This window comes from Solanum lycopersicum, chromosome 8, assembly GCF_036512215.1.
Source record: "Solanum lycopersicum chromosome 8, SLM_r2.1".
NCBI lineage: Eukaryota > Viridiplantae > Streptophyta > Magnoliopsida > Solanales > Solanaceae > Solanum > Solanum lycopersicum.
The window spans coordinates 55,555,090-55,699,268 of NC_090807.1; the positions used below are offsets into that span (position 1 = coordinate 55,555,090).

General features: G+C 33.4%; 8 protein-coding genes and 1 long non-coding RNA gene across 11 annotated transcripts; 4 read left to right on the forward strand and 5 right to left on the reverse strand.

The window, feature by feature from the left end:
- Positions 1-20,553: 20,553 nt before the first annotated feature.
- On the reverse strand, positions 20,554-22,015 carry LOC138338053 (uncharacterized). The gene is made up of 3 exons (XM_069288517.1): positions 21,943-22,015; positions 21,061-21,731; positions 20,554-21,009 (listed from the first exon to the last, which is right to left on the reverse strand). The coding sequence occupies exons 1-3, from the start codon at positions 22,013-22,015 to the stop codon at positions 20,554-20,556; spliced, it is 1,200 nt and encodes a 399-aa protein (XP_069144618.1).
- A 12,863-nt stretch (positions 22,016-34,878) lies between these two features.
- LOC112941971 (uncharacterized) lies at positions 34,879-35,470 on the reverse strand. Of its 2 annotated transcripts, XR_011211180.1 has the most exons (3): positions 35,334-35,470; positions 35,131-35,236; positions 34,879-35,053 (listed from the first exon to the last, which is right to left on the reverse strand). It is a non-coding gene; the product is annotated as an uncharacterized lncRNA (long non-coding RNA). The 2 variants fall into 2 exon arrangements; XR_003247642.2 differs by lacking the exon at positions 35,334-35,470 and having other exon boundaries at positions 35,131-35,268.
- A 744-nt stretch (positions 35,471-36,214) lies between these two features.
- On the forward strand, positions 36,215-37,825 carry LOC101266355 (uncharacterized). Its single transcript, XM_004245074.5, has 4 exons — positions 36,215-36,350; positions 36,474-36,813; positions 37,355-37,432; positions 37,580-37,825. Exons 2-4 carry the CDS (start codon positions 36,493-36,495, stop codon positions 37,628-37,630), a joined length of 450 nt encoding a protein of 149 aa, XP_004245122.1. The 5' UTR covers positions 36,215-36,350; positions 36,474-36,492; the 3' UTR covers positions 37,631-37,825.
- A 15,006-nt stretch (positions 37,826-52,831) lies between these two features.
- Positions 52,832-57,727, reverse strand: LOC101267146 (glycosyltransferase BC10). Its single transcript, XM_004245076.5, has 2 exons — positions 56,605-57,727; positions 52,832-53,708 (listed from the first exon to the last, which is right to left on the reverse strand). The coding sequence occupies exons 1-2, from the start codon at positions 57,130-57,132 to the stop codon at positions 53,070-53,072; spliced, it is 1,167 nt and encodes a 388-aa protein (XP_004245124.1). The 5' UTR covers positions 57,133-57,727; the 3' UTR covers positions 52,832-53,069.
- Positions 57,728-63,742: 6,015 nt separating this feature from the next.
- On the forward strand, positions 63,743-69,031 carry LOC101267430 (protein EARLY FLOWERING 3). The gene is made up of 5 exons (XM_004245077.5): positions 63,743-64,491; positions 65,143-65,512; positions 65,632-65,944; positions 67,636-67,687; positions 67,789-69,031. The coding sequence occupies exons 1-5, from the start codon at positions 64,279-64,281 to the stop codon at positions 68,773-68,775; spliced, it is 1,935 nt and encodes a 644-aa protein (XP_004245125.1). The 5' UTR covers positions 63,743-64,278; the 3' UTR covers positions 68,776-69,031.
- Positions 69,032-70,817: 1,786 nt separating this feature from the next.
- LOC101267726 (uncharacterized) lies at positions 70,818-80,002 on the forward strand. Of its 2 annotated transcripts, none has more exons than XM_004245078.5 (10): positions 70,818-71,058; positions 71,491-71,669; positions 73,922-74,053; positions 74,140-74,190; positions 76,059-76,155; positions 77,491-77,537; positions 78,295-78,511; positions 79,156-79,285; positions 79,377-79,419; positions 79,742-80,002. In XM_004245078.5, the coding sequence occupies exons 1-10, from the start codon at positions 71,022-71,024 to the stop codon at positions 79,814-79,816; spliced, it is 1,008 nt and encodes a 335-aa protein (XP_004245126.1). In that variant the 5' UTR covers positions 70,818-71,021; the 3' UTR covers positions 79,817-80,002. The 2 variants fall into 2 exon arrangements, with proteins under 2 accessions (XP_004245126.1, XP_025888087.1); XM_026032302.2 differs by having other exon boundaries at positions 70,845-71,058; positions 79,153-79,285.
- Positions 80,003-80,143: 141 nt separating this feature from the next.
- On the reverse strand, positions 80,144-89,750 carry LOC101268015 (clathrin interactor EPSIN 1). Its single transcript, XM_010326759.4, has 11 exons — positions 89,486-89,750; positions 89,330-89,381; positions 88,602-88,681; positions 88,393-88,471; positions 88,115-88,198; positions 87,821-87,966; positions 87,494-87,715; positions 82,519-82,670; positions 81,635-81,831; positions 81,163-81,547; positions 80,144-80,603 (listed from the first exon to the last, which is right to left on the reverse strand). Exons 1-11 carry the CDS (start codon positions 89,524-89,526, stop codon positions 80,386-80,388), a joined length of 1,656 nt encoding a protein of 551 aa, XP_010325061.1. The 5' UTR covers positions 89,527-89,750; the 3' UTR covers positions 80,144-80,385.
- Positions 89,751-94,420: 4,670 nt separating this feature from the next.
- On the forward strand, positions 94,421-100,859 carry LOC101268300 (vacuolar protein sorting-associated protein 32 homolog 2). Its single transcript, XM_004245080.5, has 8 exons — positions 94,421-94,643; positions 94,765-94,900; positions 96,992-97,091; positions 98,504-98,589; positions 98,693-98,784; positions 99,297-99,411; positions 99,494-99,683; positions 100,569-100,859. The coding sequence occupies exons 2-7, from the start codon at positions 94,829-94,831 to the stop codon at positions 99,677-99,679; spliced, it is 651 nt and encodes a 216-aa protein (XP_004245128.1). The 5' UTR covers positions 94,421-94,643; positions 94,765-94,828; the 3' UTR covers positions 99,680-99,683; positions 100,569-100,859.
- A 384-nt stretch (positions 100,860-101,243) lies between these two features.
- Positions 101,244-102,854, reverse strand: LOC101244400 (transcription factor MYB36-like). The gene is made up of 3 exons (XM_004245332.4): positions 102,698-102,854; positions 101,857-101,986; positions 101,244-101,755 (listed from the first exon to the last, which is right to left on the reverse strand). The coding sequence occupies exons 1-3, from the start codon at positions 102,831-102,833 to the stop codon at positions 101,380-101,382; spliced, it is 642 nt and encodes a 213-aa protein (XP_004245380.1). The 5' UTR covers positions 102,834-102,854; the 3' UTR covers positions 101,244-101,379.
- Positions 102,855-144,179: the final 41,325 nt, after the last annotated feature.

Sequence of the window (144,179 nt, forward strand, 5' to 3'; positions counted from 1 at the left end):
AACCTAGAGATGGAGAAGAGAAATTGAAAATAAAGCGAAAGAGAAAGAGAAAAAAGTCGAAGTCGTCAATTGTGATGTGAAGCAACAATAACCACCATCGATTAGATTGATGGTTATGTATACCATTGTGAATTACTTTTTTGTTGATAAGTTGTATAAAACAATTGGTGAAGTGTTTATTTTTGTTGATAATATTAATGATTTTTTTGTTGAAACATATGTCAATTATGATGGAAAAGAAGAAAAATATGGTGTATGTGGCAACATATATAACCTATGTTGTGAAAAACACCACAAAATTATCTACATGTGCCCAACAGAAAGGATATATGTGGCAACATATGTCACAGAAAGAAGATATGTGAAAACATATGTAACAGAAAGAAGATATGTGGTAACATATGTCACATAAAGAAGATATGTGACAATATATGTCATAGAAAAAAGATGTCACATAAAGAAGATATGTGACAATATATGTCATACAAAAAAGATGTCACATAAAGAAGATATGTGACAATATATGTCATAGAAAAAAGATATGTGGCAACATATGTCACAAAAAGAAGATATATAGCAACATATATCACAGAAAGGAGATATGTGTCAACATTTCATTGTTACAAATGTGGTGTCTGTGGCAACATATAACTTTTGTTGTAAAAAAAATTATAAAATTATCTGCATGTGCTCCAATAGAAAGGATATATGTGGCAACAGATGTCACACTATGAATTATAAAAAAAATTAAAAAAATAAAATAAAAATGTCTAAAACAATCGTCCTTTCATTTTCTCTCTCTCCTTTCCTCTATAAAAGGTCGTTTCGTTACATATTTCAAATTTAATTTTTTTTTCTAATTTTCGTTTTCTTTTCTCTCTTTTCTTTCTCTCGTTCTATTATTTCTTTACAATTCAAATTGTTGCTATGTTTCCAACAACAGCAGTGGTAATATGTTGCGATTTTATTCTTCAACAAAGCGTCGTTGTCCTCATCATTTCTAGTTTATCGTTGATATCTTCAAAGATAAAATATAATAGTTATTGGTATTAAATCAGGACTTTTTAATGGTTTTTATCACTTATTGATTTGTAGGATGGTTGAGTTGTTATTCCTATTGAAATATTATCTGGCAAAAAAATACATTTTAAGATGCACATGTTGCCACATATGACATGTCTGTTGCAATTTTTTCAATAAAACATGCATATGTTGTCACATATGTCACTTCAAGGTTGACTTAATCGATAATTGAGCGATGTAGGAATGAAAAAATGTCAAATTAGATCAAATTTTAGTATTAGGGACCATAATTGAACAATAAAAATATGCTATAACACTTGGAACAACGATTTATAACGATGTTATATAAATATCATATGAAGTTACTTGATCATTGTACGATGAACTAGTGATATGATAATCTTTGTAAAATTAATTGATAGAATTGAGGAAGGTTGTTATATTAGACTATAATTTTATACTTAAACATGTTGTAGGACTATATATTAGTGTTACATGTTGAATTAGGTGACAATTTAATTGAATTAACCCCTAAAAGACCATTTTATGATATACATATGTTGCCACATATGACATTTCTGTTGCAATTTTTCCAACAAAACGTGCATATGTTGTTACATATGTCATTTCAATGATGACTTAATCAATAAATTGAGCAATTTAGAATGGAAAAATGTCGAATTAGACCAAATTTTAGTAATTTGAACCATAATTATACAATAAAAATATGTTATAACACTTGAAACAACGATTTATAAGGGTGTTATATAACTATCATATGTAGTTACTTGATCATTGTATGATGAACTAGTGGTAAATGATAGTCTTTGTAAAAATAATTGAAGAATTGATGAAGGTTGTTGTATTAGACCATAATTTTATACTTAGACATGTTGTAGGACTATATATTAGGGTTACATGTTGAATTAGGTGACAATTTAATTGAATTAACCCCCCCCCCCCTCCAAAGATCTTTCTATGATGTACATATGTTGCCACATATGACATTTCTGTTGCAATTTTCCCAATAGAACGTGCATATATTGCCACATATGTCACTTCAAGGATGACTTAATCGATAAGTTGAGCGATGTAGGAATGAAAAAAATATCAAATTGGACAAAATTTTAGTACTTTAAACCATAATTAAGCAATAAAAATATGATATAACATTTGAAATAATGATTAACAAGGGTATTATATAACTATCTTGTCGCATGTAAGTCATATGTTGCTAAATGTCTAGCTTATATGTTGCAGCTTGTGTAAGTTATATGTTGCAACATCTATCAATTTTGTTTCTATTGAAATAATGTTTTTGTTGCTACATATGGCTATAATTTGTTCCAATGGTCAATTGTTGCAACGTATAACAATATGTTGGAAATACGAATGCAAATTATTGAAAAAATTGCAGGTGCCCAAATGACGATGAATGATTTCAAAGAACTATTAATTTTACATATCAAAACAATGGTGTGTGACCCTAATCATTTATGAAGTAGTTTCAATTGAGAACAAACAAAATATAATTTGCTGATTAAATTATTTAAATCTGGTAAAAGAAGAAGAAAATAAGAAAATTCAGGGACTAGCAGCCAAGATCAATAATGTACGGAAAAAAAAGTAAAAGATAAAGAGAACGAGAAGAAAGACAAGCAAGCGAGCAAGAACGACGAAGAAGAAGAGGAAGAAAAAAATATGACAAGAGGTGGAGAAAATATTTTATTTCCCCTTTTGGTATAGTTTGGTGGTGGATTCCCCCAATTTTAATTCCCACCAAAATTGGTTAAATTAGGTTTTAGTAAATTTACCTTTTTATCCTTTATTTAATTCAATGGACCAAAATGTCAACTTATAAACTTGAGGGAAACTCCACAATCCTTAATCATTATCATATAACTGTCACCTACACCTAATACTTAAGACTTATGTCACCGCCCATTTATTTTGAAATCTTATTGTCACTTTTTTAAAAGTCCCATGTAAATAGTACCTTCCGTCATATTTTTACGATATTGGTGTTTTTATCGTGCAAAAAAAATATATTTGTCATAATCTTATCCACGATCTGACATTTATTAAATATTAGATGGAAGGATAAGATTGTGTCATATGTCTGTATTTAGTGTTCTGTTAGAGTGAATGATATATATTCTCTAGTTTTTGAATGACAGAGTACCAATGTCCCAAAAGTATAACGGGGTATCTGCATATGCGATAATTCGGTGCTATATTTGTCCCTTTTCCTTTTATTTTTTGGATTTAACTTCAAACTCGTCCTCGGACATGCGATTTCATATCAGATAAAATTAGTGTTGGATACGTGATTTCAAGTTGTTTTGAGATGAAATCTTAAATTCTTTAAAAAATCATGATTTGTGATTAAAATGGGAAAATTTCTCGTATAAGTAATATGGTCATAGTTTGTCATAATTACAAATTATGGTCTACATTTAGCAATAATTACGCGATTAGTCTTTTTAGCTTTGTATAATTCACACGTTTGTATGATTCAAAATTTGTGTAATATAGTTCGTATAACTTTTGTATAACTCAGCATTTGTATAATATAATTTATTAATTGGTTACGCTTGTGATATTTGTAATAGTATAGATTTGTTATTTCGAGTTTATACAAAAATAACTGAATAATACAAAATTACAATTGTACCCACGAATTATACAAACAAGACAACTTAAACTTTAGCTACAACTCGTTTATATGTAAATTATAGATTTAGAGCATAATTAAGTTTAGGCATAATACATACATTGTACCCTAAACTTGACTTCAAATTTTAACTTTGACCTCCAACTTTCATAATGCACAAATAGACACTTTAACTATTCAAATATTAAATAAATAAACACATGAGTCCTACATGGCATAATACGCGTAGGACAAAAAATGACATGTAGGATGACATTTAGGACATGTGTGTCTATTTTTTCAACTTTATACAAGTTTAAGTGTCTATTTGTGCACATCCAAAGTTGAAGGACGTAAATGTGATTTGAAGCCAAGTTAAAGGGCACATTTATGTATTATGCCTTAAGTTTATTATAGTAGCTTTTTGCGAAAAATCAAAAAAAATTGTCCCACAAATTTAAAGAAAACCCACATTTAAATTGTCAAATCATTTATTGCATATATAAATATAATTTATAATTCATAGCATTACTTATTATTTTTAAATTATTTATATCTCATATAACGATTATTCTTACCCACATAAAAAAAATCTTAAAATCACTTATTAATTACCGTTTGTTCTCACCAAGTTCATCATTATATAAAGTGGACAATACTAACCAAGGTTACATTATTTGAAAAAAAATAATTTTCTTAATTGGTTACAACTTGAACATCACAACTTATGTTGAATTTTGTTATTGAATTAATTAATTATGTTTCAATAAATAAATGTTGCACTTTTTTAGAATAACTTTGTGATAGTGAATTATGTAATTTTATAAACTTTTGCGTAATTGGTAACAGTGTACTAAAAGGCGGAGGCGTAAGGCGAGACGTTTTATGCAGTATGAAGAGAGGCGTTATCTCTTATATATTCAATTTTATTATTTTGTTACTAAGAAAATAAGCAAATAAAACTTTCAATTATTTTACAAATAAATTATAACAAATAATCTATAATATAAAGAAAAAAATATTATGATTTTTATTTGAGATTATATATATTATAACGAATAATATAGAAAAAAGTATTATAATTACTATTTGTGAAATATCATTATACTAATAAAAAAGAATATGATATAAAGTAAAAAAAAAGGTTAAAAAAACTCACAAGGTGTACATTTTTCCGCTTGAAACTTGCGCTCCAAATTCTAAGGCTTATGCTCTATAAATCAATCAATGTCTTTAATTTGTTCCCGAAGCGTTTTAATACGCTCTACCCAGAGATTCGCCACAAAAATATTTTTGAAAACACTGTTTGGTAAGATTGTACAAAAAAAATTAGACAATTTTAATAGTCTTACAACTTGTGAGGGTTTTATGCAATATAAAAAGTCCAAATTGCATGTCCAAACAAAACTTCAACTTTATATCATGATTTCATATCGTATGGTCAAACATACCCTTAAAGTCCATTTAAATTGATTTATTTTAAGCTAATATAGCTTCTAAGTATTTTTGGAATATTTGAATAGATTAAAAAACTCTTATAACGCTTGATTTTAAGTTAAAGTGATAAAAATAAGAAAAAAAATATCATAAGTGAAAAATAAAGAGTTTATTCAATATTAGGTGTCACGTCCCAAGTCTACACCGTAAACGCAATTGGCACTTGAGAACCTAGATGGTCCCCAAGCGGACCCTTGGCCTGACTTAGTAATGAATGGAAAACTTACTCATCAATATATGAACTCAAAAGTAAAGGTTTCTCAAAAATCTCAAAGTAAATAACTCAGAATACTTAAAGAACATACAACTGGCCAAAAAGACAACTCAACTCTAGAACATTAACAATTGAAAATGAAACGGACTTCTCAAAAATCTACTGTCTATAAAGCCTCAAAGTACTACGATGGATGTCGGGACAAAACCCCGATCGTCCTAACAAACTAAAAATAAAAGCATAGTGTGGAGTCTTTCGGAAAGCAAAGAGGCTCACCAATCATACTCTGTGACTCAGGTGGTTAGTACATAAATATATGAGCATGCTAGGAGAATTTTAAAGCACAGACATAAGCTTGAACTAATAAAAAGGAAGAACATACTCACCTCATCTCAACTCGACTCAATTCAACTCAACTCAAGGATACTGAAACTCAGAAATACTCAACTTAGTTTATAAAAGCAACAATAAAGATGCATTATAAATAAATATTTTTAAAACAGTAAATAACAACTTAATGTATTTAAAAGTACAATAATAATTTTTTACTCATATAGGGAGATTCTCTAACCGACAACCATCACTATGACCTATGTGATGATACAACGTCTCACCAATGCTGCTAGAATTGTCCTATACCTTCTGGAGTATAAGACATCCTCAACTAAGTGGATATACTAAGTTTTGCTTAAAGACAATAAGGAATCGTCTAAAAATATGACAATTTACTCATGTTGACATACCTGGTTTATAATGACTTTTAGTTGTCTGAACTCGTCCCAATATCGGTGTTTAATACTACTCCCAATAATATAACTCATGCCCATATGTTTAAAAACATTTTCTCTTCCTCAACTTTGGAATTATTACTCAAAAGAATCTCTTAAAAGAGATAGTGCTCAAAACTCTTCATAACTCATTTGGAAATAAAAGTTTTCCTCTCTTTTTAAATGCAAAAACATTTAATCTTGAAAAAACTTAGTCTCATATATTCATTTAAAAAAAATAAAACTCAACTCTCTTCATCCTCATACTCAAGTACTTATGTTTTAAAAGTTTACAAAAGACTTCACAAATGACTCAAAGAACTCCCTCGAACTCTACTCTTAACACTATCTTGAATTTGAAAATGTGAATTAAAGAATTATGATTTGGATAGATGGATTCCTCAATGATTAGATGTAATTTTGATAGTTATAATCAGTAAAAGAGCAGGGATACATTTTAAAAGGATTAAGACAGAGAAAATGACGAAAAATGAGTGGAGGCAGGTGACCCTGACACATCCCTAGCGCGCGACGCCCGTGCCTAAACTTCAAAAGGCTAATTTTGGCGCACTGCAGGTGTGGTGCGCCAGTCCCCCCGATACATCAAAGGCGCGTCGTACCACCTCTCATCCAAAACAACCTGACAAATTTTTCTACTCGATTTTCAGCCTTAACTCACCTAGAATCGGTTGTTTTTCTCAAGATTTCTTTAGATTAGTGAACCCAACACTAGTGAAAAAAATCTAACCAAATTCCCTCAAGTACAACCCTCTAACATATGACTCTCATCTAAGGAACTCATCAAAACATCATAATCAAGAATGAAACAACAAAATTTCAAGAACTCAAATCATTCAACCTCAAGAATGAAATTACGGATAAAGATCACATGATTGACATGTGGGTGAATGAACCTAATACTATAAGACTCACATACCTCGAAGAAATTGAATCCTTGACGTAAAATCCACAAACTCGATGAACGCTTGAAGTTTTCTCCCTTATTCTCTTATTGTACTTAGCCCTGGATTTCTCACCGCTTTTAGACTTTAGCGTAATCTGATTTTACTCATATTTGACCCCTAATTTGGGCGTAAAAATGTGTAGACTAAGTGGGATAAGGAAAAGATAAAAAAAAACCTTCATAATTCGGATGAATTTCCTTAATTGGACAGTTGGAACTCAAAGGGGCATGTCTCCCAACTAATCTGAACTAGGAATTTAGAAAACTTGGTGGTGATGCAAAGAAAATCTTTTATTTGATATCACATGGGTTACCTAACTCATCTGGTACTAATAATTATATCGTTTGAAGTTGACCTAAACTCACAATTTGATGTCTAACTTGCACAAATATCAATTTATCTCTTTCCAATTAAATTCTTTCTAAAATTAGTTTTTTCCAAGACTGAGGTGTCATGATAGAATTTTATATTCTGTCTGAATTAACTTATATTGAGTAATTTTAAGCTTAAATAACTTTATGATATCCCAAAAGAGTCTAGATCGGATCAAACCAACAAAAGTGCAAAAAGAACTGAAGTCTATTGAAAAGTAAACTTTACGGGCAACATTTATATCTCGTAAAAGAAACTAAAGATAACATATGTCACATGTAGTTTAAACTTCAAAAAAAAGGAATTGGGTTTGAGTTAACGAGCCTAGTTATAAAAGTAGACCTTTTTAGAGTTCACAGACTTCATTGTAGACCAGACTTAGAAAATTGGATTTGGGTTTTGAACATGATGAACGAAAATCATCGATCGTAGAAGATTTTATCGATCATAGAATGGGATCGTAAATCAAAGTCCTAAAACTTCATAAGTTAGATTTTTTCCTTACTTTTACGGACGATCATAACGAATTGTAAAACCTTTCACGGACCATAGGGTTGTCTATAAAACGAGACTTTGGAAACTCAAAAAGTTTCCTCTATTTACTACGGATCCTTTCACGATCTGTAGAAGGTGTCAATTGATAACTTGTGATGGTTTTAAATTCAGGGTGTTGTAGTCCTTTTTTACCTTTTAAATTTTATACTACATCGTTTTAACCTATTCTGAGTGGTATTAAAGGAGATTTTATCAGTCTAAACCCTATCTTACACTCATAATTTCCCTAAAATCAATTTCTTTTCTCTCAAGCAATACAAGGGATACAAGCTTTCCCTCCAAGATTCAAGCTAAGGCTTATACTCTAGGTATATAAAATTTCATCAATGTGTATCCATTCACCAATTGAGTCCCAAGAAAACCTCAATTCTTTGAATTTATGATTTCTACAAACCTAGGGTATGATCTTTACGGTTTTGATGTTTCAGTTTTCTATAATTCTGTGCGTTTTCTTCTCTTATTGGGATCTCTCTAGACTTTGAAAGAATTCTAGAGTTAATTTGGTACGGTTCTAAATTTTGTAAATTAATTTTGTACTAACAATGAATTGTTAATTCTCCACAATGACTATTTTAATTTCTCATGAATACGGACTTTTCCTCTTATCATGAAAGCAATTTAGGGTTTTTTTTTGAATTTTTTACATTTCAATGAACTTCATAGTGCTGGTGAAATGTTGTTTCTCTGACGTGATTTTTTGCTTTAAAATTTTTGTATGGTCTTCATATATTTTCAAATAAGAAAATATTTATATTCTTTCTTTTATCAGCTCTACTAGAAAAACTACAATTTCCTTGAGATTTTCTCAGCAACCTTATTTTCTCATGTATAATTTTACCAAACTGTAACAAATTTAAAAAAATTCGATATTTTTACCCAGAATTTAGATATGATTGTTTTGTATTTATATCATGAATTTACTTTCTACCAATTTTAAAAAATATAATATTTTATTTCATTAGTGCTATAATTAGTAAATTAACTATGGCTTGAGTTAATCGAGTTAATTAATTTGTATGTGTTAATTGGGTAATAAAGGTTGTTAAGTTATGTAAAAGACACAAATGGAGAAGAAATTGAGATCAGGTTGTTATCCAAAGGAGACAAAGTCAACTGGTATGACATCATCAGATTTTGTGTTACAACAAGGGAGGAGAAAAAGACTTTTGTGCAAGAAGGTAAAAAATATGAAAAATGATAATAATGACTCAATTGATTCAGTGGCGATTCAGAAAAAATCAGTTCAAATTGATTGGCAAGTTGTGAGATCTGATCTGAACAATCAACGCATTACCACAAACAATGTCAATAGTAACGATTATTTGAAACTCCAGCAACGAGCGACCTGCTCTTCTCATCGAATTCTCAGGTGCATTTTTTCTCTATTTTCCTTTTTAAAAAACTTGTTTGGTATGTGATTTTACAATATTCAACGTACTTAGTACCGCAAAGGGGTTAAAATTGTCATGACCGGAGAGCACCCTCTAGTCGTAAATGACATCTTCGTCCTCTTAGAGGCGTTAGACAATCCCATTAGCATTCATCATTGCATCATTGATAGAATAAAAATTTGAAAATTAGAACTTTAGAATTGAAGTTCTAGTTTACTTCTCATATATTGAAAATAGACTACATAGTCTCACAACACAACTATCTAAAATAGGAGTACAAGATTTGAGGCATAGCCCTTAAACTATTATAATATCTCATAGCCCTTAAACTATTATAATATCTCATAAGAATAATACAACATAGTCTTAAAGGATAAGAAATATAACAATGTCTTTAGACTAATCAAATGATAAGAACTAGATTGATAGGTTTCATCTTCGGACTTGAGAATTCACCAACTTGAAAATCTATCCAAGCTTCTTGAAAATTGGCATTGAAATCCTTCAATGGTCCGAACATACATTATTGTAGAAATGTAATAGAAATAAGGGTTAGTACAAACTACATGTACTAAGTATTAAAAACCTTTATGTACATTCCAAGAACATATACAAGTCCATATCACCACAATAAAAAGACATATTCATATTCATGTTTAATAGTAGCATCCTACCAAAGTCATAATCAATATTTCATGTTTAGAATCTATTTCATTAATATATCACAATATTCTACTCAAAATCCCAATCTAAGCCAACTAGTGCAATATGTATGAGAAGTCCCATTACCCCACATAAACCAAGTCAACTAGCAAAAAGACCCTAAGCATTGTCTTACCCTCATATAACTTAATAACAAGTGTAGTCAACATCATATATAACAATTTAGACCAACATCATGTATATCAAGTGAAAACATCATCATATAAAAACAACATCACATATATAGAACTCCCCTCAAGGTCTACTTGTGCAATGTATAGGTAAAGTCTCATTGCCTTACCTACACTAAGCAATACCCCTTCAATAGTCCAAGTTAATGTTCATCTTATCATTATCATTCTTTCATTTTACTTTTGAGAAACTTCTTCATAACCGATAATAGACCATGTGAGCTAAACATCGAATATGATGTCAACCCCTCACACCGAAAGGAGGGTATCCTACTTGCCAAGGTAAGACATATATATACATCATAATAACATCTAGGTGGATCCACTGGCTAGGTTTCTATGGAGCACATAGTTAAGGAACTAGGAGGTTCTTACTAGAGGCTGTGTTTATGCTAATTAGCATTATGCTTTTCACCTCATGAGAGAACATAGTATGAACCTCCCTTCCTTTGTGAAGGAACACCTCTCATTGTCAAGTTCACTCGGTGCTAAGCTAAATTTCCTTTTTGATGTGTCTTTAAGTGTTTCTTAAATACCAAATATAGTATATGTCTTAGGAGATTAGCCCCTCATATATTATGTTCATAACACCTAGGTTCTAGGATGATAAATTCCTTTATTCACAACCCAACATTATGTGAGAATATCATCATCATAAACATAGTAAATAGATGCACACAAGAATCACCTCTAATCCCTCATAATAATACACCTATCATCATCTCACAATTCATCACATTCATATAATCCTAACTTCATCACATTCCTATCATAGTAACATATTCATACTTCAATTGAACCACATTATCAAGAATAGACTAACATCATTACAATAAAGTACTCATGAACTTGAAGGTCTTACCATTAGCCTCCAAGAAAGCTCTTTCAAGACTTCACTCCCAATTCAATGATTTATACCCAACAATTCAATAATAATCATAAAATAATAGTAAAATATACAATAATACATTTAATTGTGTCTCCCTTAATCATAAACCAACATAATTCACAAATTAGTGTTAGGAGAAGAAGAGTATTCATGGGCCTTTTGGAGGCATTAGGTCAAAGCCTAAAGTAGTACATCAATCTACATATAAACATGCATGATTCATCACTAATAATAGAATAAAGACCAAACAATTCAAGTTAAAAAAAAACCCACAAAATTGGATGAAAACAAGCTTTTTGAAGAGCATTGAAATTAATTTTTGAAGAACCCTTTGGTGAAATGAGTCCCAAGAGTGAATAGCCTCCATACCTTAACAATCCTTAGAATTTGGTGGGAAAATCCCTGATCTTGAAGCCCTAGAGAGAACTTGATACACTTCTTCAATGAGGGCCTTTGGAATAGTGACAGAACATAGAGAGATATGAGAGTCTTTTGGGTTTTGGGAATTATGGGGTGTTAGGTTAGTTTAATGACTTAGGATTAAATAACCCTAAATAAAATAATTATAACCATCTCCGTTAATTAATTAACTAATTACCTAATCACTGACACTTAAATCATGTAGAGGCAGTGGTGTTTGAGTCAATCAACGAGACGTCGTCGATGCCCCATCAACGAAACCACGGACTGTACTGATGAAATATGGTTTGGGACAGAGAGCCCCTTTTGGGGGCGCAAGAGAGAGGAGTCTACCTATAGATTCACGAGAACCATCAACGAGGCATAAGCCCATCGACGGCTCATTGTTCCCCCTCGTGGTTCCAAGCTGTTTCTTGACAGTTTTTAGGGTCAAAAGATGGGTCCTCCTCCAGGTTCCTTAAGGTGTTCCTTGGGGAGTCTTATCCTAACATTTTGATCCTAAACACGTAATAACATATGTTCAAGGTCTTATTAAAAGATTTAACCCTTATACATCTTTTTAAACCTCTTCTAAGACCTAAAGGCACATTAGATCACTTTCACTAGTGTCCGGACGTCATAGTCGTTTCTTAACGTTTAGACTCTAATACTTCCTAATCAAGTTAATTACTTTTGTTCAGGCCTCAAAACACCATTTTAAAGCATTATTCAATAATTGAGGCTCTAGTCTAGGCCATTGAAATTCTGAGGCATAACAAGGATTCATCAAGAAGATTACTTTAAATCTTCTTATAGTGAGTAAGAAAAGATTATTGTGTGAAAAATTTACACTAATATAACTAGAGTTAAGTAATAATGAATGACCTTTAATTGTATTTTGATTTGTAAGTGGTCATGTAGTAATGTTATTAACTCTTGATCAACACATCTAGAATTGATAGTACCTATTTTCATATACTTTTAAAAGAGGAATAAGTTTGAATGAAATGATTGAGTGCTTACCATCTAAAATGATTGAGGAGCATTACTATTAGATCATTGATATCCTCTTACTCTCTTTTTGGGTTAAAAGGATATATATATGTATGTATGTATGTATGTATATAAATAAGAGTTACATATAGGCTAGTTAAAATGTCTAGTAGAAGTGACTTCATCCTTGTCTTTAGCAAGTTGTTCTTTAACACAGTCCGGTGGAGATTGTAAAATGAATAGTTTTACTATAATCTGTTAACTAAGAGTCTTGCTTATTTAATATATCTTCTACATATTTTCTTTGCTTAAAGTTATCAGTACCTATGTCGGGATTGAGCCGAATGATGGAAACTTTATCCGATGATATTATTGTAAAGATTGGACCAACCCTATTTGAATCCATCCCAATGATTTGCTAAGATAAGACTTTTTTCACCTTTATTAAGGGGTCCATGGATAATTGTCTAAGGACCCAACCAGAATGATAACAATTAATAGGAAGGGTCGAGGCTATGGACTTGGAACAAATATTTCTTCCGCGTATAATGTTTTTCCAAATAAATAAAGTGGAAGGTTATGGTTATTTATGAGAGTCTGAGCCCATAAGAAGGAGTAGAGAGGAGATTTATAATTTTTCTCGTGAGCTTTTTAAGGCCCAAGCCTCCACAAAGTTTACGGGTCGTAATAGTAATCTGTTAGAATCTATGCGTCCACTATCAGTCAATAGACCAGGTCCCTTGACAAACAAACAAGGATATAATAGAAAGTAAATGCAGTTAAACAACACATGAGTTTTACGTGGAAACCTCCTTGCTCAAAGGAGTAAAATCATGACCTGTCTCGCAGGATTTTCACAACTGTTTCACTAATCTTCGCAAGAAAAAGTAAAACCAGTTACACGAATGTGAGAAAAAGTTTTTTAATCTCACCAACAAGAAATAACTTTATTGCTTGATGGGCCTAAGTAGAAGTTATTCTACCCACTAAGCTATCACTCTAGACAACTTAGAATTTCAACACAAGCCACACTGATTCCTTTATAGATTTAGGATCAGTTTACAATGTAAGACCAAAAGAATGTATTCTTAAACAACTACATAATATACGATTGGGTTTTGATTGTTCTCGAATGATTCTTCCCTTTGATTTTCTTTAGCCTTTACAAGATTTCTTGAGTATGCTTTTTCAAGTTGCAAAAATTGAGAAACCATGTTTGGAAAGATAACCTTGTATAGACAAGTCTTTTTACTTAAAATCATGCCATTGGTTGGAAAGGTCTGACTTTTCTGACGCAGTTGGGAACTGTGCACCAACTTTCTGTACCTTCTCCAGTTGGCAGTCAACGAGCTTCTCATGTTGAGAACCTAGTACCTTCACAAGGTCCCTGAGTTTGTTACATCATCAAAACTACTAATAACATTTTCCCCATTTTGATGATGAAAAACAATACTCCAGACACCCATCCAACTTCATGACAAGTTCCCCCTGAATTACTTGTCCATCCTCCTGGCATAAGATCGAAACCAAAAGAAACACAATCTACACTGCATAAGTTGTCTTCCCCCTCACTGTATTCCCCCTCACAAACATGTCTAGCCACACAATCAGTTAAAATTCCCCCTTTTGGTATCATAAAAAATAGATACAGTAAACCAACAGTATCAATAATAATATCAAAGAAGATCAAAGCTTTATAACAATCAAACATAAAGGAAAGCATTCGACAAGAGATAGTATCTAGAACACCAAGGGAATAATATAAATAGCATTGCAAGATAAGCATTTAATACATTAACAACAAACTGAAATACAAGGACGAAAAGATAAGCCACACAAGGAAGACACGGAAAGAGATTTGAACAGACTACAAAGGGGGGGGGGGCTGATGAGAAAGGGACTGAATAATGAGAGTAAGTCTATCATTTTTAGCATCATTATCCTTTATTGCTTTTTCTTGTAAAGCAACAACCTTGGACCTCAGCTCTGCATTTTCCCTTTCCAAGGCTTGAACCACAGTGGTACCAGATCCCTCTATTTGTGCAGTGAGCAGCTCGGCTTTGAGAATAACAATTTCAGCATCCTTTCCACTCAGTCGCATAGTTAGTTCTTCAACTTCATACTTGAGTTGGTCCTGGTCTTCAATGAGTTGAGCCATTTTGCTCTTGGGGTTTCCTTTCCCTTCAATGCACTCACATTCAACCAAAGTAGTCTCTAAAAAAGCTTGTTTCACTGTACCAACCTTGCCAACACTAAGTGGAATGTTAAAGTATTTGAATACTTCAGTGAGAAAGTATCCATATCCCATTCCATGTATTCCTTTCCGCTCAATGACAGTCTTGTACATATGTTCAAGCATGATTCCTGGAGGATTCAGAGGTTCAAATTTACACAACAATTCCATCACATACAAATCAACAGAAGTAGCTGATGGCCTCTTTTCAGTACGAGGAAGTAAAGTTTTGTTGACAAACTCAAAGACTAACTGATACTCACTTTTCATCACCTGCTTAAACAACCCTGCACACTTTTTTGTAGGAAGCTTCGAGACCAATGTCACAAAATCGGCTGAACATGTTTTCCATATCACAGACCTTGTACCGTCTCGAGGCACCCTAAGAATTTTCCCCAACAGAATTTCCTCCAGGTGCACTGCAATATCATTCACTCTGGTATGGACACTTCCATCTTCTTGAAATTGAATGTTATAGTAAAATTCACGCACTTCCTCTTCATGAAGAATGGGAGATTTTTTGTTGAAGAGATGCATCCACGACTAATCTCCCCCATATCATGAAGTGAGTCCATTCCAGGAAAATTAATTATCCCCATGTCAAAAACCCTTCCAGCCAGTACAGACTGCTTTCTCAAATTGTCAACAGTTTCTTGTTTGTTGACCTGCTCTTCAATTTTTCTTTGTGTACCAGGTCCCTGTGACCTTTTCCTTTTTCCTTTAGAACTCTCCTTTGTGGATTTTGTTTGCTCAGCCTTTTTGGTATCTCTTGATTTTGTCTTTCCTGATTTCTTCTTCCTGTGCCCCTTTTCTGTCTGTTCAGCTGACACCTCTATGACACCAGACTCAGAAATTTTAAAATTTGACACTTTGAATGTTCTAGCACTCCTGTTTTCTGTTGTAGACTTTGCACTGGCTTTCAAAGCATCAGCCATCAACTTTTTGGCATCAGATCTAGTAGTAGGTCTCCTTTTAGGCACTTCTTCCACCACTTTCTCTTTTCCCTTTTTTGATACACTTATATCTCTCCTTTCAACCTTCCACTGAATGGATTGTTCATCACTTGCTGAAAAAGAGGAATTAGAAGATGGATATCTCTCAAAATCTAAAGTTTTATCAAAAATAGGTTGGGTCTCTCTGATATCTTCACCTTGAAAAGGCTCATTTTTCTCAACCCTGGCTTCCTCTCTCATCATCATAGCAAGACTCTCAATCACCAACTCTTCACTTACAGCAAGAATGTTTGACTCTAAAGATTTGTTCCTTGGCACATCTTCTTCAAACAGAGCATCTGAATGTATTTCATGATGATGACTAGGTCCAGTAGGAACACTTAAGTTGTTCAGATCTATGGAGTGAAAAGGATTTTCGGGAATATGTTGGGAAGAACTTGTCGAAATATTAGACTTAGTTCCTACTACTGAAGGAGAATAGAAAGCAATCGGTTCAATCTCACTAAGGGATGTAAGCATTTTCTTAGAGGAAGATGAAGGATCAGACATTTTGTCAAGAAGAAGAAAACAGTAACAGTTTTGAAGAAAAGAAAAATAGAGATAAAAACAGATTTAGTCTGTTCCCTTCTCCCTTTTTTTATAGTGAAGGAATATTGCAAGACGAATTAAGAATTAAAAAGGAGAGAAGAAGGGTTTAAAAAGAACTGAAACGGTGCCAGGTCCCTATGATTTGACACGTCTCTTGAAAAGTAAGCGATGGGACTAACGGTCAGAATAACCGATGACTGACACATGGATTTATCAACAGTCACTTTATATCAGTTTGAAATTAATGTACAAATGCTAACCTCAACAGGGACCAGGTCCCATAACATAACTTTATCATCATTCCTCAACTGTTCTAGCCATGTCTTTGTGTTGCTAGTCCTTCCTGAATGTATACCTACAATAGGTACCAAAAATGATCTAACTTAGATAATATATTATTGAGACAGAGGATACCTACACTGCAAGTTTAACCATCAAGGGAATTCAACTATTGAATATCTGAAAATTAGTGTAAAGTCATCATGCCCAGCTTCAACCTATTACTCTCAAATTGATCTTAGCTAAGAGCCTTGGTGAAGATATCAGCAATTTGTTCCTCTGTTGGACAATATGTAAGCACAATATTTCCCTTTTCAACATTGTCTTTAGAAAATGATGTCTAACATCAATGTGCTTGGTTCTCTTGTGTTGAACTGGATTCTTTCACATACTGACTGCACTAGTATTGTCACACATAAGGGGTATAGCCTTGATGATTACACCAAAATCCTCTAAAAGTTGCTTGATCTATGACAATTGTGAACAACATGTAGCAGCTGCTACATTTCAACTTCGACTGTTGAAAGAGCTACAAAATTCTGTTTCTTAGTTCCCCATGAAATAAGTGAAGATCCAAGGAAATGGGCCATTCTAGAAGTACTCTTTCTGTCAACTTGATAACCAGCAAAATCAGCATCTGCAAAACCAACAAGATCAAAAGTGTCACCTGCTGGATGAAAAAAGGACCGGGTCCCCTATCTTTTTCAAATATCTCAGAATCCATTTTGAAGCCTTCAAATGTGAATTACGAGGACATGCTTGGAATGTAGCACACATTCCAACACTATATATAATATGAGGTCTGCTAACAGTCGAATACAATAAGGATCTAATGATTCCCCTATACATGGTTTGATTCACAAGAGAATCAGATTCATCTGCTATAAGCTTGGAGTTTGTTCCCATAGGAGTATTAATAGGTTTAGAATCAAACATATTGAATTTCTTTAACAGTTCTTTAATGTACTTCTCTTGACTGATTGAGATTTCATTTGATGATTTCTTGATTTATAGCCCCAAAAAGAAAGTCAATTCACCCATCATGCTCATCTCAAACTCCTTTCCCATTAATGACGAAAATTCTTCACACAAATGCTCTGATGTTGCTCCAAAGATTATGTCATCCACATATACCTGAATAATAATCAATTATTGTTCACTTTTTAATAAGAACAAGGTATTGTCTATTTTCCCTCTTTTGAATCCATTTTTCAAATGAAACTTTGACAATATTTCATACCAAGCTCTGGGGACTTGTTTTAAACCATATAGAACCTTATTTAATTTGAACACATGATCTGGTGACTCAGCATCCTCAAACCCAGGATGTTGTTTAACAAACACCTCCTCCTTTAAGTCTCCATTTAGAAAAGCACTCTTGACATCCATTTGATATAGCTTGAATCCTATGAATGCTGCAAAAGCTATTAGAATTTTGATAGCCTCCATCCTTGCAACAGGAGCAAAAGTTTCATCATAGTCTATTCCTTCCTCCTGATTGTATCCTTGAACAACTAATCTAGATTTGTTTCTAGTAATCACACCATTTTTATCAAGTTTGTTTCTGAAAACTCATCTGGTTTCTATCACTGTTCTGCCAACAGGTCGAGGAACCAGGTATCACACCTTACTTTTTTCAAACAGACGAAGTTCTTCTTGCATTGAATTGATCTAGTCTGCATCACCTAATAACTCTTTCACATTCTTAGGCTCAATAGATGATATAATCGTTAAGAATGCAGCTAGATTTCTTGTTTTTGATCTAGTGTGAAATCCAGAATTCAAAGGTGAGATAAGATTATCAAGTGGATGTGATAAACTATGTTTCCATCCTGGTCTAAAGGTCAACTGGTTCAGCTGATTAGTATGTTCTTCTTCTTCAAAGAAATCATCATTTTCTGGAGAGTTTGAGGAATTCTGACTGGAGTTCAGAATGGTACCAGATCCCTCTTTACATTTTTCAACTTCATCAGCCTTTTCAAAGAGGCTGTGATTATCATTATCATTGTCATTCCTCAACTGATCATTTACAACAGCTTCACTTTCTACAATTTTCTGTGAATTAAACAGCTCAATCAACTCATCTTCATCATTTGATGCAGCACCTTTCAAACTTCCATCTTCATCAAACACAACATGAATACTTTATTCAATACATTAAGTTCTTTTGTTGAAAACTCTGTATGCTTTACTTGATGAAGAATATCCTACAAACACTCTTTCATCACTTCTAGGATCAAACTTTCCTTGATCATCCTTTCCATTGTTCAACACAAAACATTTGCAACCAAATACCCTAAGATACCTCAACATAGGTTTTCTGTTATTAAGCAACTCATAGGGAGTCTTATACAATAAAGACCTTATCAGACATATGTTAGTGACATGACATGTTGTGTTGACTGCTTCAGCCCAAAAACTTTGTGGAAGATTTGACTCAATAATCATGGTCCTTGCAATATTTACCAAGGTTCTGTTTTCCTTTCCACTACTCCATTTTGTTGAGGAGTTCTTGGAGCAGAAATTTTTTGGCTAATGCCATTTTTCATGCAGAATTGATCGATTTTTGAGTTTTCAAACTCAGTTCCATGATCAAATCTAATTCCAGCAATCACTTGATTCAACTTTGTTTGAATCATTTAGAAAAACACTAACAACTCTTCAATTGTTTCTGCTTTTGATCTTAGGAATCTTGTCCATGTGTACCTTGAGTAGTCATCAACTATCATCAAAATGTACTTTTTTTTATTTCTACTTTGAACCTTCAAAGGTCCACATAAATCCATGTGTAGCAGCTCCAATACTCTTGATGATGTTACTTGATTCTTTGACTTGAAGGATGATCTGATTTGTTTTCCTTTAACACATGCTTCACAAATTTTGCTTTCAAAAAATTCCAACTTTGGCAAACCGAGGACCAGGTCCTTAGAAATCAGTTTATTCAATTTTGAGCACTAAGACATGTCTCATCTCCATGAGATGTTTCTAAGTTAGCCACATACATGTTTTTACTTATAAAAGCAGTAAGAATCACTTTCTTTGTAGATAGATTAACAACAATGCACCTCTCAAAAGTAAACTTCACTTCATTTCCCTTATCACAAATTTGAGACACTCAAAAGACTATACTTCAACCCACTGACATGATACACATTATCAATTGATTCTCCAAGCGATTTTCCCACTTTACCAACTCCCAAAATATACCCCTTCTTTCCATCACCAAAAGAGACACCTCCTCCCTGAAGTGCCTTGAGTGAGAGGAAATTGTTGATATCACCAGTCATATGTTTTAAGCATCCACTATCCATGTACCAACATTGACTGTTGCTCCTTTGACTCACCTGCTCAACAAGACTCACTTGTTAGGCTTGGGAACCCATTTCAATTTGAGTTCCCAGAAAGCAGACAAAGGAGTGATTAAATCGTTTCTAGCCCAATAAGGTAGTTTCAAATTCCTTTTGACAAATGATTTTGAAGCAGAATCAGATCCTTTCTTTGAAAACCTTTCTGTTGAGAATTGTTTTGTGGGACCAGGTCTCTCTTTTGATACTCTTTGCTTCTCTGTATACTTTGAGAGTCTTTCATGTGACTTTCTTCAGGCAGTACACTCTTCTTTTAAATGCCCATTTTTACCACAATGAAGGCACAACAAATTGTCCGACACAAATACATATTTGTTGTGAGGATTAAAAGGAGGAGTAATATTCAAACTTCCTAGACCTTTCTTGTTGAAATTAATTTGATTTGTTACGTTTGATAGCAGTTTAGAAGATTTTGTCCACTTAAGAGATTTTTCAAGTTCATCCTTAAGTTTGACAATATCTCTTTCTAAGTTGTTGATCTTTTCTAAAGCCAAACCAAGATTATTTTCAGAGGTTTTCAGTTTTTATTCAAGTACAACTTGTAAACCACTAAACTTTCCCTTTTGCTTTTCAGCTTTCTCATTTATCAGATGCAACTGATTTTTAAGTTCTATTTTGTCAGATTCTAGAGAAACAATTTTGTCTTCAACTTTCAGTATTTGCTCATTCATTTTATCTCTATTTTCATTTAAACTTTCAAGCTGAGCATTCATAATATCTCTTTCAGAAGTTAACTCAATCACTGAGTCAATCATAACATTTGCTAATGTTCTCAATTTTTTAAGAGAATAAGTATTCAGATCATGTTTCATATCAATAAGAGTTACCTTGTCCTCATCTTCTTCATTTTCTGAATAAGCCATGAAAGCAAACATCTCATTGAATATGGTTTCCTCTTCATGAACCACCACCATTGACACATCATTTGGTTCATCAAGATCTTCTGAGTCACTTGAAGAGTCTCCCCATACAGTAAAGGCCTTTTTGACCACATAATCGGTAGCAGCTTTTCAATCATTTTTATTAAGTACCAGGGTCCTTCTCTTCTTTTTATCACTTCTTGATTTTTGATATTCTTTGTTTTCACCTTTGAGTAATGGACAATCTCTTATAAAGTGCCCAGCTTTTCCACACTTATAATAGGTATCATTTTGAGTGGCAGTTCGAGGAACATTTGCTCCCTTTTTAAAACCTTTGTTTTTTCTCACAATCTTCTGAAATATCTTGATGAGATAACCCATATCATAATCATCACTGGAGTCCTCTTCAGATTTGTATTTCAGCATCAAGGACTTATCTTTCTTGACCTCCTTCTTTGACTGATCATGACTTCGATTCATCTCATGAGTTTTTAGATTTCCAATGGGAGAATCCATGGTTAACACTTTCAGGTCTTTTGCTTCAGTAATAACATAAACCTTACTTTCCCAAGACTTGCGAAGGATTCGGAGTACTTTCCTAACTTGTTTGCTCATACTGATAGGTTCTCCAAGACTTCTCAACTCATTTGTGATGGATGACAATTTAGTGAACATTTCATGAATAGTTTCACCTTCTCTCATTTTGAAATTTTCATACTGAGATGTGAGCATATCGATCTTTAACTCTTTCACTTGTTCAGTTCCCTCATGAACTGTTTTTAAGCAATCCCAGATCTCTTTTGCAGATTCACAGGCTGAGACACGATTGAACTCATCCGGTCCTATACCACAGACAAGAAGTTTCTTTGCTTTGTACCCCTTTTAAATCTTTTTCCTATCAGCTTCATCATATTTTTGTCTAGGCTTAGGAACAAACGTAGTTTTTTCGCCATCTTTCTCTTCAATCATAGGAATAAATGGTCCATCTAGGACAATGTCCCATAGCTCACTGTCTTCAGCCATAAGGAAATCATGCATTCTGACTTTACCAACTGTAAAACTGTCCATTGAAACGAGGAGGTATAGTTGAAGACTGACCCTGTTCTAGATTAAGTGGAGCAGCCATTCTAGAACAGAGATCACTCTCTTGGTGTTAACCAGATAGAAAGTGCCTGCTCTGATACCACTTGTTAGAATCTATGCGTTCACTATCAGTTAATAGACTAGGTCCCTTGACACACAAACAAGGATATAATAGAAAGTAAATATAGTTTAACAATACATGAGTTTTACATGGAAACCTCCTTGCTCAAGGGAGTAAAACCACGACCTGTCTCACATGATTTTCACAACTGTTTCACTAATATTCGCAAGCAAAAGTAAAACTAGTTACACGAATGTGAGAAAAAGTTTTTAATCTTACCAACAAGCAATAACTCTATTGCTTGATGAGCCTAAGTATAAGTTATTCTACCCACTAAGCTATCACTCTAGAAAACTCAGAATTTCAACACAAACCACACTGATTCCTTTATAGATTTAGGATTAGTTTACAATGTAAGACCAAAAGAATGTATTCTCAAACAACTACACAATATACGCCTGGGTTTTGATTGCTCTTGAATGATTCTTCACTTTGATTTTCTATAGCCTTTGCAAGAGTTCTTGAGTATAATTTTTCAAGTTGCAAAAATTGACAAACCATGTTTGGAAAGATAACCTTGTATAGACAAGTCCCTTTCCTTAAACTCATGCCATTGGTTGGAAAGGTCTGACTTTTCTGATGCGGTTGGAAATTGTGCACCAACTTTATGTATCTTCTCCAGCTGACAGTCAACGAGTTGGTCATGTTGAGAACCTGGTACCTTCACAAGGTCCTTGAGTTTGTTACATCATCAAATCAACAAATAACGTAATCCAAGAGATAGGATGATGGTCAGTATATTCCCATAGAAAGTTTCTCTAAATTTGGTCAATATGGTGAAAAGTTTTTATAGGCAAGGAGAGAATAGGTAGATATAGTGTTAAGCTAAAATTGTTGGAGTAAGAAATTTAGTTATCAAGGATATGATTTTGTTCATCGTATTATTTAATTGAAAAATTAACCACTTTAGATTTTATCTAAGAATATGAAAGTCAATGTACTTTCCAAGTGGCTTGAGGGATTGATTACGAACCAAGAAAGGAATTGAGAGGGTACAATTGCTTACATAAATGGCCTTAGACTTTAAGGAGTTCATTATTTCTCTAGAATATTGATAGAAGTGATTTATATAAGAGTGTATATTTGTTACATATTTAATATTAGCTCTGGCTATGAAGGTAAGATCATCCGCAAAGAATAGATGGCATAAGGTGGGAGGCTACTATATGGGTTTAGGCTATCAGGTCCCAATTTAATGTATAATGTGATTTGGGAAACATTCCATACAAAGGATAAAGATGTATGGAGACATCGGATATCCTACCTTATACCCCGAGATAGAGAAAAATAGTATGTTCAAGTATCATTGACTAGGATCGTTGTGTTGGAAATGGTGATGTATATTATGTTGAGAAGGAAATTTAGAAGAGTTTGTATTATGCGGAATTCGAGATAATACGAGAAAATATAAATGCGAAAATCAAAACAACAGATTTACGTGGTTCACCAATAAATTGGCTACGTCCACGGAAGAGGGGGAGCAGTTTTATTATGGAGAGGCAAAAACAGAATTACAGAATAGGGTTTGCCATAGCGTCTATATATAGTGCTAAACTACGCCCTAACAGGCTTAGGCCCAACATACAGAATTGACATATAATTAAGGGCTCAATTCAAGGCATTCAACAAATCTCCACCTTGACTTGAATTCTCCAAACAGATTCTTCAGACGCACTATGATAGTGCCAGGCCTCCCCCTCTTCCTCAGAATTGCCCCGCAGGGCAATTAACAGCTTCTGATGTTGAGCAAGTCCAAACAGTGTTGAAACTTGCTCTATTGAACCGGCTTTGTGAACATATCAGCAGTTCCTACTTTCTTCACCTTGATTCTCTTCTCACTTCTTAGAAAATGATACCTCACGTCAATATGCTTGGTTCTCTCATGATGGACTTGACCCTTGGCTAGACAAATTGCGCTCAAACTGTCACAATACACCATAGCCTGATCATGATGCAGACCAAGATCACTAACCAGCCCTTTCAGCCAAATCCCTTCTTTTGCAGCCTCTGTCAAGGCCATGTACTCCGCTTCCGTGGTAGAAAAAGTCACTGTAGGTTGCAAAGTTGCCTTCCAACTAACGAGAGATCCTCCAAGGGTAAACACATAGCCAGTCAACATCTCCAGCATAGTCAGAATCAGAATAGCCAGTAACCAAGCACTGAGTATCACCTCCATAAATGAGACCAACGTCAGATGTACCTCTAAGGTACCGGAAAATTCTCTTCACAGCCTGCCAATGTTCTTTCCCTGGTTGTCCCATGAATCTGCTCACTACACTGACTGCGTGTGCTAAATCTGGCCTTTTACAGACCATAGCATACATCAGACTTCCTACGGCACTGGCATAAGGGACTCGTGACATATACTCCTTCTCTTCTTCTGACTATGGAGCGAACATGGCAGTGAGATGGATATTGGCAGAACTGGGGGTATCAATAAGCTTAGATGAAGACATGTCAAACCTCGCCAAGACCTTCTGAATGTAGCTTCTTTGTGACAAGAAAAGTTTCCTTCTCTCTCTGTATCTAATGATCTCCATCCCTAGAATCTTCCGAGCGGCTCCCAGATCCTTCATCTCAAACTCAGCACTAAGTAAACCCTTCAGCTTCTGAATGTCATACTTCTTTGCAGCTATCAGCATATCATCTACATAAAGCACCAGATAGATGAATGAATCATCCTTGAGCCTATTGTAGTAGACACAACAATCATATGAGCTCCGAGTATAGCCCAACTTCACCATATAGCTGTCAAACCTTTTGTACCACTGCCTTGGAGACTGCTTAAGTCCATATAAGGACTTCTTCAACTTGCAGACGTGATTTTTCTTCCCTGGAACTTGGAAACCATCCGACTGAGTCATGTATACTCTTCCTCCAACTCTCCATGTAGAAACGCTGTCTTCACATCAAGTTGTTCAAGCTCCAGATTCTGATGTGTAACTATCGCTAGTAACACTCGAATGGAAGTATGTCTGACCACTGGTGAGAAGATCTCATTGTAGTCCACTCCCTCTCTTTGGTTGAAACCTCTGGCAACAACCCTGGCTTTATACTTGACTCCTTCTGCTGGTGATATCCCTTCCTTCTTCTTGAAAACCCATTTGCAAGTAATAATCTTTCTCCCCGAAGGCTGTATGACCAAATCCCATGTCTGATTCTTGTGTAGGGACTCCATCTCATCTCCCATAGCAGCAAACCATTTTTCAGAATCAGGACTTAAAATGGCTTCTTTGTAAATAGACGGCTCAGATGTATCTACCTCTTCAGCAACCTGCAGTGCATAACCCACCATGTCCTCAAAACCATACCTCGTAGGTGGCCGAACTCCAACCCTCCTTGGCCGATCTTGAGCTATACTTCGATGGATATCTGATGGCATAGATTCTAGGATATCAGTTTCTGTCTGTGGCTCTTGATCCTCCTCTTCAGGTTCTTTTAAATCGCTCTCGTTCTGAATGACTTGAAACTCCACCTGTTTATCAAGACTCCCAGTTTCTGACGTAGTTGTAGGCTTTACAATGGTTCTGAGCAGAGAACTTTCATCAAAGACAATGTTCCTGCTCATAATAACTCTCTTTTCTGCTGGAGACCAGATTCTGAAACCTTTCACTCCATCTTCGTAGCCCACAAATACTCCCTTTTTAGCTCTTGGTTCTAACTTACCTTCACTGACGTGATAGTAAGCCGTACAACCAACAACTTTCAGATTTGAATAATCAGCAGCTTTTCCTGACCACATCTCCATAGGTGTCTTGCACTGTATGCCTGTATGTGGTCCTCGGTTAACCAAGTAGCAAGTTGTACTAACCGCTTCTGCCCAGAATCTTCTATCTAGCCCAGCATTAGAGATCATGCACCTTGCTCTCTCCAGAAGTGTTTGATTCATCTTCTCAGCTACACCGTTCTGCTGTGGTGTATTTCTGACTGTACGATGTCGAGCAATCCCTTCATCTTTACAGAATTGATCAAATTCAGACCAGCAGAATTTCAGCCCATTATCAGTTCGCAATCTCTTGATCTTCTTCCCTGTTTGATTTTCCATCAAAATTTTCCACTCCTTGAACTTCTGGAAAGCTTCACTTTTATGCTTCATCATGTACACCCAAGTCATCCTTGAGTAGTCATCAATAATGGACACAAAAAATCTGCAGCCTCCCAAAGACTCAACACGGCATGGACCCCAGCAATCAGAATGGATATAATCAAGTGTTCCTTTTGTTCTGTGAATGGCCTTTGGAAACTTGTTGCGATGTAGTTTTCCAAAGACACAATGTTCACAAAACTCTAGGCTCTTAACCTTATGACCAGCAAGAAGATCCTCCTTTGACAGAATTTGCATCCCTCTTTCACCCATATGACCAAGTCTCATGTGCCATAACTTAGTCATATCCTCCTGGTGAACTTCTGACGATGCAACATGGGCTGAACCTGTAACCGTGGAACCTTGTAGAAAATACAAAGTACCACGCATGACACCTTTCAGAATCAGATTTGAACGCTTCTAGACCCGTAAGACTCCATTTTTTCCCGACCAGCTGAATCCCTTGTTGTCCAAAAGACTGAGAGATATCAGATTTTTCGTCATCAATGGAACGTGTCTGACCTCGTTCAATGTGCAAAAGCTACCGTTATGTGTCCTTATCTTGATCGAGCCTGTCCCAACCACCTTGCAGACAGAACTGTTGGCCATCGAGATGCTGCCTCCGTCTACCTGCTCATAAGTCGTGAACCACTCTCTCCTAGGACAGATGTGATAGGATGCCCCAGAATCGAGAACCCACACATCTGAATGATGAGTGTGCTCATCCGCAACTAGGGCAATGTCTTCTTCAGAATTGGTGTCTTCTTCAGCAACAGCAGCAGAAACTGATTGTTTTTCCGATTGCTTCTTCTTCTTTGGACAATCAAATTTCCAATGTCCCTTCTCTTTGCAGTAATTACAAACATTATCCGGCTTTGCACCCTTCGACATCGGCTTATTTTTCTTTCCGCCGTTTTTCCTTCCCTTTTCGCTACTGGTGAACAGACCGGAAGGCTGTATATCCGTACTTGTGTCGTTAGCCTTATACCGTAATTCCCTGCTATGAAGGGCCGATCTGACTTCTTCCAGCGACACAGTATCTTTTCCAATAATGAACGATTGAACAAAATTCTCAAACGACATTGGGAGAGATACTAACAGAATCAAGGCAGCATCTTCATCCTCGATCTTCATATCGATATTACGCAATTCTAATAACAAAGTATTCAATTGCTCTAAATGTTCCCTGAGTTGTGTACCTTCAGCCATTCGTAAACCGAATAGATGTTGTTTCAGAAGCAGCTTGTTGGTTAGAGATTTTGTCATGTACGAACTCTCCAGCTTCAACCACAGACCAACAGCAGTCTCTTCATCCGAGACCTCCGTGATGACGTCATCCGCGAGACACAGCATGATCGTCGAGTGCGCCTTTTCCTCCAGAATCGTCATCTCAGGAGTAACGATGGTGTTCTTGTCTTTCGATAACGGCGCCCAGAAGCCTTGTTGTTTCAACAAAGCCCGCATCTTGATCTGCCATAAACTAAAACTGTTCCTCCCTGTGAATTTATCGATTTTCACGTTCAAAGCAGACATCTCAAATTCTCCAAGAACACCGATTAACCGAGAGGCTCTGACGCCAATTTGTTATGCGGAATTCGAGATAATACGAGAAAATATAAATGCGAAAATCAAAACAACAGATTTACGCGGTTCACCAATAAATTGGCTACGTCCACGGGAAGAGGGGGAGCAGTTTTATTATGGAGAGGCAAAAACAGAATTACAGAATTGGGTTTGCTATAGCGTCTATATATAGTGCTAAACTACGCCCTAACAGGCTTGGGCCCAACATACAGAATTGACATATAATTAAGGGCCCAATTCAAGGCATTCAACAGTTTGATAGACAAAGGACTATTCAATACGATTAAAAAAAATTAGCATAACAAATACCTTTTTTTTATCTTGGAACGATTGAGTTAATTTATGAGTTGCTAGATAATAATGTTGTTATCGTGGACTATTAATCCCCTTAAGGAAGTAAGTTTGGAAAAGAGTCCAATTAATTCATTTAAATAGGGATTGAGTCTCATAACAATGACGTTAGTGATAATTTTATAAACTGTATTGCATAATGATATGCTATTTAAATTTTTCTGATATACTTAGTTTGGAAGATGTGATGACAATATTCGAGGACTGATTTCCCTAGTGAGTTTGAAAGAAGTGTGGGTGGGCTTTGAATGGTTTACTAGAGAATAATGCTAGACTAATTTTGATAATCCACATGGGTGAGATGTAGAGTATGAAATATATTCTTAATGTTAAATTTATTAGAATAGTTGGAAAAGATGGATTTGCAAAAATTGGAAATATATGAATGGTAAGTAATCTAGTTATTATTATTATTATTATCATCAATGAAGTAAGATATTTTGTTCTTTTTCCTTTATGAAAGATGGTAGAACTTGGTCTTAGTATCACCATCGCTGATCCAATTAATCTATTTTTCAAAAATCTTTCTTCTACTTTTTAGAATTCGTTATAGTTGTGGGTCAGAGAGAGCTCAAGTTATTAGATGAAGCTACTATATGAATAAACTTTTGAATTTTAGATATCCTCCGGCCTTCTTAATATTCTATTTTTTTTTGTGAAAAATGTTACCAAAAGTCATCTTGTTCAATTAGTATACTCACTCTTGTTAAAACCAAGGTCAATCTGATTACAATTATTAACATAAGACCTAAATCTAGTACTTATAATTATATTTCTGTCACCCCACTAATCATTTTGACTAAGGATATCATTAAAGTCTCATGCAATAAGTCATGGATCGTCAAATGAGGAAGCAATCTTTTCTAAATTAGTTCAAAGAATATTACAGTAGTCTAGCTTAGTACTAGAATATATAGCATAAGCCACCAAGATTTATGGCTAGGAAATACCTGAATCATAACGTGGATGTCCTGAGAGGTGTGCTTAATGTGAGTCACAGTAGCAATGCTAGTAATCCAAAGTTGTCACGATCCAAGGGTACCCCTTAGACGTAACATGGCATACTAAGCCACTTAGCATATCATAACATAAAGTAATTAAAAATTATGTGAAAAATTTAAAACATTTCTTTACAATCATAGACTTTTATAAAATCAAGCAGAATGTCTAGACTTGTCTCAAGTAACCATCTATTACAATGGTTCAATAAAAAGGGAAATAGCCCATACAATATAGTTCGAAATAAAATGCTAGAAATGAAACTCAAAGTGAATCTCCAGTCCTTGAATCATGAGGACTCACTACAAGTAAGGAGAATAGTCGAATCCAAGCTTGAACCAAATGGTAACTACCTTAAGAATCGGACCCTACGCTTTGGGGAAAATGTAGAAGATATGAGTTAGTACATAAAATGCACTAAATATAATAGTCATGCACAAAATCATGAAATATGCTTAAAAGGACATTTTAGTTGAATGTGTGTCATTTACTAGTTTAAAGCATCCTTTTGAAGATTATGGAATGGCAGAATTCATAGCTATTCATTAAATAAGTCATTACATCATAAGAGAACCATACCATAAGTACCCTCAAGGCATACTTGTGTAATTTATGAATACGATCTCATAATCCCAAAGATACTAAGTAAAGCTTCTTGAGTAACTATAGTTCATATTTAATATTCATATTCATATTCATATTCATACTATCATAAAGGGAGATTAGTCTTAACCAAAATACACCACATGAGCTTACTATGGAATTCGTTGTCTACCTCACACCGAAAAAGGGTTATCCTACTTGCCTAAGGTAGAATCATACTCTTAGCTTAGATGAATCCACTAGCTAAAGACCTACGTGAGCACATATTTATAGGATAAGAAGCTTTGCTACTAGAAACCCGTCCTCTTCTAACAGATGAGCCTCCATCTCATGAGACCTATTTTAGAAACCCGCCCTCTACTAACGGGAGTTTCCATCTCATTGGAAATATCCACTCGATGCTAAGCATAATTCTCATTTAGTTCATATTCTTGACTTAAGTTCATATTTATGAAAGAATTTCTTGACATTCAATCTAACTTTACTCATACTAAAGCTCATAGATTCAATAGGTGAGACTAGTCTTCCAACCTTAGAATCACTACATGTGACAAACTTTTCACATCGTATCATATTCAACTATAAATGTGTACATGAGGATAATCATCCAATCAACACAACAATTAGATCATAATCATATTCACTTTACTCTCAGAGTGATCTAAAAGCATACACATAAACCTCATAAACATGCATAACTCTCATGCTTGAAGTACCATAAATAACATTCAATTAGCATATATAGAATTACAACATTAGACATGAATGATAACATGATTCAATTACTACCATAAATAACATTCAATTAGCATATATAGAATTACAACATTAGACATGAATGATAACATGATTCAATCACTACAATTTATATAAGCATAATCTCATAAAACTCTTCTTTCTACAATTCACCCACATCACAAGGTCACAAATTAAAAATATGGGGGCTGAATTCTTGGGATATTTCATTATAAAACTATATAAAATCCTCCATTCAATCGTAGTATCAAATAATTAAATCAATAGAATCATTTTTTAAAAGGAATCCATGACTCGGAGTAAAATCCTAACTTTTTTGGAAATTGCTAGTTTTGAATTGAGTTTAGAAGGACTCCATGGATGAAAACTATCCATATATAAAGGACTATCATACCTTAGTTATGATTATCCAAAGAAAATTCAATGAAAAGCCTTGTATGTTGAAAACCTAACTTCAACCTTCCTTTTCTTCTACCTTGAGTTCTAGAGAGAGAAATTTTGGGAAAGAAGATAAAATTTGAGAAATTATTTGGGTGATTGAGAATTATGACTTAAATTGGGTGAATTTATCTAAAAATAACATGTACAGTGCCCCTAAACTCACCCAAACTGACTCCACTATAATTGGACTTGAACATGTAAATCCCAAAATCACCCTAATTTAAAGTTAGTTGCCCAAGTGACACGAGGTCTCCATGAGTCGTGGTTAAGAACCAAGAGTCGTGGTCCTTATCGTGGACTTGAGCTAGTGGCCTGGAAACTTGTGCTTTTAGCTCGCACGCCCAAGGCAACTTCACGAAGGGCACTACGAGTCGTGTCCTCTCGTTGATCATGAAGCAGTGGCTAGGTCAAGCCACCCTCAATGGTCATCCCACTAAGTAAATCCCAAGACCACTCCCATGAGTTGTCTTAGGCTTCACGAGTCGTGAAGTGGCTCGTGTGGAAGGGTCACCTTTTTAGGTAGCCTAACGAGGCTACTGCCTCCACCTCCACGAGTGGAATCACAACTCGTGGTGGCCCTACGGGTCGTAAAGATCCTCGTGGTCTTGGTGGGCAATGTCTTGGTCAAAAATGGGGAGCCTTGGCTCTTGCCCATTCTCCCTTGATGTTAATTCTCACGTTTTAGTTCTAGTTCAACCTACTAGTTTCCGAGGTGTTATAAAAGCAGGACAATACCCCTGATCTATCTTGGGCTGGAACTTCATAGTAGTCATTAAACCCAAATTTATTCTTAAGCTTCAAGTGATTTTCTACCGTAGTTTCCAACAAGGACACCAATTCCCTAAAGCTTCTCTTGATGCAAGGGCACCATGCAAGGGCTATTATTTGTAAAAATTCAGTCTGCTAGTGATATTTTTCACTCTTTACCTAGATTTGCACGACTTTGAAATATGTCACTAGTTGGTAAGGTATGCTTACTTATGTACGCAACATCTCTCATATACTTTATTGATGTGAGACTTTAATCTTAAACTGAGCGTCACATACACCCCCTCTATGGACTTAGCATTCTCGTTGAGGTTTTCCCAACCATATGAGATTTGCATATACTTAGCACTGAGGTTTGCCCTACCTTATCGAGATTTGCTTAAATTCAGTTGAACTTGGTTCACATCGACAAGGCTAAAATATGAGTGATTCTAATATAATACCATTTATAATGGCCCAGCCCGCTAGTGCTATTGTCGTTTTGAGTCTAGGTTCACACAACTTTAAAATGTGTCATTAGTTGATAAAGTTTGTTTATTTATAGAGAAAAGACATACAATAACCATTGAAGTTGTCCCGAATTTTTAAAAAAACACTTCACTTTGTAACTGTCCTATTACCCCACTAAACAATTATGAACCGGTATTATTATACCATTTTTTCGATCATCCCCTAATTTTAAGAAGCAAGTGTGTTTACACACCAATCAATACAAGACACGTGTTAATTTAATTAAAAACGTATTTTTTTTTCATTTTAAGTTTTTCTTTATTTTTTTTGTTTCTTCTCTCTCTTACTTTTTGGAATTTAATTTTGATTTATTTTAAATTTCATTTCATCTTTTACCTTTCTCCATTTTTTTTCTCTTCACCTCCCACGCTCATGTCAAATTGAATCTCACTCCCATTTTTTTTCTTTTTCTTCTTCTTCTCCGGTCAAATTCTATTCATAATATTATTTATACTTTACTAAATTATTGATAACAAAATTAATTATTTTTCTAAATAATTTAAAATTTTGAAGTATCATCAACTACTCATTTTCATATAAATTCAAAATTAGAATCATAATTTTAAAAGAATAAATTAATTTCTGAAAATTGAAAGAACTTAATTGAAATCGGATAAAACAAAAACTATATGATACTCCCTAATCATCTCATTAATTTAGCTCATTTTCATATAATTTCAAAACTAGAGATGATTTAATTAAAATTTGGATTAAAAAACTAAATAATACCTACTAATGTTTAGATATAGTTTTAAATTAAAGAGATAGTTAAATTAATAGTAGTAAAAAGGGGAGATGAAATTGTGATAAAAAGTGACATTTAAAATGAGCAACTTCAATTAAGATGAAAATAATTTTTTGAAGAAGAAGGAAGAAAGAAAAAGAAAAAAGATAATAAGAAGAAAAAGTTAAAATAATAAAAAAAACCAAAAAGTATTTTATAGCAAAATACTTACAAAAAATAAAATTATATTCGTTTTTTTTTTGTTTGTTCACGTTCTCTAAGAGAGTGCATACACTCTCCATATCAGGTGGACAAAAAATGATGTAATAATATCAGTTTAGAATTGTTTAGGAGGATAATAAGACGCTTAGGTGTCCTTTTGTATATTCGGGATAATTTCAAATGTTACTTTATGTTTTTTCTCTTTATTTATAATACCCAACATCTGTCATATGTATTTATCTTAGGTAAAACTTGTAATTTTTAAGTTTGGGATTGTTTGTACCCTAGTATTATTCACGAGAGTAAGGTTTGTTGGTGGGGTCATAGACTCGTGGTTTTCTATGGTGGGGAATTTACTCGAATTGATAGTTGGAGTCATCTCTATTGCATATTTTAAAATCGTGCCTTATATGCAATTCAAAATATGTTATAATGATTATTGTGCAAAACATATTTTTTAAATTTTTAAAAATTTCAAAATATCTTTAAAAAATTATGACAACTTTATATCAACATGTTTATAATATAGTTCTTTTTAGACAAAAGTGAGAATTATCCAGAGCCAAAACCTACATTAAAATCCTACCACCTCTATTATTTTGTCTGAAAGCTCTTAGAATTAGCTATATGGGAAAGAAAAAAAAGTTCTCTTTATCCTCTTCGTAGTTTTTGTGGTTTGGCTTCCAACTTTCACAAATAAGAAATTTTAATTTATTATTTTTGGTTTTAATTATTATTTAGTTTTAAAATAAGTATTTTTTAATTTACTTAAATACTAAAAATTAATATTTATAATTTAAAAACACTCAAAATAAAATTAATTCTATAAAGAGCTCTTTCTTGTTATGGTAGTAGGAGATGGGCCATACTTTTTATAATTATTAATTAAGGTGCATACCAACTCATTCAACTTTCTACCATCATTGTTATAGATAATAGGGAAATTTTTCAAAATGTCAATATTTTAATATTTAAGAGGGCTCATTAGCAACACTTTCAATATTTAGTAAAAATGTCAAATTTTAGTTTGTTATGTGTCTTATTGATGTTTTTATTATTTATTTTTATTTAAAAAATATAATTATTTAATAACAAAAGGGAGAGAATATTTAAAAAAAGGTAAAATTTAAACTTTGTTCTTTTTTTTTCTCCGGAAATTTTACCTTTTTAAAATTATATTCATTCCACAATATATCCTATTTATATTTATTATAGTTTTTTATTAGTTTGTATTCATTCCAATAGTATGCCGAATGTATCTATATAGTCATTAAAGAAATATATTTGTATTCATATATTTTTTTCCTATATAGTTTTTTTTTTTCAAAAATCTTGTATGTATTTATTTCAATATGTATTTTATTTGTATTTCTATTTATTCTAGTTTTTATTTAGAATTTTGTATAATAATATATAAAATACAAAAAGTTAGTATGATGAAAAAGTGAATAAAATATAAAATTGAAAAGAAATAATTGAATATTTAGTGTACTCATTCTTAAATAAAGTACATAACTAATTGACATACTTTTAGAATAAATACAACTTAGAAAAAAATGTCAAATTCAGTAACAATGCAACATAATTTTTGAATGAATACAACTATTAATTGTAAAGATACATATGGACTAAAACAGTATCAAAATTATATACTTCCAAATTTATGAATACAACAAACAATAATATTATGAAATACAAAAATAAATATACTAACTGTGGTACGTTGACAAAACTATCACACAAAAAAAAGAATACCAAATGAATTAAGTATATGAAATACAATTTCAAATCTGTGGATACAAAATACAATAAAACAATGAAATACAAAATTACTTACTAAATAAAACTGCAACAAAATTAAATTACATAATAACGAGTAGTCACGAAAGAAGAACTTGATCTTCCAGAGTTTGTTCCACTATGGTATTGAAATTATAATAATTAGTAAAGAATAATCAAAAACACAATAATTAATTAGTAAATATGTTGATTTACCATGTACTAGTTTGTAAGAGTCCCATTTTTGGCAAAGAAACGAGCCACAGAAAAAGCAAGATCTTCTGCTGATCTTTGTGATGGAGGATCTCCAAATGTTCTATACCTGTATTTCATTTTTGTTAACAACTACGTTCCTTAATATATACTAGTAATTATCATTAAATTAAAAAATTATAATAGTAGTAGTTATCAACATATACCAAATAAATAAGGAATTTCAAAAATATAACTCTCAAATCAATGTTAATCTTCAAATCAAAATCTTGCAATGAAATTAAATGAGAATAATAGAAAATCTTAATATATTGAATCGAAAATCTGTGGAATTGATTTGGAAGAATGTTAGAGAGAGAAATTGAAAAGACGCATAAGAAATGAAAGAAAAATCTGAGGATTTGAATAGAAAGAAAGTAAGAGAGAAATTGATAATCTTAAGAAAAGAGAGAGAAAAACTAAAATGACATCAATATCTATCCAATTACATAAATATAGGAAAATGTGTAATATATGAGAGAGAATAAAGGGTGTAAATAATAAGAGAGAAAATATCACTAATATCAAAATACTTATTTATTTTTAAAATAATGACATTTTTGACATATTTACTAATATTATTAAAGTATGGATAATATCACTAAATAAGTTGGTTTTTTTGACTAGTTAGCTAAATTTCCCTAGAAAAAATAGAAAATGCACAAAGTTATAGATTCAAGTGAATATATTTGACCAATCGGTATTTTAGAGTCGCCTGCAAATTTATTCAGAGTTATTGAAGAATTTTTTAGTGTAAATCTTAAATTAGTTAGACTCCAAAAAAGTGAATTCACGTGAAGAATGAACAAACTAGTATATTTCGCATCAAAAAAGTCCCATAATACTTCCTCACATTGATATTTTTTAGAATAAAAGATCACTTACTACTCCGCCACGAAATCGTCATACTCAATAAGGTATGTGGGTCCACAATAGATAGCTTGCCACAACAATAACAAATTGGAATCTTGTAATCAGGACACGTAACCTTCTATACAGTTCTGATCGAACGGCTCATATTCTGCCACTTGACCCCCTACTTTTTTCCATTTTTATTCACTTTTTTTTTTCCTTCTCAAATCTAGGACAAATAATCCATTGTTTCTCTCTCTTTGGTTTCCACTTTATTAGTTTTTTCTCCAAAAAGCCCCTTCCCCAAATCTCAGATCTATACAAACACAAAGGTTATTTCAGTAATTATCCTCTTTACCCATAGTGTTTTTATTTATTTATTTATTTTTAGCAGTTAGACAAAAAGGAAGAAACAATTTTTTTTTTTTGTTTTTACAAATTTTTGTTATTTTCAGGTCACATAAATCAATCGTGATGAGAGAAAAGAGTAACGGGTTGAGATCAATGGCTTCCCCTGAAAAAGTGGGTGGTGGTGCGCACGATAAGCACAACCACCACAAGACTGTCAGAAATGATTATGCTAACAACAACAACCACCACGGTGGCGCTGGATCGTCGGAAAGTGCGCAGGATAGCAAGGAAGACGGAAATGAAGCGATTCCGATGGTATGGCCATCTAAGTTTGTGATAGGTTTAACAAACAAGGAGAAAGAAGAGGATTTCATGGCTATCAAAGGCTCAAAGTTGCCTCAAAGACCCAAAAAAAGAGCCAAAACTGTTCAACGCACCCTCAATGTAAGCTTCTACTTTTCTTTTTCCCAATTATTTTGTTATTTTAAATAAACTTGAATTAAGTACTACTCCTTTAATTATCACTTTATGTTATATTAATTAATAAAAAGAATACTATTTGGTGGGACAATGATATTTATGGATGCTAAACTTTGGCTTTTTTTGTGGTGGGCACAAAGGACTAGGAGAAAAAAAAAGAAAAATGTCACACTCGGCCTTTTTTTTTCGAAGTATACCATTGTATTTTTATTTATCTAATTATTGATAGCTTTAAAAATAATATTTTAATTTAAATATATTTTTGATCGACTGAAATGTTTTATGTTATATAAATTTAGTTAGTTAAGTAGATGAGATGTTTCATTTATGTTAGGCTGTATAAATTTTTTTAGAAGATAAAAAAGGCTAAGCAATTAAGATATAGACGTAGACATAATGGTTTCATTTTTATTTCTTAAAATATGTATAATTACCTAATTGAGTCAAATTGCTAGTATTACTATTGTTGTATGTAATAAGGTGGTTAATTTTGAAATTTGTGTAGCTAATAAGTCCTGGAGATTGGCTATGTGATTTATCGTTGGAGCGATATGAAGTTAGGGAGAAAAAAGTATCCAAGAAGGTACAATTCTCTCTCGAGATTACTTTTTAATACCTCGTCTGTCTCATTTTACGTGACATTTTTTGGATTTTGAAACTCAATCAAACAAGTCTAGTCTTGATCGTATCAATTTGAGCGATATAAATTTATTTTACGTTGTTTTTTCAGAGACCAAGAGGACTCAAAGCTATGGGAAACATGGAATCTGACTCTGAGTAAACTATTACTGGTTTCATTGAGTGAAAAAAACAACTACTTTATGACTGAAAATATGAGCTGTTTCAAATGTACTTTTTTCGCCTTTCGATACTCTATAATTAATTTTGAGATAACTTTATCCGTGAACGAAACGATCTCAAGGGCTAGGTTGATTGTACTTCTTCGTTGGCGTAAATTAAAAGATTGTAAACGTTATATTTCATGTCTTTATATTTTTAGTTATTTCCTAAATAATTTTGCTTTTGTATTTTTTAAAAAAAAAATAAAAACATGAGAAATAGAATAGTAGGGATGGGAATAGGCTAATGGGGGGCAGAGCAGGCCAGGACAGTTTCTAAGTAGGTGTAGAATAGGCTAATGGGGGGTGGGGCAGGATCAGGGGCGGAACCAACCTTATGTTTAGGGGTTTATTTGAATCCACTTGGGCGAGATATTTTACTATTTATATATGACAAAATTAAATCGAAAAAAAATTGATTAATCAATTGATTTCATATTGAAAAAAAACTGACTATAGTTAGTTGGTTCGGTTTTAACTAAAATAAAATTAATCTGAGATCAAATTAATCCGATATTATATATGTAATTTTAACATTTTATAAGAAATATTTTAAAAAAAATTCGAGGTTGAAAAAATTTGAATTTTATTAGTTTGGTTTGATTAATAAGTTCAAATTTTTTATATGAATAGTTTGGTTTGATATTTGAATAAATCAAACCAACCTGATGACGTATACCTCTAGTTAAAATTGATTTTTATGTATATCAATACATGTCGAATTTCTTTTGATTAGTTGTGTGTTTAATTTTTTAGATATTTAATTCTTTTATTAAAAATTTTAGTTTCGTCACTGAACATGATAGTCTCTGAATAAGTACTGACAAGGTGAGATTGGGTGGCGGTTGTGATTCCTCGCTTCTTGTTTGATAAAAATCTCAAATATTTTCCTATGTCATTTTATATTTCACTTGCCAAATAATTAGGAAAAGATTTATTTGCATCTAGCTATGGTTGAAAGATTGAAAATTTGACAAATTTGTGTTGTGATGAAAAGGTTTTAAACTTATTGAAACTTTTGGAGAAAAGTTATTTTTTTAAAAAAAATAAAAAATTAAACCAAGTTGTGACTTGTGAGCAAAAATTTGTTTGATAAGGCCTAGCTAGTGATTTAGCAAGGATTTATAAATCATGTTTTAGAGTCTTAGTTCCTCAAGGTTAAAATTTCAATATTTAACCGCGTGGATCAATTTGAATTCTTATAGTACGGGTATCAAAATATAATATTATGCAAATTTTAAAAAATATATGTATAAAATATCTAATTTTATTGAAAGACCACAAGTTTTGATTTCCTTTTTTTTCGCCTCTAAAATTCGCCCCAGCTTATCACTAATTTGCTGCTTATATGAATCATCTTTTTATATTCTCCTACATTTAAAATTACAAAATGTAAGTTAAATCTTTTAACAACTCGTACTTTGTTTGTGGAAGTTTTGTGAAAATGTTTGTTGCTTGTTCATTTGTATTACAAAACTTCAAAGTAATTTCTCCAATAAAAACAAGATTTTGAATATAGTGATAGTAACTTCTCAAATAAAAACAAATATATTGTTGCAAAAATATCTACTATACTGATTGATTTATGATTAAAAATCTACAAGTAATTTTCCTAATCAAACTGCTTAATAAACTTAAAATCTGCATCAAGTCTGCCTAATAAGATGATAAGCTATAAAAATTGTTGCATTTTAAAGGTGAATCTTGTTTAAATTATGCATAAATATGAAGATGATGCCTATAGAAAGCAATGTTGCCGTAAACAAAACAAGAGTTCAAACCATCAACTAGACTTTCAAAAATAAGTTGTATTTGTCATTTCAGAAATATCATCATAACACAGTGTAGTTTCTCATTAATATTCACTGAAATAGTAACAATTTTATAATTTACCATATTATTTTTAAAATGATATATTGATACATAGTGTCATTAGCGGTAATCTCAAAATAGTCATTTCTGTTCCGGGGCGGAGCTACAGTGTCTTGAAAATGTCCAATTCGCCAGAAAATTATACCATACATGCATACACCTAAGTAAAATGTTGTTCAAAATGGTTAAATTTAATATTTTAGACACCCTTGACATAATAAGCTATATCGGCTGAGTGATTTGAGGCTCTCTTGTGAAGCCCATACACGTAGGCTTGAATCCTTGCCGACACTCACAATATGATCATTTCTTAAAGAAAAATTATGCGGTTAAGAAAATTTATACTACTTATTATTCATCATAGTTATAGTTTGTTATAATTATCATTCGCGACTAGCATTATACATTAATTAAGTGGCTGATTTCGAGTCTGTATAATTAGTCATGTATGTATATGTATAATTCACCAGAATATACAAATAAATATGTATGCTATACAATTATCTAATCGATATACATATACATTCACCTTTCTCCCACTTTTTCCTTCTCTCTCCCAATCTCGCTCGCCTCTCTCCTCCATATAACATGTAGCTACGAATTATAATTATCAAACTATATCTATGAAGAGTAATTATACTATTTTTGAGTGGTCATACGTGAAGTTCCTCTTTTATTATTCCTTTTTAATTTTCTAAATAATAGTGTAAATTTGTTGAAAATCTATAACTTAAAAAAACTAATAAAGTGATTGAATTTTCAATTAATTTAACTTTTTATTTCTTTTCAATAAAGTTTGAAATAAAGCTTAAACGTAATAATTTAATTTAAAGTTAATAAATAATTTCTTATATTTGTATGACATTGTTAAAAGTAAATAAAAGAAGACCTCATTTGATTACTTCCATTTTCATGTCTCGCTATTGTTGTCATGGAGTTTAGTGTAAGCTTGAAATTCATTTAAGTTGAATCTCCCCGGTCCCCCCCCCCCCCCCCCTCTCCTTTTTTTTTTTTTTTTTTTTTACTTTGGTCATTTACTTCATATTAAATTAAACTCAAATATTAAAGCTAAATATAATGCATATTATTTTTTCAAAATTTTAAAACATTTAATCATATAAAATTTTTAACTCCGCCATTATTATTCTTACCTAATATAAAAATATGAGTCCCTTCTACCTTTTTCCTCATTATTGAAGGACTATTTCACGTTATTCTATTTTCTATAAATCAATTATCTGAAAAGTTTTGTTCTTTCTTTTTTTAGTTTGTGAAATTCAAATATACTAGATATAGTAATGGGGAAAAAAAAGCTTTTAAATAGAAGTGATTTAGTTAGTGTTTGACATCAAATTTTTAAATATTTTTGACGGATAATATTTGAGCCAAGTTTTTTATCAAATTATACCATGTGTTTGGCTTTAAGTTTTTCCAAGAATATTTAACTATTTCAATAAATATGATTTAGATTCATATATTCTAAAAATTATTTAAAATGGCCATAAATTCATATTATCATTTTATAATGAATATGTTTCTTTAAAAAATAACCTTATACCATAATTGATAAAAATCAATAACAAGAAAATATTAATATACACAAGACAATATATTATTCGCATATTCAAACTTGTCTTTGATTCCATTATAATTATAACCAACTAAAAATAAGTTGTTCCTTTTTATCAATTTTGTCACTCAAATTAGAATTTGAACTTTTTCGGAGGATGTAGTAACAATATCAGTTAAAATTAATAAAAAATGAGTATTTTTTATAAAATATAAAAGTTTGGGATATTTTTTGCATTTTTAAATTTTTTTTCAAATATTAGAACTTGGCCCAAATACTAATTTTTTCTAGTATTTGAAAATTTTAAATACTTGACAAATATATTTGCCGAATTATATGACCGAACACCACTTCCCTAATTTTTTTCAAGTTTTATCCAAATATTCTTGCGACCAAATGGGTCCTATTATAGTAGCTTTGTCATCTTGGGTATGTTCGGTACAAAAACAATTTTTTTCACACAAAAAATTATTTTTCTAGAAAATTTCAAGTAAGTTTCTTAGGTTTGATAATTAATACAAAAAAAAATATTATCATAAAAATATTTATCGTCCCAACACAATGAGCTAGAGCTAGAAATGGTACTATTGAAAATTAGTAGATAATTATCTTGACATGCATGCAACTATTGATGTCTAAATATGATACTCATGTTTTTAGTGTTAAGACCCAAAATAATCACTTTGTGACATGTAAAAGTGAAGCCATAAATTATTGAATTTGTTGTGGGTTTGGACACAACAAACATGAGCAAAATAAAGATTTCAAATCTCAGATCACTTCTCACCATTTTGGATAAATAAATATCACCATGTTTCATCCAAAAAAAAATAAAAAACATGCACAACATTACTTTGCTAGTTTTCTCTAGATACACTGTATATGTCTCTAGATACATTATATTTAAAAGATGTATCTCACGTCTCTCTTCTCTTTTTCTCTCTCTCACTCACTCTCTCCCTCTCTTATACTTCTACTTTCATATATATGTGTGTGTGTGTGTGTGTGTTTCAGAATGTATTTGTATGCGCCTCTAGATGCATTGTGTATCTAACAAATATATCTCATCTCTCTCCTCTTTTTCTTGTTTGTCTCCCTTTCTAGTACCTCTACTTATTTGTATACACTTCACAATGTATCTATATTTCACAATTTCATGTATTTCTGTATTTAGTACTTTATCAAAAAAATGTATTTGTATATCTAGTATTAAATATGCACAAATGTATCTTGTGTGTTTGTATATATCAATTTTCATAAAATGTGTCTAATATCAAATATCTAGTGTATCTTGTATCATTATTATGTATATAGCTAGCATTAAAATTGAATTGGTGTATCCAATATATCTATGCATAGTTTTACACCTTGGTTCTGAGAGGGCATCGATACATTCTATATATTTGTGATAGCGTATTGTGCATAAATATATCTATCTCATTTCAAATTTGTGATGTATCTAGTGTACATGTGCATAGATATTGTCTTGACACCGAAGTTAAACTCCTAACGTGGCCAACACTCGATACCATTGTTGGCACGAGCATATTAATAACATGACACTGAATTATGAGCATACATCTAGACATGGGTGAAAGTATATATAGTTTAAAAATATTCAGGGAGTCAAGTCTCGTAAAAGAAAACACTTTGCACAAAACATGAGCTATAGAATTGAAATCATTGATAAGGGACACGAAGGTTCAAATTAAAATGTAACTATTTGTTTATCTATAAAGCCTCTAAACACAGGTGAAGAGTGTCTGTTGATACTCGATACAAGGCCCCTTGTATATTAAGCCCCAGGAAAGAGAGAGGGGCTCATCAATAGCAAATGATATGAAATCTAGAAAATAGCCTGATCACACATTTGTATACCTAAGTTTGCATCAGTAAAAAGATTTAATGCCCCCAATAGAAAGGACTAAAGTACATATTGTATAATCTTGTATATAAAAAGGCAGAGAGAACTATAAATGTTACATATGAAGATCAGGAGAAGCAATTAACATAGTCATAATCCTAACATAGGAAGATTAAAAAGGATGAGATCATTCAGATTGCCTTAATGATACTTCTTTCATCATATTTTAGTTTATTATGGGAGTCTAAATTCACTTGCGGATCCAGGATTTAAAGGTTGTGGGTGCTTACTTCCTTTAACATAAACTTTTTAGCAATCACATAGTATAAACGTAGATGAAAGAGAAAAATTGAAAAAATGTAACAGTCGTATTGGAGTTGTGGGATGAGGAAAAGGTGAAAGCATCCCCCCTAATACATAAAAAGTTGAGAACAATTTTTTTCTTAAAGAAACGTGCGCGGTCACGCAGTTGGAGTCTAGGTCGTGACTAGTCACTCAACCTTAATAGGAGCACTGACCTAACATCCTCTTCGCAAATGCTACCAATAAAATGAGAATAACTTTTAGCACATAACTTGAATAAATGACAAGAGTCCTTCCTTTAATTTGATGGACACATAACACTTCATATTATATATAACTCTTCAGATATTTTTGTTTTGTTTGCACTTGTCCTAATTAAGATTTTACACTGACAAGAAAATTTTAAATTCAACTCAATTCATTCCCAAAACTCTTTCTACATTTAAAAATCGACCCTCACACCTACGCGTAATTATGAATCCACTTGTTATGCGTACCTGAAGAATATTTTGGAACTTGTTATAGATAACACATGATAAGAAAAAGAAGACGAAAATGTAATTATTCAAATGCATAAATAAAATTATGCCTTCCGTGATCATCTGGCATCAATAACTTTCCTTTAAATTTTGGTAAAGAAAAAATTCAAGAATCTTGAATCTTTTCCCTTTTTAATGAATCAAAACGGTGCAAAGTCGATGTTTATTATTGCCTTAATCTACATGGTTAAGGCATAAAATAGAGCATAGGAGAAGAAAGAGGAGGAGAGATATGTGTCATTAAGTAATTAATTTAAAGTGTAATGTGATTTAATAGATATGATAAAAATGTGGACAGATTGAATGTTTTCAACACTCAGATTCATGGTGGCTATTCGTAACAATCCTCCTTAAAATTGGGCTTGTGCAGAGCAAAAACCATTCCATGTGGTAATATTTCAAAGTTCATGCTAAGGGGTGGGAGCTATAGCCACCTCATGTTGTCTAGTTGTGTGAAATTTCCTCATATTATATACATATTTAAACTCAATAAAATTATCGCTTTGGCACAATTGTAAAATTTCAAATTCAAATTCTATATAGTAAAATTATTTTGATAGTCACACGCCATCGACATTCTTAACAAAATTTCAGATTCAGTCGGTAACTCTCTCTCTCCTTTCTTCTTTATTATAATATAATTATACAATCCAGACACCGTTGTGACGAGTTCGCACATATTTTTGAGTTTTACAACATTTACCCATAAAATTATAACATACAAAAAATTATATAAAATATCTGTTTAAATATAAGACTTCAAAAAATAAATTTAGCTACAAAATCTGTGACCAAATTGAAGCTTCACACTGTAAACAGTATCTATAAATAAATACCTTCACACTTCTGCATCAGCTCTTACAAATTATTAAGCATAATTAATTTGAAATTTTGCACAAGATTAAAAAAATTCGCTTATGCTTATGAAAACAAATCTATATTACGCCAAAAAATAATTAATAAAATCGACAAAAAAAATGAAGAATCGCAGAATAGAGATGTCTGAAGTAGATCTATGAAATAAAGGAGGTAAAATAAACTCAATACATAGGGCCGTCCAAAATATCATATATCAAAAAAGCTACTCTGGAAAACGCAGAAATAATCCATAGAACAGAAGAAATGCATAGACTATACATACACGAAGCAGTTCCTAGTAACATATCATATATTCATATACACCAGAAAACACGAAGAAATCTGAAATGCAAACAATGAATAAGCAGTAGAAAATTGAGACAAACTCATCTCACTCTCTACTCTTCAAAAACTTCAGATCCTGAGTGCAGATCCGAAGAGGAAAGCGAAAACAGTGACAGCACAGCCAGCGGCGAATGACGGAGACATAGATCCGGCGGAAGAAGCAGGTGCCGGTGCAGGTGCGTCGGCAGCTATTGTAGTTCCGATGAGAAAACAAACAACGACAATTACAGCAAGGACTGATGAAGTTGCCTTCGAGACCGCCATTTCTGTTGAGAAGTGATACTGAGAAAAGTGAAGAGAGATGTTAACTGGCGTTACGAGGCAATAACGGTGGTGAGGTGTGAGGCGAGAGGTTGATATATAGCCGTAAGTGAGAATTCGGGCAGGCTGCCCGGGGGATTTACAGGCTGGCTGAGTAGTTGAATGGGAGGTGGGGTCCACTAACGGTTAGTATGATTTTTCTTTGAAGGGAAGTTTTTTTTGTGGTTGTCACGACGACGTTTAAGTGGAATCCAATGCAACTTTTGGAATGCGAATCAAATGCTTTTTTTTATGATCTTCACGCGCCTACCAAGGTGTTGGATCGCGTGTTTATCTCTGATTCCTATTTCCGTTTTCTTTTTTTACCTTACAATGATTTTGAACGTGGATATTGATATGTTTTTCATTGTAAAATTTTGAAATTTGAAATTGTGATTGTGTTTGATTATGATTACAAATTTAAATTATTTTTAATTTTTTTAGTAATAATTTGGAATGAAGAAAATGAACTCGTTATGTGAATGAAATTTTCCACAAACAAATTCTTTCGTGAGATTTTGCCTCCGACGACATGAAGTGTATTTTCAATTGTGTAGTTCGAGGACTCAAAAATCATGCATGTTTATTGTGGGGGATGCTAAGTTCAAAGCCTTGCATATTTTTTTCGATCAAGCTCGTTGCATATAAATTTTCATCTCTAATGTGGTGTTTGTGATTCATTATATATTAGAGCAAAATTTATTACATGAACATTTAAAAAATAGCAACTATGAATTTTTTATTAAAAATATTAAGAAGATTTTTCACTTGTTAATAATCAAATATATCCTTTGATTAACAATTTTAGTAGTTAAAAATAATGAAATAGTTTACTATTTATATTGAATGAACTATATATAAAAAAATAAAAATAAAAAGAGAGAATTTGAAATTTGAAAGGAAGTTAGGGAAGAACGTGAAAAGCAAGCGTTAGGTAATGGAAGTAGTGAGGAATTTAGAGGAATGGGACCCACAGTACAGCGTAAATTGAGACAGCCAATAACAGAGAGACACGTCTATGTTTGGGAAGAACAAGCGTCAACTTCATCAGTCAAGGAACAACATGTGGTAGTTGCTTCTTTTCTACCTATTTTACCCCTAAATAATACTTAAATTACTCCATTCGTCTTTTAAATTTCAAAAATTTAAATAAGTTCATTTTTAATGATAAATATTTTTTAATATTTTGAATAGGTAATAATTAAAATTTATTGTATTTGTTACGTAATGTATAAGTATATAAATTTATTTTATTTTTAAAAAAAATTCATGCGCTAATTTCTAATCAAACATAAATGGCTTGACTTTCGAAAAATAAAAAATCTCACATAAAATAATTTGTATGTACATAAAAAAATTACGACCTATTTTAAGCCACAATTTCAAAAGCATTTTTTTATTAATTTTTTTATCAAGATCAAATTATATCACATAAATTAAAATAAATAAAAGAATACATAATTTTTATATCTAATTTTTTTAATCATTCAAAACTATATTTTATTTTTGATAATATATTTCTTTCATGTAACATGTTTTAAGTCACGAAATATACCTATCTTAGAATTCATATCACAATATTAAAAAAAAAATCTTCAAATATATGTCAAATTAAAATAAACTAAATTATAAAGTATTTATTAAAAATATGTTATGGACAATACAGTTCGGACAGATGGGAATACAACGCAACAAAAAGTATCACATGTGCTTCCAGAAGCTTCCTATATGGTGTACGTGTCATCATTTTCCCTCCCAAAATTTATTGGCTTTGCCTTTTTCCAATAAGGTAAACTTTAAATTACGAGTAAAATCTCACTAAACCAAATACTTCATAAATTAATAACCTTTTCAAAATAACTTTTTATAAATTTATTAAATTGTGTGAATTATATTTTAAATATACTTAACAATTAATTGTATTCATGTATACATGTTTTCAAGGTAATAAAAATTATTTGAATAATTGTATACTTACTAATTGAACATTTATAATGGTGACTTTTGAGTGATATTCCAAACTTTATAAATAGAGGTATCATTCACCTTTTGTATAATACACTTGAATAAGAAAAAAAATTCTCTTCTTTTATCTATTTCTCTTGCGTTCTTTCTTTATGACTATATTCTTATGAGTTTGATTTTATAACAATTTTTTTATTTTCAGATTCGACTTGAACTAATAAAAAAGTTATTTGTTTCCATAAGATACTATATTTTCAAAAGATCTCTATATAAATATATCAACTCACTAATATTATAAATTAATAATCTTTAAAAAGTATAAATATATCTAAAACGATTTAGTAAAATGTGATTCTATTGTGTGTATTTTTTGGTTACATTTTAAATCTAGTTGAAGTTATCTCTAATTTTTTTTATTGAATTCAAAAGTTTTGGTCTTGTCTTTTCGAACTGCACCTTAATATTGAGAAGAGTTCTAGATACGATTAGTGTTTCTATACGCATAATTGGTTCCAAAGATATTGTATTATCTACAATTTCATCTCAACAATGTTTTTACGGTATTCATAATTTCTTCTAAGCTCTGGACTACTAAATATGTATATAATTTTCACGTGGATAATTCAATAAGTTACTAACGTTCACTTTATTGTGTCAACTGAGGTCATTAATCATAATTTCAAGTTCATGAATGACGTTATCACAAGTGGGGGAGTTCATTCATATTCTCTGATATTTCATCCTCCAAACAAGTTATGCAATATCGAAAATAATTTTTGTTATCTTTTGCTGAATATTTGTCGTTTGAACTGGGATTGCAACATTCATAGCATTCAAAATATTAATTTTTTCTGGACCGATTTCATGTCTCACTTCATTGCTTTCTAATATCCTATTATAAAATTTATTATGATAATACATCTCGAAAACTTCTATTATCCGAACATCACAAGACTGAATCTTAAAACACTCTATAAATTTATGATTATTAATTTATCAATTTAATCATATATCAATAAAATAATAATATTTACGATTCCAACTATGTTAATTTAATGAGATTTTTAGTGTAACTTTTTTTTTTCATTCAAAATTTATATTTATTATATATTGTACTAATTTTCATTTCCAAGTATTTTTAAAAACTAAAAAGATTCTTTGAAACTAGTAATCATTGATAAAATTAAAATTTTCGTATCTTATCTAACTATATTATATAGGGAAAATTACATGGGATGACAAACATCCCTATGTAATTACTTAATAAGGGTATAGTATAATTTATTTACGGCCAGTAAATGCAGTTTCAGTTTTTTTGTCATAATTAATGGGACCCAATACCTATTTGTATACTGAATAAAAATAGTTATGCAAAGATTTTATATAATTTTAATTCAAAATAAAATTTATCTCTCTTATTCTCATTTCATATCTTTTCCTAAAATTACTCTTCCCTTCTAACTTGAATTTTCATTGGGAAAGTTTTGACCTTCATGTTCTTTCACTTTTCGCAGGTAACCGCCAAATTCATGGCTTTCAATATTTTTCTTCTTGATTCCTTCTACAACAATTGTATATGTAGTATGATTGTTAGTTTTTTCATAATTTTTTGTAAAGAAAACTTTATTACTTATCATATTACAAGTCTTTCAAAATCAGAATGGATGATTTCTCTCCATCTATGAAGATAACGAGAGGTATGTCATTGCATGTCAATTTTATTGATAATCCACCTTCGTTTCAATTGGGTTAACTCAGGATTTTTGGGGTCAATATAGGGTCTATGACAAAACATAAACAAGTTTAAGTTGAACAATCTATTGAAGAGCTGAGATCAATGAAAAAAATATCCCAATGGCAATTCATAAAGTCATCAACAACGCGAAATCTAGCGGCATTAAGATTGTTGAAGGTGGAAGTAAGAGAAAAGCCATAAACATTGATTCAGAGGAGATTGAATCTGCCTCATCAAAATTGTACAAATCTGAAGAATATCGAGAACATCAGGTACTGTAATTTATATACAAATTACAAAGTTATGTATATAGTGGGTTGTATATTAAGGTAATATATACAAAGTATTATGAAACAGTTCTTAATTGTATATTCTATTAGTTGTATATCAATTACTAAAGTTAGGTATATAGTGGGTTGTATATTAATGTAACATATACAAAGTCTTATGAGGCAATATCAATTTGTATACAATTATTTAATTTTGTATAAATTTTTTTTTGTTAAATTCACTCTATAATACATATACAAAATTATTAATACATTATACAAATTCATCGATATATACAAAAAATTATGAACCTTAATAAAATATTGTATATATAAACGTTACACACTCAAATATAGAAACAAATTTCAAGATTACCATACATACAATTAACAAATGATTATTATACAATTAGTTTAATCATTAATAAATTTTTTTTAAAAAATATGAAATCACAGATGCACATATATAACTGTAATATATATAACAAAATTATTATACATTCTACAAATTCCTATATATATATATAAAAGAAAAAAATAGGAACATAATAAAATATTGTATACGAATAGATTACCTAAAAAAAAACTAAAAAATACATATTATGAGACAAAATCAGTTACACACAAATATTGTATAAAAAATATATACAATATAATCAATACACACACACACACATATATATATATATATGTCTGAGTGTTTCATAGATTTATCTAGAAAAAATTGAGAAAATATTTGATTTTGAACTAGTATTGTCTTTCAATAGCTTTAAAAAAAAAATTGGAAAAATATTTGATTTTGAATGTTTTGCTTAAATCATGGGATTATGTGAATTTATTGTTACCATATTTTGTGCTACTGTTACCATTTATTGAAAAAAATAATTTTTTGTTTAAATTTAATTAAAAAAATATTTTATACAAATTTCGAGTCACCTAAAAACTAAACTATACTCATGTAATTATATAAACTATACCCACAAAATATAATTTCATAAAATCTGTTTGCCATATATGAAATTTTCCTTATTATATAATCTTGCAACAAAAGAGCGTTCGTTCAAATACATGTGATTCTATTAGTGATAGTGACAAATTTCAAAAAAGTGTAACCTCCTAAGTTAAATATGGGGTAGTAGCTATTTGACATAAAGTAAATATTTTTAAATAGCTATGAAGTACTTACTAATGTTTGCTTAATTTATAAGTTGCTATTAATCTTGTCTTTTGAGTAGGGCTAGTAAATTGGCCTACATATTAGTTGTAAGATACTTTTGGTCTCATTTGTGATGACACACGCAAGTGTTCAATAATTTCCTTCTACCACAATAACATACATTTTTTTTTTCTGTCATAATAATTATTACATTTTTCTTTTTTAAGTATATGATTTAAATTTTGATTAATAAATTAATCAGTGGTGAATTTAAAATTTTTGTTCAGGAAGTTCAAAAAATAGAAATATATATGTGTAAATAAGTCTTTAGAAATGGGCCCTTTAATTTTTTTTGGGTTGAAAACCACATTTTTTTTTGTGTGTGTTTAAAACCACACTTATCCGGAATTTTCGTTCAAGAGGTTCGAAAAATAAAAATATAAATATGTAAATAAGTCTTTCAAAATGGATCCTTTGAATTTTTTTGGGTTTAAAACCACAATATTTTTGCAGCTTAATATTCAGGGGTGTTACATGAGCCATCTATTTTTTTATTTGTTATTAAGGGTGTTCAAAATATATGCATCTATAAAAATATAAAAAATTTACTTTATATATATCATGAATTTTTTTGCCAAGAATATTCAATCAAATACACCGAATCGAACATGGGTCCGCCCCTGATTTTAATGTGAACTTTTCAAATAAGTGTGCCAAAAGTGGGGATGGTATCATATTATAAGAGGCAAGCATGCTTTTTGCTCGTAGTTTAGCTCTTATTTTGTCTTACCTTCTATTATATAATAAATAAAGCATGTATGATGGGGTGTGCACTAGTTTTCTTATCTTATTATATTGATATAAAAAATATTAATTCTATCTTAATTTATGTGACAGTTTTTTATTTTTGAGAATTATATAGTTAAGTTTGATCAGAAAGTTACACGTGAAATTTTTTAACTTTTTAAAATGAAATTTATATATTTATAAATTACGTAAAAATGACATTACAAGTCGCATAATTGATAATTCAAAATGTTTAAAAGATCTATAAAAAACTTATAATTAAAGGTAAACTTGTTTAAATCTCGAAATTTAAAAAATTTCATATAAAATGAGACGGTAAGATTACAATTTATACTTCTTCCATTTTTCCATCATCTCATATTAGTTGATTAATTGAGTTTTTGGTCGAAAACAGTCACTAACTTAAACTATGCCGTTAAGTTATACTTTTTAATAGAAAATATATTTTCAACACTCAAAAGTATTTAAAGCGTAACTAGTTTCTTACTTCAATTAAAGTTGTTTAAAAAATTAGCAAATTCCACACAAAAACGTGTCACTTTAATTTGATAAAAAGGAAATGAACAAATTTAAGGATGTATTCATTTTTGTTATAGAGTTATTATTAGTTTTGAAAATTATAACGTCCACTTTTAATTGTCATAATTTTCTTTTTATAATCAAACGATAATACTTTGACTAATCATTTATGATGTATTTTTCATCATATAGACATATGCCAAAAAAATATAATTTATAGTTTTTTATGTATAATTTTTGAATATCCAAATTTTGTTTAAAAGAACGAATTAATGTAATTTAATTTACTTTGAAAATTAATCAAAATAACTTTCAAAAAGCGCAACATGACAATTAAAAGTGAATAAATAAAGTACTAATAACCCCGTTGAAGTGTAATGATCATACGTATATAACGTACATCCCCTTAATAGGTCACATTTTTCTACTCTTTTTTGAAAGTTAATGATTTTTCGTAGTTATTACCTTGACAATAAAGAAGAGTCGCAGTTCCATCAATTGAGCTGTTAATGGAATGAGGACTGCGTTCAAGCATGAGAGAGGTCCAAGTCTTGAAATTGGGGCAGGGTCAGCTATTGAATTCGATTCATCAAAAGGAAAAGACGATAACTATCAATTCAGACTCTTTTTTCAAAATTTAGCTTGAACACCACCACACCAACTTTCAGGAGAAATAAATAGATGGGAATATCTATATATTAAAAAGAAAACCGGTGATGATTAGATAAAAGAAAATTTGAAACATGTTAGCCACAATATTTAACTCAATTTTAAGATCATTTGCTGTCTCTCACTAACTATCTAAATCGAATATCAACTAAGCATGTTCTGTTTTGAAGGCTACCTTCGAATTAATTGGATATCGTGTTCTTTTTTTTTTTTTAATATTCAAAATATTCTTCTAAAACAAAAAATATCTTTTTTTTTTGGTTAAATAAGGCAAAAGAAGAAATGGAGGAGGGGATAATAAGATGACGTAAAATTTGACCCCGATAAGCGGAATTTTCATGTTATGAAAAAGAAATACAACTTGAAAAAAGATTTAACCTGCACGTCCAAACAAAACTTCAATCTCACATCATAATTTCATATCACATATACAAACGGGTCCATAGCTGTCACATTTTAGGCTAACTAACTCTGATGCATGTACATCATCGCAACAAAGTCCAACAATAAAATCAACATGATAGGGCAGATAATGGCCTATCTTTAACCTACCGGGGACTACAACAAGAAGAAAATACTCGGTATAATCCAAATATTAGATTTTTATAATCTAGAAACCTAAGTATTTTGGGGCTAGCAGAAACAGAGGTTCCAAAGCACTTGGAGCAAACTTCCTTGCAAACAGATAGCAGATTGATGTGTTTCGGTTGTTGTACGTACAGTTTTGTCCTTGCAGCATCCTCTTCATAAACTCTTCTGTGATATCTGATTTTCCAAAAGTGGCAGGGTGAGCTCCGCCCCTCGACCAGTCAACCCATGTTATACTTCTGTTTGCCAAGAGATTTGATGCTTCAATAGTCAGCATTGTTGGGAAGTAGTGCTCGTCTACGTAACATGCTGGCCTGCAAAACTCAGCAAACTTGGGGTAGAATATTGTGTCTTCGACTATGAAAAGGGCAAGCTTCCTACTCATTTCAAACCATTGTGATCCTTTGCGCCACTGAGAAACGTTAACCTCTGGTAACATATTCTCATCATAACGTCCTCTTCCATATGGTCCAGGATCATCAAATGCACCAACAAAGCTATGCTTTGACCGACTTATGTGCTTGTAGATGACATTGAAATTGTAGAGCGGAATGCATGACTCAGAAAGCAGAACAAACCACTCGTTGGAGATGTCGAGCAATGCATTTGCAAGGAGTCTTCTCTCGGCATCACACATACTCATCTTTCCCCATTCTGTCGCCTACTAAGAATGAAGTTACAACATCATCAGCAATCTACAAGTCACAACTAAGCTCAATTCCATTATAAAACATTTCTGAGAGAAGTTCCTAGCGAAGATAGAAAGACGTAAAACCATCCCAAAGAGACAGTCATAGATAACGTGAGATGACTACTAGAATACAAAAGCAGTCGTGATAAACCAGCGGCAGAAAAATAATATACCAAAAAAGTGAGAAGAAGAGAGAAGTTTTGCAACATCTCTGAAGATTTTCATCAATGCTCTTGCAGCAAGTTACATTAATGAAATGCTACTTGGTGAAACTATCATTCCCTGAACATTTATAGACCATCACAGAGGATTATTATATTACTATAATAGAAAAGTCTTGTTCGTTTGCAAGCTAAGTTGCTTCTTTAACAGTAAGTAAGCTGAGTGCTATGTGTTCTTTTCCTTTTTTTTTTCTTTTTTGGGGGATAACCGAGTTATTCCTGAGGGGCAGCAGCACATGTATCAAAACTCGGTAGATAACAGGCACGCCTCTACCCTTCTCCACTTAAATACCAGATATTTATCTGAATCAGGGTTTGAATCCCATGACATGCGCCTAACCCACACATTATTTGTTTTGACTTACTGGAATTACAAATGCTAATATGACATTATCATATACAACACTCATGCATAAGAGCTAGCGGTCAAACCTAATGCAATATGATTAGCCTCCTCATATATTTTTAAAATTCACTTTAAAAGCTCCTTGTTCATCATCCTGCTCACTTTCATACTACCTATGGGAAAGACAAGATCAGCTCAGATCAATGGAGCAAAAATCACGAAACAGAACATATAAACTAAAACTGAGAAGTATTAACACAAGGATACAAATGTAATGCAAAAGATACAGCTCAGACGATTTGGTGTTGGATGAAATGACTGACAAATATTAGAAATATTTGCTGAGGACAAAGATTTTCCAGGCAACCAAAACGATCTTTGACATTAGTTTTCACCTTCAAAATTTTCCCCTTGTCAGTGCTATTTAAAACGCTTTTGAAGCTAACAGTGTGAGATAAGAGGTTTGTCTGAGCTTTACCTATTATCAGAGCACATCCACAAAAACTTGAGCAGACAGTCCTAAACTTAGATCAAAACTTTCAGCATTTAATCTTTCAAGTATTCAGAAGTCAAGTCACCCACTCCAAGCTCAACTGTCAGGTGGCATGCCAAAATAGACAATTACACTGCAGGTAAGCGTGCTCCGGAGATATAATTTACAGTGAACAACTGAAGAATGACTTAAACACGCCACATCACTTCATTACTTCTAAATTTGGATGCCCATAGATTCAGATATATGGTGATACCAACAGAGGTACTCCCAAATCAAAATAACATCCACACAGATTCGAAAAATAACCATTTAGCAAGGAGATGGGAACTCACAGGAAACAATGACCAGCGAAAAAGAGACTTTACATGACTTGTTGAACATAATTGTCCAACAAGAACCATAGTACAGATCTTGATAGTTCATACTAGTCTATTAGAGTAGAAATCATAAATGGTATTGTGCTTACTTGAAAAGGTTGACTTGTTTGATAGGGTTTTGTTCATAAAGAAAGGCCTGCAGTAACTTGTTCAAACTACAGGACTTAAGATCTTAGAAGTTTTGATAACAAACAAGAGCTTCTACATTATTTGTTATCCCACTCAGTACCACCTTAATGGTGTACCTTTAAGATCAATCCATCATCTTTTTATTTGGTAATCAACTTCCACAATCAGATATGCTCATGAAACTGGATAACTGATACTTGCAGAGAGAATTTGCATAAACGTTCAAATCTCTTCTTCAAGAAGCTTACAACAATGCATCCCAAAATCCAATCTTCAGATGGTTTGCAAAGAGGAAAAACAAGGCCAAAAACCACATATTCATTAATTATCTCTTTTTCTTTAATAACCCTGCTGTCCAGGTATGTTTGTGTGCACCTTGACTGATTCCCAGGGTACCTACTACCTCCGTCCAGCACAAGTACCAAGAAACTTTGCCACCAATGCTTGAATTCTTAGCATCCGCTGAGATATGAACCTAAGACTTCACGATTCTTAACCAACTTCATAGACCACTAGGCCACACCCCCGAGTACATTAACCATTTCTTTAACATTATCGTACAATATTAGTTGATTGATCAGGTTTTCCACCTTAGATATGACTATACACTTCATCCGAAATGTTCGCAGTGTCCATCGTGATATATGGTAAAGTACCACTTTTGGGCATATGCAGTAGAATATGCTTGCCCAGAGCATAAATGAAAACATATAAGTTTTTCCTTTTATTTTTAGTTTTCATATGTTAATTGAATAACTGTAACTATTCAAATGTAATCCTACAAGTGAAGTTTCTAGAAGGTAGAATGTACGCAATTTTTATGAAGTAAGAAGGTAAATAATAATAATTTTAATGAAAAAGCACAACAATACAAATAGCTTATCTTCTCCCCAACTCCAATGTAAAAAATTAAATTTTAAAAAATAGATATATAGCCTAGCAGAATTGATCCTCCACCTCCAAACTTGAGGACTTCAGGTCATCAAGGGAGCAAATGGGGAGAGGATCACTGCAAAGGAATTGCCTTATTGGTCATGAAGAATAGATGAATTCCCTCAACACAAAAAGTAAACCTTGATGAATGAAGTCCAGTCATTAAGGAAGCATGAGTTGGGCTAACAAGCCAAAAATGCAATCTAGTACAATGTCAAGCCATATCTCTTTTGCAGGAACAAGTTACATGAACAGACGTAATAGAATATCAATTTAGATAGTATTACAAACTGCAGAGACTATACATACCACCACCATCATAAAAAACACAAAAACAAGAAAAGGCAAATCTGCAGGGACATACCTGGCTGGGAATTTGCCTCTTGTAAAACACTGACGAGGCTGGGAAATCAGCCTCAAATGATGGCAATGAATGAATATAAATTGAATAAAACCCCTGATGCCCCTTAAAAAACCTCTCCCAAATAGGTGCCAATGGCAATGGTCCTTTAGTCAAGAACATGAATGCAATCTTAGGAACCCTCTTAAACGGATACTTCTTTACCCTGGGCACCATTGAAGCCCTCCATAACAACTCTTTATCAGACATAGTATGTAGCAAATTAGATGGAGGATTAATCCAACTATCTAAATTTTTAGATTCTTCCTCAATACATGGCAATAAACTAGGCTTTATTGTAGGAACTATGCTATGAAATCCAAAATACTTGATCATATAAATACTAGCCACAGAAAAAGTAAAACACAAAAACAGAAACAACATCAGCAAGCGTAGCAGCCTTTGTGGCAAAGCCCTAGTTATGCCATTAGTCCTAGGTACAACTAATGGATCTTTATTCTCCTCCACCATTTGAACAACTCTGGATTGCATCTAATTAACCATCAACTGTTCCCCTTCTGGGTATCAACAGTCTAGCATAAAACTATTGATACCTTTTTCAAAACCCTCAAAAATTGCAAAACCAAGCTTCAGACTTAGTCAAATTACTGTAAAGACTGGAACTTTACAGTAACCGTTTAGAATTGAATGCAGAAGCTGATTAATTTGGAAAAAAAAATTGTGATGAAGAATTAAGAAAATACAGAGAATGGGCAGGACTAATCAACTTTTGACAATTTGTAAATGTTATTTAAGGAGATATAAATGGAAAAAGACTCTTTATTAGTCTAATCTTGACTAGTATGAGTTAATTTTGAGGCTGAAAGACCAGATTTTTAGGCATAAAAATGTGAAATAGCAAAGGTGGTAGGGGGAAGATTGAGGAGATGTAAAGAATCAAGATTCTGGTGGGAGGGAACGTGTTTGGAGAATGTTGGCACATCACATGCGCAAAAGAAGAGAGAGAGAGAGAGATCCCTTCCAACTTCAGGTTGGTGAGTTGGGTGGTGGGGTAGGTGAGGGTGGTGAAGGTAGACAGGGTGAGTGGGGTCCTTAGATGGGTTGAGGGTTTTTTCAAAGGTTTACTAAATGGGTTGGGGGAGGAAGACTAGAATATATGCAGATTTTATTACTGTCTCGTTAAAAATAGAGAGATTATTTTCAAAAAATCCTTGACTGAACTACATCAAACCTAAGTAAAGGAGAAAAAATAATGAAGAAAGTATATCAATTAATAAAAAAAGTAAAATAAAACCTGCTAGAAAGAAACAATACCAGGCAACCTTCTTATTAAATTATCTAAGAAGGAAAATAGTTTCTAAGAGTTATCATCTTTGATTTTTTATATTTTTTTATTGTGTATCTTTGGAAAAAGATCTGCAAACCATATGTTGTGAAATGAATTTTACTTCGCAAATATTGTTGCTTTTAAAATTCTTTAGTTTGCAAAAATGAGAGATGCATATTTTTGTTTGATAAAATAGTATGTCAAAATATTATAGTTGGAAGACTATTTGATAAGAAAAATATTTCTATATGATAAAGAATATGTGTTATTCTGTTTGGAGAAAAAAAAAGACTTTTGTAGTTTTGTACACCATGAGAGATGTTAGTGTGTCTGATTTTGGTAGACTTAAAACTTTTGTGGTCTTATACTCTGATAAATTGGACTATGCAATTGGTTGAAGATTATGAAAACTTCACATAATAAGTCAGTGTTTTACTTTTGATATTCTGTAAACTTCAATGTAATATACAAATAAATTGTACAATTTTTTTGTCCTTGTTGTTAATATTTAAAATACTAAGTAGTATGTCTATTTATGATAGAGAAAAAATACCAATGACTTAGAATTTGGATTTTGTGTCTCAAAAGAATGAACTTTGACATTGTGTAAACATTGTCAAAGAGAATTGCAACACTATAATTCTTTCATAGAATAATATTTCCAACATTAAAATATGTAGAAAAACTATTTTCAAATACTTGAAAAATATTTTTGAGATCACATTTGAAATGTGGGGGCTATTTGCTTATGATTAGACTTGGTGTCTAATTTAACTTTGGAGCAAAAGATATGAAATTCAATTATACTTTTGTATTATGTTATACCTATAAAATTCTTGGAGTATATTTGGTATTGTGGTTGTTGAGTTTCTCTATAACTAGTATATAGTGTGACTAGTATGGAACATCCAAATTATATATATACTTGTTCAAAATAATTGTGTTCTTTTATGGAAAAACAAATATCACTTAAAATGTTTTTTCATGAAAAGATGTGTCTATTATAATAAAAGTATTTGCATAGACATGAATATTGGTGAATAGTCATTTGTTATGTTTTTGTAAAAATAACATTTGGACTATATTGTCTTTATTGAACCCGATGAAACTTTGTTCATGGGTAGTTCTATAACAATCATATTGAAAGTTATGAAAATGTCCTTCTGAAAAGGACATTTGACAAACTAAACAATGTTTGTATCACACAAAATTGTAAGAAATAGGAACAAAATATTAGTGAGGAAAAAACTACCTCGTGAAGAGCTTTTCAAACTCAATGTTTTTATTTGTTCTACTTGCTTGAGTCAATGTTTGTGACATGAACACTTGGGACATGTCAATTACAAAACCTTGTCAGGAAAACTGATAAACTTAGAAGTTTTGCCTAACTTTGAATGCAATAAATAAAAATGTCAAACTTTTGTGGAATCTAAGTATGTTGAACATTCTTATAAATCTGTTGAAAGGAATTTTAATCCCTTAGAATTGATTCACACTGACATTTGTGATATGAAGTTAACACCATCTCATCGTGGAAAAAAGTATTTGTTACTTTTATTGAGAATTACTTTATAGATGACTGTGTCTATTTGCTGAATGGTAAGGATGAAGCAATAGAAATGTCTAGACAATGTAATATCGAAGTTGAAAATCAGTGTGAAAAAATATAAGAAGTGATAAGAATGGAGAGTATAAATCTCATTGTGCAGAAATATATTTGGAAAGTGGAATATCCATCAAACTACTGCCATATTCACCTCAATCTAATGAAAAACCAAACGTTGAAAGAAATGATGGATGCATTATTTATAAGTTCGGGTTTACACAAAATTTGTGTGGAGGAACTATCCTTACTTCAAAAGGGAACAACAAAAAGTTGTCTTTTTAGAAAGAAAGCGATTGTTTGATCAGAATACAATCTTTTCCATATGATAAATGAAAAGGAAGGAAATCCAACTTGAAATATTTCAAAAAGTGGGGGTATCTAGTCAAAGTCCAAGTTCCCATTCCTAAAAGAACTAAAATAGGACCTATGACTGTGGACTGTAAAGTTAGACTTGAGTAGTCTAAAGAAGGGTCTAAAAGACCTAGGAAATGAAAAGGATAATATATTTAATAAAAAGATTCAGAGGCTTAATAAATGTTAAAGTACATTTACTTCCTTTGAATATGATTTTGTAACATTTTCTGTGTCTTCTGTAGACTCATTCTTTGTAAAGATGATGTCAATAAACAATATTGGAAGTTAATTGATCTTCTTCAAGAAAATAAACCTTTGGATTCAAAGTAAATCTTTAGAAGGAAAATAACAGTTGATGGAACTGTTGAAAAATATAAAGCAAAACTTGTGTCAAAGGCTTTAGACAAAAAAAAGCCAAGGTTTTGATCTTGTCAATATATATATACTCATTAGTAATTAGAATTACATCCATTCGGATGCAAAAATTATTAGTGTGGTATATGGCCTTCAAATTCATCAAATGAATGTGAAAAGAACTTTCTTAAATGTAGAATTGGACGAAGAAATGTACATGGAACAACCTGAGGATTTTGTGGTTCCTGGTAAATAAAAGAAAGTGCGTGAACTTGTTAAGTCATATTATGAAATCGTCAAATCAGTATTTTAATTTTTTTAATCAGATATTAATCCTGGTCAACTCTAAGCTTATGAAGAACTCAAACTTCAATCAAGTTTCCAAAACACTCCCAAAAGCATTCTGTCGGTAAACATTGTGAACATTTAACTATACTATAAATCATCCTTTGACTATCCCAAATACTGACTTTGGTCAACCTTTCTAAGTTTTTAACTTTCAAACATAAAAACTATCTCGGAGCATATGAAGTCAAAACTAACGCTATAGGAATGATCAAATAGAAAAAATAAGAGGAAAATACAAAAAAATCTATATATGTCCCTATAATTTACATTCTACATAACTTAGGCATATAATAATATTGTATTTTGACCTGAGGATCGTTACATATGTCCTCAGTTTTTACATCCTCACCAATTTTGAGAAATTAGATACATGAACCTTGCATCTTCTATATCAAGTTAGACATATAGTCACCTGAGAGGCTTTTGCTTTTGTATACTTAGTTACTTTAATAGTATTGATGTATTCAATAAACCTCGGGGATAAATAAATGTGAATTGAGAAAGTATCTGACATCTTTCTACTGTTTTTTAATTGTAAGATTTACCCAAAAATTAAAACGACAAAGAAACTTTTGTTATCAACTAAGTGTTTATTTTATTAAATGAAAATAATAATTATTATTATTATTATTATTATTGTTATTATTATTATTCGTGTGGTCACTCATTTTCTTTCACTTTAAGTTATCCATTTGGCTAAACAAAATTACTATTCATATTTACTCAGAATAAATACTTTAATTGATAATGACCACGAAATTTCAAATTTAATGAGAAGTAATGTTTCTAATTTGAAAAAGAACTTATTGCTTATTTTCTAACTCATTCTTAAAATAGTAGTACATGCAAATATGAATATTATATCACATATTTAATATATATATATATATATATATATATATATATATATATATATATATGATCGAGCTTATTCATATATGAATTATCCTTAATTTGCTTTAGAGATAATTACTTAGAAAGTAAATTGACCCAAGTACATCACTAAAACGGGTCAAGATTTTTAAACATAACCAATTTTTGCTATTTACTTTGTTTAAAAAAGAATGATTTTCTTTTTTATTTTGGTCAATTTCAAAATGAATGACATCTTTCTTTTTTTGGTAACATTTTAATTTTATTTTTTCACGTGACATGTTTAAGACCGCAAATTTAAAGGATAATTTTATGCATTTTACATAACTTTAAATTTGAACCACAAGATTCAAAATCTTATTTATTTTCTTAAACTTCGTGCCAAGTCAAACTAGATAATTCTTTTTAAAACAGAGAAATCTATTTTTCCTCAACGTCCCCTATGCACCAAATACACACACATACTCTCTCTCTCTCTCGATATCTCTCTCGATTATGTATTGAGAAGCCTAAATATGAAATCTTGGGTGATTTGGTGCAATTTAAACTTTTGAGCTGTTTTTGGATTAATTTGATGCTTGGATAAAAGGAAGTGGATGAAGTTCATTTTTTTGTATATTAATGGATAATATTGTATATTATTGTATGGGTGTATAAATATCTCAAATAAATTTATATAATATTGTATATTGAGTTCTTAATAGTGTTTATATCAAGATTTAAACATTTTTCGTAAAAAAGTATATATAAGAATTTTGTATATTGTTGTATACCAAATGTATATCGTTGTATATCAAACGTATAAGATTTCAATAGGAAAAATTACATAAATTAATATATTTTTAAAAATAATTACTGATTTTAGAGATACTTTTTGTTATTACCATTTATAGTAATATTGTGATAAAACTATAATATGTATTAAAAGTGAATTATGTGTGCAATATATATGAATTATAATTGTTTTTTTAAATATATTATGTTTGTTTGGTAAAAAATTATCACATTATATTATAAGTGTATTAAAATGTGTGATAAATGTATTATCTATCATTAAAACTTGTATTATATTTGAATAATAAATTTATCTTTGTAATATGTATTAAACTTGTATTATAAATGAATTAAAAGTGGTCAAGTGAAAAAAATGTTATTGCTATAAATGGTAAATATTTTTTATCATAGTATATTTATGTAAGTTTCTCATTTAAATATGTTGAATAGAATGCATGATTAAATAGGGGAAGATTGTGCATTATACCAAACTATTAATTCAAAATAAATGTGATAACTACAATTTTATTTAATTACAACTCGCTGCAAACACATTGTCATCCGTCTCTCTCCCCTAAATCTCGCTCGCCATTCTCAGTTCTCCCTCTCGCCTCTCTCACTCTATACAACACAAATGTATAAATTGTGTTTGTATAAAGCGAGAGAGACTGTACATACAAATACATATATTTCTCTCATATACACTTATATTTATGCCATTACAAATCTTCCTTTGTCTGTTCTCTTTTTCCTTTCTCTCTAGATTTATACAAATACAATGTATAATTTGTGTTTTTATAAAGTGAGAAAGAGATTTAATATACAAATACAAATATTTTATCTCGATTAAATTGTATATTGACTCGACTTAATTGTGGGCAAATTCAAAATTTATGCAGATATACAAACACAATCATTAATACATATACATAACAGTTATATACATCCAAATATCTAACCGTTATACATATACAATTTATTTCTCTCCACTCTTCGCCCTCTCTCAATTTCTCTCCTAATTTTGCTCTCCATTCTAACCTTACACAAAGAACATAGACATATACAAACACAATTTTCATAGACGCAAACGCTTGATTTATATAAATCGTTGTGATTTATACAAATCAGATATTTTGCTATAGAGTGCAAATAGCAAAACTATAGCTATAAAGCACAAATATAATATTTATATTTATTATTCCTAAAATTTATGAAAACAACTATACACGAGCTTAAAATTCTATGAAAAAAATTATATTACTAAATAATACTATAATAACTAATATATATTTTCTAATAGGACCAACCAAACAACCTTTTACCGGCCAATTGTTTATTACCAAAAGCAAACTCTTATTGACGTATACAAAATTGATATTGAAACTAATGACTTGGTTATTACAGATTTGAGACAAAAGTTGCACTAAAAAGCGTTAGAAAATCTTATCTTTTTTCCAATAATAATATACATATATATATATATATACTTTTTTTTTAAAAAAAAAAAAACAATCTTTCTAGGTTCTCTCTATGCTCTATCCATAACTTGGGTCCCCCACTTAGGCACTTTTGTACCCCTTTCCTCTTTGATCTTTTGTTTTGACATTTTAGGAATCCCTAATTCCCTTTTTTTCTGAGAATCAGTTCTTGTTTTTGGCTACTTTAAATTTGCTTGGCTCTTCCTGATTCTTATCATTTCCCAACTGCAGATATTTTACTGTTCAAAGTTCATGTCTTTTGCAGGATATTTCAGAAATATCTTGATTTTGAGGTGAAGAGTCGGTTTTTGGGTTCTGGGTTGGTGGAATTATGTGATTTTCTTGGTGGGTTTTCTTTGTTGGCTTGAAATTTTGGTGGGTTTCTCTGTTGTGTTGTTTTGCAGTCAAGAAACTGACTTTTTTTTTGTTTTGATCTGTTAGATTTTACTGTTTATGATGGAAAAAATTTGATCTTTTTGAGTTCTTGAGGGGGTGGTGCTTGTGAATTAGTTAATTTGGACTGTGTTTGATGAATCTGTAGGAAGGTTAGGAGAGGAAAAATAATGAAGAGAGGGAAAGGTGAAGAGAAAGTTATGGGGCCTATGTTTCCAAGACTTCATGTTAATGATACAGATAAAGGAGGTCCAAGAGCACCTCCAAGGAATAAGATGGCTTTATATGAGCAGCTCAGTATACCTTCTCAGAGATTCAACTCTGGGGTTTTGCCTCTTGATCCTAACAATACTTCAAAGATGGCCCCTCCATCCTCAAGCCAGGTAGAATAAGTTCTCACACCTATGTGAACGTGATATGTCTTTTTGAATTTTCTGTAGTTTGATTTATTGTTTTGAGTGGTTGTTGGGTGTTAATTATTTAGCATACCTCTGTCCTCTTGTGTTACAGTTAGTTTCTGTTTGAATTTTTAGCTTTTGTTTCAAGAATTAGAGATTATAAGGGAAGAAAATCCTGTAGTTAGTGTATATGTTAATGTAGTAATATTCACTTAACTTTGTTTGACTTAAGTGCATTCCTTGACATATCATGGAAGGGTCAATTGTTCTCTCTGTATGAGTACAAGTATTTCTCTTTTTGTATTAACTTGTGTTGATCATCATCTGGATGTGCCTGATCTTTTGATTTGGGAAGTCAGTATTTCCATCAGAAAGATGTAATATTAGCTGTGTCAATGTTGTATTTTTCCTTGGATTTGTACTGGGGTCAGTGAAAATGTGAGTTTGACATTTATAGTCCCATGTAATTATGTTCTTAATCTGTGTAGTGATATTACTGCTGGGCTTTTAGAGGTTTCTTGATGTTAAACCATTTCTCTCTGGGGCTATATTCATTGACTGTGTAGTTCATCAATAGCTGTTAATTTACTGGTTCGTTGAATTTGTAAGCTGACTTGAAGCGAGTACTTCTTGTAGGGGAGTGGGCATGACAGAAGTGGATATCTCCCTATACAACACCCTCCATCTAGACGTCTAGCTGATAAACCACCTGGCCACAGTTCCGATCCCAGTACTCTCTTGCAACAATATGAATTGAAAAAGAGAACAGAAGAGGATGACTTTACGGTCCCCATCTTTGTTAATTCCAAGCTCGGTCAGGCCCATGGGAGTCATAATGTGAATATGGAAAAGCTCTCACCCTCTGGTCAACTGTTTTGTCCTAATAAAGAGTTGGAAGGAGTTACACATCTAACATTGAGACAACAGCGCAATAGCCAAAACAAGGAGAATCTCAAATGTACTCTTGCTCGTAGAGAGAAAACAACCTCAAACTCTGCATCCAAGGGTAAACTATCTAGATTGTCTTCTGATACAAGTTGATAAAGATTTTGCATTTCACACCAATATATGAGTCTTCTAATGACTTCCGTACATTATCTAAGTCCAACCTTTCTTAATGACCAGAATGCAGATTGGATCCTCAGGTTGGTTGTAGTAGCATACCTGAACCTGTTAAGGGAACATATGATGGCAGTTCGTATCCTAGGAAAGAATTTGTATCAGAAGAGCAGTTAACTGCTAATGATCTTGTTAATGATACGGAATCCCAGGAAGACAGGGCACACAAATCATTACAAACAGGAAATTTGGACCGAGGTGACGACTTATCTGAGACTTCCAGAGTGGAATCTATTTCTGGAACAGACATCTCTCCTGATGACATTGTAGGAATAATTGGCTTAAAGCGTTTCTGGAAAGCCAGAAGAGCAATTGTCAAGTAAGTTCGTGCTGCGTTCAGATTGACATTTAATATCCTTGTCAGATCATGCAAACTATCAAATATGTAGCATTCCTTTGCCAGTTGGGTGGAGAAATTTTATTGACTAGCTTTTCTTTAGAGTGACTTTTATTTTCCTGATGGTTGTACTACCCAGTCCCACTAAGATCATAATTTGCAGCGTGAGACAAAATGAACCCCCTTGTATGCATCCTCGTGGTCCTTATAAGTATAAGGGTATGCTCTCTGATATATTTCATATTCTATAGATAAGATTGCGCGTGTGCTGTTTTAAAGCATGTGTTGAATACAAAGGATGTTTGTATACCAGACACTTCTTTTCGTTGGTACCTTTTGCGTAATAGCATATTTATTTCTCAGCTGCTATGTTTTTAATCATGACTTGTCCATCAATATCTCCAGAGCCCAAATGATCTTTTTTGGTGACGTGTCTTGCCAATTGATGAATTTTGAGTACATATTTAGGGATCTTGAAGTCTTTATAAAAAAAAAATGTTTGGGCGTGTAAATGGTTGTGTTGTGAATAACAATCTTGAGCTTTGTAGCATTTCTTGTTCATCTATTTGTTTGCCTGAGTTTTTTTTTGTTAGTCTTTACAATATTTTATCCAACAATAGGGGGAGGAAAGTTTGTCTTTGTAATCTAAATTTGATACAGTATTGCTATATTTAGGCACAATTGGATGGGATCTAGCCTCTAGAATACTACTTTGGGTAGCTTTTATATTCTCTTAGAGATGTCAGTGGTATCCTATTGCTGGATTAGATAATGCCAAATTAAGGCTTTCCCTGGTATCACGCTTTTCATGCGTTGGGGCTGAACTAATTCTTGAAGGAAACGTATGACATGATTGTAGGAGTTGAATGACTTTCTCTCTAGATACCGTCTGATGGTTTCCTCAAAGTGGCAATTATCGTTTACAACAGCCCTTGAAGGATTTCAGTGGTGGATCACCTTCATATATAGCAGTGTGGGGATCATGTTAGACCATATACTTTGTGCAAGGTGAGCTGGCTGGCACTGGAGCATTTTATTGAATATTGACTGACGATTTGTTATATTCTGCTGGGACTTCTTTTCCTCTTTGTCCTTATTCTTGTGTTGTAAACCACTCTTTCTGGGAACATTAACTCGTTTATGGTGGTGGCATTGGTGTGACAAGAAGATAGGCAACTAGCATGTTAATTGGGAATAAACTATGAAGGATAATGGCTTTAAAGAACACTGTATGTGCTATATTTTGGTAAAAGTTTTGATCATCTACAAAGTGGGAGGAGTTTCCAAACATATCTTAGTCATGGCATAGGCTCCGCTAGGGATTTTGAGCTTTGTGAACATCAGTTCATGTGAATATGACATGTTTTTTGCGTAAGAGAAATAAATTTAGTGGCATTTTTTGGTCTGAACTGGTGGACTAGTGCAGAACTTCTCTTTTTGCATACGTATTGTAGACTACCTCTTTGTAGATTACGATATTACTATTTGGTGTTAATTGACTGTAGACACTTTATATGTTGTGTGGCTTAGTCTCTTCAAAATGATTTTTCAGTTGTCTTGTTATATTTAATGTAGTAGATACTTTTGACCTCATGCATTTGAAGAGATAATCTCTTTCTATTTATTATTTGCTCTTTTCTTTAACTGACTCTCTCTCCATTGTTTTGGTACAGCCAGCAAAGAGTGTTTGCAATCCAAGTGTTCGAGTTGCATCGACTAATAAAGGTAAAGCTACTCCAGTGGCTGAATATGAATATATGATCTATAAATACTGGTTTTTGTGCATTAATACGTCACTCATGCATTTTTACCTGTTGTTTTAATAGGTACAAAGGCTCATTGCCGGGTCACCAAATAGTTCGCTCGAAGATCCTGCTTATTTAGGCAAACCTTTAAAGAGTTCATCGATCAAAAGACTTCCATTGGACTGTATTGTTAGAGAATCTCAAAGTGTTCTGAAGCGCAAGCATGATTCTGAGAAGCCTCACTTCAGGATGGAACACACTGCCGAAAGCAATGTGGGAAAGGCATCTCTCTCTACTGTGCAAAATGGTAGTCAACTCTCTAGCCACAAACCATTTTCAGGAACTCCACTGCCTACACCTGTAACAAATGATTCTAATGCGGGTCCTTGGTGCTTCCAACAACCTCCCGGGCACCAATGGTTGATCCCAGTGATGTCTCCTTCTGAGGGACTTGTATACAAGCCATTTCCTGGACCTGGATTCACGAGTCCTATTTGTGGAAGTGGGCCTCCAGGATCGAGTCCAACAATGGGGAACTTTTTTGCTCCAACATATGGAGTTCCTGCTCCTAATCCTCACTATCAAGGTATGGGAGTTCCTTTTGCACCTCCGACTGGTCATGGTTACTTTCGGCAATATGGCATGCCAGCTATGAATCCACCAATTTCATCAACTGCTAGTGAAGAATCGAACCAGTATACCATGCCTGGTTTACAACACCAGTTTTCTGGAGTAGTTGATGACGTCAACATTCAACATCAGGACTCAAGTAATGTTCTAAATCAGAAGAAAGAAAATGTCCCGGATGTTGTAAGGTATCAATCCACAAAAGATAATGAGGTACAAGCCAGCAGTGCAAGTAGTCCTATTGAGACAGCAGGAAGAAACATGCTCTCTCTTTTTCCCACGTCTCCAGTTACTGACAACCGTGATGGTAGCCCTCAGGCTTGTGTGCCTGATAATCCAGCCAGAGTTATCAAGGTTGTACCTCACAATGCAAGGTCTGCTACAGAATCCGTAGCTCGGATATTTCAGTCTATACAACAAGAGAGAAATAATATGACTTAGGTTTAACACATCTATAAGTAGCTTACCTTGTGAATATGACCATTTGCTCATCCTGGCAAAATGTAGTAGTTTCAGTCAATTTGTTGTATCTTTCTTTTCTACAGAAAGTATGTAATAGCTGTATTTTAATTTGGTTGCTGTAGATAAGCATACCTGCAAATTACATTGTATGTTTGCCCAGTGATTGCTTAGTTCAGCTGTTGTATGCTGATGAAGTCGATTGTCAATCTATTGAGTTGATATTCTTACTTTCAAATTGTATTTTTTACCTTTGAACATCTATAGTACTATGGAGCAGGATCAAAAATGTTCTCTAGTGTAGTACTTATTAAAATGCTGTCCTATGTCTAACAATACCCTTTTCTAACTAATGATGAAATGACAATTGATGAGTTATTTAATGAAACAAGTTGCAATTTCCCTTATATTATTGGTCCACATAAATTTGGAAAACATAGCATGGGTTGAAGAGCAGATAAAAATGTGTTGCTTCACCAAATAGTTGATAGTGATGAACTGTAGATATTGATGATGAAAATCACAAAATAATTTTGTAACAATCGAGAGGATTTCATATCTAAATTTTGGGATTATTTACAGGTGATTTTGAGTTGATCGAGATTGAATTTGTCAGTGTATACTTCGTTTTTACTTCATATATATTCAACTTTTCAAATGTATAGTCAGAAATGTCAATGTTGTCTTATCTAACCTAACATTAATACCTAAATGTCTCATATAACTTGATTTCATTTCACATTTTTACCCTTCAACTTTGCATGTTCACACATAGACACTTAAATTTGAATAAAATTGAACCACATATACAAATAATACACAAAACACAAATTATCCCGTAAGATGCCAAGTATGACATGTGTAATCTGTTCATTAAACTTCATACAAGTTTAAGTGAGTTAGAGGACACAAATATAAAATGAAACCATATTAAACATATTATGTACTTAATAACAAATTATCAATGTATAGAATTGTTATTCTTAAGCCGGACTCATAAATAGATCTTCCCCCTAGGTACTTCAACTACGCCATTTTTTTATTGAATTATTGAACCACCCATAATTTGTTTTTTTTAAACACTGCTGGCTGATTTTGATAGACTTCTCTATTGTAAATATCATCAATTGTGTTCGTATTGTAATGATTTTGATTGAAGGAATGAAGATAAACTCTGTGTTAGTCTCATTTGTTTTCTAATGTGTTCAAATGACTTAAAGTAAAACACAATTATTCTCGAACATTTTCACTATCAATTGGATTAATGTGTTCTGGAACAACATATGCATCATCTATTAATACCCTTCACAAAATTTGATTCAATATCAACCACCGGTGTTATAAAAGAACAAATTATGGGTGATTCAATGATTCAACAGCAAAATAGCACAATTGAGGTACCTGAAAGGAAAAACCCAACAAATTTAGGGATCTATTCATGTATTTGGCTGTACTCTTATTTATAAGCAAATATTAAGGTCAAATACATAAACAGATCCCTAAACTCATTGAGTTTTTTCCCTCAAATACCTTAACTATGCTATTTTTCTATTGGATCATTGAACCACCCATAATTTATTCCTTTAAACACCGTTGGTTTATGTGAAACTAGATTTTGGAAAGGGTATTTAGAGGATATATATATTGTTCCATAACTCATTAGTCCAATTGATAGTGATCGAGAATAATTGTACTTTATTTTAAGTCATTTGAACACATTAGAAAACAAATGAGATTAATATGCAATTTGTCTTCATTCATTCAATCAAATTCATTATAATACGAACACTATTGAAGACAATTACAATAGAAAAGTCGGTTACAATAGAAAAGTCGGTCAAAATCAGTCAACAGTGTTCAAAAGGAACAAATTATATGTGGTTCAATGACTCAATAGGAAAATGACATAGTTAAACTATTTAAAGGGAAAAACTCAACAAGTTTAGAGATGTTTTTATGAGTTTGGCCAAATATTAAATTACTCATTATTCAAATCAAAAGGAAATAGGTCAACAATTGAATTTAAGACTACTTAATCTACAAGTAAAATAAGGAAAAAGTGATTAATTAGACCATCCCTTGATTTGAACAAGATTCACACCGAGACAAATCTTCATTCAAGATTCTAATAATATAAATATAACCAACTTTACACATCAACAGAAACAAAAAGAAATGAATATTTCCCTCTGAAAACTTTTGCCGATCTGCTTGGATGCTCCGATCACATGGCGTCTACTCAACAAGCTTTGCCTCCTGACCCTGGTAATCCTCGTCCCTTAAATTCATCGTTTTAGCGATCAAAATCTCTTTGTTTTTTTGGATTTCTTGGGCGTTACATTCTCCATTTTCATGAAATTAGGTTTTTACTTTCATGCGTTTTCTACTACTTTTTGTGGTCGCATTAGTTTTGCATCAATGGATATAGGCAAGTTCGAAGTTTCTATGTTTTTCTAATGGAGATTCATTAACTATTTCAATTGCTGGTTGTTTTTACCTGTTTTAGTATAGATGCAGCACATTGTTTTAACCATTATACTTCCTATTTTTATGTGATTCTTGGTTGTATAGATATATTCCGAGCTATGAGTAACAATGGCATGTGGTATTTGACCTAAAATTTTGTCATAAGTAAAAGGAAAATTAAAGGAGGATGTGAAATGAAAACGGAATGTTATTTGATGTTGGTCTTCCTAGGTGAAAAAATCCAAGGGGAAGAAGAGGCACAATTTTCTACAGTGCCAATCCATGTTGTCACTAATCCATCTGAACTACCTGTTGAATTCTTGGAACCTTCTGCTGAGACACAACTGGTGATTGGTTTTGATTGTGAGGGTGTTGATCTTTGTCGCCATGGGACTCTCTGTATTATGCAGGTAAAATCAGAATCTGAATATACATAGTGTTATTCTGCCTTAAAATTTCGAATTAGATTTCTCATTTAAGTTCAAGTGTGGTGTTAGATGGTCTACAATTATGAAATATTTTGAGGTTAGTGAAAAGAGGTTCCAAGAACCCTTGGAGAAGTTGTAATCCATACAGCTCTAGATTAATGAAACTGCTTAACTCAATTTAATGGTCATACTTTTCATGGACCTGGTAAGCCTTTGAATTGTTGAGTTTGTAATTTATTTATTATTGAAACTGGTAACATTGCTATTGAAAGCACTTGGGGCAGTGCAAAAAGCCATATTTACAGAGTTGAGCTTGTAATGTAGAGTTCAAACTTGGTGTTTTGCTCAAAAGTTTCATTTTACTTTATGTGGTAATCCTAGTTTGGGAGGGAATGATTAGGCTGGCATTCTTACCTCGTATATTGTCTCATGGTGGTCTAAGATGTCACTACATATGCAGGCAATGTAATTAAGGTGGTCATTGTGAGTAGTCTGTTTTGGCTGTTTTCATCTGTGATCTGCTGTGTATTTAGGAGATTTTATGTTTGATAGAGAAGGAAGTGAATAGATGAATTCGACGACAAATATGAGAATTGACATCTTCATCATGTTCAACATTGAGATATCACAGCTAGTATCATTGGATCTTCTTTCTTTTCTCACTCACTTTACCCTCACTTGAAGGAACATCCAATTGTGGACTGAAGAGTAAGCACTTGAAAAATGTGACGAAGAGAGATGATAGAGGATATTTTTTAGTGAAGGAAGGAGAAAGGGAGATCACTATTTTTAGAAGTCAATCCTTTGCATTGACGAATGGGGTAGTGTGGAGAGTTGGTGGGATTAGAGAACTTACATGCCTTCAAAAGTGTATTTGATGTGATAAAGCTTTTATATAGCCAGATTTGCATTGGTCTGAATTCCTTTAGGCTTTACATTTTCCTTTCTTTTATCGATGAAGAGAATTTCATTTAAATGCATCAAGAAGATGCAGCGAGTAGAAAGAGTTGGATAATAGCTCCAGTACAGAATATCTAAGCTAAGATCAGGGAGCTATCAAAATCTAGAAAAGTAGTGAGCACTATATACAGGAGTGAGATAGTTCCAACTAAATGTTGGAGTTGATAAACCATGATAAACCATGAAACATCTTCGGTTTCTTTCTGCCCAAATTTACCCAAAAATAATTGCTGGTAAGTGGAACCATCAGGCTTGCAATTTTATGAATTTCAGCAAATCTTGCTATACCGAAAATTATGACAAAAGTAGGTTCAAGGAGGAAAGTTAGTGGATGACGAAAAAGGGATGTGGATATTATTAGAGTCAATCCTCAACTTAGATGAGTGTGAAGTGCTGGGGTTAGAGTACCTACATGCCTTAAAAAGTGTAACTTGCTGCTATTAAGCATTTATGTTGCCAGTTTTGCATTGGTCTGACTTTCTTTTTAGACTTTCTTATTCTAAATTTGAAAAAATCTCATGATGCGGTGGCAGCATGCATTCTTTTTGATGATCTTATTACTCGTTTCCTTCTTCTCTAGCTACTTTTGTATTCCCTGCATTTCCAATGTTTACTTTTATGCAAGTTACAACTTACAACTGTTCCTAATGCAGTTAACTTCCACTGCCTTTTTGGTTTGTTTCAATTGACTTTACCCCCCTCTTTAACTGTCTCAAAGAATTCATTATAAATTTACTGTATTCAACTATTATTGGTTGATAGGCAATACTGTGACTTTTCTAGCACCGATGTGATATCTTTCTAACATAGTACTTGACTTTCATACTAAGTCATAGCTATTGTTAGACATACCTCAAACTAATTACATGTTAAAATGTTAATTCTTCCAAATCATCATATTAGTCAAATTGAGTCATTTAGATTGGAATAAGTATATTTTGGGAGTTCTTAAAAGTAATTTTAAATGTGCCTTGTGCTAAATTTAATCCTTGTGCTTGTAGCCTTGCCTTCAAGACTTTGATCTTCTAAGTAATTGGGCCTCTGAATCCTTGTGTCTAATTTCTTTTGTTCTTGTCTGCTGGATTGGAGGCTTAATCATCATATTCAGATTTGCTTTTAAATTTTCCTGCTTGTTTCTTTAGCTTATTTTAGATCAAAACAAAAATGTTATTTGCAGCCTAACCTGGTGTTCGTAATGCTTTCAGTTGATAACACTTATCCAACCCAAGAAAAAAAAGAGAAGCTTTCCAGTTGATGAATTTTTGTTTGTGCAGTTTTCCTTTCCAGATGCAATATATCTGGTTGATGCTGTTCAAGGCGGGGAGGCTATCGTCCAAGCTTGTAAGCCTGCACTCGAGTCTAACTACATCACAAAAGTTATTCATGATTGCAAAAGAGATAGTGAGGTCTCTTATTGATTTCTTCTATTTTTCAAATTTTGTATTATGAAGCATTGTAGCATGTTTAATTTACTTGTTCATTCTTCTTTCAGGCATTGTATTTTCAGTTTGGCATAAAGTTGCACAATGTTGTGGATACACAGGCAAGAATTCTCAATTGAAGTTTTCTCAGTATACTTAATTTACACATGCCGTTAGTTTAAGATGTGTTTTGAAAATAGTTGAAAACTTGAAATGTATGAAGCTGGAGCAGTTTGTTGAAAGTAGAGTTAGTACAATTGTTAGTAGTATATATTATTAGTAGTATATATTATAAGTAAGACGTTAAGATGTGTATAGATTGACATGTTTGTTGAAAGAAAAAACTAGAGCTAATACTATGTATTGGTCATTTATATAGTTTGAATATCGGACATAGACAAGTTTCTGGATACTGAGAGTAGTCGAGAATATTTGGAGGATGATCAAAGAGTAGGTCACATGATTTGTGAAAGGAATTATTGGATGTTGTATTTGTTGCTACAGTTTTTCTAGAATACTTAGTTGTTCAGTTGTAGACTTTGTCCACTACTTTGTCATTGATGGATTATACATTAGAATCGTCATTAGAAATCTAGTTGTACAAGTTTAAACTTTTGTTAGATATGTTGAGACTTATCAGTTGTTTGGTTATATTATTCTGCAGATTTTCTGTTTTCAAATGGCTATTAAAATCCTATGGTTAATAAAACAAATTAAGAGACAAACTTTTAAACATATTTTCAACCTCCTTATTGCTCCATCTTTATAAAAAAAAAAACCAACACGATTGCAGAGCCTCAATTTATATCATAGGATGTGTGAGTTTTTACTCAAGAAGAACCAATTTGAACTCATACCTTATTTCGTTTAACCATATTTTTCAACATGGCAAGCAACAGTTTTTCATTGAATGCTCCACAAACCTTCAGTGGTGAAAATGTCAAATTCATTTGTGAAATGAAGTCTTATTTGTAAGCCTATGATTTATGAAAGTTGTGATGAAGATAAACTCTTATTACTACCACCCCCTTGCAATTCCTCAGTTCTCAAGAACAGTAAAAAATCACCAATCAAGGAGGAACAACATTTGTAGACTGAAGCAAATAAAGCAAAGGAGGAGTTTTGACTATAATTTTGGTTGAATAATTAGTTGTCTAGTTGTATGAGGAATCTATTACTTCGTCAAAGTTCTATTTTCTTGTATGATATCTTAGGTTGTTGAGACATTTTAATTGTTTGAATATTTGCTCAGATTTTCTGCAGGCTTTCTGCTTACAAGTGACTATAAAGCCCTATGGTTAATAAAAATTTTATTCCATCCAATTCACTGTGTTTTAGTTTGAATAGGCATAGAGTTTAAGAAAGCGAGGGAGACTGTTGAATCTTGTGATCTTAAACATGTCATGCGGGATTCTTGAAATTAGAGAGTTACTACATGTAGAAAGTGACATTGTTCTTGGAATATACTAAACTGTAAAGTAAGATGATACCGGCCGCTTTATGAGGAGCCTATTTAAATTGCACTACTGCCTTACTACCAAGTATCATGAAGGGTAAAATTTAAAACTTGAATTTTCAGTCAATCCAATTATGTTTGGTTTGTTCCTATTCACCACAGTGGCCATTCATTTAGTTTTCTTTCCTCAATCTCTTCTTATAACTTAATGTTTCAAGTTAGTTTCTTCTTCCCAACTGGTAGGTGATGTGGTTAATGGTTGTTGCATGTTATGTGTATTGAATTGACTGATTCAAAAAAACATAGAGGATCAAACGAGTCACATCTTTCATCACTTGTTCTCTTGTCTTTCTGTTTTATTTCCCAAAATATGTTCCTTTGCATGTCCATTCTTTTTATAAATTCAATATTGATATTATGTTAGCTGACTTTAGCTAGGGTTTATTTGTCTGGAAGTGATAAATGGGGAGTATTATGGTTATGACAAGTTTGATATACTTGGATTGTTAACGTTTATACTCTCCCCTCAAGCAGATTGCATATTCTTTGATCAATGAACAAGAAGGACAGGCACGGGTCCCAGATTGTCACATATCATTTGTTGGTCTACTTGCTGACCCACGTTATTGTGGTATTGATCTTTCTGCTTTAAATCTTTTCTTGCTTACGTGTGGCTTGAAATTTTGCAACCCTGTTCTGTGGATTCTGCTGCATAGATATGAGCTTGAAAGCAAGGATGAAGGAAACATAACATCTAGTGGAAACAATCATGTTTATGAATGCCTTTTCCTATAAATTAGATGACAAGTTCCTAGGTAGAAATATTAACCTCATTAGCAGAACTAAAATTATCACACCTACCATGCTGCCTTCTAAAAGAATGTAACTATCCTGAAATTTTATGAGTTCCATCAACTAGAGCTTGTATTCAAGTTGTTTGGTATCCCTTAATATTATACTGTGTGGCTTTATTGCCTATGGATTTTTTTGTTGGATTTAATGTTTTTTGGACTATACTGAGTATGTTGTTGTTGTAACGTTTTTTGGACTCTTTAATAACATTTTTTTTACAATTTTGAAAATTTCACTTTTTCTTCCCTTCGCTTAAATTGATGTCATCTGCAAGCTTGAGGATCTTGATATTTTGGCCCTGATCTTTAGCATTCCAGCTCTTTATGTTTGTTCCACTTTCAAATGCACCAACCAGCTTACAAGAGTAGGCGTATCCGTTTTATTTGCTGTCACTTCCTGTGAATTTTCTGCATACTTCTCCAGAAAGTGGCATCTTCGACTTACAATGCAGACTAACACATATATTTCTTTTGCTGTTTAGCAGCTCATAAAAAAAATTGTTTCCCCACAGACTCTTCTTATTTCTTCATCAGTAGGATGGACTATATTGTAGGAGAAATCCTGATGTATGAGTATTCTATGTTCTTTTGGCTTGGTGAAGGGCCTGATGGAAGGCATAACAAGTCTTAAATCTATAGTAAGACCAATAAATTATCTGATACTCATTTCTTTGTATCCAGTTATGGTCAAAATGTAATTCCTCATCCAAATTTGTAGTTTTATGTTATACCTTTTAATATCCCATTTCTAGTCCAATGAACTAAATATCTACCAATAAATTTGTAGTTTTATGTTATACCTTTTAATATCCCATTTCTAGTCCACTAAATAATCCCGTCATTGTTTGATCCCTGTACTTTAATCCCCATATAATAATTATCCTAGTATAACTTGTTCACAGAAATGAACCTTTACTCTTTGTGTTCTTTATAGTTTATACCCATACTAAAGCAGCTGCAAGGATAGGAACAGTTTGAGTTTGGTGCAGTATTTAGTGTTCTCTTGTGTTTATGTCTTAAACTTAGTGCTTCTCTACTTTGGTGTAAGTTTTGAGCAGATTTAGATTTGATTTGTGGAAACTGGGAACTGATTATTTTCTTGCTTGTTTGGACAGGAGTATCTTATGATGAGAAAGAAGAAGTCAGAGTTCTTCTAAGACAGGTTAGTCAATTTTGCTTGCACATCAGCAAAGAATAGTTGTTTTTCTTGTTTCGAACATGTTCATTGCTTCCATTTTGTTGTACTCTTCTTGGATTAAATTGTGTCCTTGCGTAGCTATATTTACATTAGAGACCTATTTTACATGGATTTGTTTACGGGTTTGTAGTTGATTTGGGTGTGCATAGATAACTGATACGGGTATGTGGAGCTATTTTTTTAAAGAAAAAAACTGATTTTAAGTGTATCTCGAAGAATTTGCATGAAGTACCCATAACCAAATCACACCCATTCCTACGGTACATCAATGAAAAAGATGGATTCTTTTTCCGTAGTTAGAGACTTAATATGTAATATGAGCACTTCAGCCTCTAAGCGGAAAATGGGGGGGGGGGGGCTAAAAGATGGAAGAATCTTTCTTATGTTGTCTGGATTCCCTTCATTACTCTGGGAAAAGTTGTCATTTGTCTCAACTATGTTTTTCTCATTTCATCCAGTGGCATTATGTAAGTGTCAAATAGTAGCATGTAAGAGAAATTCTGATGAGTTAGATAAATTAGTTGGTCAACTGTGAGATCGTTCAGCTGATGAATTATTTGTCCGAGCCTGTTTTCCATTAAACCATCAAATATACAAATAGGAGAATTACTATACTGTTTTCGTTTCTTTTTCTTTCCTTGAATATCTATATTTTTGTAGTTTTCCAGTCACTAAATCTGCTTAAACTTTCTCTGGTTAATTATGTCTTTCACATTTCCAGGACCCCAAGTATTGGACATATAGGCCGTTGTCTGAACAGATGATCCGTGCTGCTGCAGATGATGTCCGATTTCTTCTCCATATATACCATAAGATGGTGCAAAAGTTGAATGGCAAGTCCTTATGGAACCTAGCTGTCCGTGGCGCCCTCTATTGTCGCTGTTTCTGCATCAATGACAATCATTTTGCAGACTGGCCGCCTCTACCTCCGATTCCAGGTATATTTCTTCCCTGTCTCTCTCAGTATTTGCTGGTTTTGTTCAACCCTAAGCTTGCTGTAAATATAAAAACCATCTATGGTTTATCTCATGGAAATGAATTTAATCTTTCGAGCCTATAAGTGTATTATAGGAGTAATGTGATATTTAGAACCACCAGTTTGTCTTAGAAAGATAAATTTATTTAGTATTGGAGTGGACCTGAATTGAGTGAAGTGGATATGAAGGATTAATATGGATGACTTCAACTAATCTGGACCTGAGGCCTATTTGATTGATTGAAGCATATAGACAGCTATAGCAAGTATGCTGGTAAAAGCTGTATTGGGTTCTAAAAGGCAAGAAATTTGTATGTACCTTTTTATGAAACACCAATTTAAAATTGTCTAGTCCTGAGGTTGAAATTGTGAAACCTCTATTAATGGTTGTCATGAAAATTTAACTTGATAAAGCAATGATGTCTCATAAGTTGTTCAGTTCAAGAACCATGCAGATGTTTGTTTTACATGACTAACGCAGACATGCATCTAAATCTGCCATGATGGGGTGCAGAATTCGGACTAAAGAAATTCTGTCCCAGATGAAAGTCTTATGCTTGTACCTTTAGAGCGAACTTACTAATATTAGGTGGGTTGTGATAGCAGAAAACATTGTTGCTGACGGAAGTATCCTTGAAGAAGAAGTTTTGTCTGTTGTTGATGTTCCCCCGGGGAAAATGGGACGTGTTATTGGCAGAAGGGGAGCTTCTATATTGTCGATAAAGCAGTCATGCGAGTATGTTTCTTTTCTTCAGCTTTTAATGTGTGCTTTAATGCCCATCGAGGGTAAAAGCTCCCCTCCAATTTGACAATCTTATCATTTGCAGTGCTGAAATATTCATAGGAGGTGCTAAAGGTCCTCCTGATAAGGTTAGTGCTATGTTGTCAAACATTGAATGCTATTGTATTCCGTTGTCTTTTTCCACCAAAAATATTTGGTAGACATGCTGTTTCTCTTTTATTTAGTAACATAAACAAGACCATGCAACCAAGTTCATTGTGCACCATTTATCCTGAGGTGGTTGGAACCCCTCATATGAGAGATGCAAAATTGTAGATAGTTTTGACTTTCCACCTTAACTACTGTTTCTGCAAAGTTGTTCTTACTTTTGGGTTGCTCTTTTTTTCTTCTTTAAAGTATTTCCAATTGCTGTTGAATTACTTGTCTCATCTTAGGATTGCTTTGGTGCAGGTTTTCATCATTGGACCACAAAAGCAAGCCAGAAAAGCCCAAGCTATTCTAATGGGGAAACTGCTAGATTTCTGATCTTTATATTGTATCTTTAGATCAAGACAAGAAAAAGAAAAGGCAAAATACATATAGAGACCCTCATTGTATCATAAATAAGAAGTTTGGTGGTGGCTACAATGTACAACTTGATGTGCTCCATTGTTTCAGCTACTGGACTGAAAATAATGAGGGAATGGGAAGGATGATGAGAAATTTCAGTAATCTTTGATCTTCTTTCTAAGATAATTATTCATTTCAGCATTAGGATATATAATAGGTTTAATCGCACCGCAATGAAATGAAGATTATGCGCTTATAAATACCAATATATATTGCTGCCACCTGTAGAGAGTTGAGTGCTGATTATTCTTGTTATATGAGACAAGCTTTATATAAGATATGATTTGAAAAGTTGAATACAAGCTCCTTAAGAGTAGGGGCTAAGAAAAACCAAAACAAAGATAATATCAGCATAGAAGACGCTGCATGGGGTTGTACTTCAAATAGTTGCTGGTTTGGTCACTTTCCTAATTTACAGAATCACAATGTAGTGTCTCCAATCCGATCGTCAAAGCTCACAAATGAATATCTTGACCTGCAATTATTCACTTCTGAAAACTGCCAAACTGATAGTTTTGTGTGTTGAGACTTGAAAATATGTCATCTCCAGCTGTTGGTGCTGATGGAAAACCAGATTTGCCATACCCAATTCCTTGACCCATTGCTTTGCTACTGTAAAAAGAAGTTGGCCCTTTTTCTCTCTCATCTGATCCGTCAGTCAATCCTCCCACTACGCCAACATCTGCAAGGTTAACCTTTTTGGCTGGTAAGGCGGGGAAACAGAGTTAGTTCCATCAGGTAGCATAAAGCTTCAGTATAGTAATTTTTTTCATTTAAAACGTTACACATCTTGTGCACCTGTTTGGTCAAACCATCAAATTACAATTGGCTAAATTCATGTAGCTGATAAGGATCTATGTTCAGAAGGGACAATTCAAACCATCTTTTGGGAGACGGGTGTTTTGGGAAACAAGACAAGAACTGTTCTGCATTGCTACTAGGCTGACCTTATATTGACATTGTCGAGTATCCAATCAATGACTCGTTAATCTGACTACATCCACCAGGTCACTGAAAGTTGCACCAAGAATATTCAACGGACTCATTTATGACATGTATGTTGAAATCAATAGGGAAGGTGCAATTTTTCTAAGTTTAGTTTTAAGAAATCCAGCAACTATAAGACTCTGATACAACTTGATGCTTAACATCTCCAGAATCAATGTTTTATGAAAAAACAACACACGTCACTAAATATAAATACCAACAGCACACATGATAATCAACATTAAACAGAAATGTAAGTGATGTTCAGAACTTACGTGCACTTATATTCAGATCAATCAGCCCACGGCTCAATGAATCAGCCCATATTCCAGACCTGACTTGAAATGTGTTCTTTGCTGGTGTTTTAGCTTCAACAGACAATTTGCTTACTTTGTCACGAGCATCATGATTCCCGCCATTGCTAGTATTTTCATCGGGGAAAGGTACAGGTTTATGAGAAACAAATGAACCAAAAGGGTCAGAGTTATCAAAAGTATTTAGTGGAACTGAAGCAAATGGATCAACAATGTTGATATTCATTTGGTCTGATTTTGAGGATTTGTTATCAGACTGTATAACAGGATCCGGTGCAGCGAAGAAATCTATTGTTGAAGCTGCACCTGAAGGGGCAGGCTGGGAGGCAAACAGATCCACACCCATCTGCAGAAAATAGAAATGGCTACTTGAAAACTAACCAACCAATACTCAAGAGTGAGATTTTTTTCAAGGTGATGGATGGATTCTTACTGGAGTTTGGGAAGTTACACCCATTTCAGTTTCAGGTTTTGCTGATACAAAGGTGGCATCAGCAAATAAATCAACCTCTGATGGATTAGTGTTCACTGTAGATGTAGCAGTTGGAGCAGGTGTTGGTACATCCAAGAGGTCACCGAGCAAATCTTGCCCAAATAGATCTACTTGGTTAGAACTTCCTGCAGAAGGCTCTGTTCGACAACCAAATAACTCACTAAATTTTGAAACAAAAATAAGAAATCAAGGTGTAAGTTGCATTCTACATTGGATTAGGACCTCAATGGTTTCCTTTCGACCACACATATGTGCTCCCATTCAATGGGCGTTTATTACCCCTATCCCATCCCCCACCCAAGAGATTTATGACACAAATTTTACTTTCGGTGCATCCAAAAAACCTACACTTCTACGCAATGATCTAATGTAAAGATGGATGTCTCCTGTATCAAATAAATGTCTTAAAAATTGAATAATAATTCGTTGTTTTCTTCGACTAGTATATTAATATGCCCTAGTTCCTTCACCGCTGTAACTGGTATAATAGGACAGCTAGATACGAGAACTTGTTAGACTTTAGCCAACCAACAGTACTTACAATGTTTTACCTAATTCAAAAAGAACAAACCCCCAAAGCGTAATTTGTTGGCATACCCACATGACTTCTGCTACTACCCCTTTTTCAATAGTGTAATTTGTACGCACACCCAACCCCATGCAGGGGCAAATATAAAGATGTTATTTGGCCCATACCTTTGAATCTGTGAACTTACAGATAATCTTTGTATATAAAACATGTTAAACGGAACTTTGACCCTCCTATGAAGCACAAAATAGAAGACTGCAAATTGAATCTCTTTGAAACCTCAAAAGATACTTACTAGAACTTGAAGTACCCCGAGGATCAAAATCGTCAAAATCTTCCTCGTAATTGGTTGATGGTACAGTTGAGCTCTGTGAAGAAGATTTTTCAGGCTCACCTACCTTCTTAATCATCTTTGATCCACTAGCAGAAACAGTATCTTGAACTTTGCTGCAGATGTCATCAAGTTAAGCAAAATGAGACACATGTTAAAACATCCAAGAAATCTACTCAGTCATGAAAAAACAGCTTATTTCAAGTTTTGAACTTAAGTCGACGCAATGCTAAATTTTATCTACGATATAAATTAAGAGGGAACTAAAGTTCATACAAGCACTGTATTGCAGCTTAAAGTATGAAGAACAGAAAAAAAACAACTTTTTAAAATGGACGGACAGAAAAAACACACCTTTTCAATATAAAGGGACAGAAAAAGGCAAAAATTTGAGAGCCAAAAGCTAGAATGGTTAGACCAAGGAGCAACCTATTCAAAAGTCTGTAAATTGCCCCAGTGGGGTTGGAGTTTGGGAAGCTATCAGATCATTGTGGTCACCTCTTGCTAGAAATGTCAGCTATAAAGTTGGTAATAGGAGAAAAATTCTCCTATGGCATGAAACTGACTTGGGAATGATTCTCTCTTTCCCTGATTTCTACAACATTGCTACTCAACCAGATGCAAACCTTTAATCAACTAAAGATGTACAAGGATGGGATATCACTTTTAGAAGATTATTACATGATTGCGAATTGGGAAAGAGCTGTAGATCTGTTCAAGATTTTGGAATCATTCAAGGTTTCAAAAAATCTGAGAATACTTTGAGCTAGAAATCTGGCAGTGAAGGAGTTTACACTGTCAATTATGCCTACGACTACCAGATTAGGCAAATCTCACAATCTGACCTATGGCCATGGAAGTTCATCTGGAAGAGCAAGGCCACTTGTAATTTTTATGTTTTTCTTGGCAGCAAGAGAAGCATGCTCACTCAGGAAAACTTAAGGAAGGGGATGGCATATATGCTCTAGATAGTAGATAAGATGGCAATGTGGCGGGGCAAGTTAAGCTCAACCTGCCCCGCCCCCGCCCCCGCCCCATTGCCATCCCTAGCTCTAGATGTTGTTTGTGTGGTGCAGGCATGCAGCCAGAGAAAAGGGATATGTTTCTACACTGCCCTATAAGACTGTGGCAACTCTTTTAGGACATGGTAGGACTAGGATGGTCTATGCGAGCAACCAGCTGTGATTTTTTATTTTATTCTGAAACTGGTAACATTAGTCTATATATCCACATGCATATTACAACAGAACTGTAACCTCCCCTTCAAAAGTGTTAAAACTTAGAGAGAAAGACAGTCTAAATCTAAACTGCTACCTATAAACAATCTAGCACACCAAAGATGTCTTCTGTCCTAGTTAATATATTTTCTTTACACCAAAAATAAAAAAGATCAAAGCAATTCATTTTGATCTTCTGTAAGCTGTTCTACACATTCTCAAAACTCATGTTGTTTCTCTCTTTCCAAATTGTCCACCAAATGCATGCTGAGACAAGTTTCCATCTCTTCTACTTATCTAAGCATTGCCATCTCTATTCCAGCTGCTTAGAACTCCTTTAATGCTCCCTGGTCTCACCCATCTTATCCCCTTTAGACAGATAACATTTTCCATAACTGTTATGTCCATGTACAGTGCAAAAAAAGATGGTTAATTGTCTCTGTATGCTCTCCACATAAAGTACATCTAGAAGCCAACTGATAGCCTCTTTTGCTTAAATATTCATGCATCAAAACTGCTTCTTTTGTCAACAATCACGTGTAGCAGTTTACTTTGTAGGGTGCCTTTGGTTTCCGCATCATCTTCCATGGCCAATCTGTCTCCTGTCCTGCATTCTTGTTGAGTTCCTTATAAATAGAATTTATTGTGAATTAACCGTTGGGGTCATTCTTCCAAATCGGTAAGAGATTGCTAAATGAGGCTACTAAACTTTAAAAATCTGTTGCTTAGTCTATTTCCCAATCATGGAGGTTCCTCCCAAGGAACTGATTTCATCCTTCTCCAGTCCACATTGTAACAGTGGCCTATTGATGTTGGCATAAGATGAACAATTCAGGATGCAGTTGTTTCATTGGAACTGCCCCATTCCATTTGTCTTCTCCCAGAAGGATAACTTTAAACCATCTCCCACTTCTACCCTGGTTCTATGATATAGCACTGCCATAAATTTCTGATTGCCCTCCAAACAGTGTATTTATATGGAGTACTTACCATTTCTGTCATCCACTTATCTTCCATACCATATTTTGCTGTGATTACTTCTTGCCAGAGCATGTGATCTTCATTTGAAAACTTCCACAACCACTTCATCATTAGGCTCTGATTTTGTTTCCTCAGGTTCTTGTGCCTAGACCTCATGTATCTTACTCACAGTCAGTTCCTCCCATTCAACTAGATGGAACTTCTTCATATCTTCACTGCCTTGCCATAGGAAATTCCTTCTAAGGCATCAATGTTCTTAGATACATTGGCAGGCATAGGAAATATAGACATCATACAAGAGTTGCTTAGGTTTTAACCTTAGAAAACTTAAGTTAGGATTAAGATTTGTGATTAATTGTTTATTTTCAGCTTTACCTAAATGATATATTGTTTTGTTTGAAAGGCAACAAGCCAAATCAAAACTTGTGTTCCTTATTGTTTTTGAACACTACTTGTTTTTGCTTTCCCTACACTGTCATTTGCACTTTCTATCGAGTATTTGGTTGTACACATACATGCACCCGTTCACGCGAGGGGTGTCTCACACTCCTCCAAAACTTCATTTGATTCTCTAATTTCAATGTTGGTGCAATTAAGTTAGTGCGCACCTTCTCGCAATGATTAAGTCCTACCCTTTAACATCTAGGAAAAAATCCTAATAAGTCATTGCATAGCCTTAGGCAAGACAATCTTATGCACCTTATTTGTTTTCCCTTCAAAACATCTTGCATTTCTTTCTTTCCACAACATCCAGCAAACACAAGCTGATATTGTTTTTCAAATCTTCCTAGCAGGCTTCTAATTCCTTCAGTACTCTAGATGGTCCATAGCTTCCTCACTGAATCAGGCATGGTCAGTGGTATCTTGAATAAGTTAAAAAACAGTTACCATAACTGACTTGCTAGTGAGCAATATAGAAAGAGATGGCTGCAATACTCCTTCACTGTTACACATAACTACTACATAATGACACGCCTTTTCTGAAAATTGATTTCAGACAGGAACACCTCGTGAGTAACCAACCCCATAAAGCAACAAACCTTGTAAGGAGCCTTGGACTTCCACAAGTGCTGCCATGGTCAACTAAAAGGGCTGCCCCTATAACAACTAATTGTTTTGTAGCATGAACTAAGAAAAACCCATTATTTCGCCTAGTCAGAGGGTACTGTCAGGTGCCTTGACATTTAGAGCCACATTGTCCAAATCTCCCAACAAAAGAGCCACTTCATGTATCCCCCAATCAAAGCAATTCCTTCTAAAGCTAATGCACAAGGTGCTACCATTCCAACGGTCTGAGACCAAGCTATCTGAGTTAGTGGTAAATCCATTTAAGTCCTGGTATTTTACATTCAGTGGTGTGTGACCTATCCAAGCATCTTGCCGGAACCTTGAATGTCTATCATTCCCCACTTCAATCCATAATATGAATTTATGCTTATATATTTTGTCTCTATTTATTTTGGTATTTTTTCTTTTAAATTGTGCTTCATTTCAATGAACCAAGCGCTTTTCTTAAAGCGTGAAGCGGGACCTTGTCGGTTTTCCGCTTCAGCGCTCCCCTTAAAACTGGGAAGGCCCTCCACATATACTTACTACCTTCCCACAAAAAGTTCCTCATAATCTTGTCCATCTACTCTCTCTCTAATCTTACAAGATCACTACATCACTGCAGACGCTGTTCATTCTACATCACCCCTCACACATTACAGACTACAAACACATATTCCTGCTATTTCTCTCACCAACAAATAAGAATGCAGATAATAGACAAGAAAAGTTCTAGATATGGTATCTAACAAATCCTTAAAATGGCAGATCTTAGCAAATTACACAAATAATTGATATTAATTCTAGACGATTCTAGGCTTAAACATCAACTTTTTGCCAACACATCTTCATTTCCAGAAGAAGCGAGGGAAAAATCAAAGAGTTCACAGAATCATGTAGTTCCCTCATCAATCAAAAAATCAAATTCCTGAAGATGGAGCAAATGTTAACCAAAACAGAGAAGAACACCAAAGTACAAGGATCCTACATTATGTGGACTCATATACAAGTATCTAATTTTCTACTAACAGTAACTCATGTGTGAATATCTGTCACAGACATCCCATTACTCAATTTCTAATTCTTCAATGTAGCTAAAAAGGTCCTGTAAGATTTGTCTAAACACTTTAGTGTAGTCTAAAGGATCCATAAGCAGCACTTATCCTTATTCCCCCACCACACGCCAACCCAACTCCTCTCCTAATCCCCAAGAAAGTACAGCACCCTTCGCGCTTGTTTTGACAGAGAACTTTCTTTTTCTAGAAGAAGCAGAAACTACATAGAGCAAAAGTTTGTGCTAGCAACATGAACATCTGAGAATATGGTAACACATATCCTCAGTTTATGCACCACCAGCAATGTAATTTTTTGCCATTTTCCTGGTATATATGTTACATTCTTTGGCAATCAGCTTTCAAATAGTATGTTAGTTGAATGGTTATACATCATCAGTTAACACGTTCAGCAATTACGTGAAAGCATGAACTGTCTTAGACCCATAAACCCCAAATGTGAGTCTACAAAAACAACAACATATTCAGTGTAACACCAAATGTGAGTCCTTTTCATGTAAAAACCTCGGGGATAATCAGCTATCGCATAAAGTCAGTGCAGGATAAAGGAAGTCAGCTACACTTGTTTTAAGAAAATTCAATGATACAAATAAATAAGCTAATGGAGCCAGGTGTACAGACCTGCCATAGCGAGAGGATCCCTTCTTTGGCTTAAAAGTACTTTGATCGACCTTATCTTCATCATATCGATCCTTTTCATTATAACTATCCTTAAATGAATCACCATCGCTTTTATTTCCAAAACCTCCATACCGTTCACTACTCTGTAAGCCGCTTCTGCTGCTACTAAAAGAGGCAGAGCTTGCCTTATATGTTATTCCGGAAGATGATAGTCCAACGTACCTAAAAGGTGGCATCTGATACCATCAGCATGTAATTATGCAACTACAGTTTTCAGGTACTCTTGAGTAATCAAAATGAAAGTCAGACCTGAAATAATATACTTACTTCTCACGATTTGCAGTAGCTTTACTCCTAACCTCTTGTATCTTCTCTTTGTTATTTAATAATGCCACAACATTTTCCGCCTTCTTCCTCACATTAATTCCCACATCCTTACCATTTGGCTCAACATACTCGAAAGTTGTGAGAGACTTGAGCAAAAATTTGAAACGATAAATACGTAAGATATAAAGGGACAGGTATTTGATCACATGTGTTTCGTAAAACTAGGAAAAAGCACTATGTATTGGTGATGGCAAATGAAAAAAAAGAAGAGAAAATAACATGAATTTTACGTACAGAGATCTGATAGGTATGTTCTATGATGTCATCAATTGCACGTTCAGCTCCATGCGCCACCAAGTACTCTATAACAGCCAATGACTGGTACAAAAATTAATTCCATTACTATTTAAATAAGAGATTGTTTGAAAATTTATAAGAATAGAAACTCGAAAGAGACAACAGATATGATCATTGGAAGCTTAACTTTTTGCAATCTTTTTGTTTTGTTTGAAGTGCTAAAGTTTTGATTCTCTTAGCTATGATAGTTGATGCCATAAAAAGTATAGTTCTACCTTATAGACATATCGCCAGTTCTTTCCAGTTTCAGTCAATCTTGTCCAGAGCACATTCATGACCATCTGACACTCGGAGCTGCAAAATACCTAAATAGATCAACCAGCTGAAGAAAAGACGCAGACAAATAATATTTTTTTTTGAAACGAAAAGACGCAGACAAATAATTAATCAACTGAATCAAGAATATACAATGGCTAACTCGTACAATTTTTTTGTAGCCTGTGCTATCTCAGCCAAAGCAGTACCATGAGGGCCCCAGGGCTCATCATCAGTAGCATCCAATACCTAGTACCATGTTGAAATAATCACATCATCCTTCAAACCAATGAAAAAAAAAGAAGAGGAGAGTCCAAAGTAGAAAGCCCTAACATCCAATCTAATTTCCACGCCGCTCATTTCATGTAAGAAGCCTAGCATAAGGATACTCGCCAGCATTTTCCTAGACCAAAAAGTAATCCTGAACTATGCAAAGTTAAAATGCATAGCAAAGAGCACAACTCTGGTGATGCTTTCATGATGACATTTAGCCCACTAAACTTCATTTTTTGGGTTCTAACACACGATCAAATGAGTAGGTAATTAAGAATATTAGCAAACAGCAGATAGAATTCTGAGGAACAATTAAGACAGAGATCCTAGATCCGGACAAATAAGATGCTTATAGCATTGTATCTCATTGCTATGGTTCAACCCCGTAGGATTCTCTGTGTATTCTTAAGCTTAGTTCTGTCGCTTTATCCTGTAGTACTATTCTCTACATTTTCTACTCAACAACTATAAAAACACAAATTTTGCTTCAGAAAATCTAGTGTACCTCATTCAAAGGTCCTTTACTCGAGAAATTACTTCTTTTACTTAATTAATCAGTCATTGTACAATCCCAATGAGCTAATACCAACCAAGATACTAAGAAAAAGTGAATTTTTTGTTTACCTTCTGCTCGATCTCAGGGACTTTCAATACTTTCAAATTCACCTCCCTCTTTCTGATAAAAGTTATCACAATAAAATAATTAATTGATTTGACACAATTAAAAGTGGATACTACTAATTCACAGCTTTAAGCAAAAGATGATAACTTTGCGCTTACATTTCGCGAACCGTTTGATCGAAGACCTTCATGAAATCCATGGCTGAATCTACCCAATAAGCGAAACCTGATTCAAAATTCTGGAAAAAGATATAGAGATCTGAAACTGAAAGGAAAAAAGGATGAGATCTCTTCAAAAAGTATAAAGCCGATGAGATCTCTCTCAACTCTTGCTTTGCCAAGAGAAGAGAGAAATAGCTACTCTGTTTTTTTAAAAAGGTTAAATAAAAGGGTCAAATTTGCCCCGTTATTACCTTGACAGGTTATTTGAATAGCAACTGAATTCAAACTCTTATTATAGAAGTATAATTTGAAAATGAAATTAATAAAGAGATATTTTTAAGATTGTTAATAGTTTGAGAATGAAACTATTAATTTGCACTAAGTTTAATGGAATTTTAAATATTTCTGTTGATTTTATATAATTTTTGATTGTTGGGTTTCAAATGTTAGGGTAAAAGTTACACTAAAACTTCTCTTAATTAATATAGGTGGATCGTGAAATATTATTATCTTGTAGAGATATTATTAAAGAGTATTTTGAGATTCAAGAAAGGTTGATTTTGATCACATAAAAATTATTGTGTTTTGTTAGTTTATGTATCTTAGTTATTAAATTCACATAAAAATAAAATATAAAGCGCAATGAATACATCAAAATTATCTGAATCCATACAAAAATAAATAAAACTTCATCATATAAAGTATAATGTGTGTGTATGATCTATTTGTAATATATGTTTTTGTTAAACAATTCACTAAAAAGATAAGTGTTTCGGATGTTGTCAATTTGGCAATACAAGCTTAGACAACGAGTATTCAGCAAGAGACAAATAGCAAATTATTTTCAACACTATAAATTTCATTGGAAAATGAAATCTCAAAAAAAAAAAAAAAGAATCTACTAGTCAACACGTCACTCATGAAGTTGAGGTCATGATTAATTATCCCAGTTATCGCAATAAAATGGACGTCAATAACCTGTTGAATTACCCAAATAAAAATTATGCATGTTCAGAGGTCCAGAGCTTAAAAGAAGTTATGGATATCACCGAGAAAGATATTGTTGATAAGTTAAAGATGATCCAATACTTTTGGAGTCAGTTACGCGTAAGGAATCACGTATCGCATAGAACTCTTCATAATTTTATGGTGTAGTCGAAAAGACAATACTAAAACTTTTGGATGAAATAAGAACACTTAGAGATGAGTTTCAACTATATTTAAATATCAACCCAAAAAAACAAAACTTAGAGATGAGTTTCAACTATATTTAAATATTAACCCAAAAAACACACACAATAGAATCATATTTTACTAAATTATGTTATATATATTTGTACTTTTAAGGAATTATTAATTTATAATATTAATGGAACCTTATAGAGGACTTCTTAAATATTATCTTTTTTTCTTATCAAAAGGGGTGATTTTTTTTTGGCCCAAGTTGAGACCGTAAAAAAATATTATCTTAGGAAAATTATTAATTCACCGAATATTAATTTAGTAAAATTTTGTTGTGCATTCATATAGTAATCTTATATGGTGTTTTGTTGTGTTTTAGTAATTCTATATAATTAATAGTCACATAATTTATGAGGAAGTATAGATATAATTTTATGCAAAGTAGAAGATGGGTATTAGTTATGCTTGAATTAAAATAATAAAATTACATATTTATTCCTATCAACTTACTTTCATTTTTTTTATTATATGTATATTTTAAAAAAATTATAGCATTTACTTTTTTAGTTAAAAATAAGAGTTGAAGTCTTTCCATATACAACTAATCGAGTACTATCAGTTTAAATTATACTATATTCATGTGGGTATTAGTTACATATTTTTAAATGTTATTGTACTTTGACACAAATCGATCGAATTAGTCTAATTTATTTACTTATTTATTAAAGGTTTGACTGCAATTTCAATCTTGAGGTGACTTCTTCTGTTTAGACTTGGCTTAGTTAGATTATCTTTATATTAAGTCGTATTAATCGTTAGGGAGGCTTTAGGTTGAGAATTTAGGTTGCATGATCCTTAGTCGCTCTTTTGATCACTTTTCAAATTTGCATTTAGTCATGAATTCTTAAGATTAAGTGGAGCTAGAATCGTTAGAATGTTTCTAGGTGGTTGAAACCTTAGACTCTTGCACATTGTTTTGATTTGATATGTTTATGAGAGTTTCTGTTATTTCATGCTTTTATCGTATTATTATTATTATGTTTGTGAGCCTAAAACTTTGATCTTAGACTTGAACTAGTTAGAGTGCTAGGTTAGTACTATTATACGAAGACGGATGTCTACCCGATTGATTATTTTGATGTAATTAATTTAAGAATGACTTAATATTGTATGAAACATGCTCATTATCTACACTTGGCATATTTGTATCTAAAAATGAGAGGAAAGCATGGTTGATACATCTAAATGTTATAATACAATTTCTACTTGTTTGAGCTATGAGATAGCGGGATAATTTTTTTACTTGCGAAAAGAACTTAAATTTTGGGAAAATGCACTATCTTTAAGGTTTTGTGTCTTAAAAAGATAATTACTTAAAATTTATTTCACGTTCGAGGCTCGAGTTTTCGAGGCAAATATGGGTTGTGGTCCACTGGTGGGAGTATTTCACCCTTAATCAGAGGTCTCGGGTTTGAGCTCTGGTATAGAGAAAGTCTTGTTAGGAATGTCACCTTCGAATCAGTCTTGCAATGCGCGACCTAGATTTTGTCAGAGCTCCAATATAGGATCCAGACACAGGGTGGAAAACTAAAAAAATCATATTTCTTGATAAAAGAAAATCTATTCTTATTGATAGCTCAATAAGGTGCTTTCGGGCGATTTGCATATCGAATTTTAAGTTATATTGTCCGAGATCACTCGGCCTATGATGCCTCGTGCTATAGTTCTCTCTTTTGTATTGTCTATGTATTTTATACTTTGATTAGATAGTACCGTTAGAGATAGTTAATTTTGTAATTAGATGTTCTTGTATCAGTGAAACCATGTTTGAGGCAGTTTTCTTTGTAAAGTTTGTCTTATTGGTCACTTTTGATCTTTTTTTTTTTTTTTTTGTAAATTTTGTATTGTAACTACATATATATACACTATGGGCTTCTCTTCTTATTATAATTACTTTTGTGTAGTTTTGTTTAAATGTATTTATCGCTTTCTGCTTGTGGTTTAGGTTAACTTACTGTTGATTTTATGGTAGGTGCTATCATGAATCGCTTTTGAATCATAAAAAATGAGTCATAAAGATTTATAGTTATCCTTTTGGTGTCATTATTAAAATTTTGATCATACTTAGTTAATCTGTTTTGTATTTGAGGTACTTCCATCATATATATTATCTTTATATTTTTAATGACTATTTTAATATGACATAATTCAAACGTAATCTTAGACACATTAAGCTCGGTATATTGCAATACAAATATTTAAATTCATATTATAATATTAAAAATAGGGGTGGACGTTCGATTCTTCGATTCAATTTAATCAAATTATCGGTTTGGTTTTTCGATATTCAATTTTATAAAAGTGTGCACCATATTTCATATCAAACAAGATCGATTTGGTTTAGTTTTTTTATTTCGGTTCGATTTAGTTTGGTGTTTTTAAATTATTTTTTCGATGTGAATAAAAATAAAAAGGGAATATGATAAAGTGTCAAGAGTTTCATCTGTTTAATTTATAATTAAAAAGACATAACATAGATGGTTATTTAACTAGAAGAATTCAAATTTTGTTTATGTTACTAAACTTTCGTTGGGGTTGAAAATATATTCTCAGTCAAAGCATATGATATGTTATTTATTCATTAAAAAAAATATATGGACATAGAGTTTAGGGTTTATACTTTACTGTTATGTCACTTAGATTTTTGCTAAAATTTAAAAATTGAAATAGGCCTGGACCTAGGTAAAGCTAAAACTTAAATGGACCAGGTAAATATTTTGAGTCAAAATATAGAAGTATTGTTAAAAAATATAATTTAATATTTTTAAATTTATTTAATAAAACTTTGATTTTTGAGGCACCGAAGTTTCGGGACCCTTATACTGAACTACGAACCGATGCACCAAAGTCTCAAAATTAAAGAACCGACATCAAATCGAAATACTGAAGAATCAATAGTGAGTAATCAAAATAGTTCGATTATATTTTTCAATTTTTCGATATTTATGTCCACCCCTAATTAAAGGATATATCATGTAGGAGATAATAAATATTGATAGACATGAATATCTTTAGTATAAATTATTGCATCCACACTATTCTTCGTGACTCCTTATATTGTAGTAAACTTTAATGTCAGCCCCGAATCTTATCAGTACCCTTCTTAATCATTACTTTTTTTGGTGAGTCAGTTATAGGTAAACGAGTATATAAAAATTGCCTAGTATCAATATTTCTTAAAATCACCACAATTAATCTAGTGTAGTTAAACATGCTTGATTTGGATATCATTCTAGACATAGATTGATTTACAACAAAATCATATACTACAATAGATAAAATTTATTGTTCAAGAAAAACTATTATTAGTGAAAATCAATGAGAAGGTTAGAAAATGTAAATACTTACTTGAGGAGTTGTGTTCCTAGATATGATTCCTATTACTGAAATGATTGTTTGTAAAGCGGTTTAATCACTTTTGATCATGCGGAGAAAACTTTATGGTTATAATATTTTATATTTTGTTATAAAAAAATAATTTACAAGAAGAGTTCTGATTTAAATTTAGAGAGAATCATTTGATTCATTCAAAAAATCTTTCATAGCTCAATTGACTGGCTAGCTAAGCTTCCACTTTATCATCGAGAATTCAATTCTTCATATTGTAATTTCCGTCCTATTTCCCTTTTCCTATCCGCAATCTTAAAAAAAAAAAAAAAAAAAAAAATAGTGAAAGAGCATTTCATCCATAAGGCAAACTTGAAGGGGTGAAAATATAACTTTGTAAAAAAGAAAAGAGAAGAAAAAGCAAATTCCATTGGTCTGTCATAGCACAGCACTGACGTCTCCTCCACATGAGCAATCTTCTGCCAAAAAGATCCAACCTTTAAAATTGATTGAGAAATTTCTCAATTATTACAAACTTCGAAGGTCAAAACCCGATTGATTTCAGAAACCCTTCAAAGTTTCTCAGGTCAGTCAATCAAACTCTAAGCATAAATTTATTTACATCAAAGTTTTTTCAAGATTCATTTTTTGTTGTGTAGATCGTTTTTTCCAGCTGATCTAATGAACCCCTTCGAATTTTCTTTCAGGGTTTAAACAATTTTGATCTTTTGAAGCTTTTTTGTATTATAATTGTTGCTGACAAAATCAAGAATGTTTACCCGAATGTTTGGAAAACCTAAACAAGAAACAAATGCTCTAGCTACGCTAGACAAGTTAAACGAGGTATGATCTTGATTTCTTGATTGTTTCTCTTTAGATAAACAACTGTTTGGGTTGTTCTAATTTTACTTGTAAAGGTTTGATGGGGTTGATTTTAGTTTTGTATTTGCTGGTTATGGGGGTGGGTGGGGGATCTAGTATTAGCTATACTATTTATTAGAGAAATGAGTTTGATACTAAGTTCAGTTGACGTTGGCGAATGAATAGCTGTGGGTAGTTATGTGAGGTTTTTTTTTTTGTGGAATTTGTTGCTAGAAAGAACTTGCCGTAATTCGGGCACTTCTATATGTTATTGTTGTGTGATCAAAGGGTCTATAGGGAAAAACCTCTCTATATGTCACACAAGTTAGGGGTAATGTTTGCGCACACTCTACCCGCCTCAGACATCAATTATGGGATCACCACTGGGTATGTTGCTGCTGTGGCAATCATCTATTACTCCATTTAGTTTATGTTTTTGTTGTTTGAACTAAAATTCTGCCATTTTTGGAATTCTATAGAGTGGTGGTTAGATTGACTTTGTTGTATGGAGCAGAGTGTTGGCCAATCAAATACCCTCAGGTTCATAAGATGCAAGTGGCGGAGATGAGCATGTTGAGATGGATTTGTGAGTATACAAAGAGCGATGGGATTAACTCATACGAAACAAAGTAAAAGTGATCTCCATGGTGGACAAGTTGAGGGAAGGGAGACTAAGATGGTTTGGGCATGTGAAGAGAAGGTGTGAGAGGTTAGATATAGCGGGGTTGAGGAATGGCAAAAGTAGGCTGAAGAAGTAAAAGGGGCAGGTGATTAGACATGATATGATGCATCTTCAGCTTATCAAGGAGATGAATTTAGATAGGAGGATATGGAGGTTGTGGATAGGGATAGAAGGTTAGTAGGTAGTTAAGAGTTGTCTTATTACTGAGTTGTCTTATTACTAGTGTATGCATGTGCTTGGTTGGTGGTAGTATAGAGCACCGTGTCGGTTGTGGTATTAGCTTATTCGTGTAGTCTTTGGCTTTTGGTATTTGATGTTATCTGTGGCTTTTGGACACACCTTGTTGTTGTTGTTACAGTTCCTTGCATATAGTTGTTACTGCTTTGCTATTCGTTGTCATTTTTCTCCCACTACCTTTTCTTTGTTTTATAACGAACAACAGACGGTCCGGCAAATGAGCTGTCAACTTAGAACCAACTTGTAGCCTTGTAGATCCACTTCCACAAGTTACCGGATGGTCCGCGGATTGATTTACGGTTCTTCAATTTTTTTCATGGATCAATACTTTGTCATTTTCAACTCAAAACTTCAACTTCCGCACACCACGTCTTCCTGCACATAAACAAAAAAAGGTCATTGTATCGCACTATTACATACTTAAGAACTATAAAATCCCTTTTTCAAAAAGCGTCGAATGTGTTGTGAGATCCCAGTACATCAAACTGCCGCCTGCTGCAGGTGGATATGATAGATTATACAGGTGGCTACTCTTTTGCAAACAGGTTGTATCTGAGAGACTGTGTGACCACATACGAGTTACCCTCTCTTGAATTGCTGGACTGCAATGTTTGGTACTTTTCATTTATCTAGGTGTGGAAATATTATGCTTCTGTGGATTTCTTATAGTGCCTGATTGCGAGAAGCAAAATTCAAATTTGTGAAGTCTGATTTTTCTTCTACTTTCTGTAATACGAAGCTTCCAGTGTTTCTTCTTCTAAAACAATGGAAGCTCATCATTTGCAATGAATTAACAAAAAAGTTGGTTTGGCCTAGTCTTAATTCAGGTAAGTTCATTTAGGGTGTGGGCGCTTTGCCAGTTATTCATGTTATTTCAATCTGAACTCAGGCACAGTTTACTTTTTGACCAACTTATTTGATATAGGAAGACAAATGTAAAGCTAGAAAGGAGAGGCTTAGGCATATTATCCTTGTTTCCTCCTATTTTGGTGAAGAAATAGAAGGCTATTTTGTTTCCCCTGTTTTTAAATCGTGCTGTGGACTCGTTTATTAAAAACTTCTCTCTTGTTAATTTCAGTCAAAGTTATTAGCTTCTTTAAAATTTTCAAGTAAATGATCAAGGGCTTAAATGTTTTTTTGGTTATGCTGTACAGACTCTTGAGATGCTTGAGAAAAAGGAGAAGGTTTTACTGAAGAAGGCTGCAGCTGAGGTTGAAAAAGCAAAGGAATTTACTAGAGCAAAAAACAAAAGGGGTAGGTTCTACTGAAAATCATTCACAAGATGATATTTCTCCTTCCTATGTAGTTCACTAGTTATGAATACCTTTACATTGATATTTTGTTTTCTAATGACATATGTTATTGTCATGCACTTAAGGATGTGGCATACCATGAAGAATACTCTTAAGCATGTACGATAAAGTGCTAGGTGTTTAATGTCCATTATTCCCATGTATTTGCATGAAATCTGGAATATAATAACATCAGACAGATCTGATGATATAACTCTGTTTTGTGTGAGAGACAAGGTAGTTTATGTATGGTGAACTTGCTATTAGGTTAACAAGTGAAAAAATTATCTTACAATATGAAGTGATAACGGGGTACTGGTTTTTTTATGTCACTGGTGTGTTATGATAATTTTAAAAAAGATAGCATGCATTTAGTATCTTCATGAATTTATCGTCTTATCCTTTCTTATTTTCTGCTTTGGGGATTGGGGTGATACATGAGGTTATCCTTGAGGTCCTTGTCATTTCACAAATTCCTTTATTCCGTTTTAACTTTTAAGTCACGTTTAATGTTTCAACTGACAATTTGAAGTAAGTAACAAAATGGAAAAGAAAGGTATGATGCTTTGATTTCTAACCTCTTTTTATTTTAGAAAGCTTTTCTTCTAATTGGATAATGGGTCATCCTCTCTACCCTTCTCCTCTGTTCTCTAACTATCTATCTACTTATTTTCAAAGAGGGAATGTTTAAAAAGAACATTTCATATTTAAAACTTGGGAGAGTTATCCTTCAATAGGAAAGACTTGTGTCCTTTCTATTACCTTGTAAGTTATTATGGTTTCTTTGCAAATTCTCATGCTATAGACAATATTCAAGACATGATTGACCCTCAATTTCATAAAAAAGTTGGGGTCAATTGTATGAATCCTTCGAAAGTGTTCCTCTTTGTTTGGAACCAAATCATTTGAACAACTATGAGGTCTTGGCACTAAAAGTTTGACTTGTTTTTGGAGGTATCTTAGATCATGTAAAAATTAGAGATAATAATGTATTTCCTCTGAAAGAAATGGTTAGAGATAATAAGCTTAGAGATGCTTTCAATGAAAACGGCATTTGACTGTAGCTGGTCTGCTTGAATTCTGGATATTCTTCTTCATTTTCCTGGATATCCCCCCTTTTAAAGCAAAGGAATAAACATGATTTACTTGCTCATACCAGCTCAAGCTAGTCTCTTGGGTTTGAGTTAAAATGAATAGGTTATCATTCTCGCTCATGCACATGGCTTTCAGTTTTCGCTGCCTTTAGCATTGCGAGGACGTACTATATTATTGGATGGTGTTGTGAATCATGTTCTTGTATTTTGAGTCATTATGTCCTTGCTAAATTCTCAGATTAGTTTGATGACAGCAGTAACAGATTTCTTTTATTTTTAGCTGCAATACAATGTTTGAAAAGGAAAAGGCTTTACGAGCAGCAAATCGAGCAGCTCGGAAACTTCCAATTGCGTATTCATGATCAGGTGCTCTTCATATGTTCCTACATCTTAGAATCTCTGCACCACTGTGTCATAAAAGCACGAAGAGACGGCGATCTGCATTCACTTATTTGTGTATTGGTTTCAGATGATAATGTTAGAAGGTGCAAAAGCCACAACGGAGACTGTTGATGCTTTAAGAACTGGAGCAGCTGCAATGAAAGCTATGCAAAAGGCAACGTAAGTTACATATGCTATGTGCTCAGTGCTATTTAATGGTGTCTTTTCTTCTGTAGATGCAAACATTTTTTTGCAGAGATAAACTTATGAAAAATACAAAGTTGGAAATAGAGATCTCCAAGTCAGGAATTTTTGGTCTATGCATGTTAAAACATCAAATTTACCTTGTAAATTCCTTTAAGATATGATCTGTCATTACTGAATCACCTCAGAGGTCAGGCCTTTTTGTAATTTCCTTTCATGATTTAATAGATATCAATAATCTTAAATTCCACAAAACTTCATATGTTTTAATTATGAGTTGCCATATGCTATTTAAGCACACACATTAGGGTAATTTTTCATATCACCCACACCTACACAACGTGTTGTCTGTATATGTCACTTGGGTGTTTCTGATTCGTCAAGATCAATCTCCAATACTAGGTAGTAATTAGTTCAGTTTGTTGTTATGATTTCCTGTTTAACTCAGGGTTTTGTCCCTGATATAAGCTAATGTGTTCTGTTTTCAGGAATATTGACGATGTCGACAAAACAATGGATGAGATCAATGAGCAGACTGAGAATATGAAATTGATTCAGGAAGCATTGTCAACTCCAATTGGTTCAGCTGCTGATTTTGATGAAGTATCTCTGACTTATTCCTTACATTTTTGTTTATTTTGTAATTACTCTTTTAGGACAATAATTTACATGTATCTTTCTGCAGGATGAATTGGAGGCAGAACTTGAAGAACTAGAGGGGGCTGAATTAGAGGAACAGCTCCTTCAGCCTGCTACAACCGCTCCTGTTGCGCCAATTAATCTTCCTGCTGGCAGGCAACAAGTGCGTCCTGCCGCTCAGAAGACAGAAGAAGATGAGCTTGCTGCTTTGCAGGCTGAAATGGCTCTTTAAACAGGTCATTTCCGTTCATGTTCCTCTGTTGCCACTGAATGTTGAGTCAAGGAACCTCTGATTTGCGTATTTGAAATTTTGAAGTACCTGATGATATAATTCTATTTACATGCACAATTACAGCTGAGACAAGCTATATTTAGAATCTGAACACACTTCCAGTCTTATGTTCTATTTTCATAGATTTTTCCTTTGTGGTGCGCTTGCAATAGCACTAGATCCTGGGTCGGGATTTTGTGGGTGGTAAACGAGTATACTTATTCGTGGATTATATATAATCGATTGATATGGCTCTTAGGTTTCGAACTTGAATGATCTCAAGTTGGCAAAGGAATTTCCAGTATGGACTTAGCGAGTATGTAAGTTGTGCAATTCTCGATTAGACGCCTTCCTATTTGCTTGTCAGTTTGGTAATGTGATTCCACTCTCAACTCTTGATTACAGACAAAAAATTTCTCTTCCCTCACTTTTTTCTCTACCCTCGTGAAAATCCCATTTAAAAGCAGGAAAATGAACCTTTAGACTACCAAGAATCTCTCTGAAATTGTACCAACAAACAGTGATTCTGAAATTTATCCAATTCCTTCCGTTGCTTCTAACTGGAGATATTAATTAGTTCACGCTTTTCTGAAGGATCTGTTAATGAGTATAAAAAGAACCTACCCGCTTGAGATATTATTTGCTGTCTTGTTCAGATAGATGTGCTGTGTTTGGACAAAGCTATTTAGATTTTAAATGACAGTTAAGTTCAAGATCATTAGATCGCGTTTTTCATTTTTCACTATTCATAGTAGCAAAATCACCACAATGGATGCAACTGCAGTCTTTTTGATGGATTTTTTGTATGAACTTTCTTGAGTGATTCCTTCTTTGGTGTCTTTTGTTGCAGTTCTTGTTGCCTCCCACGAGACAGCGTAAAGGCTTGATGTATTCTTATGGTGGATGGATATACCTTTGGGGCTTTGAATTCTTAAAGATGCATGCAGGATCAGAAGTTACTGTATAAATGACAGCAGATGATGAGTTTACATTCTGTGTGAAGTTGAAAGTGGGAAAATTGTATGCTAATTTCGTGTGAATTATTATGAAAAAAGATGTTCTAAGATATACTTTTAAATGAATTTTCAAGACTTCTGTTGTTTACATTATTATGATCAGAAAAAACCTTCTATATATACAACTTACAAGCACTTAAATTCAGGTGAGTGAAAAGTACTAGTGTTCAAAATTTAACCATAGAGGCATATAATTGAATCGAAAGCGGACATGTTTCCATTATTCAAATGGCTAATTAAGTCAAATATGATACTTCAGATGGCTATTGAACTTATGCTGAGCAATGCAAAAGCTTAAGTTTTAACAAGGTATGATGTACCACACAAAGCTTGTTGATTGATAGAATGTAAGAGTTTTAATATCCACAAGTTATGTTGTACTATGCATAACTTAGTTTCAACAGAACTTGTGTGTCATGGAAATACAACACGACTTATGCTGCATTACTCAACTTAACTTGTAAACAAAGAGATGCAATCAGTAGAAGTTGAGGTTCAAAAACCATAAATTATAAATGGAGTATGTAAACTTGTTGTCATATTTCTTTTCTAGTTGACATTCAAATACTAAACAAGAGAATTACTAAACTTCCTTTGTGTGTTTTCACATATAGTTTCACAATCACAATGACTTAATAACATACATCAATCTCCAAGCAAATCATCAGATGGGAAATCATCAATTCCATCTTGTTGAGTACTCCATATGCCATCACTAGTGTTGGAATCCATTGGAAAAAAGCTTTCAAACCATGCAAGATCATCAAGTGGTGAAGAACATGTTTCAAAACTCGTCGATCCTTCGATGGAAGGTGAAATCTTGGAGTGGTCTTCCTCTTGAGTGAATCTTGGATTTTTTTCGCCTGTTTCAACCATATTTTTATCAGCAGAGTCGCTACTTGGAATTGGTAATTTCATTGCTTCTTTTGTTGCTGAAACCTTCTTCTTCAACTTGGTATTCCAGTGATTCTTGATTTCATTGTCTGTTCTTCCTGGAAGCTTAGAAGCAATCACACTCCATCTGCAAATTTAAAAACTTTGGATTACTTTTAAATACTAATAATAATGTTTTGAAAGAAAATATATTAAAAAAAAAATTTAAGTTGAAGAGCAAGATTTAGCCTGCTTCCAAGCTGATTGTAGAGAGAGCAGATAGTGTTGTCTTCATCTTGTGTAAAATTTCCAAGTTTGATATTTGGACGAAGATAATTAAGCCATCTTAACCTACAACTCTTGCCGCAACGATTTAGCCCTGCATTTTATACATTGCTCTCTTCGTATAAAGAAATACTAAAGGACAACAACACACATAAAGTGGGATTTGTAGGGCAGTAAAATGTATGCACACAAATCTTATTCTTATCTTAAAAGTAGAGACAGATTTTTATAAATCTCCAATTATTTTTAAAAAAATCTAAAGCAATATAAAAAAATAAATAATGAAAAATAAAAAGGTCATGACAAAATATAATAAACTATCTAATAAATTATATTGACCAATAATAATAACAAGATAATAAAAGTAAAAAAAATAGAAGAGTAATGTTACAATTAATTGTATGGCTAATAACACATAAAGGAGGAGGTAAAAAGAAAAGACTATATTGAGAAAATCATATAAAAGAATTAATTAAATGAATTATTTGACTAGATTACATTTTCTCTCTCTTCAAAACAAGTAAAAAAAAAAGACTACTCTAGAAAATTATATAGATTGTTTGATAGGAGCAAAGGAAAAAACATAATTAATGTTATCGTTGTTAATCAGAGTTGAACTCAAAATTTTAAAATTCTCCAATTATAAAGGAACTCTTTTCTACTAACTTTCTTCGACTATAACACAACAATCAAGTAGACAAGAAGACGTCACAATCAAAAATAATCACATATTTTTCAAAAGCTAACAAAACAAAATCGAAGTGACAAAATTATTTTTAAAAAAAGAGAGGTAAAGAAATAGAACCAGCTCTTTTAGGAAGGGCAATCCAACTGCCTGGATTGCCATGGTTAAAGATGTGATTCTTGAGAATTTCATCTTCCTCTGGTGACCATTGTCCCCTTTTCACTTTGCTCTTGTCACAACAAGGTGCCCTTACCATGTTTTTCTCCTTTTAATTCACCTTTTTAAGTGTGCAAAATGATATATATATATATATGTCATAAGGATGTTGATAGTCTAGGAAATTTAATAAAAAGTTAATAGAATTAAATATCATAATAATGATTTAACATATTTTTTTGAAATACTTTTAATATACTTTTGACCATTTAGTTGGTCATATAAAATCTTAATATTGCCAAGAGGGAAAAAAGAAAATTATTTTTAGTCACTGTTCCCCTTGAATTTCTTGAAATGGCAAATCCTCTATATTTAGTTTTAGTTTGGACACTTTGCTTCACATGTTTTTACTTTTTTACTAAATATATAATCCACACTTTTTCATTCTTTTACTTTCAAAACTTATTTCAACTCTAAAAAAACACAAGTACATGCTAATTATAAAGTAGTAATACTAATAATAAAAGAATTGCCAAGTACACTAAGCATTGTAATAATACTAAATGTTGTATGAAAAAGACATTTGGTTTCTCTTTGTGTGTTTACCACTTTGTCAAGAAAGTGTGCATTTGTACCAAAATGACACTGTAAAATCAAAGTTGCAGTCTTTGACATGTGATTTAGCTGCTATCTTTGTTGAGTTTACTACTGCAGAAAGACTAGGTACATCATTACAATAAAATAACTTTAAGCCGTAATAAAAATACTCATTAACAAAGACTGTTAAAGTTTTTATTTATATTAATTAGTTGTGTCATCATTGGATTCAATGTTGTTACAGACTTTAGGTACAGTTATATATAAAGAATATTGTTTGCCGTTAAAAATACATATTTAATAACAATTATGCTATTATCGTTAATTAATTGTCTCTACAAATCATTTTTAATATAGTAAGTTGATTTCTAAGATCACTTCCGGTCCTAGGCTTTTAATTAGTTAGTCCTGGTAAAGCCCTAGGCATTGCATTTTCAAAAGCTTCTCAAGCTCAAACATTTACTGTTGGGTATGTAGCAAGAATTGATGGGAAATAGATGGAAGGAGAGGAATTTGAAAAGTTTAGAACTTGAAAGGTTGGGAACTTGAAAGTCTTCTAATGCTTTAATAAAAAAGGCAATAGTCCTTCATTGGTAATGAAAATGAAAATAGGAGAGTTTAAATAAATAAACACTCCTATTAATTGTTAAAAGGGTTGGAAAGAGGGACCCCCCTCGCGCCGTCGTCGCTCGCTCGCTCGCTTCGGCTTTGGCTTTGGCAAATGATCGATCGAGAGTATTTATTTAATTAATTAGTTGATAACAAAAGTTAACTGAAATGTTTTCAACTTTTTAGTTAACCCGACCCGACTCGGATCCGCGCGCGTGACCCGTTTTAAATTCCGTTATATTTAAATATTTCCGCCATGACTGTTCTGAAAGGTTGTAACTTTCAGAAACAGTCAATACCATTTGAAAGTTTGCAACCTTTCAGAATATATTCTTCTTGCCTATAAATACCATTCAGTCTTCAGAATATTTCCCTACGAATTTTCTGATCTTCCTTCTTCTTAAAAACACATATTTCTTCGTGTACTTTCCTGCTGTAGATTGATTCGCTGACAGTAGAGTTTTTGGTATTTATACTCTACTGATTAAGATCATTTTACCCTGGGATGTTATATTCCAAATCAAACCTCGGATACTAGAGGGGAATAATTTCCGTAAGGGGACACTGTGAATTCAGTGGACTTGATTCTCTTCCTAAATTATTAAAAAGAGTATTCTAGATTCTGGTAAGATTTTACAGATTCAATTATTTTTTACAAATAAATTTCTGTTCATCTTACTTACTGGTTCTAAAAATCTCAGTTACTTCATGTTTCTGAATGATTTATTACAACCAGTAATTTTTGATTTTCATAACACAGATTGACAACAATCTTAAGGAAATTATTAAATCTGTGTTTCTGGTGGAGACAAAAATCTTTGTGATTTTATACTCCTTTAAGTCTGCAATTATAGTTTATTGCTTACTTATATTATATCAATTTTGTTTATCAGAAATGGAAAACACTAGTGTTACAGTGGCCATTGCTGCACCAACCTGAACTCTTGTATCACAAGCAGAGAAACCGGGTAAATTCACAGGTGTGAATTTCAAAGGATGGCAGCAACGAGTATTTTTCTGGCTTACCGGTCTTGGTCTGCAGAAATTTACAAGTGAAGATACTCCAGAACCTGCTGATGATATGCCAGACAGGAAAAAATTTATGATTGTTGAAGCATGGAAACAGTCAGACTTCCTATGTAAAGGTTACATTTTGAGTGCTTTAGAGGATGACTTATATAATGTCTATAGTGCAATAACAACTTCAAAAAAGTTGTGAAATGCACTTGAGAAGAAATATGAGACAGAAGATACATGTTTGAAAAAGTTTGTGGTCGCAAAGTTTTTAGACTATAAAATGGTAGATAGTAAAACTGTTGGATCACAAGTGTACGAACTTCAACTTATTCTCCATGATCTGATTGCTGAAGATATGGTAGTAAATGAAGCTTTTCAAGTGGCTGCAATGATCGAGAAGTTGCCTCCTTCGTGGAATGATTTCAAGAATTATCTAAAGCACAAACGTAAAGAAATGAAGCTTGAAGATCTTGTGATTCGGCTAAAGATTGAGGAAGATAACAGAAATGCTGAAAAGAAGTCGCGTAAGAGTTTAACAATCATTGGAGTTAATATTGTTGAAGAAGCTCCTACCAAAGACAAAAAGAGAAAGAAGTCTAACGGGCAGAAGTCAGAACAGGCCAAGAAGAAATTCAAAGGCAACTGTTATAATTGTGGCAAGGCTGGTCATAGATCTTCTGATTGTCATGCTCCAAGAAAGGACAAAAACAAAGGCAAAGACAAAAGTCAAGCAAACATCGTGGAAACATGGAAGGTGCAGATGACTTGTGTGCAATGATATCAGAGTGTAACTTAGTTGGAAATCCCAAGGAGTGGTTTCTCGACTCAGGTGACACTAGACATATTTGCTGCAAAAGAAACCTTTGCAACGTACACTCCTGCTGAGTACAATGAAGATTTATTCATGGGAAACACAGCAACAATAAGGATTACAGAAACTGGAAAAGTAATGTTGAAAATGACATCCGGCAAGGTGTTGACTTTGAACAATGTTCTGCATGTCCCTACTATTAGGAAGAATTTAGTTTCTGCTGCACTACTCGTTAAAAACGGGTTTAAGTGTGTCCTAGTTAGTGATAAAGTTGTAATAAGTAAGAATAAAATGTTCATAGGAAAGGGCTACCTCAATGAGGGTCTTTTCAAACTAAATGTAATGGTTGTTGACAGTATTAATAAAAATTCTGCTTCTGTTTACTTATTGGAGTTAAATGATTTATGGCATGCCCGTTTGGGACATGTAAATTACAAAGCCTTGCGAAAATTGGTTAATCTAGAAGTATTGCCTGATTTTAAATGCAATAAGTCGAAATGTGAAGTTTGTGTGAAAAGTAAGTTTGTTAAACATCCTTACAAGTCTGTTGAAAGAAATTCTAAAACTTTAGACTTAATGCACACAGATATATGCGATATGAAGTCAACACCATCTCGTGGTGAAAAAAAGTATTTTATAACTTTTATTGATGACCGCACTCGATTTTGTTATGTATATTTGCTTAATTGTAAGGATGAATCAATTGATGCATTTAAGCAATACAAAAATGAAGTGGAAAACCAATTGAATCTAAAGATAAAAATGATTCGGAGTGATAGGGGTGGAGAATATGAATCTCCTTTTGCAGAGATATGTTTGAAATATGGTATTATTCATCAAACTACTGCACCTTATACACCAGAGTCAAATGGTATTGCAAAACGGAAGAACAGAACATTAAAGGAAATGATGAATGCCTTAATGATCAGTTCTGGTTCACCACGAAATCTTTGGGGGGAAGCAATCCTTACAGCTAATAAATACTCAATAGAGTACCCCATCGAAAAACACAATCAATTCCATATGAGTTGTGGAAAGGAAGAAAACCCAACTTGAAATATTTCAAAGTGTGGGGGTGTTTAGCCAAGGTAGAGGTTCCTTTACCAAAGGGGGTTAAAATTGGACCCAAAACAATAGATTGTGTCTTTATTGGGTATGCCGTGAATAGTAAAGCCTGTCGATTTTTGGTTCACAAATCTGATAATCCTGAGATTCATGTTAATACGATAATTAAATCAGATAATGCAGAGTTTTTTGAAAATATTTATCCGTATAAAACTGAAAGTGAGTCAACAAGTGAAATACCTAAACGACCACGAGAAGAATCAATGAAAAATATTCTAACTAGTGAGGAACCTAGGCGAAGTACTCGACAACGAAATCTGTTTCTTTAGAACCAGATTTTGTAGCACTATTGCTTGAAAATGAGCCTCAAACATTTAAAGCAGCTATGTCTTCGTCAGAGTCAACTTATTGGAAAGAAGCATTCAATAGTGAGATTGAATCAATTTTAAGCAATCACACTTGGGAATTGACTGATCTTCCTCCAAGAAATAAACTTTTAGGATCAAAGTGGATGTTTAAAAGGAAAATGAAAGCTGATGGGACTATTGACAAATATAAGGCTAGACTGGTAGTCAAAGGGTAGAGACAAAAGGAAGGTCTGGACTACTTTGACACATACTCTCCAGTAACAAGGATAACATCAATTAGGATGTTAATAGCACTAGCAGCAGTGCATGATCTTAAAATCCACCAAATGGATGTAAATACAACCTTCTTAAATGGAGAGTTAGAGGAAGAAATTTACATGGAACAACCTGAAGGGTAGTTCCTGGTAAAGAAAAGAAATGGTGCAGACTTGTGAAGTCACTTTATGGACTCAAGCAAGCACCCAAACAATGGCATGCTAAATTTAATCAAATAATGTTGGCAAATGGATTCAAGATTAACGAATGTGATAAATGTGTTTACATTAAAAAAAGTTATGAATCATGAAGTCATTGTTTGTTTGTATGTTGATTACATGTTAAAAATGAGTAAAAAAATTGACGATATAAATGCTACTAAGCGCATGTTGTCCAGCAAGTTCGATATGAAAGACTTAGGAGTTGCTGATTTGATCTTAGGGGTCATGATTATCAAAACTCCCCAGGGACTAGCATTATCTCAATCTTATTATTTTGAAAAAGTATTGGATAAGTTCAATTACTTGAATTTCAATGTAGTCAAAACTCCAATTGATTTAAGTTGTACATTTAAAAAGAATGAAGGTCAAAGTGACTCTCAATTGGAATATGCCAGAGTATTGGGAAGTTTGATGTATTTATGAATTGCACGCGACCAGATATAGCATGTGCTATTAGTAAACTGAGTCGGTACACTAGTAATTTGAATCAAACTCACTGGATGGCTATGAAACGTGTGTTGGGTTATCTAAAATGGACACAATATTATGCTTTGCATTATAATAAATATCATGTTGTGATTGAAGGATATAGTGATGCAAATTAGATCACCGGGTCAAATGATGAAAAATCCACGAGTGGTTATGTATTCATACTTGGTGGAGGAGCTGTCTCTTGGAAATTTTCCAAACAGACATGTATTGCTCGCTCCACAATGAAATCTGAATTCATTGCTTTGGATAAGGCTGGTGAAGAAGCGGAATTGCTCCGGAATTTCCTAGAGGATATTCCATTCTGGCCCAAACCTGTTGGACCAATTTGCATACATTGCGATAGTCAAGCAGCAATAGGTAGGGCAGGGAGCGTTATGTACAACGGAAAGTCTCGTCATATACAACGTAGACATAACACCATAAGACAACTGCTCTCTAGTGGAAGTATCACAATTGACTATGTAAAGTCAAGCGATAATGTGTCAGATCCACTAACGAAAGGCCTAGTGAGAGAGGCAGTTGAAAGATCATCTAAGGGAATGGGTTTACGGCTTAGGACAAGTCAGCATGACGGTAACTCTATCTAGCAGACTGGAGATCCCAAGAGCTAGATTCAAGGAGAAAAACAAAGTTGTGGCTGACGGTTCGACATTGTCAATTAACTCAATCTATTCTCATGATGAAGACAATGTTCAGGAAAAGGTTAAAACTTTAAGGCTTGTTAATGAGGTAATAAAGCTTAATGTTTTTAATGATTTGCTAAGTTTGGTAGATTTGACCAAATAACATATCTACGAGATGACACGGTTAGAAATCACTTATGTGAGTGTGAAGTTGAAGCCGCTTCAAAGAGAATTTTATGTCAAAAGCCTATTCTCTATACACTCATGAAACCAGGAGGTGTTCATGGCTGAAACGAACACAACCGTAAGAATCATAAACAGTAAAGGGTTAATTGTGTGACATATGGTTGTCTAGGTATACACCAAAGTTCGACGGTTCAAAGATATCACATCGACCGATTGACCGACTATATCCGACATATGTTCACTACGGAAAGTCCAAGGGGAAACCTACTTATCCAGATGCAATTAATCCTTAATTGTAAAGTACACAATTCTCCGTGCATTCCTATGTTATAACTATTCCCCATCAATGTGGGGGATTGTTGGGTATGTAGAGCAAGAATTGATGGGAAATAGAGGGAAGGAGAGGAATTTGAAAAGTTTAGAACTTGAAAGGTTGAGAACTTGAAAAGTCTTCTAATGCTTTAATGAAAAAGGCAATAGTCCCTCATCGATAATGGAAATGAAAATAGGAGAGTTTAAATAAATAAACACTCCTATTATTGTTAAAAGAGTTGGAAAGAGGGACCCCCCTCGCGCCGTCGTCGTCGCTCGCTCGCTTCGGCTACGGCAAATGATCGATCGAGAGATAATTTTTTGGACAAATTTATTTTAATTATTTATTTAATTAATTAAATGGCCAAAAATTATTTTCAATTAATTAGTTGATAACAGAAGTTAACCGAAATGTTTTCAACTTTTTAGTTAACCCGACCCGACTCGAATCTGTGCGCGTGAACCGTTTTAAATTCCGTTATATTTAAATATTCCCGCCATGACTTTTCTGAAAGGTTGCAACTTTCAGGAACAATCAATACCATTTGAAAGCTTGCAACCTTTCATTAATGGTCGTGTCAATTCTGAAAGGGTTGCAACCTTTCAGAATATATTCTTCTTGCCTATAAATACCATTCAGTCTTCAGAATATTTCCCTACGAAATTTCTGATCTTCCTTCTTCTTAAAAACACATATTTCTTCGTGTACTTTCCTGCTGTGGATTGATTCGCTGACAGTAGAGTTTTTGGTATCTATACTCTACTGATTAAAATCATTTTACCCTGGAGGTTATATTCCAAATCAAATATCGAATACTAGAGGGGAATAATTTCCTTAAGGGGACACTGTGAATTCAATAGACTTGATTTTCTTCCTAAATTATTAAAAAGAGTAATCCAGATTCTGGTAAGTTTTTACAGATTCGATTATTTTTTACAAATAAATTTCTATTCATCTTACTTACTGGTTCTAAAAATCTCAGTTACTTCGTGTTTCTAAATGATTTATTACAACCAATAATTTCTGATTTTCATAACACAGATTGACAACATTTACTTTTCTAGTTAGAGACCAATGTCTTGGAGCTAACGTGGAATTTGCTCAAGGACCTATTGGCTCTTTCTTTCTCACTTTCCATCCATTCTTCTGTTTTTTAGGCTTCTTTCAGTTTCTTAATAAGATTAAAGGGTGAGTATATCCTACCTAAATAGGAGTAAATATATCACTTTATTTTTTTAATCATATTTTTGAGGCCTTTCTTTTAATCACATTATCATCCATATTAAATCGAAATAAAAAAAAATGGCATACCTTTGTTTAGGGTTTTATGTGGTATTTTTCTGTTTTGCTTTTTCTATTTGATGAGGTAAGTAAAGACGGAAAAGAAAGACTGGATATCTAATTTTATCATACATAATAGTTTTTTAACAAGGTCTTTTCGTGCTCAATCATCTTTACTTATCTTACTAGTAGCTCTATCGATTGGTATTAGCTATATAAGATTCTAAGCTAAAAACAACTGATATTTTTTTTGCAAGCTAAGTATTTACTTTACCAGAAATTTCTACCAACAGATATAAAAACTAGACAAACAATTTTCTGCATGATATATTCTCTTGTATAGTGGTCCTAACATTATTTTTGCAAAATATTGCTACAAAGCCAATTTTCGAATTTCACTAAAAACATCTAATTATTATGAAGAATCATATTGTTGACTTTTAAGAATTCCTATGCAATATTGATTTTGTTTTTTTTCCCATAGCATTACTAAAGGTCCATGTGTTATGCAACATGCTTCTCAAAGTATATATGGATATTAGTGCACCATGATATAAAATATGTGATATGAAAGTGAACCTTTGAAATTAAAACAAAAATGAACCTAGACATACAGCCATATGATAATATACTAGTTCTACTTATACTACTAAATAATGGTTCTCAAAGTATATGTAGATATAAGTGCACCATGATAATATATAATTAGTGATTTGAAAGTGACCCTTTAAAATTAAAAAAAGGATAAACTATCATATTAGACATACATCCATATAATATATACTAGTTTTACTTATATTATAAAGGGAAAATTGTGTGAAATAGCAAACTGTTAGTTTAAATTAAATGCTATAGTCATAGTTAATTTTAATTGTAATTCGCAATAAATATTTCTTTTTTTTGTCATCTGATTTGATATACAATTAACAAATTTTGGTATACAATTAGTCATTTTATACATTTCGATATAAAATTTATAAAATTTATTTGTGTTTGTATAAAGCCAGAAAAAATTGTATATACAAATACATATATTTTCGTTCTATACACGAATAATTATATAAATACAGATCTTATTATATAAATTACAATGTATAAATGAATTTATACAAAAATGTATAATTTGAATAAAATTGGATGTTTATAGCGAATTATACAAATTAAAAGCCTTATAGCAAACATAAAATTTGCTATGGAGCGCAATTATGCAAACTATAAATATAACATACTATCATTTTTATATTTATATTTATTATATATAAAAGTTGCTCTATTTTAAATAATGCTTCTCAAAGTATATATGGATATTTGTGCACCATGATATATATAACTAGTGATATGAAAGTGACCCTTTGAAAAAAAAGAGAAGATTAAACTATCTTATTAGATATACATTCATATAATATATATTAGTTCTACTTATACTTTTAAATAATTATGCATTTATCATTATTAAGAGTTTTTTTTTATCATGTATTCATAAAGATACACTTAGATATATGTATTTTTATTATCAAATACACTAAAATAGGGAGAGATGTGAAGGAACTGGGGAGGCGAGCGAGATAATCATGTATATCGGGTACATGCAAATCACACTAAATACATAGTCAATACATATATTCATATGTATATGGTATGATTTACATGTATTTGAGATACTAGATACATATGAGAGCGACAATGAGATGGAAAAGGGAGGCGAGGGAGACTTATCTATATAGTCTAGATACATGCAAATCTACTTGGATATAATGTATCTAGAACAAATAACATCTAATTTTGACCCATGTATCGAAAGATAAATATATGTAAACGTATCTAGATGCACTAAATTTGATAATATTTGTATAATTGCAAATTAAAATGTATCTAATAATTAGCTCATAAACTAGTGAGATTTCTACAAATTTTCCAATTTTAAAAAGGGTTTCCCATTGTTTATTTCACTTAGAGATAGAAATTGAGCGGGTGAATCGAATTTATATACATGTCAAAAAAATAAAATAAATTAAAAATATATGATTAACAAAAAGTGTATCATAAACTGACATTACAAATCATTAGCCTAAACACAATCCGGACAAAATTATACATCCGATACACAATCATTGTAGAACTTTTTCTTTTTTTTTACAAAAATATTTTAAAACTTGATATACAATATCATACACCCTTTTATATACAATATTATACCCCAAAAAATTATTTGTCTTAAAAACTGCACCCAATCACCTAAAAATTCATATGTAGGCTCATCAATACATAACCAATTCAAATATGAAATAGCTCAAATAAATATGATATATTTGAGTTATTTTACCACAATAAAAAGATTCTCTATGTTGAGAGTTGCATTTTCAGATGTCCTAAAATCAACAAGGAATTAAATATGGTAAACTCTTATTTATATCAAAATCATAAGAGTTTAAATTTTAATCTCAAAAGAAAGAAGAAAATATTATAATTTGCCAAATAAAAAGGTTGATGGAGGATCAGTTTGGGTGAAAACTATGGGTTGATTTGGGCAATTGGGCTATTTAATTAAATGGGCTCATAAATACAACTTATCTTATGACCCCTCCTTAAATGTGTAAATTGCATAAATCTCATAATTTTAATATGAAATTACAGTTTATCCTTAATAAGTTTCTAATTATATTAATTTCTTAATTAAAAAAAGGGATACAATAAATGAAAATCGCATATATTAAATACTGTCTCGGATAAATTAATATGTAACTCGGATACATTAGTTCGGATACATAATATGTACCTCAGATTCATTAAATATTGGCCCAGATACATTAATATGTAGCTCGGATATATTAAAACTAACCCGTATACATAATATGTAGCTCGAATACATTAAATACTGACTTTGATACATTAATATGCAGTTTGGATACATTAAAGAAGTAAGGGATTTTGGAGATTTTAAAAAGTAATAGGGGATAATGAAAATAAATGAAACAAAAGGTGTGTATTTATGTAATTTGTCCTTAAATTCTAGTATGTTGAATAGGTCAAATGGGTTTGGACTAAATTTGTTATTTTTAGGTTTAACTAAGGGTGTATTTGGTATGAAGGAAAACTTTTCAATTTTTCCATGTTTCGTTGGGTTAAATGTTTTAGAAAATGTTTTTCAAATCAACTGATTTTTTTTCAAATTTAAGAAAAATGATTTTCCTTCATAAATTAAGAAAAACATTTTCCAAAACTTTCTTCCAACTTCAAACAATTTTTTTGTTAAAAAAAAATAAATTTAAAGCTTATTTTAAAAAAATATTTTTTAATTTTAATTTTTTTATTTTTTTACCCTACCCTAACTCCGCCAGCCCCCTACCACCCCTAACCCCCCCCCCCCCCCCCCGCCACCACCAAAAAAAATAAATGAATTTAAATTTGTGTTTAAAAAATATTTCCATTATAAATTTTTATTTTCACCCCACCCAAAAAAAAATTTAAAGTTTGTTTTTAAAATTACTTTCAATTTCAATTTTTTATTTTTCACCCCCAAGCTAGCCCCACTACCACCACTCCCCTCTAAAGTTTGCGCTTAAAAATATTTTTAATTTCAAATTTTTATTTTTCACCCCCCCACATTCTCCCCCAAAAAGTTTAAGTTTATTTTAAATATTTTCAATTTCAGTTCAAAAATTATTTTCTACTTTCTAGTAAAAGACTAAAAGTAAAAGATATTTTCTTAAAAATATATTTATTCATAAATCAAACACTAAAAAATCTTTTTCGGATAATATTTTCTGTTCACCAGCCAAACACGAGAAATAAGTTAAAAATCTACTTATTTTCTAGGAAAACATTTTCCTTCCTACCAAGCACACCCTAAATCTAAAAATTCAATTGATGAGATCAAAAAATAGGAAGAACTCAAGTACTTATTTTTTTTAAAAAAATGAGGGAAAAGATAATTACTCATTATGGTGTGAGATAGTGTCACGTTATTGGATATATATATACCCTATTTTTTATTATTCACTGTCATTTGAAAAAATTATAATAATGCCTTTTTTTTCTTCTCAAATTCTCTCTTTTTCATATACATAACTTTTAATCTTTTAACTCCACTATTTTCTTCCCTTTTTCATGTTTATGATCACTTCGCTATATCATCAGTTACCTTCCTCACTCATTTATTTTGAATTTTAAATATTTTCTCTTTCCAATTAATATTTTAAAGTTATTTATACGTCTTGAGGAAGTATTTCGGGACTTCTAAAAAAAAGTGACAGTACGGTGACATAAGTCTTAAGTATTGGGTGTATGTCACAATTATGTGATTAATGATTAAAGATTGTGGAATTGCCCTCAAGTCTATAAGTTAACATTTTGGTACATTGAATTAAATGAAGGGTAAAAAGGTAAATTGACTAAACCTTATTTAACCAATTTTGGTGGGAATTAAAATTCTAGCTTGCCTTTCTTCCCGTTCTCTTTATCTTTTTCTACTTCTTTTCGTACATTATTGGTCTTGACTGCTAGTCCATGAACTTTCTTCTTTTCTACTTCATGAATTAGATTTAACTAATTTAATCAGTGGACCAGATTCGTTTTGTATCAATTGGAATTACTTTATAAATGATTGGGGTCACATGCCATTATTTTGATATGTAAAATTAATAGTCCTTTGAAATCATTCATCATCATTTGGATGCTTGCAATTTTTTCAATAATTTGCATTCGTGTTTCCAACAGATTGCTATATGTTACAAAAATTGAGTATTGGAATAAATTATAGCCATATGTAGGTTATTTCAATAGCAACAAAATAGACATATGTTGCAACATATAACTTACAGAAGCTGCAACATATAAGCTAGATATGTAACAACAAATGACTTACATGTGGCAACTGACATGATAATTATACAACACCCTTGTAAATCATTGTTTCAAGTGTTATAGCATATTTTTATTGCTTAATTATGGTTTAAAGTACTAAAAATTTGCCCAAATTGACATTTTTTCATTTCTAAATCGCTCAATTTATCAATTAAGTCATCCTTGAAGTGACATATGTGGCAACATATGCACGTTCTGTTAGACAAATTGCAACAGAAATGTCATATGTGACATATGTAATCATAAAATAATCTTTTGGGGTTTAATTCAATTAAATTGTCACCTAATTCAACATGTAACACTAATATATGGTCCTACAACATGTCTAAGTACAAAAGTATGGTCTAGTACAATAACCTTCATCAATTCTATCAATTATTTTTCCAAAGACTATCATACCACTAGTTCATCATACAATGACCAAGTAACTACATGTGATAGTTAAATAACACTCTTGTAAATCGTTGTTTCAAGTGTTATAACATATTTTTATTGTATAATTATGGTCCTTAATACTAAAATTTGGTTCAATTCAACATTTTTCCATTCTAAATTGCTCAATTTATCGATTAAACCATCATTGAAATGACATATGTGACAACATATGTATATCATAAAATGGTTTTTGAGGGGTCAATTAAATTAAATTGTGTAACGACCTGTTTAGTCGTTTTGAGCAGCAGATTTTATTTCTGGAAAAACTGACTGAGACGACGGATCCCACGACGGACCGTCATGGGCACGACGGACCGTCGAGGGGGTCTCGTTCCAAAACCCTTAGATTTCTAAAATTTGGGTACTGAAATCGACTCTGTGAACTGCGTGACGGAATGACATGACGGACCGTCACAGGTGTGACGGGCCGTCACAGGTCCTTTAGTGAAATTTAGTCTCTAAACTTTGTGACGGAAGCATTAGGACGGACCGTCGCAGGCACGACGTGCCGGCACAGACTGCGTAATCCCAGGCTGGGTCGGATTTCTGTTAAATGTTTTAAGGGGCGTTTTGGACTATTCCTGTTGATAATTATAAAGTTAATGATTTAATGTTAATAATTTAATCACTTGGGGGTTAAAAAAGAGAACCTTGAAACAAGTAGTGGGGTATTTTATAATCTTTTATACTTAATTATATGCTAATTAGGGTAAAAGAAAGAGGGTTTGAATAAGAATAAGAAAAAAAGAACAGAGAGAGAGAGAGAGAGAAACGATCGATTGAGAGAGAGGAAGAACGCAGCTTTGGGAAAGTAGATTGCTTGACTTCAATTCTTCGGTGGAGGTAGGTTATGGTTTTTATGCTATTTCATAGTAAACTCTTAATAGCGAATAATATGTATTGGGTAGTATTGTAAAACCCTTCTATATGTTTAATTGTGTGTTTGCATGATGTGACGATATAATTGTGATGAAATAAGTATGATGAAGCTATTGAATTCTAAATCTTGAAAACCTCTTGTAATGATGATGCCTTGGTATAAAAGAAGGTTTGATGAACTAAAAGAATAAGGTTAGGGGATCGGGTGTCACGAACCGACACGTAGTATTAGGGGGATCGGGTGTCACGAACCGACACGTATTATTAGGGGAATCGGGTGTCACGAACCGACACGTAGTATTAAGGGGATCGGGTGTCACGAACCGACACGTAGTATTAGAGGATCGGAGTGTCACGTTCCGACATAAGAGGAATAAAGAGAGTGAATCTTGAATTATGGTAATATACTCAGATTTAATGAACCTATTTCTCAAATGAGTATGGTATGGAGGCTTGCGTCCTCATGGGTGTACTTGGCGTACTTATTAATGATTATAGTACTTGTTGTTGCTACCTGTTGAGCATTGTAGTTGATTTTATGATATTATCTGATATATACTGTTTCTATTTTGAGTTGGCCGATAATATCTACTCAATACTCGTGTTTTGTACTGACCCCTACTTGTATGTTTCTTTTTGTTCATTGTGGAGTGCAGCAAACGTACCGTCGTCTTCAACCCAACCGCAACTCTAGCCAGTCTTCATCACACCAGATTTCAGGGTGAGCTAAAGCTTCTAGCTTGGATTGGATCTTCTTCTTCATCTCTTGATGCCTTGAAGTTCTGGCATAGACTAGATATTATTTATGTTTAGTTTCTTAGATACTCTTAGCTTTAGTAATTTGAGGATAGATGTTCTTGTGATGATGACTTCCAGATTTTGGGGATAATGATAAGTTTTGAGTTTTAGAAGTTGATTATTGATTTTGTTAATGAGTTTTAAGTCTTCCGCATTGTTTCTCTATTTATTATGTTTGAAATATTGGGGTTTAGATTGGTTGGTTCGCTCACATAGGAGGATAAATGTGGGTGCCACTCACGACCGTTTTGGGTCGTGACAAATTGTCACCTAATTCAACATGTAACATTAATATATAATCCTACAACATGTCTAAGTACAAAATTTTAGTCAAATATAACAACCTTAGCTTCCTCAATTCTATCAATTATTTTTACAAAATTATCATATCACTAGTTCATCATACAATGACCAAGTAATTTTATATGATAGTTATATAACATCCTTGTAAATCATTGTTCCAAGTGTTATAACATATTTTTATTGTTTAATTATATATGGTCCAAAGTACATCCTAAAGTGTATTTTTTTAATCAGATAATTTTTCAAAAGACATAACAACACAACCATCCTACAAACAAATCAGTGAAAATATCACTAAAAAGGTTGTGATTTAGTACCAGTAAGTATTTCAAAATCCTAATTAAATTTTACATTAGAAGATATCAACGATAAACTAGAAATGATTAGGGTAACAATGCTTTGTTGTAGAAGAAAATTACAATATATTACCACTGATGTTGTAGAAAACATCACTACAAATTGAACTGTAAAGAAATAATGGAACGAGAGAAAGGAAAGAAGGGAAAAGAAAAAGAAAATTAGTAAAAATAAATAAAATTTAAAATATGAAACGAAACGACCTTTTATATAGAAGAGGAGAGAGGAAAAATGAAGGGACGACTGTTTACATTTTTTTTTTGACAATTCATAGTGTGACATCTGTTGCCACATATAACCTTTTTGTTGGGGTACATGCAGATAATTCTATAGTTTTTTTTCACAAAAAATGTTATATATGTTGCCACAGACACTACATTGGTAACAATGAAATGTTGTCACATATCTCCTTTTTCTAATATGTGTTACCACATATTTTCTTTATTTGACACATGTTACCACATATCTTCTTTTGTGACATATATTGCCGCATATATCTTTTCTATTGGGATACATATAGATAATTATGTGTTTTTTTGGTATAATTTGCACTTTTCCATCATAATCAAGATTTGCCAACGTAATAGTCATAATAATAATAATAATAATAATAATAATATCAGCAAAAATGAACAATTGGTGACCATATAATATTGTCACATATCTTAATTCTTTGACATATATTATAACATATCTTCTTTCTCTGACATGAATTGCTACATATATCATTTCTGTTGGGGCACATGCAGATAATTCTATAGTGTTTTTTACAACATAGGTTATATGTTGCTATATACACCACATTTCTTCTTTTCCATCATAATTGACAGTTGTTCTAACAAAAATATCATTAATATTATCAGCAAAAATAAACACTTCGTCAATTGCTTTATACAGCTTATCAACAAAAAAAAAGTAATTCACAATGATATACATAATCATCAATCTAATCAATGGTGGATATTGTTACTTCACATCACAATTGACGTCGACTTTTTTCTCTTTTCCTCTCGCTTTCTTTTTCACTTTCTCCTTCTCTAGGTCCTTCCTTCTTGTTCTTCTTGCCTTTTGGTTTTTTTGTGTAATACAAAGAGTAGTCATTATTTTTTTTCTTTCACTAATTATAGATAGTAATTGAGAAATAGATTTTTTCAACCTCCTACACTTCAAATATATGTTGGACAACTGGACAAGACTATATTTCTTAAATCATATGAACAAAATAGTCACAAAAAAAATAACAAAAGCAACAAAAAATGAATTTTCACTTAATGTTAACAATACATATACATTTTCTCAAAATTAGAGCTTTTTGAGTTTGTCAATTTTCTTTCTAAAACAATAAATAATAGGTACCATTACACTATTATTCATTTTTTACATCTGTAGAACGATTTATTCTTCATTAACCCAATAAAAAAGCATAGTATTGTTTCAAAATTGTAAAATCTCTCAAAAAAATAACTTACCCGTTTTAAGTCGAATACAATTTTCAGTTCAAAAAGAGGAGAAAGTCACGACTAGAGATGAGGCGGAAGATAAGATAATGGGAGAGAATATTTGTTTTGATAATTGAACTTTCTAAGGAGGAAGAAGAAGAGAAGAGAGAACATTGGGAGAAGACGAAGAGAAAAATCCAATTTTTATTTTTTTTTTAAAAAAAAATGGTTTGAATAGAATTGTAAAAGTTGAAAAATGAAGTGCTTTTTTTATATTTTATAAAAGATTAAAAAGTTTTAAAAATATTAATTTGATCCCAAATTTATTTAATTATATTTTAAAGAGGATTTGACCGCCTCTTAATCAATCTATCATCAAAATTAAATCAAGACTTATTTGACACCTTTTTCATTTAATTTTCCCCAAGTATTCTTATATATGATTTCTTAGGATGTCTCCCATTCGTAGTCTAACTCTCGATCAAACTCAAACCTAAGTACTAACCATGGGTTAACAATTAATTGAATACATGGATGTGTTATCAATAAGCTAGGGAATGCAATAATCATAATCATATTTTGATATCATCTACTTATTCAAATGAATGAGTTTTACCTTTTGAGATTGGAACTAATTGCCCAATTAATTATTCATGTTCTACCTGATCATATGGCTCAAATAAAGTTTCATAAAATTTATACTCACCTTTTGCTTCCTCAATGTGAAGTGCTATATTCATCCAATATCCAGAATATATCAAATAATACGAAATTCTAAATTCTAATATGTAGTTATAAGGTCTTTCTCTCTTATTATATTCGTCAGAAATTTTATCAAGAGTGTCCAAAAATAATAGTGTGTTTGATCACATGCTTGTTAATTATGTCTTCACGTTCTTGACTTGCCATCCAGTGATGGAGTGAGAAATTTTATCAGAGATGTCCAAGAATAATAGTGTGTGACTGTCAAAATAAAACAAAGGGTTTGAACCCGGAACTCTTCCATTTAAATGGACACCCATTAGGACATCTCCAACCACACACTTTATTTTACTCTTCCAATATGGAGTTCTCTATATTTTCAGACAACCAATTCCAACCGAATTCTCTATTTTACTCTCTAGAAAAGAATCTTTTTTCTCTCTCTTTTTGTTTTCTTATTCCATAATATAACTTTTTTTATGAATAATCATCCTATATAATTTCAACTAATATAATATTTTAATTTTTTGAAAAATTTAATATTAAATTATATATTATTCTAGATTTCTAAAGAACAACTACGAATAATTGTCAACAAGCACAATCGCAATCGCAATCACAACTTCTTTAAGTCATACACTAATTCCTTTTTCAAATATCGTTAAATCTAGAAACGACTTACCGAATTACTAAATTATTATTGTGGTTTTTAAAATTATTATGTTATGCATTGTATCTATTGTTATCTTGTTTTTAAATTATTATGTTATGTATTATATTTTTAATATAAAATTATTATCTCTTATCATTTAAATTTTGTGTATTCTTTATAATGGAAATTAATTTAACATCAAATTATATCACAAAGTGACAAAAAAAATTTTAAAAAATTAAAAAATTATTAATTCTAGATGAAAGTAGTATATATAAAATAAAATATTTCTAAAAATGTTGTGGTATTAAATTTAAAAAGAATTGCATATATTAGAGATATAAAAAATAATATATTAATTACAAAAAGTATAATATTCAAAAAATGAAATAGGAGTATGGATAGTTCTTGTCAAGTGTGTTCAAGTTAAAATATATATCACTTAAATATTGAATTTGACATATATATACAACGTAATTTTACTGTTGTTGCCACATGATAAGCCTTCACAATCACGGTCACTCTCCTCACGATTGCACATGAGAGTTAATCAGGGTTTAAAATAAGTCATAGACATTTATATTGTTATAAATCATTTCATCAATGGTACTAAAATAATTATTTTAAAGTTAATTTGTTTCTAAATATAAAAATGACATTATTGACTAAAAAAAATATGTCATATAAAATTTACTCAAACAATAATTTTAAATAAGACTGGTTAATTCAGAAATGTCTTTATTAATCTACCTTTCGCAAACCCTTGTTGTGACATGTGAAACCATACAATTGCAGGGTTAGTAGGAGAAATGTTGAAAAAATGAGAAACTATAGTCTAAAGGACTATGATTGATCCATTAGAAATTTAAAAAAATAAAATAAAATTGATCTTAGAGGATTTTGAATTGATGTGCGATTGAAACCTTTGAAAGATGAATGCAAATTCTGAATAAAATATCCAACGCAAACTTATGTATATAAATAAATAAAATGACAAAAATTATCCCTTTGTTTTTTAGTAGTAGTTTCAAAATAATTCCTAAGAATTAATTTAATAATTTAGGTCTTTTAAAGTATTTTTCTATTCTTGTAATTAAATTTAATTAAAATCATGGTTTTCTTACTAATAATATAAAGTATTTTATCAAAATTTCAGAAATCGCAATATCAATGATTATACTAGAAAATGGACACAAAGATAAGGTGAACCCTAAAAAATTACAAGAGAGTATTGAAATAGATGAATTAATACTATAACTTCTAAAATTTGTACTTACAAATATGAGTTTCAGTTAAATATATTTTCTTTCAATAGTATCAATAAAAATTAATAAAGAGAGATTGATAAAATATTTCACAGCAATAAAAAATGATCACTTTTAACAAATTTAAGAGATAAAAATTATTCTAATTAAAAAACTATTCTGAACCTAAAAAAAAAGAACTATTTTTGTTACTATCCTCGTTAGATATATTAAAAAATAAAATTAGTTACGAATTTCATTATTAATCCATTAGTAAGTTGCTCGTAGCTACCAAATTTTTATAATAATTTATTATTAAGTAAGATAAGTAACGAAATTTAGTGTTTAATTATAAAATTTGTTGGTTTCTAATTTTTTATTAGTGACAATTTCCTTCGAACTCAATTATCTCCACTATTAAGGTATAGTAGAACTATTATTATTATTATTATTATTATTATTATAAAAAATAATCATGTCAACGTTATTTTCTAATCTCCTATTTTTGGTACGTACAAAATTATGTAAGAGATATAAAAGAAAAGAAACGACAAAATATATTATTAAAGCATTGATTAGAAAGGTTGATAGATAATTCTCCACTGTGGAAGGCGGCTACAAATTGACTTCAATTTATTAAATTATTATTATTTAATTTAAAAAACTTTGGACTTAACGCAAATTTTTTTATAAATTGAGAATAATTATCATTAAACTTGACCAACATTAAAAAATTGATAATTATTCATACCAAACCCAAAACTTAGACCTCAAAATTTTGGAACTTCAATTGACTTTTTATACCTAATAAGAAATCTTAAAAGTGATTGAAACAAAGTAAAATTCAAACAAATAAAATATTTTATTGATAAATTAATATGAGTATAAATTAATGTATTCATTTGATTCTGTTTTCTTAAGGGTTTTTTAGGATTCGAGCTGTTAATGGCGTATTTCTCAAATTATGACCATTTAAACTAAATCATCATAATTTGAAGACCGTTACTGATGTATTTCTCGAACTAGGATGACTTAGATTTCTCTGTGAGTCGAAAGGCTTTAGTTTTCGAACTAGTATGATTTGAACTTAATCTCCATAAAAGATTTGTGGATCTTCTTGAAGTATATAATTATCAAAAAGACTTGATCTTTATAAATACCTTTGGATGGGCGTTCAATATTCGATTCGGGTTTTTCAAATTTTAAATTCAGTAATTGGTTGTTAAAAGTAGACATCAAATATCAAATTTTATTGGTTTAGTACGATATTCAGTAATATTGTATTGAAATTGCAGCCGATTATATTACAAGGTTAATATCATCTCTCTAATCATTTCTATTTTTTATATTGTAACGACCCGTTTAGTCGTTTTGAGTAACAGACTTCAATTCTGAAAAAATTGGCAGAAGCGACGGACCCCACGACGGAACGTCATGGGCACGACGGACTGTCGAGGGTGTCTCGTCCCAAAACACTTAGAAATTCTGAAATTTGGGTGATGAAATCGACTCTCTGAACTCTGTGACGGACACGCAGGACGGACCATCACAGGCACGACGAACCGTCGTGATCCACCGTTTCAAAACACTTCAACTCTTGAGAATTTGGTACAGGGAACGACTCTCTGAACTTCGTGACGGAATGGCAGGACGGACCGTCACAGGCGTGACGGACCGTCATAGATTGTTCAGTGGAAATTGACTCTCTGATCCTTGCGACGACCTGCAGGACGGACCGTCGCAGGCACGACGGCCCGTCACAGGTTGCGCAAATCCCAGGCAGAATCGGATTTCCTTACACGTTTTAAGGGACGTTTTTGGACTATTCTTTCCTTAATTATAGATTTCGTGGGTTTATATTAATAACTCAAATTCTTGGGGGTTAAAAGAGGTAACCCTAAGTTAATTAGTGGGGTATTATTGCCATCTTTTATTCTTAATTATATACTAATTAGGGTAAAAGAAAGAAGGTTTGAATAAGAAAATAGAAAGAACAAGAAGGGAGAGAGAGAAACGATCGACAAGAGGAGGAAAACACCAAGCTTTGAGGATTAACTTGCTTGATTTCAATTCTTCGGTGGAGGTAGGTTATGGCTATTTCATGCTATTCGTAGTAAACTCTTAATAGCGAATGATATGTGTTAGTAGTATTGTAAACCTTCTATATGCTTAATTGTATGCTTGCATGAATGATGTGATTATGTAATTGTGAATAAATAAGCATGATGAAGCTATTGAATCCCAAATCTTGAAAAGAAACCCTAATCTACCTTGTTAATGATGATGCCTTGGTATAAAAGAAGGCTTGATGAATGAAAGTGGTGAGATTAGGGGATCGGGTGCCACGTTCCGGTACCAGGATAGAATATGGATCGGGTGTCACGTTCCGACACCAGGATAGAATATGGATCGGGTGCCATGTTCCGGTACCAGGATAGAATATATGGATCGGGTGTCACGTTCCGACACCAGGATAGAATATGGATCGGGTGCCACGTTCCGGTACCAGGATAGAATATATGGATCGGGTGTCATGTTCCGACACCAGGATAGAATATGGATCGAGTGCCACGTTCCGGTACCAGGATAGTATATGAGGATCGGAGTGTCACGTTCCGACACTAGGATAGAATATGGATCGGGTGCCACGTTCCGGTACCAGGATAGAATATGGATCGGAGTGTCACGTTCCGACACCAGGATAGTATATTGAGGAGCGGAGTGTCACGTACCGACACGAGGGGAATAAAGATAATGAATTTTGAAATATGATAATATATCCAATCTAATGAACTAAATTCCCAAATGAGTATGATGAGGAGGTGTGAGTCCTCATTGATGTGCTTGGTGTTGTAACCAAGGGTTATGGTAACTATAAATGCTGCATGCTAAGGATATTAGTTGATTTTATGATATTGCTTAATACATACTATTTTCTATTTTGAGTTGGCCGATGATATCTACTCAGTACCCGTGTTTTGTACTGACCCCTACTTTTATGTTTTTCTTCTTGTTATTTGTGGAGTGCAGCAAATGTGCCGTCACCTTCGACTCAACAGTAACTCAAGCCAGTCTTTGTCACACCGGATCTTCAGGGTGAGCTAACGCTTCTAGCTTGGACTGGATCTTCTCCTTCACGTCTTGATGCCTTGAAACCCCCGGCATGGACTAGCTTCTTATGTATTTTTAGCTTTTAGGATACTCTTAGTTTAGTCATTTGATCGTAGATGTTCTTGTGATGATGACTTCCAGGTTTTGGGAATAATAGATGTTGAATATTGATAGTTATTGAATTGATTTTTATTAATGAGTTTAAGTCTTCCGCATTATTTTCGGTTGTTATTACATTGAAATATTAAGGTTTAGATTGGTTGGTTCGCTCACATAGGAGAGTAAGTGTGGGTGCCAGTCGCAGCCCGATTTGGGTCGTGACAAACTTGGTATCAGAGCATTAGGTTCGTTGGTCTCATCACACAAGAACAGGTCTAGTAGAGTCTTAAGGAACGGTAGGGGGACGCCTTTACTTTTCCTTGAGAGGCTATAAGACTTTAGGAAAATTTCACTCTTTCATTCTTTCTTTCGTGCTACTACTTGAGTCCAATTGGTATCTAGGCGATACGAATTGGTATCTGACCATCTCCACTCTCTTTCGCAGATGGTTAGAACCAGAGCAACGACTACGCCAACACCAACACCGGCCAGGCAAGAAACAACTGAGCCAGCCACTGGGGCTGTGGCTCGAGGAAGAACAGCGGCAAGGGGCCGTGGTAGAGGTCGTGGGAGGACGTCCTCTAGGGGGAGAGGACGAACACCTAGTCCATCTAATACTAGGGCAGTGACTCCTCCACCGACTGAGGAGGTAATAAGAGAAGGGGAGGATGGGGAAAATGAACAAGTGCAGAATAAGGAAATGCCACCCCAACCTACCCCAAAGATGATCAATCAGGTTCTGGCTTATCTTAGCGGGTTATCTGATCAGGGCCAGACACCCCCAGTGTTCTCTACACCAGCACCTCAGGCTCCGGAGGTACAACATGCGGCTACTATGGATCCCCGCATGGATGTTCCATTGGAAATAGGCACGTTTCCACGTCTGACTACTGGGCCTATAATGACAAATGATCAGCATGAACTTTTCAGTAAGTTCTTGAAATTGAAACCTCCAGTCTTCAAGGGTGCGGAATCTGAGGATGCTTACGATTTTCTGGTTGACTGTCATGAGCTACTACACAAGATGGGTATAGTAGAACGGTTTGGTGTTGAGTTCGTGAGTTATCAGTTTCAAGGGAATGCCAAAATGTGGTGGCGGTCACATATTGAGTGTCAACCAACAGAGGCACCACCTATGACTTGGGCCTCATTCTCTAGCTTGTTTATGGAGAAGTATATCCCCCAAACTTTGAGGGATAGGAAAAGGGATGAGTTCTTGAGCCTAGAGCAAGGTAGGATGTTGGTAAATGCTTACGAGGCTAGGTTTCGCGCACTATCCAGATATGCCACCCAATTATGTTTCAGTCCCCAAGAGCGAATTCGCCGGTTTGTGAAGGGGTTGAGGTCAGAATTGCGGATTTCGGCCTTACAGATAGCGGCAACGGCAAAATCCTTCCAAGAGGTGGTAGACTTTGTGATAGAAGTGGAAGGAGTGAAGCCAGACGACTTCACTACGACATTGACATCAAAAAGGTTTCGAAAGGGAGGTGAGTTTAATGGTACTTACACTAGAGGACAGGGTTCGGGAAGTTACTCAGTCTGACCAATTCAGTCTTCACTACAGACTGTAGTTGGGGGTCCACCTCCGACCGGTCAACACTTCTCTGAGAGACCTATGCATGAACCCAGAGAGTGCTATGGATGTGGGGAGATTGGACATATTAAGAGATATTGTCCAAAACAGAGTTACAGACCTCCAAATGTTAGAGGTAGAGGTGGTCATGGTAGAGGCCGTTTTTCTGGAGGGCGTGGTGGTCGAGGAAATGGTGGTCACCAAAACGGCCGAGGTGATGGGCAAACTGGAGCCACTACATCACAACATGGTAGGGGCAATGGACAGACGAACGATAGGGCCCATTGTTACGCTTTCCCTGGGCGGTCTGAAGCGGAGGCATCTGATGCTGTCATCACAGGTAATCTTTTGGTTTGTGATTGCATGGCTTCTGTATTATTTGATCCCGGATCCACATTTTCTTATGTATCTTCCGCATTTGCTAATGGTCTTAACTTACATTGTGAATTGCTTGACATACCTATTCGTGTTTCTACTCCGGTGGGTGAGTCGGTGGTAGTTGAAAAGGTGTGTAGGTCTTGTTTGGTGAACTTTGTGGGGAGCAGCACTTATGTAGATTTGGTTATCTTAGAAATGGATGATTTTGATGTAATTCTGGGTATGACTTGGCTTTCTCCGCAATTTGCGATCTTAGATTATAATGCTAAAACGGTGACGTTAGCCAAGCCTGGGATAGATCCGTTAGTGTGGGAGGGTAACTACACTTCCAATCCGGTGCGTGTCATCTCCTTTCTTCGTGCTAAGAAAATGGTTAGTAAAGGGTGTTTAGCTTTCTTGGCACATCTCAAGGATGACACTACCCAAGTACCCTCGATTGAGTCGGTTTCGGTGGTCCGTGAGTTTCTAGATGTGTTCCCTGCAGATCTTCCTGGTATGCCACCAGATAGGGATATTGACTTCTATATCGATCTCGAACCGGGCACACGCCCCATTTCTATACCCCCTTATAGAATGGCTCCCGCAGAGTTAAGAGAGTTAAAGGCACAACTTCAAGAGTTATTGAACAAAGGCTTTATTAGACCAAGTGCATCTCCCTGGGGTGCTCCGGTTTTGTTTGTGAAGAAGAAGGATGGGAGTTTCTGAATTTGTATAGATTACAGACAACTAAATAAGGTAACCATAAAGAACAAGTATCCTCTTCCCCGCATTGATGACTTGTTCGATCAGTTACAAGGTGCTTATGTCTTCTCTAAGATTGACTTGAGATCCGGTTATCATCAATTGAAAATACGGGCAACGGATGTGCCAAAGACTGCTTTTCGAACGAGGTATGGGCATTACGAATTTGTAGTGATGTCTTTTGGTCTTACGAATGCCCCTGCTGCGTTCATGAGCTTGATGAATGGAATTTTTAAGCCATATTTGGATCTCTTCGTGATCGTATTTATTGATGATATATTGGTATACTCAAAGAGCAAGAAGGAACATGAAGAGCATTTGAGAATGGTATTGGAAATGTTGAGGGAGAAAAAGCTCTATGCCAAGTTTTCTAAGTGTGAGTTTTGGCTAGATGCAATGTCCTTCTTGGGGCACGTGGTTTCTAAGGAAGGAGTGATGGTGGATCCTTCTAAGATTGAGACAATAAGGAATTGGGTAAGACCCACTAACGTGTCAGAAATAAGGAGCTTTGTTGTGTTAGCTAGCTACTACCGCCGATTTGTCAAGGGATTCTCTTCTATTGCTTCCCAATTGACGAACTTGACTAAGCAGAATGTTCCATTTGTATGGTCGGACGAATGTGAGGAAAGCTTTCAGAAGCTCAAGACTTTGTTGACTACCGCACCTATCCTTACCTTGCCAGTAGAGGGTAAGAACTTCATTGTTTATTGTGATGCATCCTATTCTGGTTTGGGTGCAGTACTAATGCAAGAGAAGAGTGTGATTGCTTATGCTTCAAGGCAATTAAAGGTGCATGAACGTAACTATCCAACCCACGACTTGGAATTGACTGCGGTAGTGTTTGCATTAAAACAATGGAGACACTATCTATATGGGGTTAAGTGTGAGGTCTACACGGATCATCGTAGCCTTCAGTATGTCTTTACTCAGAAGGATTTGAACTTGAGACAGAGGAGATGGATGGAACTACTGAAGGACTACGACATCACTATTTTGTATCATCCGGGGAAGGCGAATGTTGTAGCGGATGCTTTAAGTAGAAAGGTGGGAAGCATGGGAAGTCTAGCTCACTTGCAAGCTTCTAGACGCCCACTGGCTAGAGAGGTTCAGACTCTAGCTAATGACTTGATGAGATTAGAAGTAAATGAGAAGGGAGGATTGTTGGCTTCTGTGGAGTCAAGATCTTCTTTTCTTGACAAAATTAAGGGAAAACAGTTTGATGATGAGAAACTAAGAAGAATTCAAGATAAGGTATTGCGAGGAGAGGCTAAGGAAGCACAAATCGATGAGGAAGGTGTTTTGAGAATCAAGGGAAGGGTATGTGTACCCCGCATCAATGATTTGATCAACACTATTCTGACAGAGGCTCATAGTTCAAGGTATTCTATACATCCGGGTGCAACCAAGATGTATCGTGACCTAAAACAACACTTTTGGTGGAGTAGAATGAAGCGTGATATTGTTGATTTTATTGCCAAGTGTCCAAACTGTCAACAAGTAAAGTATGAACACCAAAGGCCCGAAGGAACACTTCAGAGAATGCCCATTCCGGAATGGAAGTGGGAAAGAATTGCAATGGACTTTGTGGTTGGTCTTCCAAGGACGATGGGTAAGTATGACTCCATTAGAGTGATTGTTGATAGGTTAACTAAATCTGCTCATTTCATTTCGGTAAAGATGACTTACAATGCAGAGAAGTTAGCTAAGATCTATATCTCAGAGATCGTTCGATTGCATGGGGTTCCACTATCCATCATATCAGATAGGGGTCCGCAGTTTACTTCTAAGTTTTGGAAAACATTGCATGCGGAATTGGGTACTAGGTTGGACCTTAGTACTGCGTTCCATCCTCAGACCGATGGTCAGTCTGAAAGGACGATTCAAGTGTTGGAGGATATGTTTCGTGCATGTGTGATAGAGTTTGGTGGCCATTGGGATAGCTTCCTACCATTAGTGGAGTTTTCATACAATAATAGCTATCACTCAAGTATTGATATGGCCCCATTTGAAGCATTGTATGGGAGGAGATGTAGGTCTCCCATTGGTTGGTTTGATGCATTCGAGGTTAGACCTTGGGGTACTGACCTTTTGAGGGATTTGATAGAGAAAGTGAAGTCTATTCAAGAAAAGCTTCTAGCGGCGCAAAGTAGACAAAAAGAATATGCAGATCGAAAGGTTAGAGACTGAGAGTTCATGGAAGGTGAACAAGTCTTGTTGAAAGTTTTGCCCATAAAAGGGGTGATGCGGTTTAGAAAAAGGGGTAAACTAAGTCCAAGGTACATTGGACCATTTGAAGTACTTAAGCGAGTAGGAGAGGTGGCTTATGAGTTAGCCTTGCCTCCAGGGCTGTCCGGAGTACATCCGGTATTCCATGTGTCTATGTTGAAAAGATATCATGGGGATGGAAATTACATTATCCGTTGGGATTCAGTTTTGCTTGATGAGAACTTGTCTTATGAGGAGGAGCCTGTTGCTATTCTAGGTAGAGAAGTTCGCAAGTTGAGGTCAAGAGAGATTGCATCCGTCAAGGTGCAATGGAAGAATCGACCCGTTGAAGAAGCCACTTGGGAGAAGGAGGCGGATATGCGAGAAAAATACCCACATCTGTTTACAGATTCAGGTACTCCTTTTCGCCCTTGTTTTTCTTTATTTGATCGTTCGGGGACGAACGATGGGTAAATTGGTATCTAATGTAATGACCCGTTTAGTCGTTTTGAGCAACAGACTTCAATTCTGGAAAAACTGGCAGAAGCGACAGACCCCACGACGGAACGTCATGGGCACGACGGACCATCGAGGGTGTCTCGTCCCAAAACACTTAGAAATTCTGAAATTTGGGTGCTGAAATCGACTCTCTGAACTCTGTGACGGACACGCAGGACGGACTGTCACAGGCACGACGAACCGTCGTGATCCACCATTTCAAAACACTTCAACTCTTGAGAATTTGGTACAGGGAACGACTCTCTGAACTTCGTGACGGAATGGCAGGACGGACCGTCATAGGCGTGACGGACCGTCATAGATTGTTCAGTGGAAATTGACTCTCTGACCCTTGCGACGACCTGCAGGACGGACCGTCGCAGGCACGACGGACCGTCACAGGCACGACGGACCGTCACAGGTTGCGAAAATCCCAGGCAGAATCGGATTTCCTTACACGTTTTAAGGGACGTTTTTGGACTATTCTTTCCTTAATTATAGATTTCGTGGGTTTATATTAATAACTCAAATTCTTGGGGGTTAAAAGAGGTAACCCTAAGTTAATTAGTGGGGTATTATTGCCATCTTTTATTCTTAATTATATACTAATTAGGGTAAAAGAAAGAAGGTTTGAATAAGAAAATAGAAAGAACAAGAAGGGAGAGAGAGAAACGATCAAGAAGAGGAGGAAAACACCAAGCTTTGAGGATTAACTTGCTTGATTTCAATTCTTCGGTGGAGGTAGGTTATGGTTATTTCATGGTATTCGTAGTAAACTCTTAATAGCGAATGATATGTGTTAGTAGTATTGTAAACCTTCTATATGCTTAATTGTATGCTTGCATGAATGATGTGATTATGTAATTGTGAATAAATAAGCATGATGAAGCTATTGAATCCCAAATCTTGAAAAGAAACCCTAATCTACCTTGTTAATGATGATGCCTTGGTATAAAAGAAGGCTTGATGAATGAAAGTGGTGAGATTAGGGGATCGGGTGCCACGTTCCGGTACCAGGATAGAATATGGATCGGGTGTCACGTTCCGACACCAGTATAGAATATGGATCGGGTGCCATGTTCCGGTACCAGGATAGAATATATGGATCGGGTGTCACGTTCCGACACCAGGATAGAATATGGATCGGGTGCCACGTTCCGGTACCAGGATAGAATATATGGATCGGGTGTCATGTTCCGACACCAGGATAGAATATGGATCGAGTGCCACGTTCCGGTACCAGGATAGTATATGAGGATCGGAGTGTCACGTTCCGACACTAGGATAGAATATGGATCGGAGTGTCACGTTCCGACACCAGGATAGTATATTGAGGAGCGGAGTGTCACGTACCGACACGAGGGGAATAAAGATAATGAATCTTGAAATATGATAATATATCCAATCTAATGAACTAAATTCCCAAATGAGTATGATGAGGAGGTGTGAGTCCTCATTGATGTGCTTGGTGTTGTAACCAAGGGTTATGGTAACTATAAATGCTGCATGCTAAGGATATTAGTTGATTTTATGATATTGCTTAATACATACTGTTTTCTATTTTGAGTTGGCCGATGATATCTACTCAGTACCCGTGTTTTGTACTGACCCCTACTTTTATGTTTTTCTTCTTGTTATTTGTGGAGTGCAGCAAACGTGCCGTCACCTTCGACTCAACAGTAACTCAAGCCAGTCTTCGTCACACCGGATCTTCAGGGTGAGCTAACGCTTCTAGCTTGGACTGGATCTTCTCCTTCACGTCTTGATGCCTTGAAACCCCCGGCATGGACTAGCTTCTTATGTATTTTTAGCTTTTAGGATACTCTTAGTTTAGTCATTTGATCGTAGATGTTCTTGTGATGATGACTTCCAGGTTTTGGGAATAATAGATGTTGAATATTGATAGTTATTGAATTGGTTTTTATTAATGAGTTTAAGTCTTCCACATTATTTTCGGTTGTTATTACATTGAAATGTTAAGGTTTAGATTGGTTGGTTCGCTCACATAGGAGGGTAAGTGTGGGTGCCAGTCGCGGCCCGATTTGGGTCGTGACAAATTGAGAAGATCAACAAGTAAGAAGACATCAAGAAAATCAAATTGATACAACTAAAAGACATGTATTTGGATTGTTTATGCTTATTCTTTAACTTTATCTTTGTACTTGTTCTAATGAATAATGAATATATTGATATATGACCTTCATTAAGTAAATAATTTGGTATTCAGAAAATACTTACCAAATGGTACTAATATCTCATACCAAACTCAATCTGAATACCATAATTTTAAAATTTACTTCTAAATAAGTCTAACTCATTGGTGACCCCTTAAACTTGACACAAATTCACTTAGACACCTCAACTGGGCGATGTTCATTTTAAACCCCTTATGTAGGATCTCGTTGTGTCATTTTGACACTTTTCGTTGACATGACATGATGAGTATATACACACAAAGTCAGCACGTGACGAGCTTTTTTTTAAGGCCAAAAAATTATTTTTAAAACACTGTTCATCTTCTTCCCTCAATCTTTGTAATTATCTCATCCACAATAAACCATCAACCCACGTTACTACAACATTGCCATTAATATTATTAAAATTGAAATAATTTTTAATTTTTCAGATTTAAAAATCACCACAATCATTATCTTCTTCTCATTTTTTTTTCTTTAGGTCCAAGAACTAAATTTCAGTGCCACAAAATAATTACTCTACTTCATGTTCACATATTTGAATCCTCTGCACATACGAGAAAGGCAAAAAAAACAAAAAATTCTTCGATTATTAGTTATAACTTATTTTTTAGAAACAAAGAAGAGGAAAAAATGTGCTTTTATAAACTAATTTTTTTAATATAATTAAATTCTTTTGAAAGTGTTTCCTGAAAAGACGATAGAGTGAAAATGGATTGAAGTTGGGATAGGTGGGGGTAAAGTGGATGGACACTCTAATGGGGAGAGGAGGAACAGTTGGGTTTGGAATGTGTGGGGTGGAGAAGATGCCTGAGTTGGTGGGAGTGGAGGTGTGTGGGTGGGGAGGGGATTGGGTGAAGAAGACAAGGGTGAGTTTCTTGAAATTAAAAGTGTTGAATTTTTTTTAAAAAATATTTATTATTTGAGTTTTAAATGTCACATGTCATCAAGTGAGTGGTTATTTTTCTTTTTACTTAAAAGTCATTAGTTTAAAATTATTTTTACATATATGACATGTGTCTTTAACACGTCATCGGCAACTATATTACACACACATGGTATTTCTAGATGATCGTTAAAATAATGTCAAAATGACAAAGATTCAACATGAGGGGTTTAAAATGAATATCGCCTAGTTGAGGGTGTCTAAGTGAAATTACGTGCCAAGTTTAAGGGGCAACCGATGAGTTAGGCCTTCTAAATAACAATACTAAATATTAAATTATTGAATCTCAAATTATCAAAAAAGTTGGTTTGATTTGGTAATTCGATTTTCGATATTTTATACCTAGCCCTATAAATACTCAAGAGTTTATATGATATATTGTGATTTATTTTATCTCATTGTTCTTTGTGAATACTTTATGAATTTGCAAAGTTCGACATGTAAAGAATATAATATCCTTTGCAGCTTCCCCATTTGTTAAATTTTCTCTCTCTCTAATTTCTCTCATTAAACGCACGCTCTCTAGGAAATACAACTGTGCTGACTACAACGGCTAGTTCAGCCAAATGGAGACGACGCGTGAGTCACCGAAGGCCGCCTGCTGGTTGCCGGACAAACGCCAACAGAGGCGCACGAAGGAGACGAACACAGAACAACAAGAATCACCCTCTAATTCATCTAAAAACTTTGGGAATTTTCCTTTGAATGAAGCGATGAACAGTAGAACTCCAAGAGGGAAATGGCATGGAATCGTGAAATTATTTCCCCTGAATCCACCAGACTAAATCAAGAAAAAGGATATGGGGGATGATTCTCCTCAAAAATGGCAACAACATACTGAAAAATCAGGCAATTTGGCCATGCCAATTGAGAGAAATGAAAAGGCGACTTCTGGGGAAGTCGCGAAAAAACTTCCTAAAACTCAATCTCAAATTCGATCGACTTCCCAATTGAATCGAGGTGAAATACTTACTGGGGTTTGTTCCCTTGGGAAAGGCGCACCTCCTACCACAATTTCAGCCCTAATGGATACTCAGGTCACTAGCGCCAAGAACTTCGCATCTGGAGAACTCGCGATAAACGTTGAAGCTCAATCTCAAAATCGAACAACTTCCCAGATGATTTGAGGTGAGATATCTACGGGGGTTTATTCCTCTTGGAAAGGCGCCTCTTAGGAATCACTTTCCATCCCAAAAACAATCAGGCTGCCGGCGACAAGAATTTCGGTGACTCAAATAGCAGTCGAACGGAAGTGTTTGAAGATGGAGAAAATGAAGGAGAGTCAGATAATAAAGTCGTGCATAACACTAACGCATTCAATCAAATCCCCCAAGACTATAATCCTAGTGGAAACTATATGCATCAAAAGCCAAAAATTCAACATGGGGAAGGGACTGGAAGATGCCCAACTGGGAGGCAAGTAACATTCAGCAAGGCACACCAGCAATGCAGCCAAGAGAAGTAATTGAAGTGGAAAATCCCTTGCAATTCTCGTTTGAATTAAAGGCAACTGATAACACAATAACAAAGGAAGTTCACTCACAGGCAGGTAGGCAGGATGAGTTCAATGATCAATGTGAGCATGTTGAAACAACAACAAATTGGTATGCAAGAGGAGAGGAAGCAACAATCAGGTACGCAATCCAATCAAGCTAAGGTACAAGAGCATGAGCAGAATGACAATGGCCAAAGGGAGAAGGAAAGCAATCAGGTATATATCCTAAACCCAACCTTAAACAAATTCAGAATTCTAATTATTCTAGTATTGGCCATGTGCTTGAAAATGCCATGGGAAATGTAGCTGATGATTCTGGTAATATAATACAGAAATATATAGCTAATAAATCTAGGATTCAAAATGAGCAAAATTAGTGGAAAAAGGAGGGTGATTAGGGTAAAACAAATCAGAGTAATGGATGGGGGGGGGGAGATAAAGGTCAAACCAAGTTTTATAGAGATTTTCCAAAAATCTCCATCAATTTCGACAAACAAAATCCTCCTTAGAAAAGCAATTCTCAACCTACCCCCAATCAAAAAGTGTTAGAAAACAATCTTCCTAAAAGCCATCAAAACAGCCAGTATGAAAAAATCCCAGAACCTGCTCTCTATACTGTGGTTCAGACCTTGGCTGCAAGGTTGAGACACATTCATGCAACCCAAGAGCCCACTATAGTACTCAAAACTCCTCCTAAACAGACTACCAAGCAAAGACAACCTGCAGTCATCTTTGACATGTATGACTTTGTTCATACCTTAGCTGTGGATTGTAAATATACCTTGGTGGGGAAGTTCAGTGTAACAATGCCTAAAATGCCTAAAATGGAGCTCATCCGGAAGAGCTTTATTCAACAAACCCAATTAAGTGATGGGGGGGGGGGGTTAGTATAGCTCACTACAACTCTAGGCATGTGTTTATTGATCTTCAAAATGAGTTAGACTACAACACTGTTTGGACTCAACAAAGGATGACAATTGAGGGTAAGCTGATGAGATTACAAGCTTGGACACATTTATTTACACCTGAGGAAGAAACTCGAATAGTTCCAGTTTGGATTCTCTTACCAGGGCTGCCATGTCATTGCTTTAAGAAGCACTTCCTTATTCCTCTTCTAGAAAATATAGGCAAAGTGTTATACTTAGACACTGCCTCTATTACTAGAACTAGAGCATATATGGCAAAAGTAAAAATGCAGATTGACTTAACTAAACCCAGTACAAGGCATGTGTGGATTGGTGTAGACAATGAGGATGATACAGTAGGGATTTGGCAGCCTGTGGAATATGAAAATATTCCACCTTATTGTGAGTATTGCAGACATCAAGGACATGAGATAGAGGAATGCAAAGCAAAGATGAGATATGAAGAGTACATACAAAGGATGGAAAAGGAAAAGGAAAAGGAGAAAAAAGACAGAAACAGGGAACAACAAAATCAAAAAGGGAAGGGAAATGTTCAAGCACAATCCAAAGAGAATAAAGAAAAAAAATAAAACAACAATGATAAGGGAAAGCAAAAACAAACAGAACAGCAAAAAGAAGAAGAATGGCATACACAGAAGAGGAAAAATTCCAAAACACAGGAGGAGAAAAATAATAAGACTGCATGGAAACCAGTTCAATAATCTAATCAGCTAGTAAATGAACAAATACAGAATCCAATTCAGCAAACAGGTAATCTCAATAATTTTCAATATACGCCTGCCAGTGATTTGTCTATGTAGGAACCTCAGGCAGGAAATCAAGAGGAGCAGCTAGATAGGAATAATACATATTCACAAGGAAATACAAACAGAAGCAGCAGGAACACAGAAACAGTGGATCAGAATCCAACTCTCCAAAAATCAGGTATCATAGCTATGCAACTCAAATCTTTTGATATTTTGAATGTGAATGATGAAGTTCTTGGAGGTATGGAAGGGAGTAGTCAGGAGGAACCTACTAACCAGCAGGAAAGGGACACCAAAGGGGGGAATTTCTTTCTTGTTTTGCATGAGGGGGTAAACACTGACCATAAGCCAAACTTTAGAGCCTCTGGCAATACAAGGGATAAACATACTCAAGAGGAATCACAACAGAAGTTACAACAGGTGCAGAGAGCAAAAAATAGAAAACAGAAATAAAAAAATAACAAGGAAAAACAACAAGACAAAAATGAAGATGGGGAAGGAAAGGATAAGGGTACAAAAACCAATGATAAAGGGAAGCAGATAGACAATGGTACTCCTAAAAACACTTTTAAGAGGAAAAACAAACCAAGCAAAAAAAAATGGGATGCTGCTAAGAGGAGACAAAGTATACAGCAGAACAGTGAGGAGAAACAATCTCAAGGAAAAGGGGAGGAACCATGTAAAAAATTTGTGATGATCAATGACAACCAGGGTCTATACATTATACCTTTGCAGACTAGATTCATGACCCCTCCTCCAACAGAACCACCTGATAGGAGGCCTCAATTACGTCAAGTTAATACTATACCTTTGATTGATGAGTATGCTGTGAATATTTCTGAAGATGAATTGGATAGAGACAGTCAGTCTCAAGAGGATCAGGATAATGAGAATGAGACTAGTGAGGCCTTGATTAAAGCCTTCAGTCCCTCGAATGATCAAGTCCTAGAAGATGAGCTTAAGCGGGTGTCAAAAAAGCAAGGTTTATCTCCAAGGGGATTCAAACATGAAAAGTTCCACTTCAAGAACCAAGACATTAACACTATCACAACAGGCAGACCAAGTACTAGGTTGTTCTCTTCTAGATCCTCCTAATGATTAGTACAATCATTTGGAATGTGAGAGGGATCAACACCCAAGGAGTATTGGAGAGACTCAAAATGCTCAGGAAACTCCACCAATTATCAATCATTACTATCTTGGAACCTTTCTCAGATTGTGTTCATGTACAAAATTTCAAAGTTCAATTGAATATGGAAAATGCAACTAGTAACTGTAATGGCAAGATTTGGGGTTTTTGGAGCAGTGATGTGGACTGTAACATTCTTGATGAAGATGAACATCAAATCACTTTTGACATAAAATACAATGAGTTACAGAGACAGTTCATTACTACCTTTGTTTATGCAAAATGTAAGGATTATTTGAGGACATTGGTTTCAGTGGCCACAAATTCACATGGTCCAATAAGAGAGGTATTAACTACAGAATTTGGAAGAGACTTGACAGGGCTATGGTTAATGTCTCTTGGCTTGAAAGTATGCCTCAAACCACTATCACTCGCATGTCTTCTACTGGCTCAGATCACTGTCCTCTGTTAATGGAAATGATTTCCAAAAATTCAAATCACACCAAGTACTTCAAGTTCCTTAATTGTTGGGTGGACAACCCTCACTTTATGGAAACTGTGCAGACTTGTTGGGTTAGAGAGGTGAATGATACTGGTATGTGGAGATTTCATCAGAAACTGAAAAGGCTGGCCAACACCCTCAGTACTTGGTCAAAAGAAGAGTTTGGGGATATTTTTCAGAATGTCAGAATCTATGAAGAACATGTTCACAAGGCAGAGGAGGAATACATTATTCACCCAAATGATGCTAACAAAAGTGCCTTACATGAAATTAATGTTAAATACATCAAATTTCTGAAGTTGGAGGATACTATTTTGAAATAGAAAACCCAACTGCAGTGGTTCAAAGATGGTGACACAAATTCTAAATACTTCCATTCCATTATAAGAGGAAGAAGAAGGAAAATATTTGTGCACAATATTATCAATGAAGAGGGGGAATGGATACAAGGTGAGGAGGAGATTGCCCAGACTGCTTATGCTCACTTTGAGGGGATCTTTACAGGTGAGAAGAAACTTATCAATGAAAATACCTTGGAATGCATTCCAAGGATAGTCAGCCAAGAACAAAATAACCATCTAGCCAGTTTACCCAATATGGAGGAGCTTAAAGGTGTGATTTTCTCTATGAATCCTATATCTGCAGGTGGTCCTGATGGTATGCATGGAAACTTCTTTCAGAAATGTTGGCACATTATCAAGGATGATTTAATGGGAGTTTTTAAGGCCTTCTTTAGTGGACAGATGATTCCTAAATACTTCTCTCACTCTTGTATTGTACTGCTCCCTAAAGTTAGTAACCCAAACAAGTTAACTAAGTTTAGGCCTATAAGTCTGAGTAATTTCACTAGCAAGATTATTTATAAAATAGTGAGTATCAGACTTACCCTATTCTCACTTTCTTGATTTTTTCCAATCAATCTAGGTTTGTTAAAGGTAGAAGTATTTCTGAGAACATTATGCTTGCTCAGGAAATCATCTACCATATTAAGAAACTCAATGTTGGGAGTAATGTCATCATAAAACTTAACCTGGCAAAGGCATATGACAGGGTTTCTTGATCTTACATTTGATTGGTTCTAAGGAAAATGGGGTTTGAAGAAAGATTCATAGATATGGTATGGAGAATCATGGCCAACAACTTGTATTCTATCATTATCAATGGTAAGAGGTATGGTTTCTTTCACTCTACGAGAGTTCTCAAACAAGGTGATCCTCTATCCCCTCTCTATTTATTTTAGGTGCAGAAGTGTTATCCAGGTCTCTTAACAGGCTACATACTCATCCGGATCATCATGGATTCTTCATGGAGAGGAGGGGTCCCCAAGTAAACCACTTGAGCTTTGTTGATGATATAATACTCTTCACCTCGGGAAGGCACAAAACCTTGAAGCTTTTAATGAAAACCTCAAAGGAATATGAAGAGACTTATGGACGTCTCATCAATGAAGACAAGAGTCACTTTATGCTACACTTTAATGCTTTCAATAGCATAAGAGATAGAATTAAAAGACTCACTGGCTTCAAGCAAAGACAGGGACCCCTTACTTACCTAGGGTGCCTTTTATTTGTTGGTAGGCCTAGGAATATTTACTTTTGTGATCTTGTTAATAAAGTTGTATGCAGGATTACAGGATGGCAAACCAAACAAAATAGTTACGGAGGGAAAGTAGTCCTCACAAAGCATGTTCTACTGGCAATACCCATACATTTACTGTCTGCAATAACTCCTCCATCCTCTGTGCTTAAATAAATTCAAAGATTATTGGCCGACTTCTTTTGGGGATGGAGGAATGGGAGGAAGAGATACCATTGGGCATCATGGAAGAAACTTAGCTTTCCATATGAGGAAAGGGGGGTAGGGATGAGAAATTTGAAATATATTTATATGGCCTTCCAATTCAAACAGTGGTGGATTTTCAGAACTAAACAAACCTTGTGGGGTGACTTCTTGAAGGCAAAATATTGTCAAAGAGCAAATCCTGATTGCAAAAAATGGGATACAAGAGGCTCTCTGCATGGAAGAACATGCTGATGAACAGACAATAGGTGGAAAAACGTATATAATGGAATCTGTAGGCTGGAAATTGCTCCTTCTGTGGACATCAAAGACAAACAATGCAGCACATAAGATGTTGTTGCATGCCACCCCTATCTTCATATGCTGGAATCTATGGAAGAATAGATGTGCAGTCAAATATGGGGGTAAAACAACAAATATCAGCAGGGTGAAATATGCAATTTATAAAGACAGCTACAAGATGTTAAGCATAACAATTCCCCATATCAGTTGGCCATCAAAGTGGACAGAATTGATCCAGAAATGTGAAACATGTATCCAAGACACCAAGGTAAGTTTGGTAGCTTGGAATAAACTCACAGATCATTGGATAAAGATCAACACTGATGGCAGTGCTCTTGGAAATCTGGGGAGGCTGGGGGATGGAGGCATTTTAAGGATAAAGCTGGACAGCTGCTGATGGCTTTTGCAGCAACTCTTGGGGAAGGAACAAACAATAAAGCAGATATTGAGGCAGCTATTTTTGGTCTGACTTGGGCTTTGGAGCTTAGATACAGGAACATTATATTGGAGCTGGATTCACAACTTGTTGTTAAATGGATAAACCAACAGGCAACCCCTGAATGGAACTTCACAATTCAATTAGGCAAGCTACAGAACTTGATCAGCCAAATCCAGAACTTCAAAGCACACATGTCTATAGGGAGGCAAATTGGGTTGCTGATGTATTTTCCAAACACAGCCATCAAACAACCAACCCTCAGGTATATTTCAGCCATCAACATCTACCTAAAGAAACAAGGGCATACTATCAGCTGGACTTAATGGAAATGTCAAGTTTTAGGAGGAAGAAAACTAAGAAAATTAAAGAGCCTCTATGACTTTATCTTTTCAACTTAGCTACAATCCAATGAATTATAGCTTCTTTGAATAGGTTAGTTTTAGTTATAATTTTTGCAAATGTAAAAGGAGAGTCTCCCTTGTTTATGCTTCTTAGATACTATGTAAAGAGAGGAGTCCTCTCTTCTAGGTACTTAGTATTTTTTAATCATCCTTTGTGTAAGGGGAGGAGTTGACTTCCTTTTTGGAAAGTGGACTCCAAACCATCATATTTTTGGAGGTTTGGTTTATGCCCCCCTCCGTGTATTTTTGCTTTTAGTTATTATGGTTAAGGCATGGGGGTGCTGCTCAGCCCTACCCCTCCAAGAGTAATTAAACAAAAAAAAAATCCTTTGCATAAACATAAATTAGGATTTAAAGTAGAATAGTGGCCAAAAAACTCTAATCACTCAATCCCAAGATCTTTCTGGATACTATCTCTGTATCCGTCCATTAGGTGGAGTCCACTTGAGTGTACTACTTTGCGACGATATGCCGTACGGCTTGACCTTCGGGGAAGAAGTCCGTGGGACCCCTCCTTCGAGGGCGCCTAGATAGTGAAAGGTTATCCCTTTGCAAATCTTATAAAATCTTACAAAATTTCAACTCTACAATAACTAAAGGGAAAATGCACAAGTACCCCCTCAACCTATGCCCGAAATCTCAGAGACACACTGATATTATACTAAGATCCTACTACCTCCCTGAACTTATTTTATAAGTAATTTTTTACCCTTTTTTGGCCTACGTGACACTAGCTTGAAAAAAAAAAGACAACCAGCGTTGAGTCCACAAAATAGTGCCACGTAGGCTAAAAAGGGGTAGAAAATTATTAATAAGATGGAGAAGGGTCAAAAATACACTTGAACTATTCGAAATATCTCAAATATACCCTTAAACTATATTTCGGCTCAAATATACCCTTCCCCTCAAACTATAGTGTCAAAAATACCCTTCTCATTAACATGATATGTTAAACGCCACTTGGATGGCATGTGAATACCACATGGTATGCTACATAAGCCAATAGAGTTCCAATCATGCCACATAGAAAATAAACTTACCCCTAATTTCCCCCAATTTTCTCTATTTCCCTTAGAATTTAGAAACGATTGCACTAGAGAACATAGAACCCCTTTTCCTTAGAACTTATGTATTTTGTGAAATCGTTCCAAGGAAATGGAGAAATGAGGAAAAGGGGTTCTATGTTCTTCAGTGAAATCGTTTCTAAATTCTACGGAAGATGGAGAAAATCAGGAGTAAGTTTATTAGTTTACGTGGCATGAGTGGAACTCTATTGTCTTATGTGGCATGTCATGTGACATCCACATAGCATCTATGTGGCGTTTAACCGATTATGTTAATGAGAAGGGTATTTTTGACCCTATAATTTGACGGTAAGGATATATTTGAGCCGAAATATACTTCAAGAATATATTTGAGCTATTTCTGATAGTTTAAGGGCATTTTTGACCTTTTTCCGTTAATAAAATAAGTTCAGGGGATAATAGGACCTTAGTATAGTATAAATGTGTCTCTAGAATTTCGAACATAGATTAAGAGGGTACTTATGCATTATCCCATAACTAAATAAATTATTTTTTTTAATTTTAAACTACAAATGCTAAATGTTCTTAGAAGATAGTAATAGTAAAAGGATTGCTAATTAAAATATTTAAGCGGAGAAGAAAGAGAATGAAGACTAATACTGTGAAGAAGAAGAAGATAAATTGTCAAAGTAACAAAAGCTATTTTTATTTTTTCATTATATTATTTGAGATATTTAATAATATTTATGTAGTTTAAAAAGTTAACTAATAATTTATTATTTTATGTTAATTTTAATCTTGCTATTAAATATTGTTTATTGATAATATATAAATGACTTAAATATAATAAGAGTAATTTGATAAAATTATTCTTATCATTATTGCTTCTTTATTCCTACATTAAATCAATAGTAGATAATTATAATTGAACAAAAGAAATAAATAATACGATCAAACTTTACTATCAGCAATTAAATGATACAAATGTTAATTAAAATGTCTTAATGAGATCAATATTAGTTCTCTCTTGTGATGGATTGTAACCCTTTTTAGTCAAACAAGTAGCTAATTGTTTGTAAAACAAATACTCCATTAATGATAACAAGTCATAATTAATTAAGACTAGTACTAACACTAATTTATTACCCCTAAACACAACCTGTAAGGACATTAAAATCCAATAACAGTTTCTTGTAATATATTTTTATCAATCACGTATAAACATGCTCCCTCATTCTAAGACAAACTTTGATATAATTTATAGGCCACATATTTTTGTTGGTAAATCATCACATCTTCTTATGGTTTTTTTTGCGCTTAAAGAAAGGGTTTTATTTCTCATATATCATAAGGTCATATTTTTTCTTAATCTTTTTTTTTAATTATATTTTTTAAAGATAATAACTATTAATGAAGAACGGCTCATTCAACGTAAAATAGTTGCT

Bases quoted from the DNA above. Each gene is read 5' to 3' on its own strand.
- LOC101268015 (XM_010326759.4), bottom strand. From the start codon at position 89,526: ATGGATTTCATGAAGGTCTTCGATCAAACGGTTCGCGAAAT. The intron at 82,671-87,493 runs GTCTGTACACCT...TGACATCTGCAG, and splicing joins GGATCCTCTCGCTATGGCAG to CAAAGTTCAAGATACTGTTT. The intron at 81,832-82,518 runs GTAAGTATCTTT...GTTGTCGAACAG, and splicing joins TCGGGGTACTTCAAGTTCTA to AGCCTTCTGCAGGAAGTTCT.
- LOC101244400 (XM_004245332.4), bottom strand. From the start codon at position 102,833: ATGGTAAGGGCACCTTGTTGTGACAAGAGCAAAGTGAAAAGGGGACAA. The intron at 101,987-102,697 runs GTTCTATTTCTT...TATAAAATGCAG, and splicing joins TGCCCTTCCTAAAAGAGCTG to GGCTAAATCGTTGCGGCAAG. The intron at 101,756-101,856 runs GCTAAATCTTGC...TTAAATTTGCAG, and splicing joins TACAATCAGCTTGGAAGCAG to ATGGAGTGTGATTGCTTCTA.
- LOC101267146 (XM_004245076.5), bottom strand. From the start codon at position 57,132: ATGCAATCCAGAGTTGTTCAAATGGTGGAGGAGAATAAAGATCCATTA. The intron at 53,709-56,604 runs GTATGTCCCTGC...CATTCTTAGTAG, and splicing joins AGAGGCAAATTCCCAGCCAG to GCGACAGAATGGGGAAAGAT.
- LOC101267430 (XM_004245077.5), top strand. From the start codon at position 64,279: ATGAAGAGAGGGAAAGGTGAAGAGAAAGTTATGGGGCCTATGTTTCCA. The intron at 65,513-65,631 runs GTAAACTATCTA...CTTAATGACCAG, and splicing joins CTCAAACTCTGCATCCAAGG to AATGCAGATTGGATCCTCAG. The intron at 65,945-67,635 runs GTAAGTTCGTGC...GTTTTGGTACAG, and splicing joins GCCAGAAGAGCAATTGTCAA to CCAGCAAAGAGTGTTTGCAA.
- LOC138338053 (XM_069288517.1), bottom strand. From the start codon at position 22,015: ATGGCTGCTCCACTTAATCTAGAACAGGGTCAGTCTTCAACTATACCT. The intron at 21,732-21,942 runs GTTGGTAAAGTC...TCTGTGGTATAG, and splicing joins TTTCAATGGACAGTTTTACA to GACCGGATGAGTTCAATCGT. The intron at 21,010-21,060 runs GTACTTAATAAA...GTGGTCAAAAAG, and splicing joins AAAAGAAGAGAAGGACCCTG to GCCTTTACTGTATGGGGAGA.
- LOC101267726 (XM_026032302.2), top strand. From the start codon at position 71,022: ATGGCGTCTACTCAACAAGCTTTGCCTCCTGACCCTG. The intron at 74,054-74,139 runs GTCTCTTATTGA...TTCTTCTTTCAG, and splicing joins ATTGCAAAAGAGATAGTGAG to GCATTGTATTTTCAGTTTGG. The intron at 76,156-77,490 runs GTATTGATCTTT...TTGTTTGGACAG, and splicing joins TGCTGACCCACGTTATTGTG to GAGTATCTTATGATGAGAAA.
- LOC101266355 (XM_004245074.5), top strand. From the start codon at position 36,493: ATGAGAGAAAAGAGTAACGGGTTGAGATCAATGGCTTCCCCTGAAAAA. The intron at 36,814-37,354 runs GTAAGCTTCTAC...AAATTTGTGTAG, and splicing joins CTGTTCAACGCACCCTCAAT to CTAATAAGTCCTGGAGATTG. The intron at 37,433-37,579 runs GTACAATTCTCT...TTGTTTTTTCAG, and splicing joins AGAAAAAAGTATCCAAGAAG to AGACCAAGAGGACTCAAAGC.
- LOC101268300 (XM_004245080.5), top strand. From the start codon at position 94,829: ATGTTTACCCGAATGTTTGGAAAACCTAAACAAGAAACAAATGCTCTA. The intron at 97,092-98,503 runs GTAGGTTCTACT...TTTTATTTTTAG, and splicing joins TAGAGCAAAAAACAAAAGGG to CTGCAATACAATGTTTGAAA. The intron at 98,590-98,692 runs GTGCTCTTCATA...TATTGGTTTCAG, and splicing joins AATTGCGTATTCATGATCAG to ATGATAATGTTAGAAGGTGC.